General features: G+C 41.9%; 1 protein-coding gene across 6 annotated transcripts; it reads left to right on the top strand.

Moving 5' to 3' along the window:
• Positions 1–40246: 40246 nt before the first annotated feature.
• LOC147611614 (uncharacterized) lies at positions 40247–94762 on the top strand. Of its 6 annotated transcripts, none has more exons than XM_086784686.1 (10): positions 40247–40529; positions 40671–40778; positions 76165–76226; positions 76840–76923; positions 82277–82308; positions 82427–82508; positions 82781–83006; positions 83101–83328; positions 93757–94022; positions 94174–94762. In XM_086784686.1, exons 1-10 carry the CDS (start codon positions 40443–40445, stop codon positions 94235–94237), a joined length of 1239 nt encoding a protein of 412 aa, XP_086640812.1. In that variant the 5' UTR covers positions 40247–40442; the 3' UTR covers positions 94238–94762. The 6 variants fall into 6 exon arrangements, with proteins under 6 accessions (XP_086640812.1, XP_086640814.1, XP_086640815.1 ...); XM_086784688.1 differs by having other exon boundaries at positions 40249–40478; XM_086784685.1 differs by having other exon boundaries at positions 40250–40529; positions 93751–94022.
• The last annotated feature ends 49417 nt before the right edge of the window (positions 94763–144179 follow it).

Below are 144179 nucleotides of genomic sequence, written 5' to 3'. Positions count from 1 at the left end.
ATGCTAGTGAGTGTGTGTGAGTGAAGTGAGATGAGAGGAGGGACGAGTACTCGTAGTGTAACGCGGCGGTGTGACAACGCTCGTGGGAGGCATGATGGAATGGCTTCTCAAGGAGTTGTAGAGCTTAGAGACCTCAAGGGTTCCAAGCTCGACCATTGGAAATATCCTCATAACAGTTACGGTTCACCAGGTAATTTCTTGTTGGGATGTGTTTTAAGGGGGGTTAGGGTGAGCCATAATAGTGATGTTGTCTACCCTATTTCCAACATTTGGTAATAGAGCATACGCTCCTCGCCCTTGTGTTATTGCCTACCCTTCACCCCGAGTCGCTTGTCTTCTTGAATAGGATCAAGGAACCCTTGTGGGAGAAGAAAGAGGATCGTGAAGTGTGTAGTACTTTGTACTATGTACTACAATTTTTTAGTCAAATTTTCATACCGAGCGCGTTTTAGAGGCCGTTTGCATGGTTTTTAATTTTCTGCAAACATTTTTGGGGACCGGATTTGCATTGTTCTTTATCGGATTTTGGAGTAGTTTTGTCAGATCTACTATAGATGGATGTGTAAATACACAAGAAAGCATCAACAATAGACACTCACCACACCGAATCTTATCTACGGGCTTCACTTTAGTGACATCGATCTCTGCATCTTACGAGTAAAAATTCTACTCACTAAACTCTACATTTCTTTTATACACATTGTAGGTCAATTGTAGGTCTCCATTGTCAGTGAGTTCTTATTAGCAATCACCTTGGTTACATCAAAGGAGCTCTCAACACATTACAAGTTCCGTGATTACTTCCTTGGGTATTATCAAAAATGGTATATAGTGATGTATTTCAGATATTATTCACTGAGGATAAGCTTGACAAGGCCAACTATCCATTATGGTCTTATGGGATGCAGCATGTATTGGTAGCCAAAAAGCAGCTCAATTTCACATCGTGCATTATCACAACGAAGCATACCTCCTACATATAGGAATAAATAAAGTGGGATGGAAGAGATGCACATGCATTGCTTGCTTTGTTAGTCCAAGAGGAGTATCATTCCTCACGTTCCGTCATAGAGGACTACTAAACATGCTTGGGATGCACTTGCATCATTGTACCATCATGTATGTAATGAAGCACATGTTGCTTATATACGCAACATGTTGCTTATATACGCAACATGTTGCTTATATACGCAAGAAATTAGAGTCAGAGCATATGGATGAGGGAGACTCCATGGACAATTTTCTTACAAAAATCAAGGATTTTAAGGAGCAGTTGGCTAGTGTTGATGAAGTATATCTTGACGGCTCATTGGTGCCTACTGTCTTGAATGCATTGCTGGACTCTTTTATCAAGGTTTTGCTTCTACTATTAGACTCATGAGATGAAAGGCAATCCAAATGCCTTGAAGTTTGAGGAGTTGGTTTCTGTGCTCTTGCAAGAAGAGCAATCCAAGCAAAACAGATCTTGTAAGATTCCTCCCCAGGCCCTCAAGATGTCGAGTTTCTTCCCCTGTCAATCCCCTCTTCAGAATAATAAAAGATCTTGTTTCTACCTATTTTGGCCTAGAGAGAGGTAATTCAGTTTTTAGATATCTTTAGATGAAAAAATATCCTTTCTTATTAAAATAAATTCCCCCGAAACAAAAGTTTAAAAAGAAATTCGTAGGTGCATTAGAAATAAATTATAATCTGCACAAAAGACCTTAGTCTAAGGGTCCAGATTTTCTAAAAATTTTGGATTAAGGTTCTTATGGACCAATAAGATTAATCCAAATGTAGGGATGTGCGCTTTTGCCGCACAGGTCGTAGCTGGGGACTTGCTGAACACCGTATACGAGCCACGAATGGCTGCAAGCATACAACCAGGAAAGCAAGCTCAAACAGAATGCAAAAGATGTGTCACTCACCGCTCAACCGCCGCCTTGAAGGATTCTCGCGTTGCAGTGAAGAAGGAGCCACCGTCGTCGCTCTACCGCCTCTCCGCCCCGCCGTGCCGCTACACAGTGCTCGATCGCTCTCTCACTCTCTCTCACTCTCTCTCTCTCTCTCTCACACAGGAGAAGGAAACCAAGGAGATAAGGCAAGAGCACTCTTGTATTCACAACACATGAGAATGAGGGTTTTAGGGTTACATTTGACTCTTATAGGTGACTTGGCCGTTCACACATGGGCGTCCATACATGGCCGGCCGATCCTAACCCTTACCCTGCTGATATTCAAGGTGCGCCTCTCATCGGCGATCACCCAATCCCTTTATCCTTAACATATGGTGCCAACAAGCCCGGCCCATGACTCAGAATATTTAAATTAATGACGTAAAACATAGTACGTTTCAATGTCCGTCATAGGTTAACATGCCCCCCTTCCTGATGTAGATTCCGTCCTCGGAAGCTATGGTATGGTAAGCTCGATAAGGTTGTTGTGGTGGACCGTCTGCAAAACAGGGAAGTAGAGTGAAAGTATGCTGGAATTCAAAAGATATAAAGTGTATAAATTCAAGCATGTTAGACCACAATGGATGTTGCTATGAGAACTTAGTTTTAGGGTCACATGAATGAGCTAGTATAGCAAATTAACAGGAGTTTAAAATTATTGAAAGTAAATCAAGAGTTAGCAAGGTGTCAAAGGGTAATCAAGGTTTATAACTGGCCTAAGTCAAGAAAAATAACCAAACTTAATAAATAAACAGATGACCACACTGTGTCTACTCTAAGAACAAGTTAATACCATGAGCCTAGGGACACAAGAAATATCAGAGTTACAGGAGCCTTTTGCCTTTATTTCTTTATGCACGTGACAATTTTTATACACAATGGCGACCTTCCTAAGGCAAAACTAACATCGATCCTGGTACAATGTTTAACACAAGGCATTATCCAGGAATCTATTAGCTCACTTTAGGCAAGGCTACCCCCTACCAATCAAGGCATCGGTGTGGAGTAGAATACTCCTCGCCTACCAAGTATCAATAAGGCGATAGGCCAACATTAAAGCACATCATAGACTTGTATTGCCATTTATTGTAGGCTCTTTTTTTTTTTAATAGTTCCTTTTGATCTTCGCTCCTGAACTATAACTTGTCTTGCATCCTTTCGACAAAGGGGTAAAAGCTATGTCCTAGAGGTCAACACACACATGGCCAGGTGTCAAACATTAAGATGGTTTGACCCTAGACCTAAGACAATCGTATTCCAAGGTTAACTAAAGACGTCATGCATTCTCAGAAATATATCCAATAAGGTTAAGCTCATTAATGATTTACACTAGCACGTCAAGCAACTTCAAAAACTAAGTAGTACATTGACAATTTCCATGTGGTCATGCATTATAGTTCATGCAATTAATTGAACAAAAAAAACGAAAGAGAGTGGGTATGGAAGAATTACACCTGTATTTTGGAGATCTCCTTGATTCGATGAGAGAAATGCCCGTAATTTGATGAGATATTTATATATGAGCATTGCAGCTATCTCAGGACTTGAAAGCGAACCCACCTCAAACTTTTCAACCTGTACAATCAACTAACAAGAACTATACCTCGAGAGGCACATCAGTGTGAAAAATTAAAGACTCGTTTAAGGAATCCAAACTAGAAAAAACTTGAAAACACTAACCTACCTACCAGTCACCACACTACTACTGAGGATACGGTAAGAGGATGTTGTAGAGTCTTGGGTCTAGCCCTAAGGCTAAGCCTCTATCCGCATCATCCAAATAAATAAAGTCAACCTCAGTAGTGCCATGAGTTTCATCCGTCCATTCATCATTGTCAGATATTTCCTTTTCATTTTCCCATCCGCATAAACTCATCAAGAATGTAACCATGCGAGGATAGTCATCTTGTGGAAAAGGAAAGCATTGGGCTATCGGGGATATTTCCTCTACGGAGTAGGGGTCAGTCATGGTCAATAGACGAATTAGCCATTCTAATTCCTCAACATTTTCCTGTCTGGCTAGTACATCTATATGATCCCATTCAGTTTCAATTACAGGATAGCACATGTGAAATATCTGAGAAAGGTACAGATGATACCTCTCACACCAAAGGTGGGAGTGGATGAAGTGTATGATGATCGTGCATCTGCCATATCTACAAACACAAATATAGCATCAGTAGGTTTATGAGACAGGTCAATCTAGTTCTTGATTGTATACGGATATTTCTCCTCTTTTTGTGCTCTTGCTCTTTTTACTATTTTCTATTTTTCTTTTCTTTGTTTTTTTTTTAATGTATGAAGCTATATATATACATCCCCTTGAATTTGGCAATTACATGGTCAGGGGAGAAGGTTAAGGAGGAAGCATTAGAATGTCGAGCGTGAGTACATGCTCCCCCTTTTCTTGGGTAGATCATATTATTTGCAATGATGTTGCAGCCTCTTGGAACCAATTTGTCCAGCGGGTCATAGGTTGTGATGTGGGCAGATAGCTTTTTATGACCCTTGTGGCCACATCCAATTGCAGAGATGGTAGTGTACACTCCCATTGACGAATGGAGGAAATGGTTTCCGACGATACTATTACAAGGGGAGACGTAGACTCATCGGTTTTTTGTTGGGTGTTGACAAGAGTAGGTGTAGAGCATTAGAAACTTCTATATGAGTGTGTGCCTGGCATGAGGAGCTAGAAGCTTCATGTGGCTCCCCCCTTCCTGAGCTAGGTGGTAAATGATCGATATCGTTTGGGAATCCAAACTAACTCTGGAAGAAGTGGTACGGAGCACTCTGTTACCTTTCCCTTACCACAGTCTTGAATTGTCATTGGGGTGGCAACAATTGGTTTGCAAGGTTTTACAGGTGATGTAGAGGGATTCAGCTTATGTTTAGGGACCCAAACCTGGTCATTTCCCTCGTAGTACCCTTGGGCTACTAATAATTTTTTAGGGATCCATCGCGATGTTACATTGCCCTTTCTCGGGTGGGTAGCTGCTTTCCTCCTACGAGGCTTCTTGTCTGAACGAGATTGAGCAACTTTTGGGACCCATTTGTATATACTCTTTGGCATAGTAAGCGGAACCTTAGAGACCACCTTCTGTTTTCACTCTTGGCGTTGAAGCGTTAGAGGGATGGCAAACAATCAAAGATGGTTTTGCCACTAGACTTTGTGATTTTTCATTATTTAATATTTGAGTGGATGACTTAGGTGCAGGATTTTGAGCGGTTAGACCTAGTGTTGGTTCTTGCATTGTGACTCATCTGGTTGCCCAATCGATATTGCACTTGGTGGCCATCATCCATTTGCGCCCTAAGTTTACAGTCCCTTCCATGGTACCAGCAAGCATAACCAAAAAGCTTTGAATTATGGTCCCCTTGTCATAGGCCACCGGAGTGTGCAGAATTCCTAAGACAGGGGTTTTCTTCTTGTTGATACCTTGAACTTGGATAGCACTCTTGGATAAAGGTGGTTTTCCAAGTTGACACCACACGCCATATGATAGCAAATTGTGTTAAGCTCCTGTATCCAATAATGTATTATACAGCACCTCCCCGTAAGGACTCTGTAACTCAATTGGGTATCTTAGAGGCAGGTCAGATTCCAGTGCATCCTCCTCTACTTCCTCGAAAAATACTTGCGTAATTTCCAAGTTGGCTTCTCATTGTCGCCTAGCACGCTGTTGATGTTCTTTGGCTTCGACTCTCGCTTGTATCTTTTTAAGCTCAGCTTGTTCTTTAGCTGCCTTCTTTTGATGGATTGCATGTAACTCCTCTTGGCTCAGGGGGTCATAGTATCTTTTGAATTTACTCCCATTAAGGAATCCAATGGTTTCAACTCCGTCGAGAGTCTCCACTCTGATGGTACCTTACGGGGTAATTTCACATACTCTATACGGTCCCTTACCAGCATATTTGAGCTTCTTCTTTTCGTTACGCACTCCATACATCAGGACTTTATCCCCAACCTTGATGTCCTTGTCCTTCAGGTGGTAATCATACCATTTTTTCCTTCTATCCTTCTCCACAAGGGCATTGTATACAGCCAATTGTCTTTCTTCGTTTAGTCGCTCAAGGATATATAGACGCTCTACTAAGGGATTACCATCCCAACCCTCTTGAGTAGCAACACGAAGACTAGGAATGACAAATTTCCATGGCATGACTGCTTCTTGGCCATATACCATTTTGAATGGTGTGCAATTAATAGCCACTTTGTATGCAGTACGATAGGCCCATAAAGCTGTCGTAAGCTTTAGATCCCAATCCGTGCGATGAGCTTCAACTGTCTTTGTCAAAACAGAGATTAATGTCTTGTTTGTACTCTCGGCTTGGCCATTCACTTGCGGATAATAAGGAGTAGATTTATGATGGGATATCATGAAATTTGTTGTGAGCTCCTTAATCACGTCATTTATAAAATGCGTCCCATTGTCGCTCACAAGTTCAAAAGGACAACCGAAGCGTGTGATTATATTTTCAAAGAGGAACTTGGCTGTTGTCCTCACATCTGCCTTACGTGTCGCTTTCGCTTCAGCCCATTTGGTCATATAGTCAGTGGCCACAATAATATAGCGAGATTGTGTGTTTCGGGCCGCTAGGCTAATTGGACCTACAAAGTCTAAACCCCACTTTTCAAATGGTTGGTTTACTTTGATTAGATGTAGGGGCATCTGATCTTTCCGTTGGGGTTTCTTGTATCGTTGGCATTCATCGCAACCCTTCACAAAGAGTGATGCATCTTGGAACATAGTGGGCCACCAATACCCTGATTGTAAGATCTTTCGCGCAGTTAAGTCTCCTGAGAAGTGACCACCGGCTACGCCCATATGTGCCTCTTGCAAAATGTATAGATACTCATCCTCTCGGGCACAACGCCTAAGAACGTCATCCTTTCCTCTTTTATAAAGAGTCCCTGCTATCAGGCACAATAGGATTCGCATTCTTTGACCAGCTTTCGAGCTAGATCTTTACGAAGCTCCTTGGGTGGAAAGCCATTAACCAAAAAGTTAACAATCTTCTCACTCCATTCAGGCATTGTCTCCACCATGAACAGGGAAGTGTCAGGTAAGTCATCATCAACCCCCGTAGGAGCCTCACCACCATTAGGTATGCGAGACAAATGATCAGCCATAACATGTTTTTTGCCATGTCTCACAACAATAGTGAAATCAAACTCAAGAAGAATCAATAGTCATCATGTGATTCTTCCTGTGGAGCATGGTTTGTTTACCAGATACAACAATGCTTGATGATCCACATAGAAAATAAACTTGGTGGCAAGGAGGTAATAACGAAATTTCCTTACTACATATATCATTGCCAACCCTTCTCGCTCCGTAGAGTGGTGTAGTTCTGTTGGAATTAGGGTTGCAGGAATGCACACACAACTTCAAGAAGATGAGGAAGCTTGAGCACAACACAGTAGTGTATTATGAGTGCCAAAAATGAAAGATAACAAGCCCTAGAAGATAATGGGCGTATATACAATGCACGGGGGAAAAAACCTCCTAGTGAGGGAAAAAGTGCCCCGGCGGTCCTAAGTGTGTTCACACACATCACTACTATAATATGGTAACAAATCCCCCCTGGAGTGATGCGGTGAACAAGAGCTAGCACTCATGTATAGGGAAGTGTCTAGCTATGTGGACGAATCCACAAAAGGGAGTAAGCCCAAAGCTTTGCGAAAAGCTTCGAACTTCTCACGAGGCAGAGCCTTTGTGAAAAGGTCTGCAAGGTTATCCTGCGTTGGCACATAAGCCAAACTGATCTCTCCTGCAGAGAGTCTCTCCCTGACATAATGGTAGTGCACCTCAATGTGCTTCGTACGAGCATGGAACACTGGGTTCCGCGCAACTGCCAATGCGCTCTGACTGTCAGTGAAGATGGTGGTGGCAGATGGCTGCCCAACACCCAAATCAGCCATAAGGCGTCTGAGCCACACACACTCAACCGTAGCTGTGAAAGCTGCCCTGTACTCAGCTTCACAACTAGAAGTGGCCACAGTAGGCTGCTTCTTGCTCAACCATGATATGCATGAGCTTCCAAGCATGAAGCAAAAACCACTCGTGGACACGCGTGTGTCATAACAACCAGCCCAGTCAGAATCTGAAAAAACATGTAAATCTGGCGGCAATGATCCCCCCTTGGGATAAAACAACCCAAGATGCCGAGTACCACTCAAATAGCGAAAGATACGCTTCACTGCCTGCCAATGCTTAATGCCTGGGCTATGCATAAATCTGCTCACCTGTGAGACTGCAAACTGAATGTCTGGCCTCGTAATGCATACATAAATGAGGCAACCAACAGCTGTCTGATAGAGTGTGACATCAAAGTGATCTCCAGCATCATGAAGACTCAACTTCAAACCTGTCTTCATTGGAGTAGCAATAGGCTTGCAGTCTTCAAGGCCAAATCTCCGCAACAATGTTTCAATATACTTTGTCTGACACAAAGCAATTCCTCCATCACACTGCTTAAATTGTATCCCCAAATAATGATGCAAATGCCCCAAATCTGACATCTCAAAAGAGGCATTCAAATCAGCCTTAAAATCAGCAATATGACTCTCATTTGGTCCTGTGAGCAGCATGTCATCGACATAGAGAGCAATGATTAGATGTACACCATCCACACGTTTAACATACAAAGTGCTTTCTGTTGGACTATTCTGAAACCCATGTGCAGTCAAATATGCATGTATTTTTTCATACCAAGCTCGTGGAGCTTGCTTTAAACCATATAAAGCCTTTTTTAACCTGCACACTTTGTTTTCCTGCCCTCTTTGAACAAAACCACGAGGCTGCGATACATACACCTCCTCATGCAAATCTCCATTTAAGAACGCAGTCTTTATGTCCAGCTGATGTACATTCCAACCATTATGAGCTGCTAATGCACAGATGCTACGAACGGTGGTCATACGACATGTGGGAGCAAAAGTCTCATCAAAATCAATGCCCTTCTCTTGAGCATAACCTTTTGCAACAAGCCTAGCCTTATGGCGATCCACTGTGCCATCAGGCTTACGCTTCAATTTGTATACCCACTTAGTGCCAATGGCCTTCTTGCCAGGGGGCAAGTCACATAAAGACCATGTACTATTCTTCATAATAGCATCGTATTCTGCTTGCATAGCAGCCATCCAATTTTCTGAACTTTGTGCCTCATCAAATGAAACAGGCTCACTTTCATCGCACATACTAGAAACAGCCAATGCATAACAATCTGACGCATAAGAGGCACCATGAGAGCCAGAACGAGTGCGACTACACAAAGGGGCATCCAACTTGCTGTCACGCAAAGTCTGCACCAGCCATCTAGGCATATTCCTAGAGCCCTCAATCTCTTGTCTCTCATCCTCAAGTGCATCATGCACATCTGCATCAGATATAGGCTGATCTGTGCCATCATTTAAAACCTGCATAGGCTGAAAAACTGCCTCATGAGGTATTGCACTTGACTGTGCACCACTGAAAAAAGGCAACAATGTATCATAGACATCACGTGAGCTGATATCTGTCTCCTTAGTACATGAAACCAAGGGCTGAACTGCATCTTCCACAAATACAACATCACGGCTAACCAAAATGCGCTTTGTCTGTGGATGATACAAACGATAGCCTTTGCTCTCAGCACTATATCCAACAAAAATACATTTGACAGCTTTGTCATCCAATTTTCTGCGATGTTGCACAGGCACTAATGCATATGCCAGGCAACCAAAAACACGTAAATGGCCAACAGATGGCTTGCGGCCATGCCAAGCCTCATATGGAGTGACAACCTGTAATGCTTTGGTGGGACACCTGTTTAGTACATAAGTGGCACACATGACAGCCTCAAGCCAAAAACCATGTGGTAGACTTTGACTCTTAACCATACATCTTGCCATTTCCATGAGAGACCTGTTTTTTCTCTCAGCCACACCATTTTGCTGTGGTGTATACGGCACTGTACATTGGTGTTTTATCCCACGCTCAGCCAGAAATGCATTAAATTCTGAAGACATATACTCCCCCCCTCGATCTGAACGGAGGGTGCCCATCTTACTTTCTGACACATTTTCAGCCATAACCAAAAACTGTTTGAAGCACAAGAACACTTCGGACTTTGCCTTCAAAGGATATACCCATGCATGCCTGGTAAAATCATCAATGAAAGTCACGAAGTAAAGGTAGTTTCCAAATGATGGAGTTTGCATGGGTCCACAAACATCACTGTGAACAAGCTGCAATCTGCGTTCAGCTCTCACTGATCCATCTTTGGGAAAGGAAGCACGCTGCATTTTACCCAATATGCAGCCCTCACAAACATGCTTGACAGGTGCCTCAAGCTTAGGCAAAGAAGACACCATTTCAGATTTCTGCAGGCGCAGCAAACTTGCAAAATTCAGATGACCAAAACGTGCATGCCACAGTTTTGCATTTGAAATAGCCTGCGTATCCATAATAGCACATGCTGAATCCTCTACACATTTGCCATCCATATTGAGCTTATACAGCCCTCGACATAGTGAACCAGATGCTACAATGATGTCACCACAAGAGAGATCATGAACAGTACATCTGTCATCCACAAATTTTACAACCAAACCTGTTTTGGCAAATGCGGAGACTGACAGCAGATTCTTTTTGATCCCTGGCACATACAATGCATCAAAAAGTGTAAAGGTGTTGCCATTTGCAACATTCAGCACAATCTGTCCAACTCCTTTAACGGGATAAGAGGAGTTATTGGCACAAGTGACAGTATTCCCTGTGGGAGCAGACTCAAGGAAAGTGAATAAACTGCGCTGCGAGGTGATATGCTTAGTGGCACCACTGTCAAAGTACCATACATCTGAATCTACTGCAGACATACATGTGTCATGCAAAGATGGGTCATAACTGCATTGCGCATTGAATGCCCATTCTGTATCTAGCACAACATTAGCAGATTCATTGTTAGAAGGAGAGGCATCTGCAACAGCCATACCAGCCTCTTTCTTCTTAGCCTCTTTCGCAGCCAGCTTAGGACACGCTTTGATGACATGATCATTTCCCTTACAGTACTTGCAAAATGTCTTCTGTTTGTCACCCTTCTTCTCATCTTTGTCTTCCTTCTTTGGTTGCGCAGCATTTGCAGATTTCTGCTTACTAGAAGAAAAGCCAGCTTTACCTTTCCCGCTTCTCTGACTAGCACCGAAAGCTTGATCTGCGACACGCATAATATTCCTGTTTTGCCTTGACTGGTCTTCTTGCAGCAAAACAGAAACTAACTCCTCAAATGATAAGGCATTGGGATTGCCTTTCATCATCAAGCGAAGAGTGGAAGCAAAACCCTGATAAGAATCTGGTAGACCATTCAAAACAGTCTGCACAAGTGAACTGTCTGACAGGATTTCATCTGCAGAAATGAGCTGCTCTTTGAAATCCTTGATCTTTGTCAAAAAGCTATCCATAGAATCACCTTCGTTCATATGCTCATTCTCCAACTGTTTTCGGAGGTAAGCAACACGAGCCTCATTTCTTGCCTGATACAATGTGGCAAGTACATCCCAAGCATCCTTAGAAGTCCTGCAGGAGCGAATATGTGGGATAATGGTACGTTTGACAGACAGCGCAATCAAGGCATGAGCCTGCGCATCTCTACCATCCCAACGAATCTGCTCTGCTGAAAGTGGTGGTTCTCGAACAGCTGCTACAGCACTTGTGCCTGCACCATCATCAACAGTACCTGTTTCTGATGTGTTTGCAGCATTTCCAGCCACAATAGGACGTGCATCAATACCCTGCACAATATTCCATAACCCCTTTGCTACCAATACATGTCGCATCATATATGCCCACAATGGATAGTTGGTGCCATCCAACTTATCCTCAGCAGCCAACATGCGGAATACATCATTGTTGTCAGCCATGGCCAATGACTGTACTACTAGATGTAAATGCTGTCTGCAAGAGGTAAACCTGTATAAAATCGACCTGTGCTATATAGCACAGCCCAAAACAGACGAATGGGCACCTGTCCTGCAGATTTTAATCTTGACAGAAAATCTGCACAGTAGGACGATTTTGCCTGCACAGTACTTGGAATGCAAAAACGGAGGGCGAAATGACTTCAGATCAAAATTCTGAAACGACCGAGCCCTATGGGCTCGCCCACGGCATATACTAACCTGCAGACGCTCGTGAAACCTCGTTGCAATCGGAGGAGATGAAGCGGCAGGTGCCGGTGATGCTGCCCGGGAGAAGGAAGCCTGCTCTGATACCAATTGTTGGAATTAGGGTTGCAGGAATGCACACACAACTTCAAGAAGATGAGGAAGCTTGAGCACAACACAGTAGTGTATTATGAGTGCCAAAAATGAAAGATAACAAGCCCTAGAAGATAATGGGCGTATATACAATGCACGGGGGAAAAAACCTCCTAGTGAGGGAAAAAGTGCCCCGGCGGTCCTAAGTGTGTTCACACACATCACTACTATAATATGGTAACAAGTTCATCTCAGCATCGTTCAACTGGCGACTGGCAAAGCTAATGGGGTAGTCTAGCTTGTGTTCTCCAGGTTGAGTTAACACACACCTGATAGCAAAGTTTGATGCATCAATATGCACATGGAAGAGTAAATCCCAGTTAGGCATTCTCAAGATTGGAGCACTCGCCAAGGCCTTCTTTAATAGCTCATAGGCACGGTCACATTCTTTGGTCCAAATAAACTCGATGAGAAGCTTATACAATGGTCGAGCTATCTCGGCGAAGAAGAGAATAAACCTTCGATAATAACCAACGTGGCCCATAAAGCATTGAACTCCCTTGTAGTTGGTGGGTGGTGGCAATTCCAGAATGACCTTGATTTTACTCTCGTCCGTGGAAATCCCATTTTTGGACACTATATGCCCTAAGATAACTCCGTGTTTAACCCAGAATTGGTATTTGAAAGGATTCAAGGAGATGCGATATAATCTACACCTTTCAAATATTTTTCGTAAACACATCAAGTGCTCGTCCCAAGAGGAATGAACACAAAGATCATCTAAGAAAGCTTCACAGAAGTCCCTTAGATATTCCTTAAAGGCCGTGTTTATCAATCGTTGGAATGTTGCAGGTGCATTGGTCAAGCCAAAAGCCATGACGCGAAAGGCAAACACTCCAAACTCTATGATAAATGTTGTTTTAGCTTGGTCCTTGACTGCAATTGTGATCTGATTATAACCCGAGTACCCATCTAAAAAGCTATATGCCTCCTTGCCTGCCACTCTTTTAAGCACATGTTCAGAATATGGCAAGGGGTAATGATCCCTTCTGGTGGCTGCATTAACCTTTTTGAGATCAACGCACACTCTGAGTTTCCCATTCTTCTTTGGTACGATGACTATCGGAGAAACCCATTCTGAGTGCTCAATAGGGTATATGAATCCACATTTTACAAGCTTTTCAATTTCCTCTTGTACAATCTTTGCGTACTTAGGATTCATTGGGAAGGGACGTTGCTGGACTGGTTTAGCAGTGCTAATCATTGGAATCGTGTGTTGCACCACCGAGGGTGGAACACCCTTCATATCATGATATGTCCAAGCAAATATGTCCTTGAATTCTTTAAGAAGCTTCGTAAGTGCAGCTTCTTCCGCCTTGGTGAGGTCTTGAGCAATAAAAATTGGTTTAGACTCCTCACCCGGATCTGCTAAGTCTATCTCCTTAACTACCGCAGGGCCATCGTAGACACCGCTACTCCCATTGGTAGGCGTTCGTTGGGCTTTTGTGTAGACCAATTTACGTTCCCCTGTGGTAAATGATTTGAAATGCTCGGGTGCGGGGCGTAAGTCTACTGGTTCTTGTTGTGCCAGGCTTTTTTCTTTCAATTCCGCTTCCTTTTGTTGCTAAGCCAACTCTTGGTTTTGCCACCTTCTTACAGTACGACTTAGTTTCGGCTTCTCTTCGATTTCTAATTGGGCGACGTCACGAGGTTGCGGAATACACCACATGACACTTTGGAGGTATTGTCCCCAATTATCCGCTAACTTCCGATGAGCATCAATGGCTCCTACATAACTAAGCCATTCTGCAGTGGATCTTTCCTTGTTTATTGCAGTGCGTACATTAGCTCGATAGCGTTGGCGCTTATGTCTCGTTTTCTTCTTACCAAGTTTTTGATTTTTGTTTCTATCAGATTCGGACTCACTTGGTCGATCTTCACTTGTGTCCCCCTCACTTTTGGATGAACTGCAGGAGGTCACTGTCCTAGGCCTTGAGCACCTTGCTTCCACATTTGGGTGAATATTTGATTCATCCCCCCCATCAGGCTCAGAGTTAGTTTCTTCTTGAGATTCATACTCAGAGTTGCATTGGTCAGAATCTTCGCTACTTTCAGTGTCAGTGGAGTTTGCCACTTTCTCGCCATCAGGAGTCAAGTGCATAACACCTATCATGTTTATTGGCACTAACGGTGGCATATCTTGCCCCTCAGGTGTTACCCAACTTGTGCCTCTATTTCCCCATGTGTCTATGGTTGCCACTAGGTGTACCCAATCCACGTTATTCGACTCAGTCACACCCGGTAGGACATCCATATAAGGAGAATCTTTCCCATCATCAGTCTCTTTTTTGCATGTATAGCAATACCTTAATGGGGCGGAGTGAATAATGGTATCCGATCGATTATCAATGATAACCTTGCTTCCTAAAGGATGTGCATGACCATTCTCAAGATCAACTCGAATGACAGAGTCCTGGAATTGTAGATAGACATGGTTTGTTGACCAGTCATGCACCATTTGTGCTTCCCTCATGAAAGGATGTCCTAAGATCATTTGATATGACATAGGATGCTTGGAGAGATCCATTACAATGAAGGTATGTCGTACCTTGTATCCCAGAACCTTGATCTTAAGGTCCCTTAACATTCCAATAGGTTTAGCAATAGTTCCGTTTGCCATCTTAACCACTATGTTTGTGACTTCGAGGTGAGGTCTCCCCATAGATTCCCAACAGTTTTTAGTCACAATGCTCACTCCAGCACCACCATCAAGGATTCCCTTTAGAGTTAATCCCTTGGTAGTAATGGGGAGGGTTGCATTAGATTCGTCACCTTCAAAGTACTGTCCCAACTTGTTAACAGGTATTTCAATGACCGAATCTTCATCTAAGTTGGGTTGTAGATCCCAATGCTCCCCTTCATCTTGAAGCGTGTCGGGTCTATCCATATTTGCAAATTGTGGTAGACCCACCTTTAGTTCTCCATTGAGAAATGCCCAAAGAGCTAAGAATAGCTCAGGATCTCCGTATAATTTGGATATGATCGTGGTTCTGATTTCAGAGGACATGAAATCCATTAGCTTAGACACATTCAACGGTACTTTTCGAGACATCGTCCCTTGACTAGGGACTAGTGAAGATGGAATCACTTCCTCTTCGATGGGGTTAAGCATTCCCTCACTAAACATTCTTTCAAGCAAAAAGGGTGGTTGCCCACTTCTTGATGTCCTATCCTCACTTTCTTCCCAAATGATACTAGGTATAGCTAACGGTTTATGGTTCCTGTGAGGCTGAACTTGCGTAGGAAACACTGTGTCTGGAATTTTGATTTTTCTCGGGTTTGGCTCCAGTTCTCTTTATGTTTCTTCCACCAAACCCCTTAAGTGTTGCACTTGTTCAATCTCCTCAACTGGGTTTGGGTAAGTTCCAATCTTTTTCTTGAGGGTTTTTGGCCCACGTGGCTTGTCTTGGGGAGTCTCAGTCAGTTTGGGTGGTCGAGAGGGCATTAACTGACTTGGTTGTGGGGCCAAGAAAGTTTCCTTCTGTTTCCCCTTATTTATGTACTCGCTTGATTCTCCTTCATTGAGCTCCCGAGTGGGTTCCTCCCTTAAGGTAGTGGCTTTGGTCCCCATGGTTTCTATTGAATCAGAATCATCTTCAGGATCGTTCATATACACGGGGTCGTCTCCTGTCCCTATGTTAGTCTTTGAACTAGGCTTGGAGCTCGTGGCATTAAGCGATCTCTTCCGTCGTGTTTTCTTTTTCTTTGCCTGAGCGATTGATGCAGTATCCCTCTCTTCAAGAATGTAGTTTTGATTTTGAAGCATTGACCGTGTAACTACATTCGCGGGTACAACGGGTGTGGTTCCTCGTGCTTGGTTGGTGACCTCAACCAAATTCAATGGCGTAATCTTGGGTGCATTAGGATTATGTGGACATTGAGCGATCAAATGATCTATGCCACAACGATTACATGTAAGTACCGGTATTCCCGATGTGCTCCCTTGATTTGGTTGCATTTGAGTAGCGATCTTCTGTAGCCTATTAGGGCACTCCGCTACACGATGCGGTCCACCACAATTGTAGCATTGAAGAGGTGGTCTCCTCGCCAAGGTATTAAGGTTTTGCCCTCTTGTGGCGAGAGCAGCCGCTTGATATACAGGCTTGACTTGCCCGAAATGATCCTCCATGTAGTACTGGGGAATCATTTCAAACGTATCAATCCCATATGGAGCAGTGGGGTCTATCTCCTCTTCATAATCCCCACATGCACTATGTGACTCACAACCCAGGTGGTTTATTGGGGTAATCCTTGGGATGTGGAGGTTGTGGTCCTAGCACTGGCGGTGGTAACGGCACAGACTGGACTACATTCGGATTCCTTGGAACTATGTGCTATGACGGTTGCTCGACAGGTTGTGCAGGCATTAGCGCGGGTACTTGAGGTGTGTTTGACCAGGCTAGTGGGGCCTGATTCGCCAACATTCGCTTAAGTACTAGGCAATCTTTAGATTGATGGCCATACTTACCACATGCATTGCAATTCCCATTGAATTTGACTCTGAATGTGGGACATTCACTCGTGCTATGTGGTCCTAAGCAAACCGAACACCATTGTTGCTCATATGTCTATTTTGAGGAGCTCGATTACCCCTAAAGTATTCTTGGAGAGCCTTAGTAAGGTCGGTCACACAGACATTTCGGATATCTTAGGCTCCTTGGCAATAGGTTTTACTGTCATTGACTCGTGCCCAAATACTTGCGAACTAACGGATTTTGTCTCCAAAGACACCTTTTTACCTGCAATCATCAAGTTGTCTTCTAACTGGATTGCATTGGCAGTGACTGCTTCCCACGTTGTAAGACCTCTAATGACTAGGCCATTGTATATGTCCTCGTGGCGCAATCCTCGGATGAATCTATCGAGTAGTTGGTTATTATTGAAGCGCTCATTGGGAGTGCAATGAGAATTTAGATGCTTCAATCGACTTATAAAGTCTCTCACTGACTCCCCTTCCTCGTGTTTAGCTTTTTGGAGTTGAGATGCTACTCCCCAAAGCACACCCTCACGTATGTATTCTTTCAAGAACAATCTCTTGAGAGTGGGGTAGTGAGTGCGCTCTTCAACCCTCAAGGTTCGATACCAATCTCCGGCCTTTCCACTCAAGGTTAAGCCTAAGGCTTTACACTTATGCAGCTCATTGTGCTCTTTCAAGGATTCACACACGTGTTCAAAGACTTCAATGTGCTTCCTAACATCCTCGTTACCACTGAAGTTTTGAGTGAGCTTAGCCACTTGTACTGCCTTGCTTCTAGGTTCTCTCTCAGGCATACCCCGCATGTTTTCCGCAATAGATCGTCCGATCGTCTGAGCAAACGCTGCGAGATCACCTAGGTGAGCAGGCATAGCGGGTGGAGGCACTTCTGGGATAGCTTGGCTGATAGGAGTTGGCGTTGGTCTGGGTATGTTAGCAAATGACGTAGGATATGATATGTGGCTAGGCCTAGCTCCTCTTGGATAAGGGTTGTGATAAGGCGGTCGTGGAGCATACGCCATTGGCATACTAAGAGGCGTAGGAGCTACATGAGCATGAGTAGCGATAGGTACATAGGGTCGATAGGCACTGGCACGCACTGTTGTAGGTACTGTTCCACTAGGTAGCGGTGTCGTACTAACTACAGTGGTAACAGGTGCGCTTTCTATCATGCTCATCATTGGGGTAGGCATTGTGGATTCCTTAATGGAAAGTTGAGCCAAGGTTGGAAAGCTAAAGTTACTGCTCGTGGGCTCAACCTGCATTGAGACTCCAGGCGAAACAACATACGAAGGGTCTATGGGACTCACCGAGGGAGTCTCCAATTGTGATAGGGTTGGTTGTTTGGCCTTGCTCGTATCCAAAAATCTCATAGGGCCAGTGGAAACTAAGTTCACTCCCCTATTTTGCCTCTTAATTTGGATAATTCGATGAATAACCTCACATATCATTTGTTGTTGCTCCTCTAGAGTAGTGGCGCTAGATGTAGATTGTAAGACTTCTAACCAACCTACATGGTATGTGTAACCCGTGTATAGGTCAGTTAGAGTCTCTGTGTGTAGATCATATTCCCAATTTTCATTGAGAAATATCCCATCCAGACTTGGTGTGCCAAACGGTTCTCTTGAAGTGGATGCAATGTCACTTCTATGGATTGGCTTCTAGGGATCTCTACTTTAGGAAGAGCATAGGAAGGTGGTAGCTCAGTAGGGCCCTCATTAAACGAAGTGGGTAGAATATCCACATGGACACTCTTTGGGAGGGTAGGGTCTACATAAGATGTGAATGGCGAATCTACTACCCCTCCTTCCTCATTTACTTCGCTTGTCGCACGTTCAGAGCGTGTAGCTCTACTAAAGGTCTCTATTAGACGACTAAACATGCTAGATCCGGGTTGTGGGGCCCAAACTGGCATGTTTTGGCTTGTCTCCTTAGGGTTCTTGGTAGGGTGCCCTTCCATGGCTTCTGAGTCAGAGGAGGACGAGTCACTATCCACTATTCGTGGATCTTGGGTTGCACTCCCTTGGGTTCCACCAGCCGAAGGCCAAGAGGCTAACGTGGAGGGATGGTGTGAGCCTGCGTAAACTGAAACGCTTTCTAGTGGCTCAGGCTCTAGCACCCGACCAGAACGTAGATGCATGTGACGTGGGTACCCTACGTGCATTGGTAACTACCCTTAAAGCCCACACAAGTGGTTTCTTAGGTGTTTTGCGCCCCATTTTTACTTGTTTTTATATTGTTTTTAACCCGTTTTTAATCCCCTTACTTATGGTCGAACCTGAACTAGGGCGTGTGATAGCTCGAAACGAGCGTATCGTTTAAAGGGTCCTAGCGTGTTTTACAGCACCGTGTTCGCCTATCCAGAGCTCCTGTGGTCCTCAAAACAGTCTGTTTCCCTGTGGGAGGAAAGGGTGAAGACCTATTTGCTTGTGGAGGAAAGAGCGAAGGCTTTATCCCACATGCTCACTTCACTCCTTGGGGAGTGGGCTACATATAGGGCACAACTTCCCATAAGCTCTCACTTGAAAGAAAGCTATGGAGGCTCACTCTCCTATATATATATATCAAAAGACCGAGACCGAGGCCCCAGGGTCGGGGTCAATTGGAGATTTTTCTTTTCAAAAAATTTTTCTCCAATTAAAAAATCTTTCCTCTCCACACGTTTGGTTTTTTCTTTAAAAATAAAATTTAATTTTTTATTTTTTATTTTTATATTTTTTTAAAATTAATTTTTTCTTTTTTTTTGGCTTGGGATGAGTTTTCTAGGGTTTCTTTCTAGGGTTCAAACTTTGCCGCGGCACAGTTCGCACACAGCGCAGGCCTGGGGATTCAAAAATCCCTCCTCGCACGTAGAAAAACAGATAACAGAACGTGCGCCCACACGCGGAGCGGAACAATAACAAAAGAAACAGAAATGTAGAAGACAAATTGCAGAAACAGATTGCAAAACACAGAAACACCTCAACAACAAACACACAGACGCCTTTCCTGCTGTGTAAATTTCACTTCACGTAGCAGCCCGAGCTGCAAACTGGAGCTTGGTGCAGGGCAACTCCCCGGCAGAGCGGCGCCAAAAATGTGCGCTTTTGTCGCACAGGTCGTAGCTGGGGACACCGTATGCGAGCCACGAATGGCTGCAAGCATACAACCAGGAAAGCAAGCTCAAACAGAATGCAAAAGGTGTGTCACTCACCGCTCAACCGCCACCTTGAAGGATTCCCACGTCGCAGTGAAGAAGGAGCCGCCGTCGCCGCTCTACCACCTCTCCGTCGCCGTGCCGCTACACAGTGCTCGATCGCTCTCTCACTCACTCTCTCTCTCTCTCTCTCTCTCTCTCTCTCTCTCACACACACACAGAGGAGAAGGAAACCAAGGAGATAAGGCAAGAGCACTCTTGTATTCACAACACATGAGAATGAGGGTTTTAGGGTTACATTTGACTCTTATAGGTGACTTGGCCGTTCACACATGGGTGCCCATACATGGTTGGCCGATCCTAACCCTTACCCTGCTGATATTCAAGGTGCACCTCTCATCGGCGATCACCCAATCCCTTTATCCTTAACATATGGTGCCGACAAGCCCGGTCCCATGACTCAGAATATTTAAATTAATGACGTAAAACATAGTACGTCTCAATGTCCGTCATAGGTTAACAAGGGAGGAGATAAATTAAAGAATAAAAGAAACCCTCCCCCCCCCCAAAAAAAAATGAGTAAATGCTCACATAAGATGAAGAGTGGACTAAGGACCAAAGAAAAGATTTAAAAAATTAAATTTTGACACCTCAGAGTGGGGATCTCCCCTCATGAAGTAGGCACCTTTTTCTCATCATTATCTCTCAATTTTAAATCAATTAAATGAGATATTTCATCTCTCCTCTCTCCTATTTCAAAACTAGATCTAAAAAGTAAGCTGAACTGACCCAAAAATGGTCAAAATTTGACCAAACTGATCTGGAAAATTCTAGAATCAGTTTGCTTGGTTTGAGGCTCACTTTTTCCTATAAATAGAAGCCTCCCCCTTTGTAAAAGCTTAATGGTGTTTATGCACTGTTACTCTACACCTGCCTTGAGCCATCTACATTGAATTTCTTGATAATTCAATTGTTTTTGGCCTAACCCTCTCCAAAGTGAATTAGTGGCCACTCTTGCTTCAAACAAGAGTAGAACCCTCAATCCCTCAAGCGAAACGAAAGTTTACAACCTCCATGTAAGCTAATTTTTTTAACTTGTTTAATTTTTAAATCTATGGTTTTCTTGATTTTCATGTTTTATTGTTGATTGAATTAAATTCAAATGCTATGCCTTTGAGGAAAAGGCCACTCCCTTCTCTTCTTTACATTCCAGCATTTCTTAATCCTAGAAAGATTAACTAAAAGACTACTTAAACTTTTCTTATTGTTTACTCTCTTGAATTTTGAAAATTGTGTAGATTAGAGTCCTATACATCTAATTTGGGTTAATTTAAGTCAATTAAAGGATGATAAAAATGAGAAATGGTCAGCCATACAAAGGAGGTTATGGCAAAATTTTCCAAAATTTTGTGGAAAAGAAAGTTTATTTTTATGTTATTCCAAAAGAGTAATTTCCACCATTTTTTTGCCTCTAAAGAAATATTCTAATTACTCCATGTACATATTCACCTATGAATATGCATGGATATCACTGACATTAAGTATTAAAATTGATTTCTATGTATAGAAAGATGCATAATAGAAATTTTTTTATTATAAAAGTGTTATTTTCATTAAATTTAATTTCTATGCATAGAAAGATGCATAATGGAAATTTTTTTATTATAAAAGTGTGATCCTCATTAAATTTAATTTCTATGTATAGAAAGATGCATAATGGAAATTTTTTTATTATAAAAGTGTTATTCTCATTAAATTTAATTTCTATGCTTAGAATGATGCATAATGGAAAATTTTTTATTATAAAAGTGTTATTCTCATTAAATTTAATTTCTATGCATAGAAAGATGCATAATGGAAATTTTTTTTATTATAAAAGTGTTATTTTCATTACATTTAATTTCTATGCATAGAAAGATGCATAATGAAAATTTTTTTATTATAAAAGTGTTATTCTCATTAAATTTAATTTCTATGCTTAGAAAGATGCATAAAGGAAATTTTTATTATAAAAGCGTTATTCTTGTAAAATTTGATTTTTATGCATAAATAGATGCATAAAGAAATTCTTTTTATTTTAAAAGTGTTATTCTTATTAAAATTGATTTATGCATAAATAGATGCATAAAGAAATTCTTTTTATTTTAAAAGTGTTATTCCTATTAAAATTGATTTTATGCATAAATAGATGCATAAAAGGATTTTTTTTAAGTGTTATTCCCATTGAAGTTGATTTTATGCATAAATAGATGCATAAAGAATTTTTATATCAAAATTAGAATTCTCTTAAATTCTATGTTTAAATTCTATGAGAAATTGATAAATGAATAATTAAAGACTCTAAGAGATAAATTTCTATCGTTTTATACTCACACGGATTGTAATAAGAAAATTCAAGAAATCTATCGAGATCGAAATATTCGGATAAATGATTAATTTATTCCTCATTGGAATTTGTAACTAATTAAGAAATTAGTTAAGTGAATATTCAAAGAAAGAAATTCAATAAAATGGTAACTGAATTATCAAACCTTTTCGAGAAAGATAGTTCAGGAAAAATCTTATCAGACTCGAACCCTTGAATCAAACTATGATCAAGACCAAACTCTTTCGTCAGTTTCGAGGAAAGAAGATGTGACCAGTTTAGAAAAATATCCTCAAAACTCTCGCCAAATCTGAAACTAAGTTTGAGACCCTTCGAATTGATCTGTGGATCAAGGTTACAGAATTTGAGGAATTCTGGTATGAAATTCAGAATTCCATTCAAGAAGTTTTGGGATACTGATTCAAGATATACTCATTGTATTCAAAAGAAAATCAAACTAAAAACTTGCATAGAAACCCTGTTTTCTTAAAGGATTGTCTTTCGCCATAATGCTGAAGGGAGCATTTGGTATATGTTTTTCTAAGGGAAGTTCGGTTGCAACAGCTGGCGGGGAGTGTTCAAAGGACAACTCACGCGGCAAAGCCTGCCAAGGTCTTGACCAGCCTCGGTACGGTTAAAATGGTGCGCTTCCAATATGATAGACGAGGGCCGATGAAGCAGTCCCTGAGTGAAGTGCCAGGCCACCTAAGGAGGATCCTGGAGGGTTCCGACCAGGCGATGCACGGGCTCGTGGTGCCTAGGACACCCATGCGTATGTCGTGGAAGATATGTATGATGGACAAAATGATTATTGTAATCTGTTACACTGGATCTCATTGCTGAGCTAGTCTCAACGGAGAGTCTAGAGTGATATTGTTTTTTTTTAAACAAGGGACTGGATAAAAATTTTGAGTTATGACATCTGTAACCACCAATAACTGTTTATCAATGGATTGTTTTATAAGTTAAAGTTTTAAAGAGGAGTGTGTGCATATTTCGAAAGCAAAAGTTAAGAAAGGCATTCAATTATGGGTGGGTGAGTAATTGTCTGGTTCTACCGATTCTAGTGGTTGGGTGGTGGCTAACCCATGGGCCGGATAGGGTTAGGCTAGAATCAGTGGAGTATTAATAATGAAATTGAAATAATAGGAATACGCTTAGAATTCGAGTAGTTAAATAATAACATGAAGACTTTCTCAAATGATTAGATCAACGACTGTGCCTGATTTTGGTTAGGAAAAAAGCGTTGATTTTTTCAAGATAGTTTTCCTTCTATCTAGTTTAATCAGGTGAACGATAGTTTAGTTCTCTTGACCCTGTTAGAAAATTCGTTAAGAAAATCAAAAAGGTGGAATCGTCCCTGTTTTTCGAGCAAGGGAATTTTTCCCGGTTTCGGTTTCGAAATGACCACCAAATTAGTCTCGTGTCCGGACATTTGTGGGCGAGGCCCCGAGTGGGAAACCCTGCCCCGCACGCAAGAGGAAGCTACTTCCGCTGCTAAACAACTGGGAATCTGGAGGGGGCAGAGGGGTCTCACAGTAGCTGGTATCAGAGCTTGTTGTAAACTTATGAAACAGCAGCAAAAATTGCTTAAAATTTTAAAGTACATCTGGGAAATACTGTTTTCACTTGCTAAGATTATGTTTGAAATGAATTCATAAATTGAAAACTCATAAACTGAACTAGGTTTTTAAATGGATAACCCAAATCTATCTAGCATTCCTGGACTCTCCCAGATTCAGGATATGATCGTCTTTGCCTTCGAAAATCTCATCAACTTCGCTACAATCCGAAAAAGTAGAGTGAGGCGGCTCGCTCGTCACTTTGAGGATCTATACTTTCCTGATCCAGTAGAGCGACGTCAGCATATGTGGTTCTCTGGAGGGCGAAGTGTTGGGGATAAAGGCACAATGTGCTATCCCTTGTATAAGTGGTACTTATAATACCATGTCTTCACCTTATCTATTCTTTGTATAAAAGGCAATAAGGGAAGTCACACCAAAAGACTTTTGCTTCCCACAAAAACTCGTGCTCTCTCTTTTGCTCTCTCACCCTTCTCCATCTCCCTCTTGCTTCCGCTCCTTGCTCCCATCAATTGGTATCAGAGCCTCCCTACCCACCAGCTCCTCCTCATTCCCTAGCCTCCCCTCGCACTGTGTGACCTTTCGCGGGAAGTCACTTGTTCTTGCTGCCCACGTAGTCTAGCCACTCTCCCTCGTTGCCCCCAGCTGTTTTGTGGAGTTTCATCGTGGGAATCACTTCTATTCTCATGCTCGTCTGGAGACACCTTTTGGGTGAGTGTACTTGCTATTTTTCAACATTTTTTGACTGTTTTTTGGACTGTAGCAAGCAAAATACAGCGAGAAAGTGGTCAAAGACACTTTCTAGTTGGAGCTCTTGGTATTGCTACACCTCCTACAGTAGGGTGACTGCATTTGCATCATTTTTCGTCAGATTTGGTGTAGTTTAAGTTGGGCGACATTTTTTCAGCCACACAGGAGCTGAATTTTGCCTGTCATTTTGGGGGTTTTTCCTCTAGTTTTTTGCACTAAATCTGGTCGCCTACTTGAAGGGACACTGTTTGCCAAGTTTGGTTGACTTTCGCCTTTGTGGTGCTGAGATATCATCACTTTTAGGGTTCAGCCCATCAAAAAGTGACATGTGGCAGTGGATAAGGCTGAGAAATTTGGGGCTTTTGCAATTTTATGCATTGGAAGGCTTGCTCTTGCACATTGAAGCAAGAAATTTTCAGTTTGGGACACATTGGAAGAGGGAATCACAAAGAATTCATAATATTCCAAGAATATTCCTTGAGCTTGATGCCAGAGGTTGTGCCTTTGTGAAGCAGTGCTTGGAGCACTTGGATGCATTCACATTGTTGTAAAAGTGGTGCTGATTTGCTTTATGCTTGGATTGTGCACATTTGTGGTAGTCAAAGTTTGACTTTTGACCTCAAAAATTGGGGCTTTTGGTGCACAAGTGCTCAGCAATTTTTTAAGACACTGGAATAGTGTCTTGGATGCCAATTTGGATGCTTTTGTGTTGAGAAAAACAAGAATATTGTTTGCTACAGATTTATGACTATTTTTTTACTGTTATTTTGGGACAGTTTCTCTGAGTTTTGGATGCCCCTATCTCTGTCACAAGTTGGGACAGATTTTTGAGTGAGTTGCACTCAGTTTTGCAGGCATATTTGGCTCAGTTTTGGAGTCATAGTGGTGCAGAAAATTTATTACAGTTTTGGGACTGTTTATGCATTCAAAGGTGGAAGGTATATTGGTTGCAAGTTCTCTCCTATAGAGGACAGATTTTGGTTGTTGCTATTTTATTTGGCTTTTGCTGTTTTTTATTTGCTCAGACATGGCTTCAAGTGGGAGTGAAGGTGGTTCACTTCTTAACATCAAGAAGTTGGAAGGAGCACACAACTTTGCCATTTGGCAAAAGCAGTGCTATAATGTGCTTCTTCAAAAGCACCAAGCCCGTCCTATCAAGGAAAAGGGGGTGAAGTCAGATAATATATCAGATGATGATTGGGCACGTTCCACAATTATGCTTTCTATTTCAGATGTGCTCTTGTTCAATGTTGAGAATGAGGACACTGCATGGGATATGTGGAGAAGGTTGGAAGATTTGTATGCTCAACAAAGTGCAGCAAGCAAGGTTTATTGGCTCAAGAAGCTCATGGATCTCAGGATGAAGGAGGGCATGACTATGAGTGTGCACCTAAATGAGTTTAACTCTATCATCAAGCAGTTGGCAAATCAGAAATTCAACATTGATGAATGAGTTTAAAGCAACATTTTTGCTTTGTACTCTTCCTGAGAGTTGGGATATTTTCAGGACAGCTTTGAGCAATTCAAATCCTATTCTTGTGTATGCAGATGTTGAGAGCCAGCTCCTCATGGAGGAGATGAATAGGAAGAACAATGCTTCAAGTAAGTCTTCCACTGCCCTTAACACAAGGGGAAGACCTCAGTATAGAGGTAATGACAGCCAAAGGAACAAATCCCGTAGTAAGTCACGTCCTAAGAAGGACATTGTGAATGCTTTCATTGTGGAAAGAAGGAGCACATGAAGAAAGATTGCTTCAAGTGGAAAAAGGAGCAAAAGAAGGGCAGCAACAACAATCAAGATGCCAAAAATGACAACGGCAAGCAACGTGCAGAGAGCAGTAATAGTGGTGTGAAGATTGAAGAGATAAATGCAATCACTCATGAGAGTGAGGATGACATTCTTTTTGTTTCATCACTTGATGCACATGCTTTGATCACTGATGATGATAGTGATATGACCACTTGGATCATTGATTCGGGTGCTTCTTTCCATGTGACACCACACAGGGAGTGGTTTTGCTCATATAATGGTGGTTCACAGGGTGTTGTGCATCTTGGAAACAATTATGCATGCTCTATTGAAGGGATTGGAGATGTGAAACTTGTATTTGCTGATGGCATACATTTTATGCTTCATGATGTTAGGCATGTGCCAAAGCTGAAAAAGAACTTGGTTAGTACTGGTCAATTGGATGATCAAGGCTACTACACTGTGTTTGGTGATAGTAGGTGGAAGTAACCAAGGGAGCCAGAGTCATTGTTGCAAAAGGGTATAAGTGTGATACTTTGTATGCTTTGCATGTTTCTGATGTAAAGAATCATGTGGTTGCCGTAACTGAGGTGCCAAAGGTTTCATTGTGGCATGGCCGGTTAGGACACATGAGTGTTAAAGGAATGCAAGCACTGTCTCAATTGGGTTATTTACCGTCTCTGAAATTTTCAGAATTTAAGCATTGTGAGCATTGCATTTTTGGTAAGCATTCACAGTCACCACATAAAGTGACATTGCAACAAAGATTGACACCCTTAGATTTGGTACATAGTGATGTATGTCAAATGCCTCAGTTGTCTATGGGTGGTCATGAATACTTTGTTACATCTATAGATGATGCCACAAGGAAAGTGTGGGTCTATTTCATCAAGAGGAAGGATGAAGTTTTTGGTGCATTTCAAAAGTTTGTTTCCTTGGTTGAAAATCAGACAGGCAAGAAGTTGAAATGCTTACGCTCTGATAATGGAGGAGAATATGTCTCCAAAATATTTCAGGAATTTTGTGACAGGAAAGGGATAAAGAGGGAACTCACAAGCCCTCATAATCCTCCACAGAATGGAGTTGCAGAGCGAACAAATCGAACTATTCAAGATAGAGTCCGTAGTATGATGTCTCATGCTGCCTTACCCCATGGTTTTTGGGCAAAGGCTGTTCAAACAGCCATTCATGTCATCAACAGGTCACCGAATAAGCGGTTGGATGGTAAAGTACCTGAGGAACAGTGGTATGGCAAGCCACCCTCATATAAACACTTGAGAGTGTTTGGCTGTGATGCGTATGTGCACGGATGCATCTTTATTGGATATGGTGATAGTGGTGAAATGGGGTGTAGATTGTGGGATCCCGTTGGAAGGAAGATTATACGCAGCAAATGACGTGATTTTTCATGAGGAAAGAATGCACATGCAGCCCACACAAAAATCAAAAAATAGGAAGGTTGTCTTTGAAGAAATCATTGTGAATAGACAGCAAAATATGCCCAATAATATGTAGCAAGGTTCTGCAAATGTCCCTAATGCAGAGGAAATAGAGGCTGAGAATTAGCCTAATCAAATTGCCTTTGATATGCCACAAATAGAGCCACATCTTGGTGATGTAGGACAGCCAGAGGAGGTGGTACAACCACATAATATGGCTGATATGCAGGCTGAACAGCCAGCCAATCAAGATGATTGGGTAAGGAGATCCACCAAAGTCTCCAAACCTCCTGATAGGTTTGTTCCAAGACAGAACTACGTGGCTGATTTTGTCATGCTGACAGATTGTGTGGTGAGCCTTCATGCTATCAAGAAGTAATGAGAACGCATGATAAGAGAAAGTGGGAGAAGGCCATGCATTCAAAAATGGATTCTCTTATCAAAAATAAAACATGGGATTTGGTGAAACTACCAACTGGAAAGAATGCCTTACCATGCAAATGGGTTTATAAGATCAAGGTCACTCCTAATGCTGAGAACAAATACAAGGCAAGATTGGTTGCCAAGGGGTTCAAGCAACAGAAGGGCATTGACTTTGATGAAATCTTTTCCCCTGTGGTGAAAATGACAACATTGAGGGCTGTTTTGGCATTGGTTGCACATGAGGACATGGACTTGTGTTAGATGGATGTCAAAACTGCGTTTCTTCATGGTGATCTTCATGAGGAGATTTTTATGGTACAGCCAGAAGGGTTTGTCAGTGAAGGCAAAGAAAAGTTGGTATGTAAGCTGAAAAAGAGCTTATATGGGTTGAAGCAGGCTCCAAGGGAGTGGTACTTCAAATTCCATACTTTCATGCAATCTCAGGGGTTTAGGAGAAGTGATGTTGATCACTGTCTCTATACCAAGAAAGCAAAGGATGGTAGCCTTATTTTGCTCATCATTTATGTTGATGACATGCTTATTGCACGCAAATCTCAGTATGAGATTGATGCACTGAAGATGGGACTGCATAAGACCTTTGACATGAAGGATCTTGGTGATGCAAATCACATCTTAGGGATGCGTATCATACGGGATAGAAATCAGAAATTGCTCTATTTGTCTCAGAAGGAATACATTGGCAAGGTTTTGCAGTGTTTCAATATGGAGGGAGGAAAGATTCTTAATACTCCATTGCCTCCATATGTGAAACTCAGTTAGAAAGACAGCCCACAGTCAGATGATGAGAGGGCTGAAATGGCCAAGACTCCTTATGCGTCCGCGGTTGGGAGTCTCATGTATGCAATGGTGGCTACACGTCCAGATATTGTCTTTGCAATGGGAGTTGTCAGTAGATACATGGCAACACCTAGCAAGAAGCATTGGGAAGCCGTGAAAGGTATAATGAAATATCTTAAGGGCACAATGCATGTGTGCATTTGCTTTGGGAAGAAAGACTTGGTTCTTGCAGTGGGAGTTGTCAGTAGATACATGGCAACACCTAGCAAGAAGCATTGGGAAGCCGTGAAAGGTATAATGAAATATCTTAAGGGCACAATGCATGTGTGCATTTGCTTTGGGAAGAAAGACTTGGTTCTTCATGGGTTCATAGATGCAGATTTTGCAGGATGTGTAGACAAAAGAAAGTCTACTACAGGATATGTTTTCACCTTAGGTGGTGGTGCTATTTCATGGATCTCTCGGTTGCAAAAATGCATTGCTTTATCTACCACAGAGGTAGAATATGTTGCAGCCCCATAGAGGCATGCAAAGAAGCCATATGGTTATCTCGTCTAGTGGGAGATATTGGTTTCTCAGGAGAGGTTCCTATTTTGCATTGTGATAGTCAAAGTGCTATTCAGCTAGCATGTAATCCTGCGTTTCATGCCAAAACGAAACACATTGAGGTGAAATATCATTTTATCAGACAGGTACTTGAGGATAAGTGCATTCGGCTTGTCAAAGTGCACACTGATAACAATCCTGCAGATCTTTTGACCAAGAGTCTTAACCTGCAATGCTTTGCACATTGCAGAGTACAGATGGGTGTTGGCTGAGTTTCTCATGTTGAGATTCTCTTGTATTTTGTGTATATGTTTTTTATGTACACTTCTTCCTCTCTTTTTTGGACACATTGCCTTTAAGTGGAGATAAAGGCACAATGTGCTATCCCTTGTATAAGTGGTACTTATAATGCCACATCATCACCTTATTTATTCTTTATATAAAAGGCAATAAGGGAAGTCACACCAAAAGACTTTTGCTTCCCACAAAAACTCGTGCTCTCTTTTGCTCTCACCCTTGTCCCTCTCCCTCTTGCTTCCGCTCCTTGCTCCCAACCATCACACGAAGTATTAATGTCAGTACCAATCAATGTCAGAGACTCAGACAGAATATCTAGCTAGCCATGATCTTCATAAGGCTAGGAGTTATTCATTATGTCCAACTCTATAATCATTCACCCCGGAATTTTAGAATTTCTTACCAAATTTTTAGACTTCTTAGCCGCTTTATTCCTAGGAGAAGATTTACAGCACCATTATCAGTGATGAATCGTGTATATCATAGCATGTCTCCATCACAGTATCGCTCAGTGGCTTTGGAGCCGAGACGCTCTATGTATATGTCAAAAACTTTTGATAATAAATGATATTTTATAAAAGATTCCAAATTGATTTTGTGGTTGTGAATATTGGTTAATAAAATTATCAGAGTGAATCTTATTTTTAAGAATTATGATGAAATATTTATTTGTTTAAGAAATAAATCTCAAAAATTAAATAGTCATAAATCTGATGACAAAGTTAAGTTGACAAAAATCTCATTTTGTCAAAATCATGAGGCACGCAGGCCATGGTAGGCAGCTAGATCCTCTTACCGATGATGAAGAGTTAGATCCGGACGTTCGTAAAGCCCTGCACCGATCCCAACCTGGTCCCTTCAAGGAGGGTGAAGGGTCGAGGCAATGGAAGAGTATTTTAATGTAACCGGTTATAAATGAGAGGAGCAAGATGGCTCTCGCGAGATTGAAAATTGTGGAAACGGCCAGGGTCACATGGAGGAACCATTGCTGCAAGACAAACTGTCTCGACCGAAATACCCAGACCTGGTCAGATCTTAAAGCTTACCTCAGGAAGAGGTTCTGTCCTCCGAGCTTCTTGGAAACCAAAATGAATGAGTTCTTGGAACTAAAGCAAGACAGCCGGACGATTGAAGAATACCATCAGGCATTTGCCCTTCTCCTCAAATATTCTCCACTTTTGGATGAAGAGCAGTTGATGGCCGGATTCATTCGAGGGATGAATGAGCCATTGGACACTTTAGTGAAAAATGCCAAACCAGTCTCAATGGCAGAAGCTATCAAAATGGCAAAGGACTTTGCCAAAGGTCCCACCAAAGCCTGCACCCTCAAACTTTAAAAGGTTCCAAACCCCAGGAAGTGCTTCAAACTTTCCAACCCCAAAGAGGCCCAAAGAGGCAGCAAGGCCCTTATCAGAATCAAGATGCTGGGGGATTCAGAAGTAAAGGAAGACCCTTCCCTCAGAACACTTTCTCAGGAGCCCCACCTTTTTTAAGGATTCAAAGGGATGAGCTTAGAAGTGAGAACAGGTGTTTTGGGTGTCAAGGTGTCGGTCACCAGCTTAAAGACTACCCAACTCCTGCCATGTCAAGAGGACAGGGAAGTCAAGGACCGAGAGTGCAGAGACCAGCCCCTTCGTATCAATCAAATTAGGGTCCGTCTTGCCAAAATCAGGGCAATCCCAGGAGGACTCCATCTCAGCCATCTGCCTCTGTTCAGAGTAATCTCAGAACTCCCTCCCAGAACTGGGGTAACCAAAGAGAAAGAGTTCCGCCCCAATCTGCAAAACAGAAGCCAGAGCAGTTACGATAGCAGAAATAGTGGATAAGGAAAGAGGTCAGATTTATGCCGCAATTGAAAACCAAGGGCCAAATCGTCAATTCTCTGTTATCCATACTCCATCTAAGTATAAGGGTAAGCCATTTAAGCTTTTCATTGATTCAGGTAGTACTCATTCATTTATTTCCCCAGGATGCTTGCGTAAGCTAGTCTTAGAACAGAAATCAGGGAAACCTATGCAAGTTGAATTGGCCAGTGGGAAGATTCTTTTCACTCACCATGAGACAGATCGTATTCAGTTTAATCTAGATGGGAATGTAACTGACTGCCAGTTCAGAGTTTGATTGCCAGTTCAGAGTCTTTACCTTTGGGAGTTTTCGACGAAATCCTTGGAATGGATTGGCTCCACAAAAATCAAGCTGACATTCACTGTCATAATGGAACCATTTCCTTCCGTGACCTTCACGAGAACAAAGTTCAAGGAACTGGAATTTCTGGATTCCCAGATTTGCAATTAGTAAAAGCTTCTAGGTTATTAAAAGGACTTAAAAAGAAGCAGCTCATTTATGTTGTTAAAATGAATCCAGTAGACACAAAGTTAAAGGCTAAAGAACCAGAATGGTTAAGTGAGTATGATGATTTATTCCCAGCAGAGCTAACTGAGATGCCTCTGATTCGGGAAGTAGATCATGAGATAGAATTGACCCCCGGAGCTCAGCCCCAGTAGCCCAGCGCACGTACAAAATGCCAGTCCCTGAAGCCATTGAACTCAAAGAACAACTTAGGCAGCTGTTAAAACAAGAGTTTGCAAGACCTAGTGTTTCACCTTGGGGAGCGCTAGTTCTCTTTCAGAAAAAGAAGGATGGAACGTTAAGACTCTGTGTGGATTACTGAGGTCTCAATCACCTGACAGTTAAGAATAAGTATCCTATCCCCAGAATTGATGAGCTTCTACACATGCTAAATGGAGCCTAGATCTTCACAAAGATAGATCTCAAATCAGGGTATTACCAAATCAGGATTAATGATCAAGATATCCCAAAAACAGCCACATCAATACTCGCTATGGGCACTATGAATTTACTATCATGCCGTTTGGATTGACAAATGCCCCAGCTACATTCAATCACCTAATGCAAGACATTCTCAGAGAATACTTGGATGATTTTGTTCTTGTTTTCTTTGGATTGACAAATGCCCCAGCTACATTCAATCGCCCAATGCAAGACATTCTCAGAGAATACTTGGATGATTTTGTTCTTGTTTTCTTTGATGATATTCTGATTTACTCAAAGAATGCAGCTAACCATGAAGCTCACATCCGTAAAGTTTCTCGAGATTCTAAGGAAGCACCAACTCTTTGCAAAAAAGAGCAAATGCACTTTCTCTATCGACCATGTTGAATACTTGGGCTTTATGGGCTTAGAAAGATGCATAAAGGAAATTTTTATTATAAAAGCGTTATTCTTGTAAAGTTTGATTTTTATGCATAAATAGATGCATAAAGAAATTCTTTTTATTTTAAAAGTGTTATTCCTATTAAAATTGATTTATGCATAAATAGATGCATAAAGAAATTCTTTTTATTTTAAAAGTGTTATTCCTATTAAATTGATTTTATGCATAAATAGATGCTTCAAAGGATTTTTTTTAAGTGTTATTCCCATTGAAGTTGATTTTTATGCATAAATAGATGCATAAAGAATTTTTATATCAAAATTAGAATTCTCTTAAATTCTATGTTTAAATTCTATGAGAAATTGATAAATGAATAATTAAATACTCTAAGAGATAAATTTCTATCGTTTTATACTCACACGGATTGGAATAAGAAAATTCAAGAAATTTATCGAGATCGAAATATTCAGATAAATGATTAATTTATTCCTCATTGGAATTCGTAACTAATTTAGAAATTAGTTAAGTGAATATTCAAAGAAAGAAATTCAGTAAAATGATAACTGAATTATCAAACCTTTTTGAGAAAGATAGTTCAGGAAAAATCTTATTAGACTCAAACCTTGAATCAGACTATGACCAAGACCAAACTCTTTTGTCAGTTTCGAGGAAAGAAGATGTAACCAGTTTAGAGAAATACCCTCAAAACTCCTGCCAAATCTGAAACTAAGTTTGAGACCCTTCGAATTGATGTGTGGATCAAGGTTACAGAATTCGAGGAATTCTGGTATGAAATTCAGAATTCCGTTCAAGAAGTTTTGGGATACTGATTCAAGATATACTCATTGTATTCAAAAGAAAATCAAACTAAAAACTTACATAGAAACCCTGTTTTCTTAAAGGACTATCTTACACCATAATGCTGAAGGGAGCATTTGGTATATGTTTTTCTAAGGGAAGTTCGGTTGTAACAGCTAGCGGCGGGGAGTGTTCAAAGGACAACTCACGTGGCAGAGCCTGCCCAGGTCTTGACCAGCCTCAGTACGGTATGGTCCCGTCTAGATCTGACACTACTGTCTGCTTCTCCCTACCCTCGGAGCTACATTGATACACAGATGAGAATAACTGCTTGGAGTTACACCTTGCAAAACCCCCCATTTTTGAAACGAAGAGACAAGCAGCAATTGCTATCTAATTAAGGATGTCGAACCGGATGGCTTTGAATATGTTCCTCTCTAAGTTTTAGTTCTGATCATGGGTGAGATGAATGAGCCCTGTCCCTCTCTTTATAGGGATTCTCTCTCTCTCTCTCTCTCTCTTCTCAATCGCAGAAGAGCCATAACCAGTTGGAACACCTTGAGCTTCCATAGTTGGAACACCTTGAGCGTGCTTGTTGAGACAGCGGAGAAAAGGACAAATGTCATTTGAGATACAAAAGTCACTAATTTGAAATAGAGTAGAAGGGTGCTGGCCGAAAGTGAAATACAAGCTACCTACTACTCCACTGTTTCCAGCCTAACCCCATCCGACCCATGGGTTAGCAACCACTGGAATCGGTAGAACCAGACAATTACTCCCCCACCCATAATTGAATGCCTTTCTTAACTTTTGCTTTTGAATACAGATACGCACACACTCCTCTTTAGGACTTTAACTTATAAAACAATCCGTTGATAAACAGTTATTGGTTACAGATGTCATAACTCAAAATTTTCATCCACTCCCTTGTTTCTTAAAAAAAACAGTATCACTCTGGACTCTCCGTTAAGACCAGCTAGTCAGCAAACAGATTACAATAATCATTTCGTCTATCATACATATCTTCCACGACATACGCATGGGTGTCCTAGGCACCGCGAGCCCGTGCATCGCCTGGTCAGAACCCTTCAGGATCCTCCTTAGGTGTCCTGGCACTTCACTCAGGGAGGACCGCTTCGTCGGCCCTCGTCCATCGTACCGGAAGCGCACCATTTTATGATTAGATCAATGGCTGTACCTGATTTCGGTTAAGAAAGAAGCATTGATTTCTTCAAGTTAAGTCTATAATAGTTTTCCTTCTATCTGGTTTAATCAGGTGAAGGATAGTTTAGTTCTCTTGACCCCATTAGAAAATTTATTAAGAAAATCAAAAAGGTGGAATCGTCCCTATTTTCCGAGCAAGGAAAATTTTCCCGGATTCGGTTTTGAAATGACCACCAAATTAGTCTCGTGTCCAGACATTCATGGGCAAGGCCCTGAGCGGGAAACCCTGGCCCACGCAAGAGGAGGCTACGTCCACTGCTAACAACCAGGAATCCTCTACGCAGAGGGGGCAGAGGGGTCTCACAGATCTACCATCATGCATACAGGAGATTAGGCTTTTTCTTCAGGTCAACAAAGAGGCAAAGGTAATCCTTTCCTCAGGGTAGCTATAAGCCAAAATACTTTCCTCAGGGTAGACGAGGAAACCGACAAGCCAAAGAAATCCTTTCCTCAAGGTAGCTACAAGGTGAAATCCTTTCCTCAAGTTAGACAAGGTAGACAAGGTGAAATCCTTTCCTCAAGGTAGACAAGGAAAGCGACAAGCCAAAGAAAAAGAAAAAATGCAAGTATTGCAAGAAACCTGGTCACTACATTAATGAGTGTAGGAAACGGCTGGAGAAGGAGAAAAATAAAGACTCAAGTATGGATGTAGTTGATGCGTCAGCATCTAATGCAAAAAACAAAGAATCTACAAACTATGATAATTGGAGTGTCATTGTGTTGTGTATTTTTGACCCTTTGCAAAGGATGTATGCATGGCTATGAGAGATGTACATGGATGGTATTTTGATAGTGGTGCTAGTAAGCACATTACTTCTCATCACAGTTTGTTCTCATCACTTGAATCTGCTCCACAAGAAAACAATGTTAGTAGCTATGCAAACAACTTCTCATATCATGTAAAAGAAGTTGGTAAAATTATTCACACTGTTATATAAATGGTGGAACAATCACGCTTTCAGATGTATTATATGTACCATCGAGAAGAACTTGTTATCTATCTCTGTCGTTACTAAGGCTGGATTAGTGTGGTTAAGTTTGTGGATGACAGATGTATTGTTCATGATCATAGTGACGACACTACAATTGTTGCTTCTGGTACTTTTTCTCATGGCCTTTATAGGCTAGATGCATATGAAAGACAAAGGCATGTTGTATACACAGTTTCTGCCACAAAGGCAATGGGTGATGCTAAGTTGTGGCATGTACGCTTTGGTCACTTGAACTTTGGCAGTTTGCTGCATTTGCATAAATATGACAGAATGTCTGAGTTGCCACATCTGGAAGCCCCTATCAAACATGTTTTGTGAGGGTTAAGTCAGGAGGTACCTCATGGTTTCTGGCTAAACATAATCATGTGTGCAACATATGTTTTAAATAGGTGTCCTACAAAGGCTTCGCATACAATTACGCCTTTTGAATCTTAGAATGGAAAAAAGCCCATTGTGGCTCACTTATGCATGTTTGGTTGTCTTGCTTATACACTTGTGCCTGAAATGTAAGTCAGATGTATCAATAAAAAGGGATAAAGCAAGCAACCCATAGTTTCTTTATCTAGCACAGAGGTAGAGTATATAGGAGCAGTAATGGCTACATGTGAGGTGGTATGGCTACATGAATTGATGGGAGACTATAGAAGCGTGGAAAACTTTTTTACACTTTTTATTTTTATTTTTTAATCATTCCCCCAAGTATATATTATATGTAGACTGAAAAGAGAATAGAGGGGAACACTGGAGACACACTTTTTATTTTTTATTTTTAATCATTCCCCCAAGTATATATTACATGTACACTGAAAAGAGAATAGAGGGGAACACTTTGCTCTAATTTCATCAACACACACCAAGTAGAGAAGCTCCATAGTTTTCCTTCATTGCACTCCACAAAACACATCACATTTTCCTAATGTCCACACACTTGGCCAGCCTACTAGACTAGTGTCCACACGCTACCGCTATCCACTGATGAGCTTGCATTCTCAACACTCCCCCTCAAGCTCACCATATTCATCTCATGTACTCTAAGCTTGTCTTTGAAGTACTCAAACTTCTCTTTACCAAGTGGTTTGGTAAAGATATCTGCAACCTGATCTTGAGTCTTCACATATGTCAACTCTATTTATCCATCCAACACTTTCTCCCTAATGAAGTGATAGTGGACCTTTATATGTTTGGTCCTCGCATGATAAACCAGATTGCTTGCCAATTGTATGCTACTCGTGTTGTCACAACATATGACAACTTTCCCATCACATTGTTATCCCAAATCTTCAAGTGGCTTTGTGGATAAGATCATGAATGTCGCCTTCTTGTGAGAAGTTTACAGACCATATCAAGGTCATAGGTAACCCAAGAAGTACTTATACCGTCTCTCTCTCTCTCTCTCTCTCTCTCTCTCTCTCTCTCATGTAGTCTCCCCCTCTTTGTCACACCCACATCACCTATCTCTCACATTCACACCAGTGCATCCCGCCTCACCCCCCACACCACCACTAACAACCCCCTCATCTTAAAATCCCCCACCCCCTCTTTGTCACACCCACATCACCTATCTCTCAAATTCACACCACTGCATCCATCCTGCCTCGCCCCCCACACCACCCCTACACACCCCCCTCATCTTAGAATCCCCCCCTGACTGCCCCTTTTAGTAACCACCTAGCCCTTTTATTAATTCCCCCCTTGGCAAAATCTGTCCCGCCTCTAAAACTTCAGTTTCTTAGATCAGCCCTTCTACCCTACACTCATGTACACAAGCTGCCACACTTTCTACATCACCACCCGCATGCACAGACTCATGCTTGCACCCCCTCAAAACCATTGCACACACTCGTCTGCACAAAAGCTCCCATGTCTTTTGCATAACCACTCCCATGCATATACTCATGCTTACATCCCTTCAAAACCACCCATCGCATGTGTCTACACTGCTCCTGTTGCACTGATGCCTATTCACACATGCACCTAAATATACATAAATGGATTCACTTGCTATCCTACACACACATTCACATGCGCATACACACACACACGCATGCACACACACAAAAACATTCATGTAAATACACACACATGGCATATTTGAAAGTCATATATAGGCTAAGCAGTAATGAAAGTGTCCATTTAGGTTGGAGGAGGTAGGAGGTTTGAATATCCCCTAGCCCACATTTTCTCATGATGTGGTGAGGCAGTGATTACCATGCCAAACATACTCAAGTGAAGTTAGCGATGAGACATGCCAAACATACTCAAGTGAAGTTAGCGATGAGACATGTCAAATGTTTCCCATGATACATTTGTTCATGGAATGTGAAGGCAAGGTGCGTTTGTTGTGTTTTAGATAAATCAATCCTTATCATGTCGTTTGAGGCCTTGTGTCTACAAGATGGTTGTGAAGCTTCCCTTAGTCCAACCCCCCACACATGCACATGCACATACATAAACACACATGCACAAACACATGTGCACATGCACATTCACACACTTACATGCACACACATATCCACACGCACAAGTGCATGTGTGTGTATGTGTGTGGAGAGAGAGAGAGAGAGAGAGAGAGAGAGAGAGAGAGAGAGAGAGAGAGAGAGAGAGAGAGAGAGAGAGTAGGAAGCAACACTTGTAAAGATAAAAACTTAAGTCAAAATGCATTTTCACACCATGATTCAAAAATTAAAACATTTGAAGGATTGTTAGAGTGCCTTTGTACAAGGATGCCCATTTCCATTTCCACATCTGGCTCAAAAAATGTGAGAATGCATAAAAACCTTTAATAAACAATGCTCTTTTTTTGGGAACAATAATTATATATATTTATATTAACATGTGTTAGTAGTAGAAGGGATGTGTTCGCAGTTTAAAACAATGTTCTTACTAAGGAATTTTAAACATGTAAAGTTTTTTTTTTAAAATTTGAAAAAAGAGTTATGAGGGAGGCCTTTGTATAGGTGCACTTAAATATTCAAAATTGAAGGTTTATCCCTTTTTAGGTGCAAGTGCCAAGTGTTGGCATAGTGATTTATGCATTGGACACCTTACTAAGAGATCATAATATAAAATCCCATTTCATAGCCTTTATATAGATTGTATGTGGTGCATTATCTTGATTATGAAATTCCAAACTAACCTCGACTCTCTCTCTCTCTCTCTCTCTCTCTCTCTCTCTCTCTCTCTCGTATGTGGTCCATTGTCTTGGTTATGACATTCCAAAACTAACCTCAACTCTCTCTCTCTCTCTCTCTCTCACACACACACACACACACACACACACACACACACACACACGTACACACACACACACACACACACACACACACACACTTGTTTGGAATGATTTTCTCGCCAAAGTTGATTGAGGAAAATGTAACACCTCATGAAGCAATCTAAAAGGTGCAAGATTGGTGGCGACTATGAACTGTTCATTGGAAAGGGCATCTAAAAGGTACACAACCTTGAGATGTTAGGGCATGCTAAGTTATGAAACCTTCTAGTTGTGCAGTTAGATTCATAAAAATAACTTAGATGCATGGCTTCACAATATGGCAAACTCTCAAGGGACTTATTCAAATTCTTCAACAATCCCCATGAGCGGATGACTCTACTTGCATGCTCATGTGCAAACTTGATGTGATTGGTGTCACACATGCATGGCTTTGTTATAAGGGGGACTAATTCAAGTTCTTTAATAATCTCCATGAGAGGATAACTCAATTGCATGCTCATGATGCAAACTTCATGTGATTGGTGTCGCATGTGGTAACATAGACTTGAAATGATGCTGACAATCACTTGTAGTCCAAAGACTAGACTTAAGTTGGAAAGAAAGGTTCATGTGAGTTGGTGTTGAACATGGGAGACAAGTTACATGAAAGGAAGATAAATCTTGAGAAGAAATTATGAAAGACTAATGCCCTCCACACTAACCACTTAACCGCCACCAAAAAAGGGTAAGAACTCACAAACCTCTCTTTTAGGGTTCTCTTGCTTACTTATAAGTTGTACATAGTACTCTCAAAGATAAACATTACACATAAATATGCTAATAATAAGAAGGAGGATGTAAAAAATATCATAGGATAGCCACTTGCCAACATTATCTTATTTTGACATACTATAAATTAAAAAGTCACCTATGCTATATTATATGTTTTGAAAAGTTGTGATGATGTAAATGATGTAATTGAGTATCAGTCTTTTATGGCTCCCCCTTTAATATAATCTCCCTTCTCTTTAAAAAAAGGTCACATGATATAGAAAATGATCAAGTACTAGGAAAATGATACTAAGGGGTAGTGTTTGGAGTTATCTTAGGAGAAACCTTAGCAACTGACGAACTGATGGGGCAGAATTAGTCAAATTCGAAAATGATGGGCTGATTTTTTAAAAGAGACAAGAAAAAAGGGGTTTGCAAAGCCTTGGCAGTGCCCAATACACTGTTGCCTCAATTCTCAAATGGCTCTACACAACGACGACGACTCTACCCAAGATGTAATGTTCGCCCAACAAACTGCTTGTTTGCTGTATTCTGTTTGGCGCTGTGTATGTGTTGGGTTTTCTTTATTTGTCTTAAAATTTTGGGTTTCCTTTTTTTTTTGGGGTCTATTTAAAATTTGGCTTTCCTTTTTTTTTTTTTGGTTGATTTAAAATTTAATTTGGGTTTTTGTTTAATTTGATGATCAGGATGGGCCTCTGGCTAGCACCCAAGCCAGCCTTGATAGAATCAAGCAGCAATTGACCACATCTGGGCGCTTCCTGCTGCAAGGCTCCCTCCTCAAGCGATCGGAGACGGTAAGTTCCATCAACAAGAAAATCCTGTTCAATTGTTTTCAAAATATACATTTAGTTTTGGCCTTTCTTGTTTGCGATTATTCAAGCTAGGCCGGCATAGCGGGCAAACTTCTATCTTTTCCCGGAAAAGAGACTTTTATTAAGTATGAAAAAAATTTACAAGAAGGGAGATTTCAGATCAAGCGGGGTCAACCAATCTGGTGCCTTGTGCCACCAACAAGTGTCAAAATATGCAACGGAAATGATAACCAAACTTGGGTTGACAAGAGCAAGTAGAGTGTAGAAAATAGACAGCACAAGAAACACAAAGAAATAGGTGTGCAAACTCCTCTCTATACACAAGATCCCGCAAATAACGCAAATAACTGAATGAATAAGTGGTGGGGGACATGGGGCCTATGTATATGCCCCATGCATGTAGTCGGCCAGCGTTAGTGGCTCTCCACGACTGCATGAAGCAGTCGGCCAGCAGTAGAAAGCTCCACGACTGCATAAAGCAAGTCGGCCAGTAGAAGAAAACTCCACGCTTGCTGAATAGGCAGTCGGCCAGCCACACGACTGCTGAATACTGGCTCACAAGGATCAGTAACGGTTAACTTTGTGTTCGGGTCCATCGGCGAAGTAATAGGCTTGCAGTTCTCCATCCCAAAGGCCTCAAGCAACTCATGAACATACCGCTGCTGAGAGACAAAAAACCCCCTCTTGGTCTGCCAGATCTCCAATCCCAAAAAGAAGTGGAGTAAGCCTAAGTCGGTCATCTCAAACTCCTTTGACAAGGCAGCCTTCGTCACTCCAATGTGCTCCACATGACCGCCAGTGAGAATGAGATCATCCACATAAAGGGTGATAATCGTGACCATGCCGCGTTTTCGAAAGAGATACAGGTTCGGATCTGCAACCGATCTCTTAAATCCAGTCCGAACAAAGAAGGAATCAATCTTCTGATTCCAAGCCCTGGGAGGCTGCTTAAGACCATACAAGGCCTTACGTAACCTGTAAACCATCCCTTCAGATCCTGGAACAATAAAGCTTGGAGGCTGCTCAACATACGCCTCCTCCTGCAGGTCACCATTAAGGAACGCAGATTTTACATCCATTTGATACACGGGCCACCTCTGAGAAGAAGCAAGGGCAAGAACGGTCCGAATTGTGGACATCCGTGCTGTCGGTGCAAAGGTATCCTCGTAGTCGATGTTGCCTGGCCGCTGAACATAACCTGTAGCCACAAGTCTGGCTTTGTGTTTGTCCACCGACCCATCAGACGCATATTTGGTCTTAAAGACCCATTTGACACCAATGACTGACCGCTTCGACGGCCTTGGAACCAACTCCCAAGTGTTGTTCTTCTCGATGGCATCAAGTTCCACGTGCATGGCTTTCCTCCAAGGACCCTGTGAGACGGCTTCTTTGACAGAAGTAGGCTCCTTGTCCCGCATAATACGAGACATCAAAGCATAGTTCACCTGAAGAAGCTCCGCTGTATTGCTTTTATCTCGGACTCTGTGTGATCTTCGAGGGCTGTCCTCTGTGGTCCACTCGGAGGGTAACTCCGTGATACCTGACTCCCGAAGGGTGTCTAACAACCACCTAGGTACTCGAACAGATGGTGGAGCCTCCTGTGGTAACAGGGGCTCTACCCCAGCTGTGCGGGCTCAACCTCCTGTACTGACTGAGGTTGATCAACTGGAATGATGGTTTGGGAATCATCATTAGACTCCTCTGGATCTCCAAGAAGTGGCGGCTCCTCGACAGTGGATACTGGAACATGCTCGTCAAAGACCACATCCCGGCTGACAACAATCTCGTTCCTGTCTGGATCATACAATCTGTATCCCTTGGAAAGAGAATTATACCCCACAAATACAAGCTTGCGGGACTTAGAGTCAAGCTTCCGCCTTTGCTTCTTCGGAATATGTACATATGCGTCACTCCCAAAAACACGGAAGTGCGAGACATCAGGTTTCCTGCCAAAGTATGCCTCAAATGGAGTCATATGGGGTACTGAAGTCGTCGGAGATCGGTTGAGGGTATGGACAGCCGTTGCCACAGCCTCTCCCCAAAGTGGACGAGGAAGATCACGATGCTCCAGCATGGTCCTCGCCATCTCCACCACAGTCCTGGTCTTGCGTTCGACAACTCCATTCTCCGAAGGCGATTGTGTATTGGCCAGTTCCCTTTTGATGCCATGATCTGCACAAAATCTGAGAAATACAGTCGAGGAGAATTCACCTCCTTTATCAACCCTGAGAGTCTTGACCTGAAATCCAGACTCTTTCTCCACCATCACGTGCCAATCCTTGAACCGTGCAAAAGCTCTGGGAAAGAAAGTAGACCCACGTGAATCTGGTACAATCATCATCAAGTAGCATAAAGTAGAGAGATCCTCCCAAAGATGGTGTCTGCTGAGGTCCACACAAGTCAGTGTGAATCAACTCCAATGGTTTCGAAGCCCGCCTGGAAGCCTGCTTCGGAAAGGATTCCCTGTGCTGCTTACCACGTATGCAAGAACTGCAACGCCCTTGCCTACTACCAACATCTGGCAAGCCAACCACCATTTGGTCTCGGAAAGCTCGCCTCAATGCATCCACATTTAAGTGGCCAAAACGAAAGTGCCACAAATCTCCGACCTGAGAACCTGTCAACGAGGAGAGTGCATAGAGCTTGTAGATACCATTCTCCACACCGCCTTCCCAAACAACCTGGCCAGTCTCACGGTCCCGTAGAGCAACTGAATGCTCCTCAAATTCCACCCGAAAGCCAGTCTTGCATACTTCATGCACTGACAGAAGATGAAAACCCAGAGCAGGGACATAAAGAACACGGGAAGCATGCTTGTCCCCCTTGCCGTCGGGAATAATCTCCATCCGGCCCTCACTATGTATCGGAATAGTGGAGTTGTTGCCAATAAAGATGCGACCTGACTACCGTTTCAGATCCAGAAAGAAGTCACGGGAGGGAGTCATGTGCCTGGAAGCACCACTGTCAAGAATCCATTCACGGGTATCCTTCGCCCCCCCTCCAATCTGGAGTTTTTCTCAGTAATAGAGGCTCCCCACCGGAAATAGCTCACTTGTGTGCTTTTTAGGTCCAGAAGGAGGCGCCTACTTGAAGAAGGCCGAAATAATGTCCAGTGCCCAGCTTTTGGCCGCCACGTGTATTAAATAAGTCCTGCTCAATGTGTACTCACTTACAAGTTGTCCGGTCACTTATAAGTGAGTGTGAACCTGCACCAATCATTATTAGCATGTGAACTCACTGTAAATTGAGTTTTTGGGAATACTTACCACCTGCAAAACACATGTAGACCACATGTCAGTCCCAAACAAGTGTGTACATACACGTCCACAGGGTGCTAGGCGTCCCCGGCCCAATGGACAACGCAGGTAGAAATCTCAGGCATTGTCTAGGCAAACAAGACAAGTCATCCAAAGATAAAATCAAAGTCATGCACACACATGAGTGCAGCTAGACTTGAAGAAACACCTATTTGCTAAGTTGTATCTGATAAAATGTCCAGGGCTCATGATCCTTCCGGAACCTTCCGAGAACATAAATACAAAAGATCTCCAAGATAGCTAGTCCCAGAGAATTTCATCATGTCAGGCTCCATGGGCCATACATGTACACCATGTCAGGCCCCACAAGCCACACATGTACTATCATGTTTGGCTACACTAGCCATACATGTACTGTTATGTCAGGCTCCATATGCCACACAGACACACCATGTTAGGCTACACCAGCCATACATGTATGTCATGTCAGGCTCCACATGCCACATGAATAGTAGAAAAATAGAAGCTGTAAGGAATTTTGTGACATTCCCCCCCGGCTTCTAAGCAGTTGACCGTAACTGAAACGCTTCCAAGTAGGCCGTCGGAAGTTCTAGATAATCCGCAAAATAATCCTCGTCCATCCATTTTGCATCCATAGCCGAATAGTTTTTAAACTTCACAAGATACCTGCGCACTAGCTTGCCACCTGCATGCTTGCGCTCTTTACAAAAAACTATCTGCTCAAGTTGCAATACCTCCTCAAGTTCATCCACTTCTGCTGGATCTTCCAAAACTGGTTCTATAGGAGGTGGTCCCACATAAGGCCTCAGCAAACTGACATGAAAGACATTGTGTATTTTCTAGTGATCAGGCAATACCAATCTATATGCCACTTCATTTATTTTCTGCAAAATTTGGAATGGGCCGTAATACCTGTTTGAAAGCTTAGGAAACCGGCCTTCCTTACCTGGCCGCTTCCGAAGACATGCTTTCTCAAACTTAAGTAATACCCAATCACCTTCCTTGAAAACCACCTCTCGCCTGTGTTTGTCAGCTGCCTTTTTTTGCTTAGCTTGAGATCTTTCTATGGCTGTCCGAACCTGTGCAAACGCAGTATCCAAATCATGGACATATTCATCTACTGCAAAGATTTCATCTTTTGTTCGTAAGATAGGTGGAGGCACCACCTTGCCATAGACTATCTCAAATGGAGCCTTATTAGTTTAAGAATGTATTGTGTTATTGTATGCAAACTCAACCAATGGCAAATACTTTTCCCAATCTGAATTCTGCTCAGATACATAACACTTGAGCAAGTCAAGCACAGCTGAATTTGCAATTTAACTCTGACCATCCGTCTGAGGATGATAGGCTGATGAAAAACTCAACTTTATGCCCATATTATCAAACAATGCCCGCCAAAATAAACTGGTAGTCCGAGGATCTCTATCCCCCACAATAGACTTGGGCATGCCATGATGTTTGAAAATCTGAGCTAAGAACAACTTTGCCATGTGCTCTGGCTTGATTGTTTTCCTCACAGGAATAAAGTGTGCCTGTTTGCTAAAACGATCTATAATAGTCCATATAGCATCATTTCCATGTGCCGATTTCGACAAATCCATAATGAAATCCATAGCAATGCTTTCCCATGGTTCCTGTGGAATGGGTAAGGGCTGAAGCAAACCAGGTGTCTTGTGTCTGACAAACTTGACTTTCTGACACACTATGCACTCTCGCACATAAGCTTCAATATCCCTGCGTAGAGCTGGCCAAAAGAAATATCTTTCCAAAGCCTGTGTAGTAGCCAGAATACCACGATGACCAGCATATGGTGGAGCATGACATTCTTCCATAACCTTTTGGCGTAATTCATGCACTACACAAATACTATTCTGCATCATGAGAAACCCATCTCTAATCGAATAAGATGGGACAGCAGTACCATGATTCAAATCAGCCCAAATAAGTTGAAAATCTGTGTCTCCAACATACATATCTTGTTGGGTTTTATGTTGTGTATGCACCCAGAGGAGTGCTAGTGATCATCAGTAGATTACTGAAACACTTTTTACTTCAGTTAGTGGAGGTTTTTTTCCCAGTTTAGCTTAGTTTCACTTATAAATAGTTTATAAGTGTTTTGGTCCACCTGGCACATTTTATGGCCGGACATGTGAACACATCTTTTAGGTCACTTTATTATGTGGCTATTGTACTTCACATTATGAACTGAATACACAACAAGAGTCGTGTTCTCTCTCTGCTTCCCCATGTTTGTGTTTGCAATACCTCCAAACCCTAACCCTACCAGCTGAAAGCCTTCATTTGGTATCAGAGCCTCCACGTTGGCTTGCCCTTGCCATGCCCGTACTGTTCAACACCACCTTCCGTACTGCACTGCCCGTACAGCTTCGCCTGCAACAGTCCGTACACTGCAGCTGCGTACGAGTTCTGACAGCAGCTACTGTCCTGCTCCGTACACCTGTGCCTGCCCGTACACAGATAGCGCCTCCGTACAAACCTGCGCAGACAGCAGTACTGTCCTGCGCAGACAGCCGTACAGCTGTCAGTATAGGCGACCTGCATCATTCAGTGCTGCGTACCTGCTTCTGTACCAGTCGACTGTACCTGCTGCGCATTCGACTGCAGCTTCCGTACTTGCTTCCGTACAGTACTGCTTCCGTACCTGCTTCCGTACAGTACCACGACTGTAGCTGTTGTGTACCTGCACAGTACAGTCAACTGTACTTGTTCATTACAACTACCACAACCTACTCCGTACAGCTGTGGTTTCTTGCAAGGTTTTGGGTGCAGTAACTTTGGGCAATTTTTGGGCATTTTGGCACTGTGTAAGCCATTTTTGCTGCTCTACTCAGTCAGTGGTGCATTGTGTTGCACATTCAGAGGATTGAGAGTGCAGGCATATTTGGGTTAACTGTATTCAGTGGAGTACAGTTGCTTTCAGGGTTCTTGCTATTGGGTTTTTTGATACACAGGTACAACATTGTGCATTGGCATAATGGCAAATCAACAGCAGAGTGATGTATTCACGTATTTGTCTAAGGAAGACAAATTGGACGGCACGAACTACTCCTTGTGGAGTTTTATGCTGAAAGATGTGCTTGTGGCAAAAGGTCTTTGGGATTTTGTTAGTGGTGATGAACCACGTCCAGGTCCATTGGCTCCAGAGACTCCTCCCCAAGGGGGTGCTCGTGGACGAGGACAACAGGTACAGGCTCCAGGTCAGCCATTGCCTGTTCAAAGAACAAATGCTCAGAAGACATGGGATGCCAGAGATGCACAAGCCTTGTCACTCATTGCATTGTCAGTATAGAGGTCTATTATACCTCATATTCGTTCAGCTGGCTCTTCACAGAATGCATGGGTGACTTTGGAGCAGATGTATGCTGCTCGTAATGAGGCTCGGATCTCGAATGTGGATGAGATTATTCCTGAGACATAGCTTGTGTCCACCATCTTGCACTCTTTGCCAAGATTTTACTTGGCTTTTCATACCTCTTTGAACCTCAGCATGAGGAATGCTGTTGAACCCCTCAAGTATCAGGAACTTGTTGCTCTCTTGCTACAAGAAGAGCAAATGAGGAAGAATATGAATATGAACACAAGTGCTGAACAAGCATTTACTACAGGTCAAAAGGGGAAAGGCAAATCTCAGCCAAAGAGTTCAAATCAGAATTCAGGTGATGGTGGTTCATCTCAGGATACCAAGAAAGGTGATGGACAGCCCAAGAAGAAGGGCAAATGTCATTACTGTAAGAAGCCAGGTCACTACATCACAGAGTGTAGAAAGAGGATTGCCAAAGAGAAGGCAAAAGAATCTGGGATGTCTGTAAATGATGCCTCTAAAGCTCCTCCAGAGACTGCTTCTTTTGTTGAGGACAGGGATTACTGTTTCTATACATGCAGCTATGATGCCTCTTGGTCTTCACAGGCACTCAGTATGACAGAGCATGCATGTACTTGGTATTTTGATAGTGGTGCTTCAAAGCATATCACATCTCGCAGGGATTTGTTTTGTCATGTAGGCCCTGCCCCTGTTGGCAAAACTGTGCAGTGTGCCAACAATGCTTCATATCCAGTTCGTGGCATTGGGGAGATTCAGCTCACAGCCATTGATGGCTCTATTCTTCGCCTTACAGATGCCTTATATGTACCAGGCATAATTGTTTCTCGTACGCGTTCGTACGTACGAGTCGTATGGTACGATACCGTACGAATTCGTACGGTATCGTACGGTACGAGTTAGGTGTTTTTTTTTCCCCCCCTTCCCTCCCCAAAAAAATTTTTTTTCTTGAAAAAAAAATTCCAAATGCTAAAAAAAAATAGAAACCCTGTTGTATGAAGATCCCAAATGCTCGCAATACTTCGCAACTTTCGTGTCCACTCAGTATTCCATATGGGGTTGTGGAGAGAACTAAAAAATCTGGCGAGGTAGACTGGTAGTGTACACTTGATTGGTAGGATGAGAGAATCTTGCTACATCACTTGGGGATCCCTGGTATAGGTAGGCTAGACAATTAGATTCTCAAGTTATGCACAAGGGAGAACATTTGGACATGGCCATTTTGATCTAGAGAGGAGTCCCTAAACTTATCACCCTAGATGCACTCCTCGTATTTGTGCAAGGATGGTCCCTTAGTCATAAACGCTACACTGGGAGACCTTTGGTATTGCATTACCCATCCAGGTTCTTTTTTGGAGACAATCGGGAGATCCAACCGGGAGAGACACATATCCATGTACTGGTTTCTCAAGCACTGTAGACTCCTCCCCTCCCAACCTTCCCTCACATTCAAGCTTGAAGCTCCATAGCTTGTAAGTGTAAAAAATAAAAACCGTATTTTATCGTACCGTATCCCAAAATTTCATATCGTACCGAATATTCCCGTACGGTATCGTACCGTACCGTATCGTATTTTCGTACCGTGACAACTATGGTACCAGGGATAAAGAAGAATTTGTTGTCCATTTCTTCTTTGGCACATTGTGGTATGCAAGTCCACTTTGATGATAAATGCATGGTCAGAGACAAAGCTAATGCTTTGACCTTGATGCTTTGGTACATTATGTCATGGACTTTATCAGTTGGATGCATTTCAGCCAGTGGATCAGTCTGCTTATAATGCATTCACTCTTACTCCAGCTATGGTTGATGCGGAGTTATGGCATGCTCGCATGGGGCATGTAAATTTTGGTAGTCTTATGTTTATGCAGCGACATAACATGTTTACAGACCTACCTCTCATGGAGAGGCCTCCAGATCACATTTGTGAAGGATGTATTTTGGGAAAAATGCATCGGTTTTCCTTCCCACGTGATCAGGCTCTACGAGCAAATGCAAAGTTGCAGCTTATACACAGTGATCTTTGTGGTCCCATGCAAACGAAGTCATTAGGAGGTTGCTTCTATTTTGCTACATTTATTGATGACTTCTCTCGTATATGCTGGGTCTATCCTTTGACACAGAAATCACAGGTATATGATGCATTTTTGGCCTTTGTAGCACTTGCTGAAACAGAGTCAGGATGCAAGGTTAAGACTCTCCGTTCTGACCGAGGGGGGAAATATATGTCACACATGTTGAATTCCTTTCTTGAGAGTAGAGGTATAAAACATCAGTTTACCACTCCTTATACTCCACAGTAGAATGGGGTTGCAGAAAGGAAGAATCGGTCACTCATGGAGATGGCCAGATGTATGCTAAAAGCAAAGAGGCTACCACATATCTTTTGGGTGGAAGCTGTCATGTGTGCTTGTCATATTTTGAATCGATGTCCTACAAAGGCATTGGTTCCCATTACTCCTTTTGAGGCTTGGCATGGCCGCAAGCCTTCGGTATCACATTTTCGTATTTTTGGGTGTCTTGCATATGCACACATACCCAAAGAGTTGAGGAGGAAGTTGGATGATAAAGCCACAAAATGCATTTTTGTTGGGTATAGCCGTGAGAGCAAGGGCTACCGGTTATATGACCCACTATCCAGGAAGATATTCACTAGTCGGGATGTGATTTTTGATGAAAAATCAGAAATATCCATGGCTGGTTATGATGCAAATCAGGCTGAAAATGATGTGTTTGAAGGTCTACTACCTATGGAGTTTCATTCCACAGTTGGTGATCCAACTCATGAGGGTACAGGACAGCCAGCAAATCATGAAGGTGGTGCAGAAATTCAGCAGCAAATTGAGCCAGAAGCTGAACCAAATATGGGGCAGCAGGCACCACAGGTCAGACACATACCTAGATGGTATTTGAGGACATTACAGGACAGCCATCTAGAGGGTCCTCTTGCTGGTCGTACTCGTAGGGAGACATCGACCAATGAGCATGCACACATCATGGATTTGAATATGGTTATGGCAGCCAGTTTACAGGATGATGATGAGCCTGATTCATTTGTGGATGCACGAGACAATGTGCATTGGAACAAAGCCATGCAGGATGAGCTTGATTCTATTAAAAGGAATCAAACATGGGATTTGGTTGATCTGCCCAAAGGCAAGAAAGCAATTGGTACTAAGTGGGTCTATAAGTTGAAAAGACCAAAGTGTGTTCGAGGTGATGTCTAATCTATTTCTTGTTTTTGGTTTCAATTTATGCTCCTGTTGTCAATTTAAATTCAATTCTATGGGGCCATATCTCCTTAAGAGATTTGTCTTGTCAATTTATGCTCGGCTATAGGGCCATATCTCCTTAAGAGATTTGTAGCTCATAAGGCCATTTCACCTCTTTCTTTAATAATTTTTGGTGTTATAGTCTTGCCACCTCTAGAGATAGGGCTAGATCAATAAATATTTAGGGGGGTGGGTATCTCCAAGTAGGCATATCTTTCCATATAGTGGAAAGGGATGAACACCACAACATGGGGATTTTAGAGAAACTCATGACTCCCCAGCCTCTCAAGATGTCCAACATCTTCCCCTGTGATCAAATCCCTCTTCATAAATATAATTGATCTTGTTTGGTAATGCTCCTACATCCCGTATGTCGACACTTAGGTGTGTCATTGCATTGGCTGCACATCGTGGTTGGGTTGTTCACCAGTTGGACATAAAGACTGCTTTCCTACATGGGGACCTCGAGGAGGAAGTTTATGTATATCAGCCCATAGGTTTTGCTGAACATGGTCATGAAGGGAAAGTATGCAGGCTGAAAAAGGCCTTGTATGGTTTGAAACAAGCTCCACGAGCTTGGTATGCAAAGATAGATGCTTTCCTACTCACTCAAGGATTTGTGAACAGTCCATCAGAAGCCACCTTGTATGTAAAGAAAGAAGAGAAAGATCTGCTGGTCATCAGTCTTTATGTAGATGATCTCTTGCTCATGGGATCAAATGATGACAAAATTGCAGCTTTTAAAGAGATACTGCAACAGACATTTGACATGTCTGATTTGGGTCTTGTACACTATTATTTGGGCATACAGTTTGTACAGGATAACAGAGGCATTGGGTTGTTGCAATCTCGGTATGTTGCTAGACTTCTGGAGAAGTTTAAATTTCAGGATTGCAAGCCTATTAGCACTCCTATGGAGCCTGGGATGAAACTGTCACTACAAGATGACAGTATTTCCTTTGATGCCAGTACATATGCTCAGGCTATTGGGTGCCTTATTTTTTTGTGTACTACACGGCCAGATATTCAGTATGCCGTATCTCAGTTGAGCAGATTCATGCACAGCCCGCGGTTGTCACATTGGCAAGCTGTGAAGCGTGTATTCCGGTACTTGCAGGGTACCTTGTCTCTCAGATTGCTTTATCCTGAGGGGGGTGACATGCAGTTATACGCTTACAGTGATTCAGATTGGGCTGGTGATTTTGATACCAGACATTCCACTAGTGGAAATTGTTTCTTGGCTCTTCATGCATTTCTTGGCTAAGCAAGAAACAGACCACAGTGGCCACTTCGTCTTGTGTACAGAGCAGCCTACACTACTACTGTTGAGTGTGTTTGGCTGCGTCGTCTCATGACTGATATGGATATTTTAGTGGAGGAGCCTACACCTATCTATACTGATAGTCAGAGTGCCATTGCTGTGGCCAGGAATCCTGCGTTTCATGCTCGCACGAAACACATTGAGATTCACTATCATTTTGTTCGGGAGAGACTCCAGGCAGGTGATATCAGTCTGATCTACTGTCCTACAGATCAGAATGTGGCAGACATCTTCACCAAGGCATTACCACGTCCGAAATTCGAAGCATTCTACACTGCTTTGAATTTGTTTCCTTTTGGTGGATGATGTACAGTGATCACATATCACTCCAGGGGGGTTTGTTGGGTTTTATGTTGTGTATGCACCCGGAGGAGTGCTAGTGATCATCAGTAGATTACTGGGGCACTTTTTACTTCAGTTAGTGGAGGTTTTTTCCCCCAGTTTAGCTTAGTTTCACTTATAAACAGTTTATAAGTGTTTTGGTCCACCCGGCACATTTTATGGCCGGACATGTGAACACATCTTTTAGGTCACTTTATTATGTGGCTATTGTACTTCACATTATGAACTGAATATACACAACAAGAGTCGTGTTCTCTCTCTGCTTCCCCATGTTTGTGTTTGTAGTACCTCCAAACCCTAACCCTAACAGCTGAAAGCCTTCATATCTTGTATCCTTGATAAGTCCTGATGGTAGGCGGTAGTTACGGCATGCACTTGTGGCCTGCGTGACAAAGCATCCGCCACCAAATTCTTCTTGCCCACGGTATGCAAAATCTGAAAATGGAACATGGACAAGAAGTTTGCCCACCTTAGATGTTTTTCCGAGAGTTTAGGCTCTGTAAGAAAGTGCCGTAAACTCTGGTGGTCTGTTTTTACCATAAATTCAGTCCCCAAAAGATAATGCTTCCATGTTTGAAGGGCATGAATAACGGCTAACAACTCTTTCTCATAAACCTGTAAATATAATTCTGCATGTTGCAGGCGTCGACTTTCAAAAGCCATTGCATGTCCCTCTTGGTTCAAAACAGCCCCCAAACAATCTCCACATGCATCACACTCAACCACAAAAGGTCTATGCAAATCTGGAATAATAAGAACTGGCCCTAATATGATGGCATCCTTCAACTTCTGAAAAGCTGTCTTTTCGGGTTTCGACCAACGGAATGCTACTTTCTTCTTCGTTAGATCATGTGACGGTGAAGCTAAGAAAGCAAAGTGTCGAATAAATTGATGATAATAAGAGCATAAACCAATAAAGCTCCTAACTTGATGCACATTCTATAGTTCTGGTCAATCCTTGATGGCTTGAATCTTTGCGGGATCCATGCGTACTCCATCCTTGGAAACAATATGTCCTAAATAGTGAATTTCCGACAAGAAGAATTCACTCTTCTTCCCATTGATGAAAAGCTTATGTTTCCTTAGCTCTTCAAAAACAATGGAAAGATGCTCTTTATGTTCAGCCTCACTCTTTGAAAAAATGATAATATCATCAAAGAAAGTTTCTGTGAACTTGTGGTGAGGTCTAAAAATTCTGTCCATCATTCTATTGAAAGTGGCGGGAGCATGCGGAAGTCCAAATGGCACAACCAAATACTCATATAATCCAAATGATGTTCGAAAAGCCGTTTTGTGCACATCTTGAGGTACCACTTGAATCTGATGGTAACCACTCTTAAGATCAATGTGACCATAGTTGTTTCTCGTACGCGTACGAACCTATTCGTACGTACGAGTCGTACGGTACGATACCGTGCGAATTCGTACGATATCGTACGGTACGAGTTAGTTTTTTTTTTTTTTCCCCCCCCCAAATTTTTTTTTCCTTGAAATTTTTTTTCCAAATGCTTAAAAAAAATAGAAGCCCTGCTTTACGAAGATCCCAAATGCTCGCAATACTTCGCAACTTTCGTGTCCACTCAGTATTCCATATGGGGTTGTGGAGAGACCTAAAAAATCTGGCGAGGTAGACTGGTAGTGTACACTTGATTGGTAGGATGAGAGAATCTTGCTACATCACTTGGGGATCCCTGGTATAGGTAGGCTAGACAATTAGATTCTCAAGTTATGCACAAGGGAGAACATTTGGACATGGCCATTTTGATCTAGAGAGGAGTCCCTAAACTTATCACCCTAGATGCACTCCTCGTATTTGTGCAAGGACGGTCCCTTAGTCATAAACGCTACACTGGGAGACCTTTGGTATTGCATTACCCATCCAGGTTCTTTTTTGGAGACAATCGGGAGATCCAACCGGGAGAGACACATATCCATGTACTGGTTTCTCAAGCACTGTAGACTCCTCCCCTCCCAACCTTCCCTCACATTCAAGCTTGAAGCTCCATAGCTTGTAAGTGTAAAAAATAAAAACCGTATTTTATCGTACCGTATCCCAAAATTTCATATCGTACCGAATATTCCCGTACGGTATCGTACCGTACCGTATCGTATTTTCGTACCGTGACAACTATGAATGCGACTGAAACAAGCAGCTCCCTCAAGTTTATCAAGAATATCATCGATTCGAGGAATCGAAAACCTGTTCTTGATAGTAATCTTGTTAAGGGCCCTATAATCAACACACATTCTGTATGTCCCATCCTTTTTCTGCACAAGTAAAACTGGAGAACAATAAGGCGAAGAACTTGGCCTTATCAACCCTTTGTCAAGTAAATCATTTACTTGAGTCATGATTTCCTCCTGTTGGGCAGCACTCACCCTATAAGGAGGTCGGTTAGGAGGAGAGCTCCTAGGGATTATGTCAATACAATGATCCTCTGGCCTTTATGGGGTAACTGTCCTGGTAGTGAATCAGCAAAATAATCAGCATATTCACTTAAGAAATCAATGTCATCTTGATCTACGGGAGTTACAGCATCATGCTCAACATTATCACGTACAAAGACCAAGTAAGAACAAGCTGATTTCTTTATTGTCTTTGAAATAGATATATGGCTTACAACGGGTATGGTACTCCTAGTAGTACCCGCATCAATACAAACTTTCCTACCCCTATGAGTAAACATAACTTTCTTTTCTTTGTGCAAAATCTTGGGATCCAAATGATAATTGCCAAGGCATCCTAAGTATCACATCACATCTTGTAAGTGATGCCACGAGGAAGTCTTCATGATCCAAATATCCCTGTATTTGTATGCGAAGCTTCCCAATGATGGGAGTGACCTTAACTTCCTTGCCCTCAAAGGCAGCATTTGCATGAAAGTCCATGCCCAATTCCTCGGGCTTTAATCCAAGAGCAGCAACCATCTGTATGGATATGAAGTTAATCTGTTGAGGCATTATCAAAAAGGAATAAAGCTGTTTGGTCCTTTAACTTGCCCCAAGCTTTGCATAAGATTATGCTCTTTGGTTCATGTGCAATGCTACCTTGAACATCGGGTATAACATTCACACTCGGTTTGGCATCTTGCACATTATTCTTTTTGAGATTCTAGGGGTATTGAGCTTTCATGTGATGTTTGCTCCCACATGTGAAGCACTTCCCCTCTCTCATGCAATCAAAGATATGCTGTCTAGATAGCTTAGGATCATCCTTTTTACCCCCCGGCTTCTTTTCTGAGCCCTCTTTTGCATCCTTGGACTCATGAGGCATAAACTTAGGTGGCTGTCCACCCTTTTTCTGCTCATTTCCAGCTCTGAATTTTGCCTTGTATGAGCTGAATTCTTGTCTTTTTGACGCTCCCTTGCCATGCAACTCCTTAGAAATAGTTGCTAAGTATATGAGCTCTTGTAAGGTGTTGTGGGGATACACTACAAGGCTCTTTTGAATGATTCGTTGCAGCCCTGACTCAAACTTTCTTTTCTTCTCTTCCTCACTAATCGTCATGAAAGGTGTGAGTTTGAGAAGAATCCAAACATCAGAGGACACGGATTCGCCTTCATCCTTGGTTAGCCAATTGCAGTCTCTTTAAGATGCATACCTACATGCTTGAGCATAGATTTCTCGGTAAATTCCTCAGTACAAAAGACTATTTCAAATTACCTTATGAAAGCAAGTGCCTTGGTAGTATCCAACTTTCCATTATAGCTCTTGAATTTGATGTCCTCGTCCCCTAACTTGAACTCTTCGGCCTTCTTGCTATGATGAGCATCCCGACGCTCTAATACATCATCCTCCTCGTCATGTCTACGATGGCGACGGTGCCCAGATCTAGGGCTGATTTCCCGTGTAACACCTTCCACTCTGGATGGAACTTTAGGAGCAGGAACATACCTAGAAGGTGGAGACACCACCGACAATGCATGAAGATCTTCTGCATCTCTCAAATGGGCCGAAAACCCCTCATCATCCCCACGAGTTGCATGTTGATGTACATCATCTCCTCGGGCTGCATGCCCTCTTACATCACTGGTGTGGTTTGCATGCCCTCTCACATCACTAGTGCGAGCTGCATGCCCTCTCACAGCATCATCGAAGTTCCCTTCACGGGATAGCCTGTGAGGCTGTCGTGTGAAGATCCACTTGCCCTCATCATCGGAAACATCGCCACGGCTTTTTAAATAAGCAACAACCAACTCTCGAGGTTTGTCGATTCCTATCTGTTGGGCAATTGCATCAAAAGTGACCATGTCAGCCTTGACATGAGACTTTGATTCAATGACCCTCTGTACATCAGGATCCCTTTGCAAAGCACGGAGCTCTTCAAGCTCATTCATCAAGGCATCAATATCCTGCTGATCCTCAGTCCTGATTGACAACGGTGGATCGTTATCCGCCAAAGCCCCAACATGATCCTTGTCTCTATCTTCTTTCCGCATGCGGCGAGTATGGGTGATAGAGTCCTCCACAGAATGATCTGACTGGCTGGCCATAATGTATCTTCCAGCTTTTCAAAAAGAAAAGAATTTTCCGTGTCCTGGAATCGCTCTCTACTAGTTTCCCAAGTATGATACCGAATAGACTGCAAGGGTGCAACAGTGTCCCTACACAGACAGGAGGGCCACGAAGTCTTTCCACACGCTCACTGCCGCTTAAACCAAAAGTAATCTCTTTCGAGGTGTGACAATAAGACGAGGGCTACCTTAGAATCCCAACCTTCTCTCACGGCGGATAATGACTCCTTACAGCCAAATCCAGCATCATATTAGGCACAAATGTGTAGAAAGCCAAGCTCTGATACCAATGTAAACGGAAGGGCAGTTGTACACGGAAAATCTTATCAATCATGAAAACTGACAATACATATAAGCATGCCAGACAAAAAAAGATGACAAATCTGCACAGTCCACCACACTAGGGCTAGAAGATGGGCTGATCCCCCCCCCTTTATGGTTAGATTAACAAAAAGGAATCTGCTTCCAAATACAACTTCACGGGTGCCTAGGGGTTCTCCATTGGCTAGCACCTGTCTCTTCTAGCATAATGTGAAAACAAAACAAATACATATGCAGAATTTTCACTCTGATGGAGACTCCTCCCGCCTCGCCTCAGAGGGACTCATCCGCAGCCCCCTCGCCCGCCCCCGAGGACATCCCCATCAGGCTTTCTCTTTCGCCGGAAGAGGAAGCGAGCCTCACCGCAGAGGTGGAACGCCTTCAGGCCCATTCCACCATCTGCCGTATAGTCGGCACTCGCTCCAGCAGAGGGGAGATCCGGGATCTTCTCCAGGCCCGCCTTCTTGCAGATGTGGGCAAGATCCTGGACGTACAGCTACTGGGCTGGGGACATTATCCCCTTGACATCAGGGGTGCTCGGGCTTTCTTCAGACCTTGGCAGCATGGCTTTGATCCAGCAGCGGCTGAGCAGGGAGAGCGCCTTTTTCATGTTACAGTTTGCTTCCCTGGACTCCGCCGGGAGTATCTTCCGCTTCTCTCTCGGCTAGGAGCATTGGTGGGCTCGGTACTCGAGATTGGCCCCACAGCAGCTTCAGTGGTGGCCAGAGCAGCTGGGCTACCCTCCGTCAGAGTTTTGGTGTCTGACATCTCCTTCATTCGTAAGGTCATTCAGCTACCTAGGATAGGGGGGGGATGGATTGATCAGAGAGTGGAGTTCTCGGGGCTCCCGAACCAGTGCTTCATATGCAGGCAGGTCGGCCATCTGGCCAAGGCCTGCCCTCGCAGGAGACCTCGACCCTCACCACAGCAGCAGGCCCCTGATGGCCCGCCCATAGATGCGGCACGGCAGGCTGCCTCCGGGACACCTGCTCAGGCCATAGAGACCTCGGAGTGGCAGCCTGGACAGGGGCGCCGCCGAGGGAGACAATCATAGCAGCACGCACAGAGACCGCTGCAGCAGCTGGGTTCCCGTGAGGAACAGCTTTGCTCCCCTCCAGGAGGAGACCCCTGCAGCGACGACTGAGGACCAGGAGATGCCAGCACCCCCTCCTTCACCCCCCCCACCCCCATCCCCTCCCACTGCCTCGCTTCCACCTTCGCCTCCTCCCGCCCCCGCTCTGGTCTCGGCAGCGGCTCCCTCTCCGCCCCCCTCGCCCCCCCCTCCTCCCCCCCCACCCGCCTCGCCTTCCCGGGAGACCCTGGCAGTCCCCTGGCGCTCGCCCGCAGTCCGGAGGGCGCTGAGCACCGACCTCGCTCGAGCACCACAGAGGAGACCTACCATGCCGATTCGGGCTTCACGGATATCATCTATCTGCAGTCGGCTGAGTCGCCTCGGTGTTAGACAGCGATGGGAGGCTTTCGGTTACGCCTTCACTCGGCTTTTTGGAGCAGAGGGCCCCCATGAGCCAGCACCCATCCGAGTTCATGTAGTGATACCTCCGGCCCGCGGGGAGGAGGCACTTGATTCAGCAGTGGCCTTCTCGTTCCCTCTCTGTGGCCCTTGCGACCGGGAGTGGACTCTAGAGCTCGCTCTTAGCACTTTGAAGACTCAGGCAGTTGAGTTTTCTCATCATGTGAGCGACCTGGAGGTGACAGATGTGATAGGCCGGCTCTGGGAGTTGGCTCATTTTTTCCTGGATCCCGGGAGTGTGGATGCCTCAGGGATTCGTCATTTGGTCGTGCGTATAGTGGCAGACTTAGCACGCGACCCTGGATATGTATGTATACACGAGGTTGCTCTGTCAGAGCGGGAGGCAGTCGCCATGGGCCACAGCCACTGGCGCCTGATCCGTGATTCTTGCAGTACACCGGGTGGGCAGATTCGCAGCCGCTCGGATGGGGACTACTCTCCATCCAAGCCGCTTGCGAAGGCCCGCCGCACGGCTGAGACAGCATCTACCTCAACAGGTCATCCATGAGGATCATCTCATGGAATGTACAGGGCCTGGGCGGAGCACATTTTATACGCTATCGAGGTTGCTTGAGGCAGGAGCTTCAGAGATGCCTGGTTGGTGGCAGCATTGATATTTTGATGATGCAGGAGCACCACTTGGGTGAGAGCAGGATCCGGAGATATGGTTCGGTGATGCCTGGTAGATGGGATACCTTTTGGTCTGCAGGGTTTGGTCCTTTGGGTGGACAGGGAGGAGTTTGTATGGTCATTGCAGATGTATGGCGGCAGGCCATTGTGGATCGAGGGATCATTGTGCCTGGTAGAGCACAGTATGTCATTCTGAGGATGCATGATGAGCTATTGGGCGTGCTCAACGTCTATGCGCCTAATCATGCTAGTGCCAGAGCAGAGTTCTGGACCTAGGTTACGGATGCACTGCCAGAGGCCGCACATTGGTGTGTCGGGGGAGACTTCAACATGCTTGAGGACCCGGCCGATAGGGTGGGAGGCAGTCATGTTACAGTGCACGGCACGGAGCTTGCAGGACCGGTTTTGCATGACACTAAGGATCACTGATGCATGGCAGCATGGGGCCTTCTCCCGTTCTCAGGACAGTCTTAGTTTCTCTCGGTCGGATCGCCGACAGGGAGGGACTAATCTATCACGGATTGATCGCTTTTATGTGGGCGACTGGTTAGGGGAGCGAGGGGGCTCCGTCGGCATTCTCGCTGGCACCACATTTTCAGATCATGCGCCAGTTATACTGACATGGGACGAGAGGACACGGGAGCCCAGCTTGCAGTTGAGGATCCCAGAGAGGGTACTTACAGATCCCAGTCTCGCTGAGGACATTGAGAGGATCTGGCATGATATTCAGTGCTCTGACCAGGATGCAGCAGGCCAGTGTGCCCAGGGACTCATCGAGCTTAGCTCTTTTCTGCACGCTGCAGCTTTGACACGGCTGGGAGAGATTCGCGAGAGGGAGCATCGGCTGAGACGCAGCCTTGCCTCGTTACAGCGCCTCCAGGAGCAGCAGCTTGCATGTGAGTGGTTGGCGGCCCAGCTGAGCTAGGCACGCCAGGAGGTTAGAGAGGCAGAGGAGCAGAGACATGAGTTTTACTTTCGGCGTCAGGCCTCTCAGTGGACGTAGCTTGGTGATAGAGTGACTGGTGAGTTTTTTGAGATCACTGGACCCCGCCATGCTCGGGCAGGAGTCCGTCAGCTTGGTAGACCGGATGGTTCGGTAGCTACTGAGCCCGAGGAGATCAGAGCCATAGCCACTGCATTTTATAGAGACCTGCTTTCAGCGGAGCCAGCCACTGAGGACAGATGCTTGCAGACAGACTGTGTGGGCCCATGTGCAGAGGAGGGTCACAGATCGTATGCGTTCAGTTCTTGGTGCGCCTCTTTCAGAGATTGAGCTTGTCGAGGCCTTGAGGGTCCTGCCGCGACATAGTTGCCCAGGGGAGGACGGACTGACGCCGGCCTTTTTTATGCGCTATTGGGACCTTTTGGGGCCAGGCCTCCGCAGGGGCTTTCAGCATGTTTTGGACACTGGGGTGATGCCGCAGAGCTTTTCAAAGGGCTTGATCTATCTTTTCCCCAAGGGGGAGGGAGTATCAGATGATATTCGGCATTGGAGGCCTATTACGATCCTCAATACTGTCTACAAGGTCTTAGCAAAGGCCTTGAGTTTGAGGATCCAGCCCTTCCTGGGGGAGTTGATTCATGCTACTCAGACAGGATTTGTCAAGGAGCGCAGTATCCTTGACAACATCTTTACTTTCTGGGAGGCGACGGCCAGAGCTAGATTTCTTGGCGAGGACTTGGTCGTGATGCTTCTCGATTTTGAGAAGGCATACGACAGAGTTGATTGGGGTTTCCTAGAGGGCACTATGCTTCGCCTGGGCTTTGAGCCAGGATGGATCAGAAGGGTGGCGGCTCTGTATTCCACAGCTCGCAGCCAGGTGTTGATTGCAGGAGGACGGGGGCCGAGTTTTGAGCTGACCAGATCAGTCCGTCAGGGGTGTCTTCTCGCCCCCTTTCTTTTTCTCTTCTTTGCGGAGGCTATGAGCATGTATTTGACGGCAGAGGAGGTTGGTTTGCGAGGACTACAGCTCCCAGTCCGGGGGGAGGACCTGCTTGATGCTGAGTTTGCAGACGACATGGGCTTATTTTTGCATGGCCAAGAGGCCAATCTTCTTCGGGCAGAGCAGTCGCTCCAGGTTTTTAGTGCAGCTTCGGGAGCATTGATCAATTGGCGCAAGACAGTGGCCTTTTGGATCAGTAGTGCTCCCACTCCGGCATGGAGCCCGGACCCCGGTTTTAGATGGATTCCTCCAGGCACAGCAGTGCGGTATTTGGGATGCCAGATTGGCCTAGATTTGTCACCTGAGCAGCAGATTGCCTGTCACCAATTGGCCGACCATTTGGTCCATTCCTAGTTTTTGCGTCTCGTTCACTTGAGGCCAGGCCGGTGTCTCATGTGAAGAGGCCAGTATTTTGCTGACATGGACGGGAGCCAGACTGGTGCCACCCGTGTGTTAGCAGGATGGTGTCGTATGGACGGGAGCCAGATCAGTGCCACCCGTGTATGACCTGGACTGTGTTCGATCCATGGGACTGTCACGCCATGGAAGAGCCAGTATTCGTGCCGTGTTTTACCTATGGGACTGTCACACCTTAGGGAAACTCGTGCCTGGAACTGTGTCTTACCTATGGGACTGTCACTCCATAGGAAGACCAGGATTTTTATGTTTTTATGTCGTGCCAGTTTTGTGCCGACAGATATTTTGTACATGTTCCATGAACGGGAGATATGTCCATGTTACTATTTGCACATGCACACATGATTTGCATGCTTGAAACTGTTTTCGCATGACATGTATTTGTGTGTTTGCTTGCCTGACGTGTTACTTACTGAGCGGGGACGCCTGCCAGTGAGTCGTGAAGTCTGCTCTGTATTCTGACAAGTTTCAGTGCATGTGAACAGGTGGTAAGTATGTTACACATGTTGTTTTAATATTTTATCTCTAACCCCTTTGTTTTATAAGGTGAAGTGTTCACATTCATTTAAATGTGGGCACCACTTTGGGCACCCACTTTGGGGCCAAGGTGGGGAGCCCCATTTAAGTGAGTGTGGGGGTGGGCAAGGGCACCTACCCAAACTCCCCCACCCTCATGCAAGCGTGGAGTTAAACTCCACATTAATATTATTAAAAGAAAGGGCCCCCTTCAAGCGTAGAATGAATCGCTTCCACCTTACGTGAGACAACCGGCGACTCTTCCTCTCTCTGGCGCACGTTTTCATGAAGGCGACTGCTCCTGTTTCTCTGCTGCTAGCTGCGCCTCCTCTTCTACAGGTGGTTGCCTTCACCTCCCATACAGGCGCGTGTATGCTCTTTCTCTTCATAGCAGGCTGCGCTTGTTTTCCCAGGCGGCTGGCTGCTCTACAACTGCACATGCTACAGGCTGCCCACCACCTATTGTTAGCAACCTCACCTGTATGCTGTCCAGGCTGCGCTTCTGGACCAATTGTGGCGGCTGTACCCTCTACCGGTTCCCCTTCTCAGCAGGCTGCGTGAGATCCCCTATGCTTTAGGCGGCTGTTTCCCTACAGGCGTCTGCTCTTATTCGACTGCAACTCCTACTCCCCACAGGCGGCTGCAGCAAGTATCCCCCTTCTCCATACAAGGCTGCTCCTCCACATAGCAGCCAGGTCTCTATCCGCCCTTGCAAGTGGATACTTCTTCTCGCACAGCAGGCGGCTGTGGTTTTCTTTTACGGTGGTACCTGCCTTGGTGGTTCACCACGAGGCGACTGAGTCTTCATCAAAGGGACTTCGCATCACCTGGAAGACTTCATCATACTACAAGTATTGGTTTCATATCAACCATCTACAAGTAAGTGATTTTCAGATTTGAGTAAAGTATTATATGTTTAAATCTGGTAAAAGATTCGTCCCGCTCGGCCTACACCCGTTCGGTGCCGGGTTGTCCAAGCTATATGGGCGAACCTCGGTCCAAAGGTGCTGAGATCGGGAGAGCCAGGCGTTAGTACGAGAGCGCCTGTCTGTGCGTGGTCTCGGAACACCAGTGTGGTGCTCTCCGCGGAATCCAGTGAAAGCACAGGACCGTAGCGATTGGACCACACTAGTGGTCGATCTGCTTTGAGCTTCTACATCGAAATTCGAGCTATTTGTTTGGTACTGTTTTCATATGTACATGGACATTATCTGGTTCTCAGAACCCATGGAGCATTGTATTCATTAAATACTCCCAATAAATATATCATATATTGAGGGGGGGGTCGGCCCGTTCCGGCCCCAGTGCTGGTGTCCATCTTTCCATTTCTGTTCATTTAAATTCAAGTTGTTTTAAGTTGTCCATTTCATATTTGTGGTTTTAAAGTTGTGCTATTAAGCGTGTGGGTGTCCAACGGAGTCTTTCCCACTCGACGGGATCGGTTTCATTGGTATCAGAGCACGGTTGTTTCCCTCTTCCTAGTGGGGAAACGAACCTGTGTACTGGACATCCCGCTTTTAGCAAACTTTGAACACAATGGACAGCCAAGGCAACCCTTTGGAAGTACCAAATTCGAGGGGTCCCTCTAGTGCTTCTCGTGGGTCTGATGCCCTGCGTGGTAGGCACAAGCCCCTTGAAAGGGTTCTTGATAGTGAATCCAAGGGTCAACTGTCTCCAGGAAAGACAGTTATGCTTGAACAAGACCCTGATGCTATGAAAGCTGAAATGGAACATATGAGAAAACTTTTGCAGGCTCAAGAGCAAGAATTGAAGTTTTTGCATGAAGATCCTCATCTACAAAGTGCTATTGAAGCCAGGAAGGCTGATGCTATGGTTGATGTAACCTTTGAATCAATGGCTCGTGAAGTGGGCAAGAAACCAAGGGAGTTGGCACTTGCCTATCTCCTTCGCAAAGGAGATAGCAAAGAGGGGGATGACGGGGAGCTGATTTTCAGAAATCCACCTCGTTTGAAGCATGGAGATCCCGCATCCCAGAGGCTGAAATCTTTTATGCAAAAGGAAGAGGTGACTGTCACCTCTCGTCATGCATCCTCTCCCCAAGGCACTAAGCCTGACAGATTTATGTATGCCAGTGCTCATGGAGGGCACGAAAGTCACATGCATGCAAGATATGTATCTCATGGTGACAGGTCTGCTTCCAGAAAAATTTTGCCTTCTGAGTTGTCTCATGGAGAGACCATGCCATATGCAGGTAAGTCACATGCATCTGAGCTTCGAGTTCGTGGAGCACATGCCACCGTGCCCCATGAAGCTTCTTTGACGGCCCATGGAGCCCATGCAGACAGGGCTACCCCGTTGGATAAGGGGAAAAGAAAAAGAGAGGACCATGAGCCTCATGCCAGGAAGCTCAAGGAGTTCAAAGCAGGTGATAAATCTGTCAAATTTGATGTCTTTCATGGTGAACATGATGCTTCTAAGGTGTTAGCGTTTGTGGCACAGTTCGACATTGCTTTTAGCGATGAGGACTTTACAGAAAAGTCGAAGGTGCGCCATGCTAGCATGTTTCTGAAAGGGACTGCTGCCCATTGGTGGATCACCGAAAAGATCACCAAGGATCCCATCTCTACTTGGAAGGAATTCAAAGACGGATTTTATGCTCAGTTCTTGCCACCCAATGCAGAGCAAACTCTCACTCAAAAGTGGGACAGGATGGAACAAAATGATAATGAGAGTGTGCAACAGTATGTTAACAAATTTTGGAAAGTGTTGCTGGAAGTGACTCCCTTCATGCTAATCTCTGAGGAGGAAAGAAAGAGGAAGTTTCGTTCTGGATTGCAACCTGCTTATAGATCGGGTATTGAATTGCACCCAAAACATACGTTGCAACAACTCACAGCTTCTGCTCTTGCCACAGAGCAATTGGTGCTCAAGATCAAGCAGGATCAAGGAGGTTCCAAGGCGAAGGACAAGGCTGCCCCAAATCAGCAAAAGGGCGGACAGCCATCTAAAAAGAACTTCCGGGAGCCTTACAAGGGTGGTAAAGCTGAAAATAACCCATCTAAAGAACAGGGCCCAAGGAAGAACAAATTTGGCTTAACCCCGGAGCAAAGAGAGCAATATGCTAAGGATGGAAAATGCTTTTCTTGTGGTAGCAAAGACCACATGTTTCGGCAATGCCCAGATCGCAAACCAAAGCACGAGGACAAGCACACCAAAGCAAATGTTCATGCAGTTCCTGATGTGCAAGGTAATACAGGTCATGATGCAAAAGAGCGTATGGTTTGCAAGGCTTGAGGGCAAATCAAGGATCAGCCCGCACTCTTCATGTTTGATGACTGTGCAACTGACAATTTCATCTCTATGCAAATGGCAGCTGCATTGGGTATTGAGGTTGAAAATATGGGACCTCAGATTGAAGCTGAAGCTGCATTTATTGGTAAAGAGGTGCAGGTTACCCCTTTGATTGGGAAGTTGCGTATCCATATACAGGGCTATCTTGATAATGAGCATTTTCTAGTTGCTCCTCTGAATGGATGTGATGTATTGTTGGGCAAGCCGTGGCATCATAGGCTTGAGCCCCGCAAAGACTACAAGTCCAATATGATTTCTTTTATGCATAAAGGCCGCATGCATTTTATTGATGCTGGCAAAGAAGGGGATTCCATCCCAGTTGTATCACACATCCAAATTAATAAAGCAATGAAAAAGAGTCTTTCAGCGTACTTGGTTTTTGTGCGTGAAAGTCTTGTGCCAAATCATCAAAATGTAGATGCTATGTCTAATGATAGGCTGAATTTTCTTAATGCATTCAACGACTGTTTGGCTGACTCGTTGCCAGGTGAATTACCTCCCCAAAGGCCCGAAGATCATCGTATAGATCTTGTGCCAGGTAGTTCTCCACCTAACAAACCCGCATACCGAGTGAGTGCTGCCCAACAAGAAGAAATCATGAAGCAGGTAAACGAGCTTTTAGAGAAAGGTTTGGTTCAGCCCAGTTCCTCACCTTACTGCTCTCCTGTGCTTCTTGTTCAAAAGAAGGACGGATCATTCCGTATGTGTGTAGACTATAGAGCTTTGAACAAGCTTACCATCAAGAACAGATTTCCTATTCCACGTATTGATGATATCTTGGATAAGCTTGATGGTTCAGCTTGCTTTAGCAGACTTGATTTGAAGAGTGGTTATCACCAGATACGCGTGGTACCACAAGATGTCCATAAGACTGCATTCAGGACAGCCTTCGGATTATATGAATTCTTGGTAATGCCTTTTGGTCTCACCAATGCTCCTGCTACCTTTAATCGTATGATGGATAGGATATTCCGACCCCATCGCAAGTTTACAGGAGTCTTCTTTGATGATATCTTGGTTTTCTCCAAGAATGAGCAGGAACACAGAACTCATTTGGTCACAGTGTTCGAAGAGTTGCGGAAGCATAAACTTTTCGTCAATGCCAAGAAAAGTGAGTTTTTCCTTTCAAAGATTCATTATCTGGGACATATTGTATCCAAAGATGGAGTTACAATGGATCCTGCAAAGATAGAGACTATTCGGAATTGGCCCGAATTGCAAAACGTACATCAAGTACGTAGTTTTCTGGGATTATGTTCGTATTACAGGCGTTTCATAAGGCATTTTGCTATGATTGCCACTCCTCTACATGATCTCACGAAGAAGAAAACTGTTTTCAAATGGACTTCAAAGGAACAGGATGCTTTCTTGCAGCTCAAGCATGCGATCATATGTGGTCCAGTATTGATTGTTCCTGACTTGCACAAGTCATTCGTGGTTGAATGTGATGCTTGTGGTGATTGCATAGGAGCTGTCCTAAATCAAGAAGGGCATGCAGTTGCATACGAGAGCCGTCGTTTGCATGATGCTGAGCTTCATATGGATATCTATGAGAAAGAGCTCTTGGCTGTAATTCACACCTTAAAGATATGGAAACACTATCTTCTTGGGGCTGAATTTGTAGTCAAGACAGATCATCAAAGCTTGAGATACTTTCTATCTCAAACCAAGCTTTCAGAGAAGCAGATGAGAATGGCAAACTTTCTTTCCATGTTTCATTTTCAGATTGTGCATACTCCAGGAAAGAAAAATGTGGTGGCCGATGCACTATCTAGGAGGCCTTATGTTGCTGCAGTCTCAGTGGCCTCTCATGGAGATCTATCTGCTATGAGAGATTTGTATCATTTGGATGCTGATTTTTGCCATATATGGACTGATTTGATGGCTGGTCATTCACATGCCTCTTATGTTATCAACGAGAGTTATCTCATGAAGGATAATTGCCTATGTGTGGTGAAGGATTTGCGTCCAAAGGTTATGGACGAATGTCACGCTCCACCATATGCTGGTCATAGAGGTATTATGCCTACTACTCGCATGATTGAGAGGTATTTCTTTTGGCCAAGCATGCGTAAAGACATTGAGGCTTATGTGCGTGCATGTAACACTTGCCAAAAGGTGAAATTTGACAGGCAAAAGCCTCCAGGTTTGCTTCAGCCATTGCCTATTCCCTCGCAACCTTGGGAAAGTATCACGATGGATTTTATTATGGATTTGCCTAGATCCCAGCATGGGAATGATGCTATTTGGACTATTGTGGACAGGTTTAGCAAGCAAGCTCACTTCTTGCCCGTCAAGAAAACCATCAAAGCTGATCATATGGTAAAGCTTTTTCTTGCTAATGTTTTCAAGCATCATGGTATGCCTAAATCCATTGTTGGGGATAGAGATCCCAGGACTACAAGCCTATTTTGGAGGGCTTTGTTTGACAATATGGGTACTAAGCTTGAGTTTTCATCAGCTTATCATCCCCAAACGGATGGCCAAAGTGAAGCTGCAAATTCAGCTGTGTTGGATTTATTGAAGTGTTATGTGGCAGATCAAAAGAGTGCATGGGAGAAGTATCTTCCACTTGTTGAGTTTGCCTACAACAATACAATCCATGCTTCCACAGGAAAGGCTCCGTTTGAGATTATTTATGGCAGAGTGGTCTTGCCACCCATCCTTCGTACAAAGGATGAGATTTTTGCAGCTGATGAATATGTTCGTGACTTGGATGTTGCCTTTGGTCAGGTGCGGACAGCCATTGCAAGATCTCAGGATAAGCATAAAATGGCTGCTGACAAGCATAGAAGGGACATGGAAGTCAAAGAAGGTGATTGGGTATTGCTGAAATTTGAGAAGGCTAGGCTTCGGAAGAGGCCAGGACGAGAAGGATCATATCCTAAGCTTTCTCCTCGCTATTATGGACCCTTCAAGGTGATTCACAAAATCAATGAAGTGTCCTACAGGCTTGCTCTACCTAGTCATTGGAAGATTCACAATGCTTTTCATGTGAGTCTATTTCGGAAATATGTGGGGCCAGATCCTGATGAGCCTGTCACAGAAGATCCGCCAGAAATTGAAGAGCTTGAGGAGATCCTCCAGCCAGAACAGATTGTTTTTCACAAGGAGAGAAAGTTACCCGCAGGAAAGCTTTCCAGGAGATACCTTGTGAAGTTTAAGAATTATTTGCCTATTGATGCCAAATGGGTAAATGAGGATTATTTTGCAGATTATCCGCAATTGTTGCAGGCATATCTTGAGGCTTTTAAGTTGAGGTCAACTCTTTAGAAGCCCGGGGGGATGTCACCAATTGGCCGACCATTTGGTCCATTCCTAGTTTTTGCGTCTCGTTCACTTGAGGCCAGGCCGGTGTCTCATGTGAAGAGGCCAGTATTTTGCTGACATGGACGGGAGCCAGACTGGTGCCACCCGTGTGTTAGCAGGATGGTGTCGTATGGACGGGAGCCAGATCAGTGCCACCCGTGTATGACCTGGACTGTGTTCGATCCATGGGACTGTCACGCCATGGAAGAGCCAGTATTCGTGCCGTGTTTTACCTATGGGACTGTCACACCTTAGGGAAACTCGTGCCTGGAACTGTGTCTTACCTATGGGACTGTCACTCCATAGGAAGACCAGGATTTTTATGTTTTTATGTCGTGCCAGTTTTGTGCCGACAGATATTTTGTACATGTTCCATGAACGGGAGATATGTCCATGTTACTATTTGCACATGCACACATGATTTGCATGCTTGAAACTGTTTTCGCATGACATGTATTTGTGTGTTTGCTTGCCTGACGTGTTACTTACTGAGCGGGGACGCCTGCCAGTGAGTCGTGAAGTCTGCTCTGTATTCTGACAAGTTTCAGTGCATGTGAACAGGTGGTAAGTATGTTACACATGTTGTTTTAATATTTTATCTCTAACCCCTTTGTTTTATAAGGTGAAGTGTTCACATTCATTTAAATGTGGGCACCACTTTGGGCACCCACTTTGGGGCCAAGGTGGGGAGCCCCATTTAAGTGAGTGTGGGGGTGGGCAAGGGCACCTACCCAAACTCCCCCACCCTCATGCAAGCGTGGAGTTAAACTCCACATTAATATTATTAAAAGAAAGGGCCCCCTTCAAGCGTAGAATGAATCGCTTCCACCTTACGTGAGACAACCGGCGACTCTTCCTCTCTCTGGCGCACGTTTTCATGAAGGCGACTGCTCCTGTTTCTCTGCTGCTAGCTGCGCCTCCTCTTCTACAGGTGGTTGCCTTCACCTCCCATACAGGCGCGTGTATGCTCTTTCTCTTCATAGCAGGCTGCGCTTGTTTTCCCAGGCGGCTGGCTGCTCTACAACTGCACATGCTACAGGCTGCCCACCACCTATTGTTAGCAACCTCACCTGTATGCTGTCCAGGCTGCGCTTCTGGACCAATTGTGGCGGCTGTACCCTCTACCGGTTCCCCTTCTCAGCAGGCTGCGTGAGATCCCCTATGCTTTAGGCGGCTGTTTTCCTACAGGCGTCTGCTCTTATTCGATTGCAACTCCTACTCCCCACAGGCGGCTGCAGCAAGTATCCCCCTTCTCCATACAAGGCTGCTCCTCCACATAGCAGCCAGGTCTCTATCCGCCCTTGCAAGTGGATACTTCTTCTCGCACAGCAGGCGGCTGTGGTTTTCTTTTACGGTGGTACCTGCCTTGGTGGTTCACCACGAGGCGACTGAGTCTTCATCAAAGGGACTTCGCATCACCTGGAAGACTTCATCATACTACAAGTATTGGTTTCATATCAACCATCTACAAGTAAGTGATTTTCAGATTTGAGTAAAGTATTATATGTTTAAATCTGGTAAAAGATTCGTCCCGCTCGGCCTACACCCGTTCGGTGCCGGGTTGTCCAAGCTATATGGGCGAACCTCGGTCCAAAGGTGCTGAGATCGGGAGAGCCAGGCGTTAGTACGAGAGCGCCTGTCTGTGCGTGGTCTCGGAACACGAGTGTGGTGCTCTCCGCGGAATCCAGTGAAAGCATAGGACCGTAGCGATTGGACCACACTAGTGGTCGATCTGCTTCGAGCTTCTACATCGAAATTCGAGCTATTTGTTTGGTACTGTTTTCATATGTACATGGACATTATCTGGTTCTCAGAACCCATGGAGCATTGTATTCATTAAATACTCCCAATAAATATATCATATATTGAGGGGGGGGTCGGCCCGTTCCGGCCCCAGTGCTGGTGTCCATCTTTCCATTTCTGTTCATTTAAATTCAAGTTGTTTTAAGTTGTCCATTTCATATTTGTGGTTTTAAAGTTGTGCTATTAAGCGTGTGGGTGTCCAACGGAGTCTTTCCCACTCGACGGGATCGGTTTCATTGCCCCGCTTCTTCTGAGCATTCGGAAGAAGCTTTTGTATTGGAGTACAGCTCGACTATCCTTGCTGGGAGGGTGGTGGTGGCAAATCAGGTGCTATTAGCGACCATGTGGTACATTACGTCTTGCTGGATCTTCTCGAGCTCTTGCATCAACCAGGTACAGAGGCTGATCAGGAACTTTCTATGGTCTGGGCGGGACGGTCAGCCAGCTCGGGCAAAGGTTGCATGGGCAGTTATTACACTTCCGCTGGCTCAGGGAGGTTTGGGCATTATAGATCCAGTCGATCAGAGCAGAGCGTTATTGGGGAAGCTTATTGTTCGGGGGCTGCTTCCAGGCGCTGAGCCTTGGAAAGAGATCCTCTTGCAGCGGCGGCTCTGCAGGCTCGGGCGCCCCCAGCAGGGGGCACTTGGGCACCAGAGATTCGCTGGATCTTCATAGAGATGAGGAGGACAGGCCTCAGTAGAGGATGGGAGGACAGATTTGCTTTGAGTATCTGAGAGCTTGGGAGCTGCTGAGATCGGGGCTCTCTCAGCGACGACCTTCTTGTGTTGAGGAGCGGGCCAGACAGCCGCTCATCTGGAGCCCAGCGGTTCGCACAGAGCAGGGTCATATGCTGGGTTCTCGGCCTCGTTTAGCCTGGGGGCCTTTAGCGGGCCCAGCTCGTAGTTTTGGAGACTGGCAGGCCTTCTGCAGTCTCCCAGAGGAGATACAGGTGGAGAGGCTGAGTCACCTCAGAGGGGGGTTGATTATGAGAGATGATATTCAGGAGGCACTCACAGAGGAGTGGTTCACGCCTCTCGAGCCAGTGACCCCACGGTGGATGGGAGCCTTTACACAGTTGGAGATCCTGATTGCTGTCAGAGCTTGCACTGAGCCTCTACTATGAGATTCAGGATGAGGGCAGACTCCAGCGAGTGGAGGTGGAGTCGCCTTTGGTTGCAGAGTGCACCTTTCAGAGGATTCGGGTAGTGGCCGCCGCTTCTCGGAAGTGGCATATAGACCCTGATCCTGCTGATGTGCTCCCGGATTGGCGCATATGGGCATATGCAGCGCGCCCCTTGGCCCGGCTACAGTGGGACCCCGGGGAGTACGAGTGGCATGATCCTTATGCATCCCTCGAGGCCACAGAGATTACCTTTTTCCAGTATACTGTTCGGCTGGGGTGGCATATTTTGACGGCGAGGAGGACGGTCTCTCCAGCGGCAGCGGGGCATTGGCGGCTACAGGGACTCTCACAGGAGTTCTTGGAGGATTTTTGGGCTCGGCTCTGGGCTAGTCGACAGGCCCGCAGGATCTCGACTTTTCAGTGGCTAGTCGCCCAGGGGCTCAACAGTTGGCACTTGGCTTGTTTACAGCGGTCTTCCGGCGGCCTGCGTCCGATGCGGCCACCCTATGGAGACACAGAGACACTGCCTTTGGGATTGCCCTCAGGCGCAGCAGATTTGGCTGCGGATGCTACGTATTCTGGCTCCCCTCTCTCCAGAGGGTATGTTTACGTGGGGTGCCGCTGCTTGGTTGACTTCGTCAGGGCTGCTATGGGCTATGAGATGGAGCAGGGCAGTCAGGCCATCAGATTTATTAGGGGCCAGCCTCGCCTGGTTCCGGCACCGGATTTCTCGTCCGCCAGCTGGACACAGGAGCGGGATTTACGATGGGAGCTCCTCAGCAGCCTCACCATCTGGTTCACCTGGAGGGCCCGATGCTTTACGGCCTTTGAGGGGAGATTGGAGCCACCAGCAGAGAGTGTACGGGGGATTTGGCAGGAGCTGATCCACACCCTGCGAGGACAGAACGACCGCATCCGGGGAGACTCGGATGAGGCGATCTTGCGGCGCCAGGCCTTTCACACCACTTGGCGCTGTGGCCCCTTCTACACCTTACACACGGGATCCCCCCGTTGGCACTACAAGCCACCTGTTTGGCTCTTCCCCCCCCTATTGTATGATTTAGCCTCTCAGTCCTTTGTACTGATGCTTGTATTTTGCAGCACCTAGGGAGAGTCTCCCGGGCTGCCATGCTATATTCACTGCTCTGTTTCTCTTATGAGCAGGAGAGATCTTTTGTAGCCCTACGGGCGTTTTTTATATAACTAATGAAAGGATCTTTTCTCGGAAAAAAAGAAAATGTCCAGTGCCCAGCTTTTGGCCGCCACATGTATTAAATAAGCCCTGCTCAATGTGTACTCACTTATAAGTTGTCCAGAGAGAGAGAGAGAGAGAGAGAGAAAGAAAGAAAGATATATTAAGCGTCTACTAAAGACCCAATGGGCCTATGAGACCAAAGTGGTACAATAATGTCCATGGCATATCTCATCATGAAATGGAAAATAAAACAGAATGAAAACATAAATATAGCTATCTCACTGGGGTGATACAAAACTGTCCATGGAAACTCGTCATGGAATACTAAGAACATAAAAACATGGGAGCAACATCAGCTCCGAGTAGATGGTATACCACTCTCCAAGAGAGAAAAGAAAGAAAGAAAGCTGTATTAACGTCTACTAGAGGCTGAACTCGACCTATGAGACAAATCAATGTACAACTGTCAATGTCTTCTGGATGTCTAGAAAAAAAAAGGACAAAATGAACATGAAGTAAACTATGAAAGTACTGAGCTAGTGGGGGGGTGTGATGGATGGAGCACTATTGCTAGAGGCTCAGTATGCAACCTATATGCGCAGGGTATACAAGAATGCAATGCAGATCTGTCTAGCTCCAACCAGTACCATAATGGGGGTGTAATATGTGATACATAGGCGATGGCGAGGAAAAAATACCTCGGAGCATGATCTCCGGGTGTGAGTGTAAGTGAGCTAGCCGCTCCTGGATATGGTGCTGATGTCGAGCCTGTATCTCTGTGATCTCCCTCTGATGTAGTCTGGGAGTCTGGTAGCCTGGTGCTCTCGGTCTCCGTCTGGCTCGGAGGTCCGCAGCGCGCTGAAGTGTAACCCCCTCCTGTGTCAGAATAAAATATTACTACACACACATACATAGAAGATCTGAGTCTGGGAAGAATCGGGAGTGATGTTAAGAAACCTTCCAGCAAAGGCGAGGCAGGGGAGGCCAGGCGGCAGCAACTAGGTAGCATGTACACACACACACACACACACACACACACACACACACACACATGAAAGAATAAAAGAGGTTGGTGCATCTCCTCCTTCAGGCCCCTGGTGCTTTTGCAGGAGGCTGGCTGTGAATTGTGAAGCCGAGGAGTGTGGGTTGCCACAGCTCAAGGGTGGAGGTTCCGGCAGCCAAGGGCCCCTCGAATTTCGTGCGCCTTCTGCCACTCGTGGTGGGTGTTGAGAATGGGGTCCCCCTCCTGGTTGCAGGCGTCAAATTACTAGTAAGTTGCTTCTCTGTTGCTATATCTACTTCGATATGGCAATTGTGGCACCTGATGATGGTGTGTATGGGAATCCCCTGAAGACCTACCTCCTTTCTTCAAGTCACGATGGCAAGGAGGCTAGTTAATCTTTTCTCTTGAGTCAAGGGAGTACACCTCAATTGCAGCAGTGAATGGACTGTTTCTCCTCCTTGCCCTCTAGGTAATGTCTCTATGTCATCATCAGAAGCTGGAGCTGTTGTAGATCTTTGTCCTGGCTCTTTGAAAAGATTTTCTAGTCTTAACAGGCTAGGCGCCAATGGTCAATGTGATAAATGGAGTGGGAGAAGGCAAATTGCTTGCTCCTCGTGCTTTCTATCACCACCTTGCCGTGGGCCAAGGATTGGAGAGCTGAAACACTAGATCCAGGACAGGGAGAAGCCCATCATCAGCATGCTGCCTTCCAGGAAGGCCCAAACCAGGCCTTCATAAAATCCAAGAAAGGTCAATTAGCTCTTGACATGTTGCCTCAGCAACTGCAGCGATGTGAAGATATCTAGGATGTTCCTGTCTCGAACAAAATGCATGTGTGCCATGTATTAGGTCCCAGAGGGAGGTCTGAATTCGAAGCCTGGTATGAACTCAAGGCTCTGATGGATTTGGCCAAGATTTTGTAGGCACTTCTCAACAGATTTGTGGGCTTCCCATGCCTTTTGTGCTGCTTATGGCTCCCTTTTTCGCAACTTGGTTGAGTGAGGCCTTTGGAATGCTCTCCAATCTCCATGATTGTTTCGGAGGCCACTAGCAGGTCACCCTCCATGAGCTGTTAGTGCTGAGAGGGGAGAACTTTTTAAAGGCCATGCATTTCAGCAGCCTGAAGTTGTAGCCCTTTCTATCCATTGCCCTTATCAGCAAAGCAAATACTTGGTAAAGGTGGAGGGCTTGGCTGGTTATTAGGACCTAATTAGGGTGTCACTTTTGTCTTTCTTGTACGCTAGATTTTGTGTGCTCACCATGTTTACTGCTGTTTTAAATGATTTGGGTCGATTAGTTTCCTAGTGTCGTTGCTCTTTTGCCATGGGGACCTCCCCAAGCTTCAATCAAGGGAATTTTGCCAGGCACTGGAATCACTTATCACAGGTATGCACCTACTTCTACCTAGGGCCTCTCTACCTATCTTTGCGCGTAATGAACACACCCCCACAATCATTTTGTGTTTGGGTCAAGTGTTCTCTGCCGGGGTTGTCCTCCAAAATGAGATGTAAAAATCCTGTGTGTCAGATTTGTGTGTGTGTGAAAGGGCCTTGATGTTATAAAAGGCTCCTTTCTTATATCATTCCCTCACCTCGTGCATGAGTGAGGATGGGGGGGCTTGTTGCTACGGGAGAGGTCTTGGTTTTGCAGCTGTGGTGGAGCTCCTTTAACATGCCTTGTTGTCCTGAGTGATGCTGTTGCTGAAGGCCCCAAAACACAACACCCCCCCCCCCCCCCCCCCCCCCCGCGTGCGCGTGCCGCGGTCCTCTTTCTTTTCTCTCTCTCTAAGTCTGTGTCCGAACCCCTTCCGGGTGTGCAAACCCTAGTACACTCACAGTCTCTCATGGGTTTCTGCTGGCTCACAAAGGAGGATTGGTGCATGTGACAATGGGGTTATAGTGGCCTGTAACACACCTAATCTACCTTATACAATGCCTCAGTAGTCATCACAGATGCATTGAGGCCCGGGGCATGTGACAAGCGTAGTGACAGTAACTGGACTGCTTTGTGCTGATGGTTATGCAGTAAGTAATGTCTTTTGGCTTGCCATGGAAGTTAAGATGGTCATGAGTTAAGTTATGTCTTTTGGCTTGCCATGTAAGTTATGTGAGACTAACACAAAGTCTGTTGAAAGAAAGAATCTGCCCATTATTTTTGGAGATTTTTTAAGTTCTAATAATCTCATTTGATTCAGTTGCGTAAATGGAATCAACGATGGTTTACTTTGGATCCTATAACTGGCAAGATGGAATACAGGTAGTTTTTTTTTTGGTGGTGGTTGCAGAAAAGAGACTTCTATTAAGTATGAATAGACCATACAAAGTCATGGCTAGAAACCGGAACAAAAAATCCTCATCCTAGAATGTATGGTGATCTCAACCAGTTTGGGGCACAAAGATGCCAAGAGAGTCCTGTGGGGGTTGATGGGAAAAGATCCCTTGATCCCACTCCCTCATGAAAACAATGCACTTTGCTTGGGCATAAGAGTGTGAATAGATCTCCCCATATAGTACAAATACACACTGAGTGTCGTATATCTGAATGTCCTCTATAGCCTTTGTGCAACTGGCCCTTTGTGATAATGGCAATGATTACCCAAGTAGTATCAATTTTCTGCAGAGGTGGTATATACTGTGTATGAGGAATATCCAGTAGCATACACCTCTGCATATCATTATGGCAGTTTTGGGACACTACCATACAGTACCCTTGCTTAGCTGTTTCCAAACACCTTGGGACACTATCATACAGTACTCTTGCTTAGCTGTTTTCAAACACCTTGACTACATCTGCATGTGCTATATAGGTTGCCATGAAAGCCTTTTTTGCTCTTGGTTTCTCTTATGTGTTCCCTTTCGAATGTTAAAAGGATGAAGAAGGGTGATCTTGTTCCAAAGGGATCGATCGATTTTGATGCTGGCAGCAAAATTATTCTCTCTCCAATAAATTTTCAGTAAGGCTTCTACTCTACATAGAGCTACCTGAATTGCTAGCACTACTGGTGTATATATGCTTCCGTATACATATGCATAATGTATGTGTACATATGTATGTGCACGTGCGCGTGCACACGCGCGCGCACACACACACACACACACACACACACACACACACACACATTTTTTTTTTTGTAAAGCTTCATGTCATTAATTACAGGTGGGAAACCTCAAAACGAGGAAAACCCACCAAAAAGACCATATACAAGGGAGACTACTAGAGTGTTCACTATGTTCAGTGTGAACATAGTTAAACATCTAAAAACAATCTGTAAAAAGAGCATACAGAGATGAGTCAATCTCATGAAGAGAGAGACAGTCATATAAAGATTGCTGAAGAGAGGAACGGAAGAATGAGTAAGCATCCAAATAAGGCCCAGCAAAAACTATCCTGTTGCGAGACTGCCAGGTAGTCCATAAAGCCCAGTAGCGAACCCAATCAAAGAAGACTTTATAGGATCTAAGGGGTGAAGGGAGAAGACCGAAGATCCAAAAGTATTTCCCAAAGGGTGCCTGTCGGAAGCGGGCTCTCAAACGTGCAGCAATCCGATCCAATAAAGTCCTGGTCAGAGGACAACTCCACAAAAGATGAAAGACTGTCTCTTGAGAAGCACCACAACTATGACAAGTTGAAGGTGCTAAAAGTCGCCTAGCCAAGAAAAGACCGACTCGCAAGACTCCAATCAAGCATCTCCATAAAAAAAGTCTACTTTTCAAAGGAAGACTGCATTTCCAAAGAGAATGAAGCCGCTGTTTCCACCAACCCTGACTTTTATGAAGATGCCAAATCTGATTCGCTTGTTCTTGAACCCAAGAGGCAGGCAACAAGAGATGATATATCGAATGAACCGAAAGTTTAGCCATTGATAAAGGGCCTCGTGCAGGTTGTTCTCTTCTAAGGCTCCAATCAACCAAACGATCAGAACGATCCAAATCTGCAATTGGTTCAAAAGGAGCAAGAAGCTCTCGAATAAGCTGCCAGATTGATCTATAATGCATCCCCAGACCAAATTTTCTGGCGGCAACCACAAAAGAAAGCACATGGCCACCAGCACCCAAAACATCATCAATAAGATAAACTCCTTTCTTTGCAAGGAAATATGCCTTCCTAGGCTCTCGTAGAGCCAAGGGTATATCAAAAGCCTTTGACCAATGAATACTCTCAAGGCGAAGGGAAGAAGATTGCGCATTAAGCCTGGGATTCCAGAAAAGATATTGCGTAACTTGTTTCCAGGCAAAAATTAACTTAGATGAAAGAGGACAGCCGACAATTTTTTCGTCGAAATGGCTGAAAATTGCATCCCAATACGTAACAGTCCACTTTCCAAAAGCAGGTGAAGACATAGACATACACATATGACCCAACATAATAGCCCATGGCTGTCGCTGATGTACAAATTCCAACAGCAAAGTGGATTTACGAGCAAGCACATGAAAATGAATATTCAATATGTTCAAGCCACCATGTATCTTTGGAGAACACATCTTTGGCATTGACAAAAGACGAAGACCCTTTTTACGATGTTGAGTTTTCCACACAATTGCCATTGCCAGAGACATAAACCGATCTATATCAGCTTTCCTCCACATAATCAATGGAAGAAAGAACTGTATGTAAGCCATTACAATAGCCTGCACTATCCTGAGACGTACATGAAGAGGCAAGTGGAAAGCTGCCAATAATCAATTTTGCGATTCAATTTTAGCATAACCCATTGAATCATTTGTGAAGATGATAGCTGCCAACCCAAAGGGTAACCCAAATGACGAACGATATTTCCACCAGGAGGTATTCCACCGGGCCACAATACATGATGCCATTGCTGTACGTTAAGCGCAAGCAAGGTAGACTTATGGAAATTCACTTTCAAACCAGCAGCCAGACCAAAAAGTTCCAAAGCCTCCATTAATCTCTGAAGATCTTGTTGCGTATTCTTGGGCATAAAAAAAGAATCATCAGCATAAGCTTGAGCCAGGAAAGTATGCCCAGCAGGAAGCTGTAAGCCATGCAATTCATCAGTAGCTTGCAAAAAATCCAAGTAGCAAAGAAAAGGACACACACACACACACACACACACACACACACACGTATATAAACACACACACATGTATATATATATACACAAACACACACACACACACACACACACATGTACAACTAAGTAAAAAAAATAAAAATAAAAAAAATAAACAAACAAATAAAAGAAATTATACATATATATACATACATACGTATGTACACATATATATGTATGTATGTATGTACATATGTATATATGTATGTATACATACATACATGCACGTGCACACACATAATAATAATAATAATAGTAATAATAATAATATATATATATGTGTGTGTGTGTGATGTGCACAAGGTAGTGCCATGGCTAATCCCAGATCTAAATCCCTCATTAGGAAGCTTTAGGTGCATTTAGGACATGTAGCATCTAGTTGGCAGCATCTAAGCGCAGTTGGCAGCATCTCATGATCAGTCCGTAGTAGCAGTTATGGCCACACGTGTTAAGTGATAACATTTTATTTGACATTTTACTCAGTCGTGGGATTAAATATTTTATCTATCTCCCTCTTGGAGTTGGATCATGTATAGTCAGTAGAAGTAGTCAATAGCCCTTTTGGGGAAACCAATCTTTTCCGTGTACATAATACATGTACTGAAAACCAGTCTCTCTCTCTCTCTCTCATACGTTTTGCATTAAGGATCCTACACAATGCTTAAGGGCTGTGATTAAGGCATGAAGGCTTCGACTACATCACATTGCTATCAGAGCATCAAGTGTCACAAGCACTGCAGGCCCCAGTAGTACATGTACATAATACATGTACTGAAAACCAGTCTCTCTCTCTCTCTCTCTCTCTCTCATACGTTTTGCATTAAGGATCCTACACAATGCTTAAGGGCTGTGATTAAGGCATGAAGGCTTCGACTACATCACATTGCTATCAGAGCATCAAGTGTAGCCACATCACAAGCACTGCAGGCCCCAGTAGTACATGTACATAATACATGTACTGAAAACCAGTCTCTCTCTCTCTCTCTCTCTCTCATACGTTTTGCATTAAGGATCCTACACAATGCTTAAGGGCTGTGATTAAGGCATGAAGGCTTCGACTACATCACATTGCTATCAGAGCATCAAGTGTAGCCACATCACAAGCACTGCAGGCCCCAGTAGCATATTTGAAGTTCCCATACGCGGACTAGTAGACCTTCAAGGACTAGTAGAGGCACACCCACCCTACCTTCATCGCGCGAGGACCAACCTTCATGCCAGGGGCGTCATACTTGCACCACAAGAGCATTGCCGCAGTTCTCAAGGGCATTGCCATAAGGGGTGTACAGGTCCAAACAAGGTAAACACAAGTAGTTAAGAAGCATAAGGAAGGTCAAGCATGCACTAGGAGAATCCTCAGCATTTAGCCCATGGAAGTTAGGTCCTCAAAGGAGTACCTTAGTGGCTTCTCGGGAAGAGTTAGGTGCCATGATCAACTTCAGTCATAAGTCATCAGTGCGTTAAGGGACAAGGGTATGCATGCAAGGGGGCAACATTAGAAATGATGCATAGGCATGGCTAAACAAGAGATTCAATTAAGTTGCCAAGGAAAAAGTTGGAATGCCAGAGCAGTCAAGAGATGATGACAGTCATCCAAAGTCAAAGATAGAGAAAGTTGGGTTCCCGTCATCAAGCTCAGCAGGAGGCAATGTCACATGCACAAGGCTAATCCCAGATCGAAATCCCTCATTAGGAAGCTTTAGGTGCATTTAGGTCATGTAGCATCCAGACGACAACATCTAAGCATAGTCAATAGCATCTCATGGTCAGTTCGTAGCAGTTCTGACCACACGCGTGAAGCGATAACATTTTATTTGACATTTTTTTTCGACTGGCCTTAGGCCCAAGATCCTACTGTAGCTCCCGATTTTTCCCTGCCCATAGGCGCTTAATTATCCGCTCATAGGTGATGCCGCCGAGGAAGCACCAAGGGGGGTTTTGAACCCAGGACCTCTTGGTCCTAGGCAAACACCTTCACCACGAGCTATCATCTCATTGGCTCATTCGTGGCATTAAATATAGGCTGATCGCAATAGAAGGTGGCCGACCAAGGACAAATCATCTTATATATAGAAGTAGTCTCTTTTAGATCATTTTATCTATCTCCCTCTTGGAGTTGGATCACAGATAGTCAGTAGCCCTTTTGGGAATACCTATGGCCAAGCATACATGTAACCTTTTCTATGTACATAATACGTATACTGAAAACTAGTCTCTCTCTCTCTCTCTCTCTCTCTCATTAAGGTTCCTACAGAGTGCTTAAGGGCTGTGATTAAGGTGTGAAGGCTTCCACTTCGTCACAGTGTGCATGTGTGTATATACACACACATATACACATATTTATACATATATCACATGTATATACACACATATACACACACATTTATATATGTATACACATATATACACACATTTATATATACCAATATTTATACATATACACATGTATGTACACACGTATATGTACACACACACACACATGTGTGTGTGTGTGTGTGTGTGTGTGTGTGTGTATGTATATGTATGTGTGTGCATTGTGTTTGGATGTGCGTGTGTACAATGTATATGATATGATATATACACACATATATATATATGTATGTATGTGTATGTGTTACATATATATGTGTATGTGTGTGCATTGTGTTATGTATGTATGTGTATGTGTGTGCATTGTGTGTATATGTGCGTTTGTACTATGTATGAGATGCTACACACACACACACACATGTATGTATGTATGCGTATGTGTGTGTGTGCGTGTATACTAAGTATGGTAGATGTACATAACATACATACATACATACATACATAAATCATATCAAATATACGTGTGTGTGTGTGTATGTGTGATACAATATAATATAATATAATATGATATAGTATAAATACACACACACACACACACACACACACACACACACACACACACATATATACATATGTATATATATATATATGTGTGTGTGTGTGTGTATAGTGAAAAACATATATATCTATATTATATACACATTAAACGGACACAAGCACACACACATGGGTATAATATGTTCTAATTGTCGGGTTTGAAGTTGCACTGCCTTTTGGGCAGCATAGCATGATAGCCACTGGGGCAAGGGCAACAAGTTGTGTCTTAATTTTTAGTGCTTTGTGGTTGCTTTCTTGCAGGGATTTTTTGTTCTCCAGTAAACATGATGCACCATACCTTACCGTGTATTGCACTTGTTGTATGCAGGGGTTTACAGAAGTATGATGGATGCTGTATTTGTATCCTCGGGTGCTTTGCTATTGCCTACCTAGACGGCATGATGTTGGCCACCACAAACTTTTGCTAGGCCTTTCTGATTCTTTAGGAGCGTGTGCTTTCTTTAACTGGATGTGCCAGATATTCAAACCATGGTCAAAAGGGAGTATTTTCTTTGTGCTGAGATTCCAGGGGCTGCACGAGCATGGGTTTCAACTCTCCAGTAAGTTTATGGCATGATGAAGAAATTTTATTTTGTCTCTCCCTCTCCTTTTTAGTCTATCAATGAGGCAATGCCCATCTAGGTGGATCGTCAGCTTGTTGTCTGGCGTTAAGTGCCCAGCCTTGAAAAATTTCATAAAAGAGCTCAATTAGGTTTACTTCCTTGAGATGAATGTGAACTTCCATGGATTGTGAACTCCTGAGGAAACAACTGCCATCAATTTGGGGTCACTTGGGATTAAATGCTCTAACCTGCTATGGTTTTTCTAACAGGGCTGCACAACTGGTGTTGAAGGCTCACAAGGAGGCTGTGAACTCTTTGGGTGGAAGTGGATCAGCGAAACTTGGGATAGTTGCTGCTGTTGTTGCTGCAGCAAATGCAGCTGCTAAGGAAGCAGCCAAGGAGATAGCTGCTGCAATGCAAGCACCAGCACTGGTAGCAGTGAAACCGGTTCCACAAGGTAGTAATATGCGAATGGATGACCTCAGCATTATGAAGGTTTGATATGCTCTGCCTGCTAGTCACCCAGGATTTTAAAAACTCTTATTATGCTTTTTGGAGTTGATCATATTTATGCTTGTATATATATTAGGAAACTCTTAGAGTGAAAGATGAAGCACTACATCAGATGGCTAAGGAGATGCGAACCAGGGATGCCACTATCAAGGGGCTGGCTGAGGGGCTATCTGAAATGGCAGAGGCGGCTGAAGCCACTGCATCTGCTGCTCATATCATGGACAAGGAAAGGACAGCAGCTAGAAATGAGATTGCAAAGTTGCGGAGGCAGTTGGATGAGAAGCTTCGTTGCACTTCTCTTGATGTAAGATTATTCTCAATGAGAGGGCATTTCTAAACTAAGACTATATGTTTTTTTTTTCTGGTATTAGATCCTTCAACAGTAGACAAAGAGTCTGGCCGTGGGCAGTGTTAAGAGCCCCTGCGCAAGTGGTGTGAAAGCGCCTGGTCACAGGCGGGTGGGATGTCTAGTTCTGGGCAGGGTTCATACCTGGGATCCCCTGGTCCTAGTTCAGACGCCCACTGCTGGGCTATGACCCCATCGGCCACTACGACTATATGGCTTGTTAAAAGTGTCATCGCTGTTATTTTTTTAAAAGTGCATTGTGATCTTGAGGTACTGCACCTCTCCTAGATTGATTGAGGCTTCCTTAAGCACATGTTTTGAATGATCCGAGCCTAGTTCCTGTACAAATCAGATACAGTTTCAAAAGAACATTCAAGGTACCCCTGTTCTCATTGAAAGGAAGCCCTTTGGCTGCTCTTGTTTTGGCTCTTGTGTGAATGTGGACTGTACGGTATCACATGTTTTAGGGGTATCATGACTTGGTAGTATAGCAAAGTCCTGTCTAGGAAGGTTTGTATTGATATTCATGCAACAATCAAGGAGGGTGTGGCTATGATGATGCAAGCGTTGGCTTGCAACTTAACATCTTGCTTAGTCATCCTTATGTCATTTTAGCAGTTTGATGTTCTGAAGGGTGTGTCCATTACTTTTTTGGATCAATGTGCTACTGGGTAGGTTTTATGCATGATGCTGAAATGTGATGTGGATCTTTTGCTTGTATGTATGTGTTATACACACACATGCATTCATAGAGAGACATAATGCTGGAGTGTGGAGGATCTTTTATTTGTATGTACAACCGAATGGTGCGTCCATTACCTTTTTTTTGATTGATGTGTTAGTGGTTGGGTTTGATGCATGATGCTGGAGAGTGATGTGGATCCTTTTCTTGTATGTATGTGTTATAGACTGCAACATACCTGGTGCTAATCCTTAAGTGAGGTATGGATTATTATCATTATGATTGATGGTTGGTTTGTGCTTGGACCAAGAGTAGTCATACTCCTGACATGGACATGGCGGATCGTAGATAGTCTTGTCGAGGGCGTGTATGGACTCTGGTGGTATGGTGTTACGTACCTAATACTAATCCTTGGGATTAGGACCTAATCTGTTAGGGCTAGGGAGCCTTGAGATTAGGGAAAGGTGGATACAATTGCAAATCCAAAACATTCACAATTGCATACAGCACGGCATCATACATCCCTGTCCGATACATCAAGTCATGACATAAATATCAAGATCACATTAAGAGAAAATCTTGCACAATACACAACACTAGGGGTTGAAGATGGGCTGAAACCAACCCCCTCCCCCCCCCCCAAGTAAACGTATTTCCAAAAGAGTGTTCTTGTACATGATGATGCGGTAGCCGGGAATTCCATCAACTGGTCTCACAGAAAGTTCCAATAAACATGTGTAAACAAATCAAACAAAAGAGTTTCTCAGAGCACCGCTTTTCAAAACAAGAGCACCGCTCCAGTCTGTGGCATCCTGCCAGAGCCAGGCCAAAGAACACCTCCTCCAGGAGATTCCATAGCCACTAGGCACAGCCTGGTTAGTAAGAGGCTTCAAAGCACTCTTACACATGAACACACATGCGGTATGACTGTACTTTGCTCTGAATTTATCAGCTCACCTGTAGTCAGTAGAAAACCTGTTTCTGACTTCGCATAAAACTGTCCTGAATCCTTGTTTACAGCCATGATTAGTGGAGAGAAGAGAGGAGGAGAGTGCTGTGGTCCACAAATCAGTCCCATAACAGTCAGATAGTCATCATTTTGTAGAAAATCAGCCCAAAAAGCAATCATTTTTGCTTGGAGAGCTAGCAGAAGCGTTGACCAGCTCATGCGGGCCTGTATATGAAGTTGACCAGCCCATAGAAGGGTGGAGAAGCAGTTGACCAGCCCTGGCATGCACGCACGCTTCATGCATGTTCAACACCTGTCCAGCCCTGGAGTGGCCAACACACCTTCCAGATGTAGATTTGGTAGGGTTTTTCCCAAAAGAGTTCTCCACTCAAAATATCTACATGAGTTGCTAAAGTGGGCTCCTAGCTCAAAATATCTCCACAAGTTGTTAAACGAGGATGTCCACTGAAGTTTGTTCGGCCAAACGTTAATTATTAAAAATCTGGTCCAATGTGGTGTGAATTGAGTTAATAAATTTATAAGTTGTCCGCTCAGCTTTAGTGTGTGTGAATCCTGCACCCATAAACTTTGTGAAATTGAATAAAAAGAATTGTGCACACTTACCACCTGCAAAACCTAGCAAAACACTGCTTTAGGCCCAAACATAGTATGCACACATGCATCCCTAGGGTTTCCAGGCATCCCCTGTTCTTCTTTTCATCTCCCACGGGACTCTTGGCATCACCACACCCCTGGCTGGCAGTGACTACCTTACACTCTATGATGAGAATTTCCGGTAGCTAGCCATGATTTTGTATTGACTCTTTCATACTTAATAGAATAGAAGTCCTTTTTTTGCAAAAAAATAGGTTGGCACTTTAAAGTTTTATATATAAAAAAAATTGTTGTTGCATGAATGATTTGGAGGGGGGGAGGAGAGAGAGAGAGAGAGAGAGTTTTATTATCGTCTTCAAAAGACCCAATGGGTCTATGAGACCAAAAGTATTACAAGAGTTCACGTGATACTGAGTCATGGAAAAGACACGAAGAAACTAAAAAGATTGATACAAAAGAATAGAGTAGTTGTATGTCTATCACATTATCATCATCATCGTCATAGTGAGCATGTGGATACATGGGAAAATACAACACAAAGGGGTGTGTGTGTGAGAGAGAGAGAAAGAAAGAGAGAAAGAAAGTCATATTAACGTCCACGGAATGCCTTGAAGGCATATGGGACCAAAAACCGGTACCTCACAGTCATTACAATCCACTTCGGGGTGCATTTAGGCACAAGCAAAAGATTAATGAAAACCCTAGGATGATAAACAACTATCTGTGATACAAAAAATGCTGATGGCACATTAGAATGCTAGTCAATTGGGTTTAGGCTTACGGAAGTCCTCGATTATCGCCCTTCCGTCACGGTAGACTGCCCACTTTCCAGCTTGGCGGGCTGCTCGGACTTTGGCAAGTTCTGCACTTTTGTTTTTAATCTGTAGGGGAGTGAGTTCATCAGCTAATGAGAGCCTGGTGCCCTGTAATGATTTGGACTGTCGGAGAACTTGGATCTTGTCCTGTTTATTGTGATATTTTGCAATGGCATGCTACCCTTTCTTGACAATGGTCCATGGGTTGCCTATATCAATGAGGGGGAGGGCCTTATTGAGTCGGCTCCTTATAATCTCCGTGTCTGAGATGCATTCATCTTCATCAATTTCCGTTTGCTCTCTGACTTCTTGCTCGTCCCAACCCTCCGGGAGTCCACCTACTCGGAGATGCTCAGCAATGTTTACTCGGAGTTCTTCTTCCTTGATGGTTGACATCATTTCTGCGGTAAGATGCTGCTCCATACCTTCTGTAGCTTCAATGAACTCTGCTTTGGCTGCATGAATCTGCTCCTGAACTGCCTGAACTGGGTCGGGCTTCCCCTCAAGGGAGGCCAGCCGGGTTTCAATTTTAGTGAGCTGATTCTTTAGCTTGCCATTCTCCTCTTGCAGCTTATCAATTTCTGTTAGGAGGAACACCTCCCATGAGCTCGAGCTTTGACTGGTTAGGGTTTTGGTTGGTGTTGCCAGGGCACGAGCGTACGACTTCTTTGGCATCATGGATCGCTGGTAGGGCTAGGTCGTCTGTACCACCTGCATCTGTATCATCAGGTATGACAAGGCGGGCCCCCTATCTGAGGTAACCGCCATGGCTTGGCGGTGCCCTGCATGTCACCAGCCTGGAAATTTCCCAGTATGAAAGGGGTTTGGTAGACTCCAGGATGTCTAAATATTTAGAAAGTACAAGCTTTGGGAATGGGGGATTATCCTAGAATACAAAGGACCACACTCCTAAAATTTAGGAGAGTTGCTATTTTTGGCCCGACTCCGATGGAAATTCTGTTTGCGTCATTACATCAGGAATTGAGCAGATACCAAGAGTTGGCAAAGTGCCTATGACAGAATGTCTACCAATTGGGATATTTTTAGAGAGAAAGTTTATGGAAGGACCCATCTCTTAGATTGGGACATGTGGCAAGAAAGTGGACCAAAGTGAGACAAGTGGCTTGACACTTGTTAGAAAGTGGATCAAAGTGAGACAAGTGGCCTCACACTTGTCACTTCAGCTATTGTTGGCTCTCCACTTGTCATTGTAGTCTTCTCTTGCCATTTTAGCTCATGGGAAGTCCAAATCTATAAATTGGAGTCCTCTCTCTTCATTAATAGAGGCTCTCTTGCTGCACACTAGCCTCTACCACCGTTACAGGCTGCCCTAATGATGGTTACTCTCTTTCTTTCTCTCTTGAAGGCTGCCCATGAAGAATACCGGCTGTTGGGGACTGTTTTGGAGGCTTCCATCGCGAAGAAATACTGAAGGCAAGGGTATTTAATCATTTATTATGATTTCTAGCCATTGTACTTGTTGTACCAGCCTTTGTACCTTCTGTACCAGCCATTGTACTGGCTGTACCAGTTCTTGTACTTGTTGTACTTGCTGTATCATCCATTGTACCGGCTATACCAGCTTTTGTACCAGTCATTGTACCTGTTATACTAGTCATTGTACATGCTGTACCAGCATTTGTACTTGTTGTGCCTACTGTACCAGCCACCGTACCGGCTTTACCAGCCACTGTACCGGCTATACCAGCCATTGTACCTACTGTACCACCTGAATGGAGAGTTATACTTGCTGTACCAGCTCTATTGCATGAAGACCCGTGGTTTTTGGGGAAGAATCACTACCCACACGGAGGTATATGGATTATGTTGTTGGCTCGGCATTTCTACAGCCTATGTTCCGGCTTGGTTGCCTCGTGTTGGGCTGTGTTATGGCATTTGTATATGGATAATCCGGCATCTCCCGTGGGGAGAGTAAGGCCGTCAAAGCTTGTACATGATATTATTCTCCTTGGGTAATAAAATACTCCAAGGGGGGGGGTCGGCCCATTCCGGCCTCCATGCGGTGTCACACGGGCAAGCTCCATTTTCAGCATTTGTGGATGTTTTGTCCAGCTTTATGTTTTATGCAAAGTGATGATGGATATGTGTTAAGGCTGTGGCCATGTTTAAATGTTTTAATATGCTTTGATGGTATCAACAAGTGTGTCAAAGGCCCTAGTCCCCCGGGCGTCCGCTGCGAGTTTCATTGGTATCAGAGCATAGGCTTTCTTGGAAGCGGAGGCTTCCTTCTATCAATAAGGAAGAGAAAAGATCTCAAGTGGGGAGCACACTTACCATCATTGCTGTTAAGCATGGCCAGCCACTTCATAGCTTATGAAGCAAGAGCATGAGCAGTAGATAGCTTGTTGATCTAAGGATTTATGAATTCACAAAATTTTATCTTGGAAGTGTGGAGTTGGCTTTATGTGCACACATTTAGCACTCTTTCCGTATGGATATTGTGGATTATATATTATCAAGCTTACAGGCAAGCTATATGGAGATACATCTCAGGATATCTTAAGGATATGGTGACGAGATATTTCTTTTGGCTTCATGACCAACCTGGCAAAGAAAAGCGAAGTATACTTTGAGTTTGCAAAGTTAGTGCTTTTGCTATGAAGTATTTTTTTTGATGTTCACTAACCCTTGTATAGCTATGCAAGGAGAAAGGTGGTGTTGTTTGCCTTGAGATGGTTTGAGGGAAACATTTAGCACTCTTTCCATATGGATATTGTGGATTATATTATCAAGCTTACAGGCAAGCTATATGGAGATATATCTCAAGATATCTTAAGGATATGGTGACGAGATATTTCTTTTGGCTTCATGACCAACCTGGCAAAGAAAAGCGAAGTATACTTTGAGTTTGCAAAGTTAGTGCTTTTGCTATGAAGTATTTTTTTGATGTTCACTAACCCTTGTATAGCTATGCAAGGAGAAAGGTGTTGTTGTTTGCCTTGAGATGGTTTGAGGGAAACATTGTTTATGGCTCCCTTTATTGGGATGGATTATATCTATGGAGATTTCTTTCTTGGACAAGATTTATATAGATATTGGGCTTCGCAAGCAATTTCTATGGATGAATATGTCCGAGTTTATAGAGAAGAAATCTTTGGATATCTCATGCATATGATGCTTTTATGGATAAAGTCCACCTCTACTCCAAGGTGTGTGGTTAGCACGGAGTATGTGGTAAGAGTTATGGTATACAAGGATTATGGTATACAGGTCTATGGATTCCTGGCCTTCTTTTCTAGGGATTTGGATCCATCCTTAGGTTTATGGATTATTGTTTTTGGCATTCCTTTATTTGGGATGCATTGGACTTATGAAACTCATGGTTCACATACCTTGTGTAGTGTTCTCTTGTCCTACGTGCTCTCTTGAAGATTGTTTCTACCATGTGTGGGTGGAACAATAGAGAGCAGATGGAAGGGAACATGGGCACTTCAGAGGGTAGTGTCGAGCACAACATACCGTGTGTAGTATTCTCTTGTCCTACGTGCTCTCTTGAAGATTGTTTCTACCATGTGTGGGTGGAACAATAGAGAGCAGATGGAAGGGAACATGGGCACTTCAGAGGGTAGTGTCGAGCACAACATACCGTGTGTAGTGTTCTCTTGTTCTATGTGCTCTCTTGAAGATTGTTTCTACCATGTGTGGGTGGAACAATAGAGAGCAGATGGAAGGGAACATGGGCACTTAAGAGGGTAGTTGGTGGCCGAAATGCCTATAAACTATGTGTAGCAGAAATGCTTATGGAACACCAGGTTATCTATGCCTGCGAGTGATTGTTTTATCTTGTTACTTGAGTCCACCTCTCATCCAAGGTGTGTGGTTAGAGTACCAACACGGAGTACAAGTGGTAAAGTGGACATGACGCCTGGTTGGCACGGGACTTATGTCTATGCAAAGGGTCATGTGGACCGATGTCTTGTTGGTAGGAGACTTATTTTGTCTTGCCCATTTACTTGGGACATGATTATGATATCTGGACTTATGGGACTGTTTTGTCTTGCCCATTTATTTGGGACATGGATTCATTAAAAAAAAAAAAAAGCCATATTAGAATTACTATCTCCCCATACAGAGGCCAAGAGGTTCATTGTTCATCTCACCATGCATGTGGATTTATGTTGGGATTGTGCGAGGGCAATTCAATGAACACTCCACCATACACGTGGATTCGTGTTGCGATTGTGGAGTGAGTGTTTCATTGTTTCCACACCATGCTTATTGATTAGAGTTGGGATTGTATGGGAGAACATGGGAACTGTTGGGATTGGGAGAAAGGATTGCCAGAACTATGGAGAACCAGTTTTTCTGTCACCATGGTTTGTGCTCTTCAATGGCACCAGTTTGTGTGCATAGCACATGTTTCTGTGTGAGGCACTAGTTTCTTGTGCATGGCACTTATTTAAGTGTCTTAGCACCTGGTTGGTGATTTTCATTGGCATATGATTATCTCATTGATATTGGTGATTGAGACACAATTGGCTCTTGTGCTTGTGTCTAGCATATCTTCCATGGAATTCTCGCCCATTTATTTTGGGACATGATTTTGATATTGGTATTATGAAGACTTATTTAGTCTCACCCATTTCTTTGGGACATGGATTCTTCCGTTATATTGGATTTTTGAGACTGTCTCGTCTCGCCCACTTGATGGGACATGATTATATCTTGAATATATGGCTTGAAGCTTAAAGTTGCGGACAACTTTTAAGAAACTAGGGAGGATGTCACTAGCTTGGAAATTTCCGAGTATGAAAGGGGTTTGGTGGACTCCAGGATGTCTAAATATTTAGAAAGTACAAGCTTTGGGAATGGGGGATTATCTTAGAATACAAAGGACCACACTCCTAAAATTTAGGAGAGTTGCTATTTTTGGCCCGACTCCGATTGAAATTCTGTTCGTGTCATTACATCAGGAATTGAGCAGATACCAAGAGTTGGCAAAGTGCCTATGACAAAATGTCTACCAGTTGGGATATTTTTCGAGACAAAGTTTATGGAAGGACCCCTCTCTTAGGGACATGTGGCAAGAAAGTGGACCAAAGTGAGACAAGTGGCCTGACACTTGTTAGAAAGTGGATCAAAGTGAGACAAGTGGCCTCACACTTGTCACTTCAGCTATTGTGTGGCTCTCCACTTGTCATTGTAGCCTTGTCTTGCCATTTTAGCTCATGGGAGGTCCAAATCTATAAATTGGAGTCCTCTAGTTAATCAGCTGCTGCTGTCGGCCCTGTACTCTCTAGCGCATGCTCCAAAAGAGACAGCCCCTCCTTTTAATGAATCAGCCCAGCCTTCTATAGATGGAGTCGACCAGCTGTCTTTTTAGTGAGAGAGAGAGAGAGAGAGAGAGAAGAAGAAGAAGAAGAAGAAGAAGAAGAAGATATATATTAACGTCTTGCAAAAGGGGTCTATGAGACAAAAGGTGTACAATGTGTCCATGGAATGTCATCATGAAAAAAAAAAAACATAACAAAAAAAGTAACACTAACTCCCAGGTAAATGTAGATATGTATGGATCATCATCGTCATCCTCATCATGGAGGATCACCACCCTCATCATCGTGGATGCAAAGTGGGTGTAGAGGATACGGGGGTGTGAGTGTGGAGAGGGAGCTATCCATCGATGAGAGAGAGAGAGAGAGAGAGAGAGAGAGAAGGGTTACATGCTGTCCAATATGGGACTTCAACTACTATGGATTGCTATGCCTAATGATCAGATTGCTTAGGGGAATGAGATGAATAAATGAGAATGCTGCCCAGCCTATTTATAGATTGAGAATGCTGGTCAGCCACTTCTGGGCTGTCGGCCTGTTAATATCCACACGACTAGCATCTATGCTAGTGTTTTAATGCTAGTGCTGATTATGAACTGCCGACTGGATGTTCTCCATGCAATATGCTGGCCGCCTTCTGAATTCTAATGATGCCTTAATGTATGGTTGATTGCCTTCATGAGGGATTTAATGCTGAGATTCAGTCATGGCACTTCACGCGACATCCCCTCCTGTTGGGCTTGATGATGGGAATCCACCTTGCTGTGTCTCGGATTGTGGATGACTGTCATCATCCTTTGACTGTGCTGAGATTCCAACTTCATCAAACTCCTTCCCTGGCAACCTTCCCTTGTTCCAATGCTGTCCCCTTTCCGGCATACCCTTGTCCCTGAACACAATTACTTATGATTGATGACTGAGGTTGATCAAGTCACCTAACCGAGGCTGCACCTCCTGTTCCCAAGAAGCCACTGAGGTACTCCTTTGAGGACCTAACTTCCATGGGCTAAATGCTGAGGATTCACCTAATGCATACTGACCTTCTTGATGTGTCTTAACTACTTGTGTTTACCTTGCTTGGACCTGTACACCCCTTATAACAATGCCCTTCAGAATTGCGACAATGCCCCTGTGGTACAAGTATGATGCCCTTGGGGTGGAGGTTGGTCCTTGCGCGATGAAGGTAGGGTGGGTGTGGCTACTAGTCAAGGAATGACAACTAGTCCAGATACGCGAACTTTACATATACTAAGGTTGTCAGTCTGTTAATATTCACACGACTAGCATCTATGCTAGCGTTTTAATGCTGGTCGGGCACTTCTGGAGGTTGTCGGTCTGTTAATATCCACACGACTAGCATCTGTGCTAGCATTTTAATGCTGGTCGGGCACTTCTGGAGGTTGTTGGTCTGTTAATATCCACATGACTAGCATCTATGCTAGTGTTTTAATTCTAGCGTTGATTATGTGCTGCCGATTGAATGCTTATGATGCCAACTGAATGTTCTCCATGCAATATGCTGGCCGCCTTCTGATGAGGATACTAATGATGCCTTAATGTATGGTTGATTGCCTTCATGAGGGATTTAATGCTGAGATTCAGTCATGGCACTACATGTGCATGTGACAGAAAGAAAGTTATATTAAACGTCTTCAAAAGACCCAATAGGTCTGTGAGACTGGTCGATGAAGTGAGGCGGGGGTCAGGTGGTGGGGATCTACTAAAGACCTAAAGGGTCTACAAGACCAAAAGGTAGTACATGGAAACTTGCAACCTCATCAAGTCAGTCCTTTACAGTAATTGTAAACCTGTATTGTGCTTACTTAAGACATGGAATGGCTAGTCAAGGCTAAATAATTTATGATCTGTACGATATGGATGAGTTTTTCATGGGAACCTTTCACATGTGAACCTTTCATAAAGATGTGAAATCAACCTTTCACCTTCCACACGGGTACCTGTTTGAGTCATAAAGATGTATGCTTAATGCTTGAGTAGCTAATGCCACGGCTTTATTTTGGTCTGAAGCTGAAGGCTGTGGAGGAAAAGCTATTAGCTGCTGATAGGTCTAGGGATGAAGCCTTGCAAGAAGTGCACGTGTGGCGAGCTGAGCTTGTGAAGGCAAGGGAACATGCTGTGGTTATGGAAGCAGCTCTTCTTCGTGCTGAGGAGAGTGCCAGACAAGCTACTGCAGATGCTAAATCCAATCTAAAGGCTTGTTTGATGGAAGAGAGGGCTCCTATCTCTGCAAAAGATGGAACTGCAAAGGAAGGCGATTTATCATTGTTGAATTTGAAAAAGTATTACCACTTTTTACTTTAACTCGAGACTACTGGCTTTGGCCTTCTGAGTTTAGTGCTTATCATGCTTTTAGCAACTTTATTGAAGCTTTAAATGATGTTGATTTCAAGTGCATGCTGTTTTTGTGTTTTTTTTCTATGGAATTTGCAGTGTGGCAGGCTACTCAGAGGATGTGGACAATGCTCCGTATCAGCCACAGGCTAATGTGTCGTAGCTTTTTGAAGATGCGAATCCTCCTCAAGGGGAAAAAATGCACCATACAGTTGAGAGACCGAGTCTCAGGTTCCCATCGGTGTAACAATCTCAGTGCAACGTGAGGTTGATGTACAGATGGTTAATCCAGATCCAGATACTCAAGAAATACAAGGAACACTGCTCTTGATGAAAGCAATGCACTTGCAGGCTTCCCTGCCTTGGGAACATAGAATTGAGCTGCCTGATACTTTAATGTTGCACAACAACGATGAGTTGGAAAGTTTGATGACTGGAGATCCCAATACGCAGGATATGTCAGTGGCGAGTGATCTGTATTTTCATGTACAGTATTGTATAGATGTGGAGATTGGTGTGGGGGGAGTCAGTAAGTCTGTAGGCCCACCATTATATCAGTCTTTTAATCAGAATCTCATCGGGTTAGGGGTTTCATGCTTGATCCCTTATATGTGCCTTGCATGAGTTAAATACATGTAAAAACCACAAAGTAGTTCATAAGGATGAAGTCTCTCAAACAATCCAAACAGCTGCCCTCGTTTGTTTTTTGTGATGACTGGTCTTCGAGACGAGGTAAAAGGAGAAAACTAGGTTTGCTTTCTAGCGGTAGTGTTCATGTTGGCTGAGCATAGCATGCGGATCCATGCATATGATGGAGCCTTCATGTAGACCTCTGTAAATGCAGACTTGTGCTTTTTAAGATGTGGGAAGTAAACCAGAATCGTGTATGGACTGGCATTTCAGATGGTGTATTATGATGTCTACACATGACAACATGGTTGAACATTATCAAAATCAATGCAAGGGTGACTAGTCGTTATTCTGTTATACCAGTTGACTATCATATAATAGCCATGCCTGATTGCTAATTAAGCACGCATCAATAATATATTACTCACAAATAGCACATAAATAGCAGTTAAGTGCCAATCTTATGTTTACTTTTTGACTACTACATGCTATATCTATTTACATATTAACCATGGACAACCAAGGCACAAGGAGAGAGAAAAAAGAAATCCTAGATTTCTAAAAAATAAGAGGAAACAATCCCTTAGATTGTTCTTTTTTAATTCCGATTGACCCTTTGTATTCCGGCTTCCATTCTTGTGTTTCGCTTCTTAATGTCTTTTACACACTACAGCAATGCGCAGATTGAGTACTAGTCACTATTATATAGCAAACAAACAACAATCTTATGCTTAATTTTTGACTACTACATGCTATATTACTATTATATAGCAAACAAATAACAATCTTATGTCTACTTTCTAACTGCCATAAAGTAGTTATGCTTGTTATATAGCAAACAAATAACTGTCATATACACGCTTTAGTAGTTATGTCTTTAATATATTACTATTATATAGCAAACAAATAACAATCTTATGTCTACTTTCTAACTGCCATAAAGTAGTTATGCTTGTTATATAGCAAACAAATAACTGTCATATACATGCTTTAGTAGTTATGTCTTTAATCACTTGCATATCTTAATATAGTTTATTATTACAAGACTTTAGTAGTTATACCTTTAATCACTTGCATATCTTAATATATTTTTACTATTTTGTAGGGTTGTCATACCCATGGAGGTTATTGGAAAATAATTTATAATGAAAATATAGAAGAACTCATTATATTTTTTGCATCATATTACAAAAAAAAAGTATGTTGATGCTTTAAGTATTTCAAAGGGCTTGTGTCTTTACTTGTTGAAATTCGTAAACTTTGTAAAAATAATTAGAGATTTTTCGTACACAAAATTTGGAGTGGATGTAAGGTTGAATTAGTTTGATTAACTTACATTCAAGACATAACTTGTTAAAGTTCTAATACCTTATGTTAACTCATTGTAGAAAACAATAGAAGCAATTGTTGATCAATTTTACACTCTTATAGCCACCAAAAGGGTTTCATAAAATCATTCACTCATTCGAAACCCTACTAAGATAATTTACACTCTCAACCATTTAATCGAAATGATTTATAATAAGGTTATTTTAATTTACTTTTTTATGTAAGGTAAAGATTCATACATATCTACACAAAGAAGAGAGAGGGAGAGAGAGAGAGAGAGAGGGAGGGAGGGAGAGAGAACCAACTTGGAAAGTTGATACTAGTACTAGAATGAAAAAAAAAAAGAAAGTATTAGGCTATAAGTAGTGATAAAGGCATGCTTCATCATGTGGTGATATAATGTGCTCATAACACCATTAAAAAATCATATAATACCTTTTTTTGAGATGGTTTGGGAAAAATACCTCAATCTCCCCCAGTCTCCCCCACATATGAAGATTTAATGGAGACAAAAATATGAAAAAAAAAACAAATTAATAAGAAGAGAAAAATGTACAAATTATAATTAGGTATAATACCAATGTTTATTACAAAAGGAAAGTCCAAGAATATACCATCCATCTTGCATACATAACGATATACATAGAGACTATTTCTAGTCCATATATTAAGTGTCAATGTTAGACAACCAACAGATGCCTTGATTATCTATCAAGAAAGCACAAAAGCATAGCATCCATAGCTTTTATTCCCTGTCTTAAAAGGCCACCAATGCTTAATAATTTGAGTTTATGTGGGTCTTAGAGGCAATGTAAATGACCATTGCTGCTATGATTTTTTTCCCAATAAGGAATTACTAGACTAAGAAATAAGAAAAAAAGGAAGAAGAAGAAGAAGCCCCATTTCTTCTTAGATCTTGGAGGCAATTTAAATGTCCATCGCTATGAAAAACAAAAATTTCCAATAAGGAAGTATTGGAATAAGGAACAAAAATAAAGGAAAGAAGAAGAAGAAAAAGTAGGAGAAGAATAGCCCACATTTCTTCTTCTTCAATATTATCTTAAACCCAAATATTTCACCCCATAAAATTCATTTCTTCTTCTTCTTCAACAAAATAAAAAATTCCACGTAGTAAAATTCATCTTCTTCAAAAAGGTAAAAAATTCCACCCATTAAAATTCATCTTCTTGAAAAAAATAAAAATTCCACCTGGTAAAATTCGTCTTCTTCAAAAAAAAAAATCCACCCCATAAAATTCTTCTTCTTCAACAATAAAATATTAAACCCAAAAACTACACCCCATAAAATTCTTTACATGAAGGAGGAGGAGAAGAAGAAAATCCATTAAGAAAAATAAGAATTACTTCATGTTTAGTAGAATAAGAGCTACAAGAAGAAATAGGACCCCCAAAATCTTCTCCTTCTTTTACTCCTTCAACCTCCTAGTTGGGCCCAAAATATGAACAATAAAGCTACTTCAAGGCATACCTAATTGTAAGGGAGCTATGCTACCTAGAGTTTGGAGAAGAGATCCAAAGAAGGCCTATAACAAACATTGCAAAATTGCATTAGTAGTTAGAACCCTAGCATATCTAAGGTAACACATAAAACCCTAGCCTATCTAAGTTAACACATAAAACCCATCTAGGCTACCATTAAAAAAAACATTTTAAAAGATCAAGAAGATGAAGAGAAGGAGGAGGAGGAGGAGAACTAAGAAGAAGAAGAAGTATTATTAGTCTTTTTCTCATTTTGCTTCTTCTTATAATAGAAGAAAATAAATCAAGAATAATGGAGGCATATAGGGCTCAATGGACTTACTTTAGGGATATTTGGAAGAGGAAAATCTATAAATTTTAATTACAATACTAGAAATATTAGTAGAAAAAAGGCTTGAATTCATAGAAAAATTATAAAGTATAGATGAAAACAGATCTTAGTGGACTTATCTTGAGAAAATTTGAAGAAAAGAAGATATGCAAAAGTAAAAAATGCACAAGCAGATTCTTTGCTTGAGAAAAACAGGGAGTTGAATCTTTTCTTGAGAAAAAGGTGGAACAAAGAAAGTGGGCTTGAGGTTAAAATTGTGTTACAGTATAGCATAGTTTGGTATTTTATCCCTATTTTATGGGCTCGAGGTTACAAGTATGTTACAATGTAGCATAGTTTGGTACTATAGCACTTATATCAATGTTAGGCAAAATAATAACTGAAAGTGTGTGTGTGTGTGTGTGAGAGAGAGAGAGAGAGAGAGAGAGAGAGAGAGAGAGAGTAAAGGATAAATGATGGTTTCATATGTGTGTGTGTGTGTGTGTGGGCCTACATGTGTGTGTGTGTTTGAGAGAATGAAAGAGATTTACAAAAAAGAGTAACACACGTGTGTGTGGGGCCCCGCATGTGTGTGTTTGAGAGAGAATGAAAGAGATTTACAAAATGTGTGTGTTTGAGAGAGAATGAAAGAGATTTACAAAAAAGAGAAACACACACATGCGGGGCCCCACACACCCCCCCCCAAAAAAAACACACACAGAAATAGAGTTTGATACACAAGAAGAATATTTATTCAATCTTATTGTGAAAGGGTTTTGGGGACTTGCCTTATGCCAAGCTTGAGTAAGAGCTGCTAGAGCTTCACCTTCAATCTTATTGTGCAAGGGGTTGTTGGGGACTTGCCTTATGAAAGTAAGAGTTGCTCTAGAGATTCACCTTCAATCTTGTTGTGTAAGGGTTGTTGGGACTTGCTTACACCAAACTCTAGTAAGAGCTTCTAGTAGAGCTTCATCTTCATGTGTTGAAAGCTACTTGTTGTTATCACATCAAAGTAGCTCCAAAGTGGTTCTCCCATAGCACATCAAGGCGGCTCTAAGTGTCATGTTTCATGTAGTATCGAAAGCTACTTGTGTCATTATCAAGGCGGATTCATTACCCATAAGAAACATGTAGAGGGAAGGAGAACATAGTGGATTTGTGATACCCAAAGCAATAACCCACACATACTCATAAAGGATTTCAAGGGAGATAGATAATGGAGAGAATGCTCAATTTTATTGTGTGAATGGAAAATTGTGTTAGAAACATGAGGAGATTGACTTATATACCTCATAATCCATTTCTTATTAGAGCACCTGAGAATAAAGTTTTCATGGATTTTGTTTAATGACTCACGTACCTTTGAGTGTCAAAATTCTTTTGACAGATAATCTCAATGACATCACAACAATGAAGGTATGTATATATATATATTCACTTCATTTTATATAAATTTTTCATAACTATTTCTATAATATTTTCCAACCAAAGAACCTAAATAATAAACCATAGATTCAACATTATGAATAGTTCAAGTCTAGTAACTTAAATAAAATTTCTAGATAGAGAAAATTTGTGTCAGAATTTAAGTTTCAGAGGGAACTGGCCACTCCGTCTCAAACTTCTATTTTGAAGGAAGTGATGTATGAAATTAATCTAGTGCTATAGGACATTAGATTGGTTTCATATACTTATTCCAGACACATTTATGTCTTCTATCTTTTACCATCCTATGTGTGTATGTGAAACACGCCTAACGGTGGTATGGAACACTTAGACTCGTCTTACATCATACATTCATTTGATTGGTTCATTGCATATGCATTATACGTAGATCTAGTCTTCCACACCAATCATGAAGCCATCCTCTCATGCGTTTATGAAACTGTATATCGGGGACGCCTGTATATGGCATGCTTGTGGGCCTCCACTGTTTGTTTCAGTTGGTTCGTATATGGAGGGTGATTCACGGGTTACTTACGCCGCTTGACAAACATGTGTAGGACTATTATTTGAATATTTATGGGTTGTCTATATCTCAAGACGACGTTGGGATTAATTGATGTGTTCAATTAATTGTTTAACTAACGTGGATAGCATCTAAGTATAGCAACGAGAAGTACGAGGGTACTGATTCAGGTGTCGCATTGCATGAGATGTGCGAGGGTACCGATTCAGGTGTCGTATTGCATGTGTAAGATTCCTCCCCAGCCTCTCAAAATGTCCAGCATCTTCCCTTGTAATCAATCCCTCTTCAGAAATATAAAAGACTTGTTTCTAACTGTTTTAACCTAGAGAGAGAAAATATTCTAGAGAGAGAATATTCAAATTTTTAATATTTTTGGATAGAAAATTATCTCATCTTATTAAAATAAGTTTCCCTGAAACAGAAATTCAAAAAGAACTTTCCAATGTGCAATTGGAATTAATTGGAAATGGGTATAAAGGACCTTAGCCTAAGGGTCTAGATTTTCAGAAATTTTTGGATTATGGTCCAATTAAGGTTCCTATGGGCCAATAGCATCAATCCATGTGTAGGGAGGAGATAAATCCAATTTGTAAAAGAAGATACCCAAAAATGAGTAAATGCTCACATAAGATGAAGAGTTGAAAATGTACAAGGTTTATTAGTAAAAAACTATGAGCAATATTAAAAATATGAGATATTTTGGGTATCCAAAAATGAGTAAATGCTCACATAAGATGAAGAGTTGAAAATGTACAAGGTTTATTAGTAAAAAACTATGAGCAATATTAAAATGATTCCATTATGACACATATGTAAGGAAGGGGAGTTCTTTAAAGGAGGTGCATATTTCACATAAGATGAAGAGTTGAAAATGTACAAGGTTTATTAGTAAAAAACTATGAGCAATATTAAAATGATTCCATTATGACACATATGTAAGGAAGGGGAGTTCTTTAAAGGAGGTGCATATTTCACATGCTTGAATGAGTTTTAAACTCATAAAAATTGAGATATTTCATCTCTCCTCTCTCCTCATTCAAGTCTAGTTCCAAAAAGTTAGCTTAACTGACCTAAAAATGGTCAAATATTGACCAAACTGATTTAGAAAATTCTAGAATCAGTTTGTTTGGTTAGGAGCTCAATTTTTCCTATAAATAGAAGCCTCCCCCTTGTTGAAAAATATATAGTGTTTATGCAACGTTACTCTACTCCACCTAAGCCAAGAACTGTGAATTCATTTAATAATTCACTAGTTTTTGGAGCTTCCCTCTTTCTTCAATCCCCATTAGTGGCTCCATCAACATACTTAACCAATTGATTGGTTGGGGGCCTCTACCGTGAACAAAGAATCAAGCAATTTGTAAGGTAATTAGTGAATATTGATCTTTTCTATAATTTCTCAATGTTTCTCTCTTCTCAACCCCTCTCAAGCTTGAGAAGCTTAATTGGTATGGTTTTTTGAATGCTATTGAAGTGAATTGATGAATGTTAGTGAAGAGTTACATAATTTAATAAATGCTATTGAAGTTAATTTCCATTTATGTTTAAATTCTAATGGTTTTTATGTAATTTCTCTCTCTCACTCAAGAAATGGTCATACTCATGACCCATTCTCAATCCAAATCAAGCTTTTCATAAAGCTTTTCCTTAACCCAAGATTAAGCTATGTTTGAGGCCAAATTAATGGCTTTTTTCTATGCTTTTAGTTTATGTATATTGATGATTCAATCCATTATGGATTAATGATCCAATTAGAGATTATTTTAATTATTTTCTTAATGATAAGCTTTATCCCTTAGAAAAATTTGAGATTTATCAGTCATAGCAGCGGAGCTATGCAAAATTTTTATAAAAATTATGCATAAAATAATTTCATTCAAAGCATAAAAAGAGGACTTCCTACCATATTCTAGGAATTATCATCCTAGATTAATTGAAAGAATTTCATTATAATCATGGAGAAATTGAATTTTAATATCATGCATGAAGGATAAGTTTTTATATCAAAAGTGTTATTTTTACCATTTTTATTTCATGTATAGAAGTATGCATAATGGATAAATTTTTATATCAAAAGTGTTACTTTTACCATTTTTATTTTCATGCATAGAAGTATGCATAATGGATAAATTTTTATATCAAAAGTGTTACTTTTATCATTTTTATTTCATGCTTAGAAGTATACATAATGGATAAATTTTTATATCAAAAGTGTTACTTTTATGATATTTGAATTTCATGCATAAAAGTATACATAAAAGTTGATTATTTTATTATAAAAGTGTGTCTTTTATTATATTGAATTTCAAGCATAGAGGTATGCATAAAGGTTGATTATTTTATTATAAAAGTGTGACTTTTATCATACTTGAATTTCATGCATAGAGGTATGCATAAAAGTTGATTATTTTATTGTAAGAGTGTTACTTTTATCATAATTGGATTTCATGCATAGAGGTATGCATAAAAGATAATTATTTTATTGTAAGAGTGTTACTTTTATCATAATTGGATTTCATGCATAGAGGTATGCATAAAAGATGATTATTTTATTGTAAGAGTGTTACTTTTATCATAATTGGATTTCATGCATAGAGGTATGCATAAAAGATGATTATTTTAATGTAAAAGTGTTACTTTTATCATATTTGGATTTCATGCATAGAGTTATGCATAAAAGATGATTATTTTAATGTAAAAGTATTACTTTTATCATATTTGGATTTCATGCATAGAGGTATGCATAAAAGATGATTATTTTAATGTAAAAGTGTTACTTTTGTCACAATTGAATTTCATGCATAGAGGTATGCATAAAATTTGATTATTTTATTATAAAGTGTTACTTTTATCATAATTGGATTTCATGCATGGAGGTATGCATAAAAGATATTCTTTTTATACTAAAAGTGTGATTTTCATCATAAATGGATTTTATGCATAACTTAGATGCATAAGAGAAATTCTTTTATTCTAAAAGTGTAATTCCTACTAAATTGAATTTATGCATAGGAAGATGCATAAAAGATTGAATTTTAATTCAAAAGTGTCATTTTCATCTAAATTGAATTTATGCATAGGAAGATGCATAAAAGATTGAATTTTAATTCAAAAGTGTCATTTTCATTTAAAATGAATTTATGCATAGGAAGATGCATAAAAGATTGATTTTACTTCGGAAGTATTAATCTCCTTAAATGGAATTTATGCATAAGTAAATGTGTAAAGAAATCTTATATCAAATATAAGAATTCTCTTGTATTCTATAAATAGATATGAGATGTGATAGGATGTGATAAGAGGTGTATAAGAGGTGATAAGAGATGATAAGATGAAATGAGATGTGATAAGAATTGATAAGATGCGTATGGAAAGTGATAGGATGTGATAAGAGGTGTATGAGATGTAAAAAGATGTGATAAGATGTGTATGAGATGTGATAAGATTTGATAAGATGCGTATGGAAAGTGATAGGATGTGATAAGAGGTGTATGAGATGTAAAAAGATGTGATAAGATGTGTATGAGATGTGATAGAATGTGTTAAGATGAGTTAGGATGTGTTAAGATGTATATGGGATGTGTTAGGACGAGAATGGATGTAATATGGTTGTATGAATGTGATGTGGATGTATACATGTAGATGTATATGTATGAATGTGAATGTTGATGTGGATGTGGATGTATGGATGTAGATACGGATGTGGATGTATGTATGTGAATGTGGATGTATGAATGAGGATGTGAAAATGGATGTATGTGTGTAGATGTGGATGTATGTATGTAGATGTGGATGTATGGATGTGAATGTGAATGAAGAGGTGGATGTGGATGTATGGATGTAGATACGGATGTGGATGTATGTATGTGAATGTGGATGTATAAATGAGGATGTGAAAATGGATGTATGCATGTGAATGTGGATGTATGAATATGAATGTGGATGTGTGGATGTGGAAATGGAGGTATGGATGTATGAATGTGGATGTGGATGTATGCATGTAGATGCGTATGTATGAATGTGAAATTGGATGTATGATGTGGACGTACGAACATGGATATGTATGTAGAATAATGAATATGAAGATGTATGTGAGATAATGTGTAGTCTATATGAGTGAATGGATGAGAACGAGTACACACTGAATGGAATGTGGAATAAGTAATGTGGTCCGAGAGTGGATAATATGGAAAGACAAGAGTTCATTATAGAAACTGTATTTTGTGACTGTTTGTAAATGACTGTTTTATGTCAAGAATGCTGGAGAAGCATTTTGACCGTCTTGAGGATTAAGGTCATGAAGACTGAACTGATAAAGTTGCAACTGCTCTGACGGAGAGTCAATGGAGGACGTCTCGCGTAGCAAGGTCGATCGAGGTCTTGACCAGCCTCGGTTCGATTTAAATGGTGAGCTTCCGGTACGGTGGATGAGGGACCAAGGAAGCGGCCTATGAGTGAAGCGCTAGGTCACCTGCGAAGGATCCTAGAGGGTGCTGACCATACGGTGCTCGGGCTCTGGGTCGCCGAAGATACCCACACGTGCGTCGTGGAAGATATTGGAACAAGGAGTAAGAGTTGTTTTCTGAAACCGGGCATGGATCTGGTTGATTGACCTTGCTGGTCCTCAACGGATGAGTCCATGGCTCTTTTATATGGATCTGTGGGTTGATCTTGCTGATCTTCCACGGAGATTCTATTCTATTATATGAATATATTGCCGGTTACTATGAGCTAGGAACTATGGAAAAGGCCCCTGAGAGAACAGATGGTGAGCGTTCTGGTTGCCAATGATGCCATAAGTACACCGATGAAAGAATGACTGGAAATAAGGATTCAACCAGAGACTTTGAGGATTGTCATCAGTGACATAATGGTTTTATTAAAGGATTGTTTTAAAGCTAGTTGATGCTAAGAAAAAGGTAATTTCATATTGGGTGTGTAAGTGGTATGACTAGTTTTATGTTTGTATGAACTTCCGGCTAGGGGGCCTTGGAACTCTTTTCCTTGGTACCCGGGACAAAACCTAACCAAATTATTAATTGGATCCCATCACTATAGTGGTTGGGCGGTTGGCTAACCCATGGGACCGGATGGGGTTAGGCTGGACTGATGGATCCGTAAATCGAGATTTAATTTCTATTATTACGATAGATGAAGTAAATCCCGGATAGAAATTGTTCTATGGATAGGAATCAACGGCTGTGCCTCTTAATGGGGAAAAAAGCGTTGATCCCAATGATCCAAGTGCAAGTTTCTTCCTTGATTTGACCAAGTATGGTTAAAGGTGCAGTGAGATCAGTTGATCCATAATGATCTTGACTACGTTTAGAGTAAAGAGTTATCCTGGTGGAATCGCCCATGCTTTCCGGGTAAAGGGAGTTTTTCCGGTTTCAGTTTTGGACAAACCGACGGATTAGTCTCTTGTCCGGATATCCGTGGGCGAGGCCCCGAGTGTGAGACCCCTACCCGCGCACGATGTGCTACTTCCGCTGCTAGTACCCCGAATCCGTTGCGTGGTGGAGATCGGGATCTCATAGCATGAGATGTGCGAGGGTATCAATTGAGGTGTCGCACTATACGAGAGTATCGATTGAGGTGTTGTATGGCTAGTGGATTGAGTGGTGGTTTGAAGATCATGATCATTTTTATTTTGTGAATCATGTATTTGTGCATATTATTATTTATTTAATAATCAGTGTGAGACGATCACCAATTTTGGTGTCGCACGAGTTTTCTTGTTGGTACTCCATGTCCATAAGAACCTTTGAGCCATGCCTTTGTGCCTCAGAGCCATGTTCGAACCTCTGAGTTTACCTTGCAAGTTATGACATCAATTCCTACGAACATAATCTTGTTCTCTCGACATTTTTCTTACACAACTGAGGACAATTGCTTCCTCAACCGGGAGGACTATTACAGGTATATATTTTATCATATTTTTGATAAGAAAATGCTTAATTTAATTTGTGTAGGATTTAGTTTAATGGAATGTGCAAATGTGCACAAGATTATCATATGTGCAAATGTGCACAAAGATATTTTATGTGGCAAGGTCCATTAGCAATTACATTTGGGCAAATGTTTTTATATGTAAAAACCTTAGGATATTTCATATGGTTAATAATATGTAAAGTAATATCCCTAAAGTGGAAAAAAGTAAGCCCAATTTGTACGCACATCTATTCTTAGCTCCTTGGGCTATTTTTATGAATACAATTCTCTAAATACTCAAGTCATGGAAGTGGAGCTATACACTTGAGGGGGAAGATTGCACCCAATCTTGTCTTCTGTGTGGTACTCTCTACCCTTTACTCTTTTGATGGTGATGTTATTCTAATGCTCTTGCCTTGTGTTATACTATGTTATTTATTTTTCAATTTAATTCGTCTTTGTTTCAATTATGATATAATTTATGAGATTTTAAATTATTTTCTTCAAGAAGTACAAAAGGGTCCCGTGACAGCAAATCGGGCCATAGCTTGCTCTGTTTAGGGAAAATCCACCTATGAAGGTGGATTTGAGGATTTGGAGATATCTTTTTCATTGAAATTGAGAGATTTGAACCATTTTCTAGCCTTTCCTTCATTATATAGGCCAAACGCCTTAATATTTGTCAGATCATTTACCCTTTCAAATGCCTTACAAATTTGATCAAACATATCTAAGTAATGGAATGGATTACCATTCTTATCAAAATGTGTTTATTAGCTTTGAAATGTGGCTAGCCTTACTCTAGTCTACTTGATAGCTCTTAGAACTTGTGCGATTCTCATGGACACCCCCTTCCCATTTCCCTTGCCATCCTTATGTAATGAAAGGTTGAGGTCTAAGTTGCATTATTCAAATTTGGCTATTTATTTTATTTGTGAAAACTAGCCAATTCATAGATTTGTCTATACTATTTTACTAATTAATTTGACTCATTAATTTGTTGTCACGTCACTAATCTTGCATTATTCATTTTGACACTTAGATTATGCACGAAACCCTTTTATGCAAAAGATTTTCAAATGCTCTACATAATATTCTTTGGTCCTGGCTTTGAGGAGTCATAACGTTCCTTGGCATTGGCCTTAAAATTGAAAAAGGGAACCCATGGCTCTTGCATTGGGAAGAAGGATTTGTGTTCTTTACTGATTTTTCCAATAATGAGTTGCATGTGTCAAGAGATTGCTTTACATTTGTTAACTTTTTTAGATAAAATTGTTATTTTGTTCTTCTAAAACTAAGAAGGAAACTCAGAAAAAACATTAGTTCTTTGGGAAGGATAATTTATGTTTACTTGGTTTATTCAAGGAGTTAACAATATCTGTAGTAATGAACTTTTTCTTTTTTGGTATACATGTTAAATTATATGTACTTTTTAAGGAGCTGGTAATAGTGAACTTTTCCTTTTTTAAGGAGTTGGCAATAGTGAACTTTTCCTTTTTTAAGGAGTTGGCAATAGTGAACTTTTCCTTTTTTGCATGTTAATATTTTCAATGTTTTTTTATATGATAATTATTGTTCAAGAGTTTAACAAGTATATTATAATTACACCAATTTAATTTGAGTATTTTTAAATTTGAATGTTTAGGAAAGAAGAGTGCTATTTTAGCATACATTTATTATTAATATTCATAATTACAAAAGAAATATATTTGAGTACATGTTTCAAGTATTTTTTCTTTTACAACTTTGATATGCCAATAGATTCATTGGACCTATTCTGATCGAAATGAGTAAAAACATAACTATATATTGATACATTTTGAGAAATTATGGCTATTTTAAATTTTGACTTTTAAATTATTTTTTCTGATGAAAAAGGCTTTAATACAAAATCTTTTCATGTACAACAGACTTTTGTACTTTTCTTTTGGAGTAAAAAATCCTTTTGTACAAAATGAACAAATAATCCATTACTTAAATACTGAAAGTATCATTCAAGAAACATCCACATTTCATCGAATTATTTGCATTAAAAAATAATTCAACCCTAATCATGTGCAACCTAGGTTGAGGTTGCACATGAAATCCCACTCTGTGTTAGTTTGGGTTTCAAGGGTCAGGTTATGGCAATGTAAATTAAACAAGGGGATGCTATTATGATCTACTCAGATTAGTGGGATGATGAAATCTATCACGTTTGCCTACTCATTCAAGTTCATTTTGGTCATAAGCAATTAACGGGTTTATGGTTTTCCATTGAGGATTGTTAGGCTGAGAATGCAACATTAAATTTATCTCTTGCCTTTGCTAGTACCCCCTAAAAAGGTACAATATATTTGTGTTTAAGATATTGTTGGCTCATTTGCATGGTCTTGCACATTTTGAGTCCAGACCATTCTTGCATATTGAATTGCACCTCCAAACTTAGGGACACACCTTGAGGTTGTTTGATGGGTGCCTAGGCATGATATATAGTTGTTAGTGCTCACCTTGATGTTGTTTGATGATGGGTGCCTAGGCATGATATATAGTTGTTGGTACTCACATTCTAATAGACACACCTTACGGTTGTTGGATGGATGCCTAGGCATGATATATATAGCTCTTGCTCACATTCCAATATCGATTGATGTTTGTGTTTTGATCCAAGGTTGGCACGAAGCGTGCCTATGTTGCCCATACATGTGTAAATCTAGTTATGCCTATTACAAACACACTTGTTCAAGTTCTTCAAAAGTAGGGTGTTTGAATGTCATTCTCATGAAGCTTATAGTGTAATTAATGGAGTTGGAATGAGAGGTTGGAGCCACTTGTTTAGATGGTCATGCCAAAACTAGAAGACTACTAGAGCCTTTGTGCAAATTGGCCTTCAAAATGGCTTTTATATATACATGGAGTTGTTTTCACACTGTAAATGGTCAAGACTTAAAAATAGTCCTCAATTTTACTTTACTAACTCTTTTAATATATTACAATGAGTGATACGGGGCCAAGATAAAATCATCCTTGCGAGGAAAATATGACCAGCAAAAAGGTGCTTTGGGAGTCGTGAGCTTGCGCTGCTGATTTTCCTACCCTCACGTGCCCATCTACAGCTCCCGCCTGCCCCTGTGCTGCCCTCGCTTGCCCTCCTGTAGCCCCCACTTGCTACCCTGCAGCCCCCGCCTGCCCTCCTGCAGCCCACGCCTGCCCTCTTGCTACTCCCACCAGCTCTCCTGCAGCCCTCTGCCTGCCCCTCTTCTGCCTTCGCCTGCCCTTCTTCAGCCCCGCCAGCCCTTCTGCTGCCCCTGCCTCCCCATTTGTTGCCCCCGCTTGCCCATTTGCTGCCCCCGCTTGCCCCACTGCTTTTGCTACCCCAGCTGCTCCCGCCTTTGCTCCCCTCTTTTGCACCCGCCTTTGCTCCCCTCTTCTGCACCCGCCTCTTTATCAGTAGCAATTTTATCTGGATTCAAGTCGGTCGCCCATTTTTTGATTGGCTTTATGGCTTCTTTTGCTGTATCCAATCTTTCGTCACCCCTATTGTCCCTAGTAGAATCATCAAATTTTCACAAGACGAGCTCACCTCTCTTCAGCATGACATTGACCTTGAGGTCCAGCCCACCCTTGTTTTGCGAGAGTTTATGGTTCCCACCCCTCTCGCTTGTAGGGCCGTGAAGGGCTTCTAGTAGCTCTCCCTTTAGAGAGCTGATTGTGCATTTCTAGGATACTCGTTTGCTTGGTCGAGGCTTCTTCCAGGTGGACTTTCGTTCTTCAGAAGCTACTTCTTAGGTTTTGGCTGGCAGTCCCTTCCCTCTTGGTCCTAAGAAGATTTTCTTCTTTCAGTACCAGGTTGGCTTTGATCCTGTGTGTGGTGAAGGATTAACACCTTACCCCGGTCTCACTACGGTTCCATACTCTTCCTCCGTCCTATTGGAAGCTTTTAGCTTCCATAGGGGTATCCTTTGGCCAAGTTCTAGAGGTACCAGCCCTTCCGAGCTCTCCCGCCTCAGCTTTCGCGTGGCCGTTTTACTGCCACTCTTGATGGTGTACCCCGGGTCCTTGTGCTTGTTCTTGATCCATTCGATTACTGATGATCATGTTTTGCTTCAGATACCTAACGAATCTCATTTTTGCTTGAGGATGCAAATTGCAGCCAAACCTGACTAGTGTGTCAGATTTGTCGACAGGGTCACATTGCTAGAGATTGTGTGAGATCAAGGGGCCATGCTAGGAAGCGGTGTGGTCCTACCCACCATCAGAGGCCTTCTGCAGTTGCTGAGACTCCAGTTGCTCCTTTGCCACAACATACCACACAACATTGGGTTGTGGTTAGGGATGGCAACAAGCACCCTCGGACCCCCGTACCCTACTCCTTCACCCACACCCCTTATGGAGCACCCTAACCCCTATGTAGCTCTTGCCTCTCACAGGATGTTGATCCTTCTTTGGAGGATGAGGCTTTGCAGGCACATGATCTGGATCCTTCATAGGAGGATGCTACATTACAGTTACAAGATTGTATCCTTGAGGATGATGTTGCGCATTCGCATTATCATGGTACCTCTCTAGTTCTGAGGACTCTAGCCTTGGCTTTTCTGCGGAGTGGGAGAGAGAGGTAAGGTTTACATCGTTAGATTTTCCATCCCTTACCTATGCAAGACATAATTCTGCCTCCAAAGGGGGTCCTTTGTCGACCATGAGATCTGGTCGTTCCTACTCTCAGTCCTTATGAGGATTGTCTCTTGGAACAAATTGTAAAAACCCAGCTTCATTGTGCAGTCACAGGTGGACCTATGGATGTATTGCTCTTGCAAGAACATAAACTGGATGCTAGCCAGTGTGGGAGATCAAGCAAGCTTCTCTCAGGACGACACACCTTTTGGTCACTAGCTGTTGGTACCAAGGGTGGTGTTTGTATCTTTGTTTCAGCTTTGATCTTGCCTTGCATCATTGGACAGGGTGTCATTTTGCCTGCGAGAGCACAATGGATCCTTCTTATGCAGGGTACTACACGCATTGGCATTCTCAACCTCTATGCTCCTAACCATAGAGGTGAGAGGATTGCCTTTTGGAAATCTCTTATTACACTGATGCCTCTTGCTGGGCCATTGGATTATTGGTGGGGATTTTAACATGGTTGAGATGCCAATGAATAAAAGAGGTGGACATGAGGGCTTGGTGCATCCTCTTGAAAGAGCGTCTTGGGAGAGGTTTATACTCTCCATTCATGGCAAAGATTGTTGGCATGAGGATAAATCTTTGAGGAGTCCATCCAATCTTCTTTATTCATGGTCTAATAGGAGAAGAGATGCAAGATGTATCTATGCATGGTTAGACACATGTTATGTGGATGATTAGGTGCTTGACAGAGGTGGACATACTTTTATTACAGGCACCTCTAAATCGGATCATTGCCCAGTGGTTTTATGTATTAGAGATCCGAATTGCCATGGATCAACACCCCATGTACACATCCCTGATCATTTGTTTTTAGATGCAGAGTTGTCGGCATCATATGCTTGATATTTGGAGATCTCATGATTTCTTTTATAAACCTCTCAAAGCCGGCCTCTTCTTTGTGTGATATTAGTGACTTTTATCACACATGTGCCCTGTCTAAGGGGCAAGAGGCCTTGGATTTAGAAAGGGCTATTAGACGTAGATTGGCTGCCTTGCAGAAAGAGCACGGGAAACATCCTCATGCTCAATGGATTGCAAATTCTTTATGTATTGTTAGGGCAAAACTTCATCACTCACTTGAGCAGCGTGCAAAGTACCGTTTCCATGCCCAGGAATCCTTTTGGACACAGATGGGTGGCAGATGTAACAAAAATTTCTTTGATACTCATGGCCCATCTCATGCCACAGATAGTGTCAGGCAGTTGCAAGATTCACATGGCACTCTTCACTCCTCAGATCCTCTTATGGTTAGACAAATTGCCACTGATTTCTATTGCTAGCTTCTTAGTGCTGAGCTGCACTCTGATTTGAGACATAGGGCATAGAGGAAGGTTTGGAATGTATTGCCACATTTGATCCCTGAGGAGATGTTTGCCACTCTCGATGCCCCTTTCTCTATGCAGGAGTTCAATCATGCTCTTCATGCCTTACCTCATGGTAAGTGTCTAGGGGAGGATGGCCTCTCCCCTGTTTTTTTCATTACTTTTTGGGATGAGATCGGGGCTAAGATCACATCGGCTCTGCAAACAAGAGATGTGGGACACAAGCTCTATGCCTTCTTCTCTCACTGAGGGGCTTATTTATCTTATTCCTAAGAGTGGGGATAAGACATTGATTGGCCAGTGGAGACCTATCACCTTACTTGGGACTACCTATAAGATTCTTGCTCAGGAAGTGAGCATAGATTGCAGCCAATTTTGGTAGGATGTCATTCATGATACTCAGAATGGATTCTTACACGGTAGGAGCATCTTTGATAACATTTTCTCGTTTTGGGAGGCCGTCAAATGGGCTAAAGCGAGAAATCAGCCCTTAGCCATTCTGCTCTTGGATTTTGAGAAGGCCTATGATAGAGTGGATTCGGACTTCCTTGAGAGTACTCTCAGCCATATGGGATTCTCTCAGAGATGGATCAAGGGAGTTTCATGCATGTATCGTGATGCCCACAGTAGAGTTCTTGCTTGAGGTGATAGAGCAGAGAGCGGTTTCAGATTTCTCGCTCACTACGGCAAGGCTGCCCTTTACTGCCCTATTATTATATATCATAGTTGCAGAGGCTATGAGCATCTTTCTCCGCTCCACTGCTAGTATTTTGGGATTGAGGTTGCCTCTTTGTAGTCAAGAGGAATTGGTTGACTCCGAGTTAGTTGGAGGACACAGGTATGTTCCTGGAGGCTTTACATATATGCTTATGTTCCTTCCGGGTAGCACTTTGAGGAGTTCTGTTTGGCAGTAGGGGCACTCATTAATTGGCACAAATCTGTTTGTTTTTGGGTTAGTGATTCACTGAGAGTTGCTTGGGGTGCAGAGCTTGGTTTTACTTGGATCAACAGAGGATGCACTGCTAGATATTTGGGATGCCAAGTTCGGATTGATATTTCTCCTACACAGCAGTTTGCTCTGGTACTTATGAGTATTCGGAAGAAACTCCTCCCTTGCAGCTCCAGGAGATTAGATTTAGCTTCCAAAGCTTTGGTGGCTAATCAGAAATTGCTTGCCTCATCTTTGTTTATTGCCTCTTGTTGTTGGTGCTTCTCTCGTGTGTGCATTGGCCAATTGCGGCGATTGATCCGCAATTTTCTTTGGTCGGGTTTGGATGGCACCTCAGTCACTCGTGCCAGGGTAAGCTTGGCTCACAGTTATTCAGCCCAAACGAGAAGGGGGCTTGAATATTATCCATCTGGATGTGCAGGGTGTTGCTTTGCAAACTTGTGGGTGGTTATAGGTTTCCTACAGGAACTGAGCCAGAGACTGTACAACCTTAGATCGTGCAAAAAGAGTGAGCTAAATATTTTCTGGCTCATTAGATTGCTAAGTTAGAGTTCTTATTTTACACACTGGTAATTAATAACTAAAAAAAACCATCTTAACATCAAACTCTAATACATGAATGTTGTTTTCATCTATCAATGTACTGCTCCTAATGCATTTATATAGGCCTAGATATGAGGTAGCCATGACTAGACCATGGCGATCTATGGTCGTAGTGGATTCCACCATCCATATTGTAAACTGAACCCATAAAGAGCTACTAATATCTTCTACCCAAGAAGCTCACCTCCCATGTCCATATGGGCTCATCTTGGGGCCCACCTAAGCCCTACAATGCTAAGCATAAAGTCCACCTACCTAAATTGTTCCATTTTCTAGCTAATGGTCTATATCTACCTATAGCTTATCTAGTAGTGTGCTAGACCCACCAATACCATATGGCCACGAAGACCATTGTTCAATGTGTCAATTTGTTCAAATGGCTTCTCCTCATCATAATGGAGGGCTTACAAAACATCATCTAACTAAACTCATTGCAAAATAAAGTGACACTAATATCTAAAATTGGGAACATCATCAGCTATCCACTTCCATGCTCTTTTAATCTCAATGCTCATGGAGTAGCATTTATTGGAAGAGGTAGGCATGCCTTGCACATAGAGCTTGTCACTAAAAGAAAAGTGTGCATACATAATATTGTTTGTCTTTATTCTATGTCATATATCATAACATTACACGACGACATTGTCTTGTTTGAGATAACACTCCAAAAATGACATCAAACACTTAAGAAAAAGGGGGGGCCTAAGCAATGTTGGAAAGAGCCCAATAGTTTTGTAGTGTTTCTTGTGCAAAATATATTGGATGTAGCAATTGAGTGATGGAAATAAGAGAATTTCTCTCAAGAAAGGCCTTTCTTATTTTGGAGAGAGAGAGAGAGAGAGAGAGAGAGAGAGAGAGAGAGGACATATATCCCCCAAGAAACGAGTCAATATAAAACTGTAATGTTATTAGGTGTGGGATGATCACTCAAGAGCGAAAAAGATGAGCTTTAACCATGCACATAGGCAAATGATTAAGCTAGAGAAACACAAAAGCCCTCACATGACAAATATTGTACTTTCTTCATTTTTCTTGTGAGGAAAAATTATAATGCATAAAATCTTTTCTTTTCCAAAGGCAAGTAAAAAAGAACTACAAGATTTTTCCCCTTCATCATAAATGTTGTGTATACCATTCTTGTACCACTGCACTTACTCTATACCGTTCTTATACCCACCCGGCCTTACCCTATGTAGGACCAGTGCTCAAAAAAAAGTTTTTTTCAACCCTTAAAATTAAAGGCAATGCTAAAACCTAACGGAAATTTAGACCTAAAAATCTCTAAAAACCATATTTATTTCAGGATTTATAACTAAAACATGTAAATTTCATCCCTTAAAATTCAAGACAATGCCGAATTCCAACCGTACTTATTCCGGGATTTATAACTAAAACATGTAGATTTCAATTCTTATAATTAAAGACAATGCCGAATTCCAACCGGGATTTTAAAATTTTTGTCGGGAAATTGCACTACAAAGTGGGTTATATGTGAGCAGTGTGTAGGACCATCAAATTATGTCCATCAAATTATGTCAGATAGTCAAAAAGGATTTCGAAACACATCCTACTTGGTATTTAATAATAACATTGCTCGATTACACACTCTATTAGATTATATAAAAGGAGGGGGGTAAATCTTTTCTGGCTCCTTAGATTTGCAGAGTTAGCATTTGACAAGTGGCAACAACCCATCTCATCTCTAACATCAAACTCTTAAGACAGGAATGTATACAAAAATAGTATAGTTCTGAAGACAGGAATACGCAGCTCTATGGACCAAACCACAGCATCGATGCATTACTGCTCAGTGCTCACTTTTATCGAACAGTGCATTGGAGGGTCCAGCCTCGTCTAATAGCCGTGGCACGGCGCCTTCAAGTGGCAGGGCAGGAGGAGGAGGAGGAGCAGCAGGAGGAGTGGACGACATGGATTTGAGGGGTACGCAGTTGTGGCCGGGACTCTGTGAACGGTGCCTTTGACGAGACGGACGCGCATAATTAGATGATGATTGGCGGCGCAATGAGGGCGCATAGGTTTGAACATGGAGTCATCGCCGGAGTAGTGGAGGCAGCAACGGCTGCAGTGGGCGCCGGCCTCTGCGCGTGGAACGAATTGGTAGTGGCGGCCACGGCTGCCTGGCAGCTTGTATTTCTTCATGAGCTTGCGCACCTTCTTGCAGGAGTTATGGGGCTTCATCTGGAGCAAGCGTCTCCCGTGGTGACCATGATCGTGAAGAAGAGAAGCTGGATGGGCGGCACGAGCATGGCAGTGATGATCATGACGAGGCTGAGGGGGAGGGGGAGGGGGAGGGGGAGGGGGAGAGCTGTGACTATGGCGATGGTGCCCGTGCTTCTTCTTCTTCCTCTTCAATTCCATCCATCGCCCGCAATGGTGGCCATATTCGAGCATGTTAAGCTCGTGAGAAGAAGGAGGAGGAGGAGGAGGAGCAGCAGGAGCCTCCTCTGCACACGCCTCCTGAAGAGTGCGAAGAGGAAGAGGAAGAGGAAGAGGTGGAGGATGAAGAGCTCGACATCTTGCAAAAAATAATCTCTACATTCTACGCCCGTCTTATAAGCCATTGGGAATTCGACACGCAATTCGGATTTGCACGCGGATTGTTGCTTGCCTTGCACACCAAGGTTCACGGCACGTGCCAAAGATCGGATAACCCGTGACCGCCCATCTAGACTAAAGTACATTTGGATACATTGTGGACTTTCATTTGCTAATACTCGTCACACCTACATCCTAGAGGGAAAGATCCTAGAGGGAAATTATCCCTACATCTATGTGGGATAATTTCTGGTAGTATGGAACACTAGAATTTATTACACATAGAAGTCCTTGATATAATGTCTTTTGTTAGGGAACATACTTGAATTTATATAGTATATGACAATTGATCTCCTTTGCTCGCATAGGCAAACAAGCATTTGAGATCAGTTGCTTATCTAAGCAAGAGAGATGTTACATAATGTCCATCCTCTAGTTATAAGGGGATGCCCGGACACTAGTGTGCCATCTTAGTGAATTGCTATCGTGGGTGACTCCACATTAAATATTGATTACCTAGTGGTATTGGCATAGCTTGAGACCATGCTTGACGGGTGTATGTTGTTAAAGTGTAACAAGTAGTGCCATGCTTGACAACTGTATTATGGTCAAGTGAAATAAATGGACGGTGCTTGACAACTGCATACGGTCGAAGTGAAACAAGTGGTTTATGCAACTGATGTGCCATGCTCATTAGAGTGTAACAAGTGGCAACTCACACCATGCTAGATGATGTGTACATAGTGATACGAAACAAGTGGTGAATATATGCCGTGTTTGTGCCTATCAATGTATCATATTGAGATATGTTTATAGAAATAAGTGATGAGCAATGTGTGTGTGTCACACATAAGGGATCTTGTCTATATCATATTATTTTTTTATTATTTGTGATTTTATGATGATGCGAGCATCGCCAATTTTGGTGTTGCACGAGATTTTATTTTTTTATTGTTGTAGCATTTTCTTTTACGCAATTGAGGACAATTACTTCCTCAAACGGGAGGACAAGTATATATTTTATCATATTTTTGATGAATTAATAATCTTACAAAAATATGTTTGATTTAATTTATAAAGGATTCAGTTTAATGGAATATGCAAGTGGGCACAAGATTAATGTATAGGTGTAAATCTGCACATAGTCATTTTATGCAACAAGGCCCACTAGCAATTTTATTTGGGCAAAGGTTTTTATTTGTACAAACCTCAAATGTGTAAAGCAATACCCCAAAAGTGGGAAAAGGGAGCCTAATTTGTATGCTCATCTATTCTTAGCTCCTTGGGCTAATTTTATGAAATACAATTCTCTAAATACTCATGTCCTGGAAGTGGAGCTACATGACATGGGGCGGGGGGGAGGGGGTGGGAGGGAGATTACACCCAATCTTGTCTTGATGGGTGATGTTATTCTTCCTCTCTTGTCTTATGTTATGATATGTGATTTGATTTTTCAATTTAATTCAAGTGTTTGTTTTAAATTTTTTTGATGTATTTTGTGAGTATTTAATTATTTCTTCAAGAAGATTAAAGGGTCCCTTTACACTACGTCCCTCAGCGATATAACTTATTGAGTGTGTAGAGAGGACTAATCCATTCACTACGTCCCTCAGCATCACTATAACAATAGAATAACAATCATCCTAGTGGTAGAAGAATTAGCTACTTTGACGAGCCTTGACTTGTTGAGCATGTAGAGAGGACTAATCCATAAAGTGTGTCCCTTGATACTACTAGTTGGAACCCGTGCTTTGCACGTCTTTTGAGGATTCCAAAATCAAATTCTACCCAAACCTCCTCCTTCCCTTCCCAAACCTCCAAATTCTTGCCACGTAGTAGCTTTGTGAAACTCTTCCTTAAGATAATATAGAGATAACAAGGCTCCAAGCTAAGATGATGGGGCAAAGTGTAGAGAGGATAATCCATATCAGGCTCGTCAAAGTATCTAATGTTGTGCCCCTCAATGCTATAATAAGTCTCTAAGACAAGGCGATGGCAGTAGCCATATAATCCATACTATACCCCTCGATGTTATAATAAGGCTCTAAGACAAGACAACAACAGTAGCCAAGGTAACACCCAAGGTTGAAAATAAGTAGAAAGCTCAAGATTTAACGTCACAGTAGCTAGTTAAATAAGCAGCCAGAGCTAAGAAGCAAGAGGCATAAGCCCCAAAGGCCATGGTAGCCCCAAAAAATTCTAAAGAAATAGGTCCAAAGAAGAAGCCATCAAAGAGCACATGGAAGTGAAATGCATGATCAGCCCCATAGCATGATCAACCAACACGATCAACTAGCATGATTAGCCACCATCATCAAAGATGATGAATCATGACCATTCAAAGTGGTTCATTAGACAAGAACTTTGAAGCTACCTCCCTTGGGGAAATAATAGACGATCACTTGCTCAAGCCAGCTATTCATGAAGAGAAGAAACCAATGAATATTCTAACCTCCTCAAGAAATTGAAAGAGTCTCCCAAGTCGATGTCAGAGAGGGAGCAAGTGAAATAAGCTTAAGAGCTTTTAAGGAAGGTACATAGGCTGAAATATATCCAAAGCTAGAGCCAATCCTTGAGCAAGTTGTCAACTACGAACCATTAATGCCCCATAAGAGTATCCTACACCACATTCTAGATCCATCCCTAAAATCGATGAGGGAACCTTAGAGTTTGCCAAAGTCCTTGATTGAACCTATAAAAGTTCTTAAGAGTCTTAATAAAAACCCAATTTTGGAACCCATGGCTCTAGAATTAATCCAAATAGACCCCGCACTACTAGATGCAGTTTACAAGGACTAAAAAAAGGCTAATTTTTTAAATCTCCAAAGGGTCAACACAATATTTAACTAAGGTGATTAACGTTAGACTTCATTTCATCCCCTTCAGAGGTACCCCTTTTGAGACATTTCCTTGTTAGGGAAGACTCGGTGCATATTTCCTATCTGATTGCAAGTCCTAGCCCACGTCTGAGTGTATGAATATCGCTCGTGGGCCATATTAGTTCTCACAATCTTCTTATCCCCTCAAGATTTAAAGTGGTGCAAATAATATTGCTCATGCTATTGCAAGCCTCACAATCTTCTTATCCCTTCAAAAGTCCAAGTCGTCCCGATAAACTCTCTTGTAAGGAAATTTCTAACTCCGGGAGACTTGACTTACTAGATGAATGCGAACTTAAGAGATCATATAACAGAGGTAGATGATGCCACATTAAGTGCTTTTTTCGTTCATTGTACCCACTTAAGACCACGCAAGTATGGTGTGAATTGAAAGTGAGTTATGAGTTATTTGGGAAAAGGTGTGAGAAGGAAGTGAGAGGAAAGTGAAGCAATGTAAGGCTGGGGAGAAAGAGGTGTGAGAGGGAAGTGAAGCCATGTAAGGCCATGGAGGGAAGGGGTGTGAGTGCTTGCCTTGATTGAACCCACTTAAGACCTCTTAAGTACGGAGTGTGTTGAGAGTGAGTTATTGTGAGACCCCTACCCCCTACTAAAAAAGTCCCCATAGCGGAAGACTAGACTAAGGGTAGAGCAAACTCACTAAAGGCCTCCATACATCTCTTACTTATGAGAATCATGAAGGGAACTTGTAGGAGGATTCACACACATTTCCTCGTGTAAGTTTTTTCTTGACAGATATGGAACGAATGCTACTAGCTAGCCGAACAAACACTAGGCTAGTGTGTATGACACTCCCAGGTGGGACTCTCTACCCAATACATGTGCACGTCATTACCATGCCTTGGAAAGATGTATTATATAGTATGTAGGGGGTAGGGGTCCTCACATAGAACTACCAAGACCATTTAGCCATGAAGACCAAAAGGCAAAGAAGTGATTTTTTTTAAAAATCCCCTTCATCAATGTTGTGTATATCATTCTTATACCACCACGCTTACCCTACCATTCTTATACCACCCCGCTTACACTATGTAGGACCATCAAATTATGTCATATAGTCAAAGGCATTTCCAAACACATCCTCCTTGGTATTTAGTAATAGCTAAATAGAGCTTGATTACACACTCTACTAGATCATGCAAAAAGAGTGCGCCAAATCTTTTCTGGCTCGTTAGATGTTGAGTTGGCATTCTTATTTTGCACACTGGTAATTAATAATTGAAAAAACCATCTTAACATCAAACTCTAAGACATGAATGTTGTTTTCATCTATCTTGATGTACTGCTTCTAATGCATTTATATAGGCCTAGATATGAGGTAGCCATGACTAGACCACAGTGATCTATGGTCGTAGTGGATTTCACTATCCATATTGTAAACTGAACCCATAAAGAGCTACTAATATCTTCTACCCCCAAGAATCCCACCTCCCATGACCATCTGGGCTCATCTTGGGGCCCATCTAAGCCCTACAATGCCGGAGTAGAGTCCACCTATCTTAATTTGTTCCATTTTCCAGCTAATGGTCTATGCCTACGTATAGCCTTTCTAGTAGTGTGCTAGACCTACCAATACCATATGGCCACGAAGACCATTGTTCAATGTGTCAATTTGTTCAAATGGCTTCTCCTCATATTGGAGGGCTTACAAAACATGATCTAGTTACTAAACTCATTGTAAAATAAAGTGACACTGGTATCTAAAATTGGGAGCATCATCAGCTATCCACTTCGGTGCTCTTTTGATCTCAATGCTAGTGGAGTAGCATTTATTGGAAGCGATAGGCATGCCTTGCACATAGAGCTTGGCATTTAAATTAAAAGAAAGTGTGCATACATAATATTGTTTGTCGTGATTCTTTGTCATATATCGTAACATTACATGCCATTGTCTTGTTTGATATAACACTCCAAAAAAGACATCAAACACTTAAGAAAGAGGGGGGCCTAAGTAATGTTAGAAGTGACAATTGGACCCAATAGTTTTGTAGTGTTTCTTGTGCCAAAATATATTGGATGTAGCAATTGAGTGATGAAAATAAGAGAATTAATAATAACATTGCACACTCTATTAGATTATACAAAAAGAGGGAGCTAAACCTTTTGTGGCTCCTTAGATTTGCAGAGATAGCATTTGACAAGTGGCAACAAGCCATCTCATCTCTAACATCAAACTCTTATGACAGGAATGTATACAAAAATAGTATAGTTCTGAAGACAGGAATACGCAAGCGGTATGGACCAAACCGCAGCATCGATGCATTACTGCTCAGTGCTCACTTTTATCGAACAGTGCATTGGAGGGTCCAGCCTCGTCTAATAGCCGTGGCACGGCGCCTTCAAGTGGCAGGGCAGGAGGAGGAGGAGGAGCAGCCGGAGGAGGGGACGACATGGATTTGAGGGGTACGCAGTTGTGGCCGGGACTCTGTGAACGGTGCCTTTGACGACGGACGCGCATAATTAGATGATGATTGGCGGCGCAATGAGGGCGCATAGGTTTGAACATGGAGTCATCGCCGGAGTAGTGGAGGCAGCAACGGCTGCAGTGGGCGCCGGCCTCTGCGTGTGGAACGAATTGGTGGTGGCGGCCACGGCTGCCTGGCAGCTTGTATTTCTTCATGAGCTTGCGCACCTTCTTGCAGGAGTGATATTGGGGCTTCAGCTGGAGCAAGCGTCTCCCATGGTGACCATGATCGTGAAGAAGAGAAGCTGGATGGGCGCCACGAGCATGGTGATGATCATGACGAGGCCGAGGGGGAGGGGGGGGGCCGTGACTATGGTGATGATGCCCGTGCTTCTTCTTCTTCCTCGTCAATTCCGTCCATCGCCCGCAATGGTGGCCATAATCGAACATGTTAATAAGCTGGTGAGGAGGAGGAGGAGGAGGGGAGGAGGAGCAGCAGGATCCTGGCGGTGTTCATGCAACATACTCATTTGCAGGCCTCCTTTGCACACGCCTCCTGAAGAGTGCGAAGAGGAGGAGGAGGAGGAGGAGGCGGCGGAGGCGGAGGAGGAGGAGGAGCTCGACATCTTGCTTCTGTGACAAAAATAATCTCTACATTCTACGCCCGTCTTATAAGCCATTGGGAATTGGCGGATTGTTGCTTGCCTTGCACACCAAGGTTCACGGCACGTGCCAAAGATCGGATAACCCGTGACCGCCCATCTAGACTAAAGTACATTTGGATACATTGTGGACTTTCATTTGCTAATACTCGTCACACCTATATAGCAAAAAAAAAGTCCTCGAGGGAAAGAGAGACCCGTGAGTTGACTCCTTTCCTTTAGAGAGATAGAATTGAAATTAATGGGTTGTTGCTGAGTCATTAATGCTAAAGTATGAAACTTACTCACTAACTCACCCTTTCTTATGCTCCCCCCCTTTAAAAAAAGACCCACCACGAGAAAGAACAAAAGAAACCCACCTTAGCTCCCTGCACTTGCAACATCTATCCCCTCTAATTACCTTGCTTTATGGAAAGCATCAACACAAAACAAAGAAGAGAGAGAGAGAGAGAGAGGTAGATGATAATAGTAACGTCCATAGAGGCGGTCCATGAGACCAAACAACAAATGCAAAATCATGATATATTTGGGATGAGATCTAACTACATATGTTAAGTTAAAATCCATGTATTAGTAATGGGCATAGCAAGATGTTCCCATCTACGCACTAAATATGGGTTTACTCCCATGATGCAAGGAGGTGCCATATGGTAGATTGATCTCCTTGGTTGGGGACCTCAATAATAAAAGCTACTAACTCTAACCATTGTCATTTGTTATAACTAAGAAAGAGTCTATGATGTTCTCATGAAGGACTTGGGAAATGTGGCTATGATGTCCTCATGGGCTGTGCAATCAAGTAAAGCTACGTGCTCGTCCTCAAAAAAATGATCTAGAGTCATAGAGCAAATGTAGACTTGGTCAACTACTAAAAATGAAGGTCTGCTGCCACACAATATGTGAGTGCTGATGTGGATTGCTGTTGAGAGGAAAATATTGCCACTCGAAAGATCGTGGTACTAGCTCTAAGAGGTAAGGTTGAGTATGACGCTCTCTAGCTACCATGAAGCAATTGTAAAACTTATCTAGGTGGAATATTTCTTACGTGATGTTCCCACTCCTAAAGGTGGTGGAGGATCTATCAAAAAAGCCTTAATAAGTTGGGAATCGGTTAGTGGGCGCGGTGACTTCAAATCACAAGATTAAAGTCAATGTGGTTGAAGGAGATAGCCTAATATGGGAGAATCATATTCTTAATGCCATTTATCCTTTTAACTACAAAAAATTTGACAATAATGGAAGTCCAATTCTAATTATTGTATTTTATTTAAGACTATTACTAAAATGCAAGTTTTTCTTAGTTGTTAAAAAAAAGCATACACTTTTTATGCCCCACAACTATTACTTTTTATGCTACAGAACTAATACTTTGGTAATAATGTGACGCATGGCCACATGCTACTACATCTTGCCAAGTATATTATTAAGGACTCAAGGGAACCACCCAAAGTGGGAGGCCATTATGCTCCCCATTTTGGAACACACACACACACACACACACACACACACATTGTGTGCTCCTCGATCCCAAAGTTGATATGGGTTTCTAGATCCAATAGAAACTTTAGATAATCTTCATTTTTTTCTAATTCACATGGATGTTGTCATTAGGCAACACAACACACAATTTGGATTGGAAAATTCTAACCCTTTGAATTTGTTAAAAGTAAGAATACAATCATTTCAAACATTTTGAAAGAAGTAATGAAAATAATCCATTACATTCATGTGTATTTACATGGGAGATTAGTAGATTGGCTTGTCCATAGTCTTGCAAAGTTATACTTGAATAGCCATAATCCACTACATTTGAAGACATGTATTCACATGGGAGATTGATAGATTGGCTTGTCCATAGTCTTGCATAGCCATAATCCATTACATTCACATGTATTCTCATGGGAGATTGACAGATTGGCTTGTCTATAGCCTTGCAAAGTGACACTTGGATAGCCATATACAAGACACTTTATGATATTTGACTTTGACCCCCATTAATTATATTCCTTTGCAAGTGTCATAACCCCATCTAATACTGTTCTATAAAAACATGGTCTCATCCGTCTGTCTCCTTTCGCAATAAGGCGCTTTACAATTCTAATTTTTCATAGCGTTAGCTCATCTTTTGTAAGATGGTGTTAGAACAAATGAAGCAGCCTTACTATGTGCTTACACCAAATAGAGGAAGTCTATGTCTTCATGTATATACTTGATTGGATCTAGATGTAGTGACCATGGTCGATTTTTTTAGTTATGGCCAGCCAAGTGTGGATGTTAGCCATTTGTATATAAGGTAATTTTAATATTAAGCAATACAAAATCATTCCGCTTACAATACACAATAATTCTTCTTACAATAGAATACTTTTGCTCTCTTCCCTCTTCTCCTCCCTACCCTCTTTCTTGTGTTTTATTGGATTTATGATTTCGTGAGATGAATGCTTACTTGAATAGGATTAGTTGTAGGTTTGTCTTTTGCATGAGCTTCCCCCCTTCCATAATGTAAGAACCTTCTTCTAACCTCCACCACGATGATTTAAGCTATTTCTCCATACCCATGGATATGGATCTCTCTTTGTTTGTGTGAAAATGGAGTGAGGGTCCACACGATGGGCTAGCACACCCACAATCAGGAAGTTACATTTCATGGCTCTGAGGCAAAGCTCGCAAATGACACATATTTTGGCAAGGCTATGTACCACCCCTAGGGAGTAAAGGCTTAGCTCTGATTCCAATCCATTCCAAGCTATTGTGATGACTCAATATTGTGTTAATTATTAGGAAGACAAAGGCATATAATTTTGGAGCCTCGGATGTGTTTGTGAAAGTATTCAATCAACATCAAATCCCACATTTTTTCAAACATTGGCATTGATCCCAAGTTCGAATGGCTCCAACTGTACCATCACAACCCAATGCACAAGGAGAACCAATCTACAAGTACACATAGTGCAAGCAAGAGTAGCACTGCTAGAATTCCACTCTAAACACTTCTTCACCACCATAGAACCAAGCTCCAATCCCACTCCATGTTTGAACAAGGAACATGGAATGCAAGGGAAAAGGTAAAGAACTAGTCCTAGGCTCCACTTCCAACCTTGGTGTTCGATCTGAGAAACCACCTAATAGGTCCTCAAGCCCATAGGCCCCTAATCTCGAAGCCAGGCATGCATAGGATCAATTATATTGGAAACCATAGAGTTCTAGTGAACATAATAAAGTTTTCTAGTGAAAACCATATGATTCCAGTGGAAATCGTATAGTTTTCCAATGGAAAACATACAGTTCCAGTGGAATCCATACAATTCTAGTGAAAACCGTACAGTTTTCTAATGGAAACCATAAAATTCCAATGGAAGCTATACAATTCCAATGGAAATCGTACAGTTTTCCAATGGAAACCATATAGTTCTAGTGGAAGCCGTTCATTCCAGTGGAAGCCATCCAGTCCCAGTGAAAACTCTTCAATTTTCCAATGGAAACCATACAATTCCAGTGGAAGCTGTTTACTTCTCGTGGAAGCCGTACAGTTCCAGTGAAAACCATACAACCCCGACCTTAGAGACAATGGGAATTGTACAGTTCTAGTTATAAAGTTCGAGTGAAAATGTAATCCCCAACCTTAGAGACAATGGTGGAAACTATACAATTCCAGTTGAAACCTTAGAGACATTGGGAATTGTAAAATTCTAGTCCTATAGTTCTAGTGAAGAAACCATAAAACCCCCAACCTAAGAGACAATGGAAACCGTAAAATTCTAGTTGAAACCATACAGCCACCAACCTCAAATCTAGGGAGGTGTAGGATCACTTCTAATGGAAATAATTTAGGCCACCATAGGTAGTGGAAAATGACCATGTGTAATCATTCCCCTACATTCCACCACCACATACGCAAATAACATGTTTAGTAGGGAACATGAAGTAGGAAGGGGGATTGCCATATATATGGACAAAGGACCATGGAATCAACCAAAAGTTTTGGGTGATAAGGGAGATGCAACAACCTCCACTAGTGCAACAATTCACATCTCAACATTGAGTAGATTTGATGAAGATGGAATGCTGATGATCCGATCAAGATCTTTCCATTCAATATTTGAAGAAGTTTAAATAAGTTTGTGCAATTAACAGAAGGATTGCTGATGATCCCACCAAGATCTGTACATCCAGAGTTTTCCTTGAAAGCAAAGTAAGATAATGGTTTAGGTACCAAAATCCACTTGAAAAGACCATGTATGAGGTCTAAGACACACCTTCATACTTAGATTCTCACTAAGTGGAGCCATATGGATTCCCACTGCTTAAATCTATAAACTCAAGGAGGAGGAAGGAGAATCCACTGGGACAACATCACTAGAGCCAAATATCTCCACGAGATGCAAAACCCAAGAAAGATTGGCTGACCAGTTTCTCATTGATCGATTTCATGGTCGGTCTAAAGAGCAAGAGGCTTCACAACCATCTCCACACATCTAGACACTATAACTTGAGACGAGTTTTTTTACGAGGCAGTGGACCTCGTAAAATCTACAAGATAGGCATAGTCATCCACCCAAACCAAGGGATAGGGGAGGTATCATCCAAGGCCTCTACACACAAAAAATCCCACCAAACCACAACCAAAAAGGAATCTAGTCAAGGACATTAGCATAGATGAGTTGGCACAGAATCTGTTCAATATACTAGGCTAGTGTTAGGAAGATCAAGCCCATGAGCATAAAAAAGTTGGTAGAGAATATTCTCAATAGGCTAGGCCAGCGTTGGCAAGATCAAGCCCAATGCCAACCTCAAGGCCAACCCTAGCTAGTTTTGTAAGTTGGACATCCTATCTTGTCATAGGACTCTTTTTGTACTTCTTGAAGAAATACTTAAAAACTCATAAAATACATCAAAAATTAAAACAAAGACTTGAATTAAATTGAAATCAAATCACATAGCATGAGAGATAGAATAACATCACCATCAAGACAAGATTAAGTGCAATCTCCCTCCCCCCCCATGTCATGTAGCTCCACTTCCACGACTTGAGTATTTAGTGAATTTTATTCATAAAAATAGCCCAAGGAGCTAAGACTAGATGAGCATACAAATTGGACTTGCTTTTTTCCCACTTTTGGGTTATTGCTTTACATATTTTAATCATATCAAAATCTCTAAGGTTTGTACTTATAAAAACCTTTGCCCAAATATAATTGTTACTGGGCCTTGTTACATAAAAATGACTTTGTGCACATTTGCATATATATTAATCTTGTGCTCACTTGCATATTCCATTAAGCAGAATCCTGCACAAATTAAATTAAACATATTTTGTATAATTATTAAATAATAAAAAATATATATATGTAACAGTCCTCCCGTTTGAGGAAGCAACTATCCTCAATTGTGTAACAATCCTCCCGTTTGAGGAAGCAACTATCCTCAATTGTGTAAGAAAACTGTCGAGGGAATAAGAATGTTGATGTCTTGCAAGGTAAACTCATAGGTCCAAACATGGCTTAGAGGCACAAAGGCATGGCTCAAAGGTTCTTATGGATATGGAGTACCAATAAGAAAAACTTGTGCGATACCAAAATTAGTAATCGTCACACTGATTATCAAATAAAAAATAATATGTACAAAGAGTTTAATATAGAAGAAAAAAATGAGTATCATCTTCACACCACCTCTCAATCCACCAACCATACGACACCTCAATCGATACCCTCGTATAGTGTGACACTTCAATCGATACCCTCGCACTTCTCATGTAGTGTGACACCTCAATCGGTACCCTCACACTTCTTGTTGCTATACTCAGATGCTATCCACGTTAGTTAAAAAATTAATTGAACACATAAATTAATCCCAATATCGTCTTGAGATATAGACAACCCATAAATAATTAAATAACAGCCACACACATGTTTGCCAGGTATAAGTACCCCGAGAATCACCCCTCCATAATACGAACCAACTAAAACAAACAATGGAGGCCCAAAAGCATACCATATATGGGCGTCCCCGATATACAATTGCATAAATGCATGAGAGGATGGCTTCATGATTGGTGTGGAAGACTAGATCTACACAAAATGCATATGCAGTGAGCTGATCAAATGAATGTATGTAAGACGAGTCTAAGTGTCCCATACCACATAGGCGCATTGTACATACACGCATAGGATGGTAGAAGATAGAAGACATAAATGTGTTTGGAGTAAGTATATGAAACCAATCTGATGTTCCATACCACCAGATTAATTTCATACATCACTTCTTTTAGAATAGAAGTTTGAGGCAGAGTGGCCAGTTCCCTCTGAAACTTAAATTCCGACACAAATTTTCTCTATCTAGAAATTTTATTTAAGTTACTGAACTTAAACTAATCTTAATATTAAATCTATGATTTATTAATTAGGTTCTTAGGTTGGATAAATATTATAGAAATAGTTATGAAAAATTGTATAAAATGAAGTGAATATATAAATATACATACCTCCATCATTGTGGTGTGATTGAGATAATCTGTCAAAAATAATATTAACACTTGAAAGAGATGTGAATCGTTATTACTTCTATGGATAAGATATATATAAAGTTATTAAATAGAATCTTATGAGAAACTTATCATCATAAAAATTAAAGTTAAATTGGTTATAGATAAAAGGATAGGGAATACTGACCTTGAGTTGGAAAGGTAGTTTGAGGGGATGTGAGATTATAAATGAAGAATAGATAAAATCAATAAAACACGAATAACTAGTAATGATTCTAATCATCTTGATTAAGTGAACAAGTCTAGATGATGAAAGATTAATTTACATTTGTAGTTGAAATAGACTTAAATAATAAACATGAAACTAAAGCGTAAGAGAGTCGTACCTTTTCTATATATATCCAATTGCAATGATGTTCTACATTGAGAAAGATGAGAAACAATGCAAACAGATTGAAATATAATTATTCTTTCAAACGTAACTAGGGTTATATTAAATTACAACTTTATAAGAAATAAAACTTAGAGTAGTATGAATTAAAATTCTATGCATAATTATTTAAGGATGATCATTATAGTAAGAATAGGGATGAGAAACTTACTTGGAAGGTGTTTGAGTTACCGTCTGAAAGATAAAACTTACTTAGAAATATTGAAAGAATTATTTACTAAGCTATGAAGGATAGCAACTTACCTGCAAGTGTCGAACAACTTTGCTACATTTGCTACAAAATACATCATTAAAAGGTCACAAATATTACAAATATATGTGATGTTTCAATTATGGAAAATAGAGGGACTTACTTGGGAGTGTTGGAATCATTTTGAAAAGGAAATATTATTGCTCATGCTAGATGGTACCAAACAATTTAAAAGTAATGCCAAGATTCATATATCTTGAATTAATTATTACCAATTTTAAGCACATAATGCAATTAATGAATGGGTTGAATACGTACTCATATGATGTTGGGGAAGTACATCTACATGGTAAAGTGTTAGATAAACAAATGTAGATATGACTAATGTAATTAATAATCATAGATAAGAAAAATTACATTAGTGATGAGTTGAGAATAAAAAAATAAAATTGGTGTTCAAATATCATAAAAATATGAAAACTCTTGAAGTTTGGCACATTGTTGTAGATATCTTAAAATATTGTAATCTCTGCATCACAAAAATAATTAGATTGGAACAAGGAATTCAGGGTCTCTTCTAAGTCTTGAAAGAAGGTCTTGGAGCAAGATTTTGGTCTCTATGATCTAAGGTCTTACTCCCAAAAGTTAAAGCTTTTTAAGGTTTTCAACAAAGCTTTCTTTTTCTTTTTGTTTGGATCAATGAAAGTTTTTTGGAGAACTACAAAAATTTAAACTTTGTAATACCCTAGATTTATATTTATATTGGTATTAACATTTCTAAAGCTTAGTAATAAGGTTTTCCTAGGTTTTATCTAAGCTTTTTATAAGGATGATTAAAGCTATTAAAACCTTTAATTTTATTTTCAAGGTAACTCTACTAAAGGTTATAAGTAACTAGTGTGTAAGGGAGATGGAGCCCTCATGTATATTTAAATATTAACCTTTAATTTCAACTACGCCTCTTCATATTTATGCATCGACGGTCATCGATCTACAATTGAGGATATATACATATATATCTATAAAGATTGAAATAATATAAGCTTTTAGATCTTATCCATTTCAAAGTTTCTATATGAAAAAAGGGTTTTTAAAAGGATGAAAGCTTTTGATATTATAAGGCTCTAAAGCTTAAAGCTTTAGCCTTTAAAATAAACTCTTTCACACACACTGGTTATATATAACGGAGCAAAAGAAATAGAAAAATAACGAGCAACGGTGTGTGTGTGTATATATATATATATATATATATAAAACCTTTGAAGGCTCTAAGCTTTATAAGCTTCAAGCTTATTTAACCTTATAAGTAATTTATGGTCGCCAAAAATAAAAAAAATAAAAAATAAAAAAATTTACGCACGTGAGAGAGCATCCAAACATTGAGGATTTGATGTGTGATGCCATATCATCAAGGCCTTTAAGTGTATGCTTCCAAGGGGAACTCCTTCTCTCAGCAGGTACAATTTTGTTCAAAAATATCTCTGGATCATCCTGAACATCAGCATCATAGTTCTCATTGACAGTCAAAGAAGCACTTGTGTGTTGTAACAAGAAATGGCCAAGTCCGCATTTGAACGATGACAAATCACGTTCGATACCCTCTAAGGTGACAAGATGGCAGCCTCTCTTCTGAGAGGAGGTAACACGATAGTTTTTTGCGCCCAGTGAGCCGCCATCGTGCATAGAAATATGTGAATTTTCTACCATTGAGTTTGAGCTGCCGCTTGGTCCAGTAAAGGAGAAGAAGAGAAATTTTTTGAAGGAGAATATATATATATAATTTTCTTTTCTCCCTTCTCCAAAAAGCCTGAAGAAGCATGCTACACCTATTTCAAAAAGGTTAAAGTATAATATATATATATATATATGCATATATATATATATATGCATATATATCCTGAAGAAGCATGCTACACCTATTTCAAAAAGGTTAAAGTATAATATATATATATATATATAGCATGCTACACCTATTTCAAAAAGGTTAAAGTATAATATATATATATATATATATATGCATATATATATATATATGCATTTCAAAAAGGTTAAAGTATGCATATATATATATATATGCATACATTTCAAAAAGGTTAAAGTATGCATATATATATATATATGCATACATATATATATATATATATATATATGCATACATGCATATATATATATATATTATACTTTAACCTTTTTGAAATAGGTGTAGCATGCTTCTTCAGGCTTTTTGGAGAAGGGAGAAAAGAAAATTTTTGAACCATCCATCATAGAAATTGAGCAGTAGATAGGTTTAGCAATTTTGAAATCAGATATTTGACCTTCTCAATTTTATTCGATCTGTACGGACGGATTATGCAGCGCAGATTAGTGAAACTAAAGGTGTTTTTATGGTTTTGTGAACCCACTAATGGTTTTCCACTTACTTTATCCTTTGGGGGCAATAGATTGATGGAGATTGGTTATCCAATGTTCAAAACAAGCCTTCTTTCAACCATACATAAACATAAATCCATAAACGTGTTCTTCTTCAAATTAAATTAATAATTTACCAAAATCACATGTTCCTTTATCTCTTTCACCTCTTTGTCCACAAGTATTTGATCGCCTTAAAAAAGATTAAATTAAACCAAATCTCTGATACCACTGTGTACGAGACCCTTTTTGTACTTCTTGAAGAACTAATTAAAAACTCATAAAATACATCAAAAATTAAAATAAAGACTTGAATTAAATTGAAATCAAATCACACAGCATATTATAAGGCAAGAGAGATAGAATAACATCACCATCAAGATAAGATTGGGTGCAATCTTCCCCCACCCCCCCCCCCCCCATGTCGTGTAGCTCCACTTTCTTGACTTGAGTATTTAGAGAATTTTATTCATAAAAATGGCCCAAGGAGCTAAGAATAGATGATTGGACAAATTGGGCTTGCTTTTTTTCACTGTTGGGGTATTTCTTTACATATTTTTAATCATATCAAAATCTCTAAGGTTTGTACATATAAAATCCTTTGCCCAAATATAATTGCTAGTGGATCTTATTACATAAAATGACTTTGTACACATTTGCACATATATTAATCTTGTGCTCACTTGCACATTCCATTAAGCTGAATCGTGCACAAATTAAACTAAACATTATTTTGTACGATTATTAATTTATAAAAAAATATGATAAAATATATACCTGTAACACATCTATTTCCACAAAGAGAGATGGTTTGGTGCATAGTTTGCCACCAAAATTATATAAGCATGGAGTGTATGATGCTAAGACCAAGGCCACAATAGTTTTATTCTCAATGTGAGCCATGATACATCTCATTTTTATTACCAAGGCTGCAAAAGTTTTTTTTCCATTTCTAGCACCATATGAACCATGATACATCTCATTATTGGTACTAAGGAAACCAATAGGATTAACTCCAGCAGCACAACATACACTTCTAGTGCTAAGGCAAACCATTAGCCCTACTAACCCTAATGGTAGATTCTCCTCAATAACCAACATAGGCTCTAGTGCCTCTTTACTAGATTCCTTTACCGAGGAGTATGTACAGACCACCAGAGTGCCATACCCTCCACTATTACCACCTCAGCCAAACTGCCATACCCACCTCCACTATTACCACCTCAACCTATTCCTCTAAGAACCACACCACTATGATATTACTTGATGAATCTATTTGTAGATTCAAAAAATCCAAGAACAAGAGAGCTAGAGTCTTATGAGGAGCAAGACGAGCGTAGTACGATCCCTATGGGAATCCACATTAGGCTGCAAGAGAGCTACAGTCTTATGAGGAGTAAGACAAGCATAGTATGATCCCTATGGATAACCACAATAAGCTCCAACCATAGAGTATGCCTTCTTATTCAAAGATATGGTGCAGCAAAATGGGCAAGATACCTTAATAAGGTGATGCGTAGACAATCATTTTCTAAACTTTTAACATAAAGGCCCTCACAAGGCTCCTACACTAAGCACTCTGAATCTAGTGCCAAACCCCAATGTCGTTCCTTACAACAGTACATGCTATAATTGTGGATGCAAACATGCTTGTAAAGGATTGATAAAAATCACCCTAGTGGTAAAAGCATCATCACTTTAATGAGCCTTAACTTGTTGAGCGTATAGAGAGGACTAATCCATACACTATGTGTTATATTTTATCATATTTTTGATGAATTAATAATCTTACAAAAATATGTTTAATTTAATTTGTGTAGGATTCAATTTAATGGAATATGCAAGTAGGCACAAGATTAATGTATAGGTGTAAATGTGCACATAGTCATTTTATGCAACAAGGCCCACTAGCAATTTTATTCGGAAAAGGTTTTTATTTGTACAAAGCTTAGGAGACTTCATATGGTTAAAAATGTGTAAAGCAATACCCAAAGCAATACCCCAAAAATAGGAAAAGGAAGCCCAATTTGTACGCTCATCTATTCTTAGCTCCTTGGGCTAATTTTATGAAATAAAAATTCTCTAAATACTCATGTCATGGAAGTGGAGCTACACGACATTGGGGGGGGGACATTGCACCCAATCTTGTCTTGATGGTGATGTTATTCTTTCTCTCTTGTCTTATATTATGCTATGTGATTTGATTTTTCAATTTAATTCAAGTGTTTGTTTAAATTTTTTGATGTATTTTATGAGTATTTAAATATTTCTTCAAGAAGATTAAAGGGTCCCATGACAGTGGTATCAGAGCTTTGGTTTAATTAATCTTCTTGAAGGCGGTTAAAAACTTGTGGACAAAGAGGTGAAAGAGACAAAAACAGAGGTGATTTTGTTTTTTTTTTAATTTAAATTGAAGAAAAAGACGTTTATGGATTTATGTTTATACATGGTTGAAAGAAGGCTTGTTTTTAACCATTGGGTAATCGATCTATTGCCCAAAGGGTAAAACTACGTGGAAAACCATTAGTGGGTTTCCCAAAACCACAAAACCACCTTCCTCAACACTAATCCTCTTCATATTATGATGGAATGTGACCAAACAAGGTGAACATAGACCTTCAACATGGAGAAAGTTCCAAAAACTCTTAAAGAAACATTTCCTACCTTCACAATACAAAGTTAAGACTCGACAACGATGGTCTACCTTCAGAGACAGCTTAACATAGAAAATGTATCAACTTATGTGGACAGGTTTTGGCAAACTTTATTACAAATGTAGGTAATTGAGAAGGTTCGCACCAAGGATCAAAGAAGAAAGTTCGTAGCAGGTTTGAAACCTACAATTCAATATGACGTAAATATGTTTCGACCACATTCTCCTAGCTCAGCTATTTCTCTGGCTTTGAATTGTGAAAAGAAAAATGATTTTTCTAAGAAAACAATGACTCCTCAAACCTCGGCATCAACATCTTTGAATCCTAAAAGCTCTTCAAAATCATTTGACACATCTCTTAAAGACCATAACACAGGTCTTAACACTAATATAGAGGATTCACAAAAAGCTAATAAACATGATTCCAAGAAGTGTTACAGGTGTAATGAGATTGGACACATCATATCAAATTGTCCACGGAAGTCAAAGTTTATTTCATTAGGACTCAATATGATGAAGATGAAGAAGAAGAATACCACGACGACTACTCAGACTTTTGAGGTAACATGTTTATTGCATTTGATTATTTAACACTTTTTGGTGAACTCAAGGAGAGTTTTTATGCATGAAAAGTATAACTTCTTAAAGGAACTGGCCCTTCCATCTTGAATTATACTTTATGAGTTTTTCACTATGTATTAATCTTGTGGTCTGGGACACGAGATTAATCCTATGTGAAGGATTCCAATGCATACTTATCTCTACATCTATGTGGGATAATTTCTGGTGGTATGAGACACTAGAATTTATTACACATAGAAGTCCTTGATGTAATGTCTTTTGTTAGGGAACGTACTTGAATTTATATAGTATATGACAATTGATCTCCTTTGCTCGCATAAGCAAACAAGCATTTGAGATCAATTGCTTATCTAAGCAGGAGAGATGTTACATAATGTCCATCCTTTAGTTATACGGGGATGCCCAGACACTAGTGTGCCATCCTAGTGAATTCGTATCGTGGGTGACTCCACATTAAATATTGATTACCTAGTAGTATTGGCATAGCTTGAGACCATGCTTGACAGGTGTATGTTGTTAAAGTGTAACAAGTAGTAGTGCCATGCTTGACAACTATATTGTGGTCAAGTGAAATAAGTGGACGGTGCTTGACAACTATACACGGTCGAAGTGAAACAAGTGGTTTATGCAACTGATGTGCCATGCTCATTAGAGTGTAACAAGTGGCAACTCACACCATGCTAGATGATGTGTACATAGTGATACTCTCATCATAGTGAAACAAGTGGTGAATATATGCCGTGTTTGTGCCTATCAATGTATCATATTGGGATATGTTTATAGAAATAAGTGATGAGCAATGTGTGTGTGTCACACATAAGGGATCTTGTCTATATCATATTATTTTTTATTATTTGTGATTTGATGATGATGCGAGCATCACCAATTTTGGTGTTGTACGAGATTTTATTTTTTTGTTGTTGTAGCGTTTTCTTTTACGCAATTGAGAACAATTGCTTCCTCAAATGGGAGGACAAGTATATATTTTATCATATTTTTGATAAATTATTAATCTTACAAAATAATGTTTAATTTAATTTATGAAGGATTCAGTTTAATGGAATATGCAAGTGGGCACAAGATTAATGTATAGGTGTAAATGTGCACATAGTCATTTTATGCAACAAGGCCCACTAGCAATTATATTTGGGCAAAGGTTTTTATTTGTACAAACCTTAGGAGACTTCAAATGGTTAAAAATGTGTAAAGCGATACCCCAAAACTGGGAAAAGGAAACCAATTTGTATGCTTATCTATTATTAGCTCCTTGGGCTAATTTTATAAAATAAAATTCTCTAAATACTCATGTCGTTGTGGAAGTGGAGCTACATGACATGGGGGGGGAGGGAAGGAGGGAGGGAGATTGCATGACATGGGGGGGGAGGGAAGGAGGGAGGGAGATTGCACGACATGGGGAGGGAGGGAGGGAAATTGCACCCAATCTTGTCTTGATGGGTGATGTTATTCTTTCTCTCTTGTCTTATGTTATGCTATGTGATTTGATTTTTCAATTTAATTCAAGTGTTTATTTTTAAATTTTTTGATATATTTTGTGATTATTTAATTATTTCTTCAAGAAGATTAAAGGGTCCCTTTACACTACGTCCCTCAGCACTATAACTTGTTGAGCATGTAGAGAGGACTAATCCATACACTACGTCCCTCTCAACACTATAACAATAGAATAACAATCATCCTAGTGGTAGAAGAATTAGCTACTTTGACGAGCCTTGACTTGTTGAGCATGTAGAGAGGACTAATCCATAAAGTGTGTCCCTTGATACTACTAGTTGGGAACACGTGCTGCTTTGCACGTCTTTTGAGGCTTCCAAAATCAAATTCTACCTAAACCTCCTCCTTCCCTTCCCGAACCTCCAAATTCTTCCCACGTAGTAGCTTTGTGAAACTCTTCCTTAAGATAATATAGAGATAACAAGGCTCCAAGCTAAGATGATGGGGCAAAGTGTAGAGAGGATAATCCCTATGAGGCTCGTCAAAGTATCTAATGTTGTGCCCCTCAATGCTATAATAAGTCTCTAAGACAAGACAATGGCAGTAGCCATATAATCCATACTATACCCCTCGATGTTATAATAAGGCTCTAAGACAAGACAACAACAGTAGCCAAGGAAACACCCAAGGTTGAAAATAAGTAGAAAGCTCAAGATTTAATGTCACAGTAGCTAGTTAAATAAGCAGCCAGAGCTAAGAAGCAAGAGGCATAAGCCCCAAAGGCCATGGTAGCCCCAAAAAATTCTAAAGAAATAGGTCCAAAGAAGAAGCCATCAAAGAGCACATGGAAGTGAAATGCATGATCAGCCCCATAGCATGATCAACCCTCAACCCAACACGATCAACTAGCATGATTAGCCACTATCATCAAAGATGATGAATCATGACCATTCAAAGTGGTTCATTAGACAAGAACTTTGAAGCTACCTCCCTTGGGGAAATAATAGACGATCTCTTGCTCAAGCCAGCTATTCATGAAGAGAAGAAACCAATGAATATTCTAACCTCCTCAAGAAATTGAAAGAGTCCCCCAAGTCGGAGTCAAAGAGGGAGCAAGTGAAACAAGCTTAAGAGCTTTTAAGGAAGGTACATAGGCTGAAATATATCCAAAGCTAGAGCCAATCCTTGAGCAAGTTGTCAACTACGAACCATTGATGCCCCATAAGAGTATCCTACACCACATTCTAGATCCAACCCTAAAATCGATGAGGGAACCTTAGAGTTTGCCAAAGTCCTTGATTGAACCTATAAACGTTCTTAAGAGTCTTGATAAAAAAACCCAATTTTGGAACCCGTGGCTCTAGAATTAATCCAAATAGACCCTGCACTACTAGATGCAGTGTACAAGGACTTAAAAAAAGGCTAATTTTTTAAATCTCCAAAGGGTTAACACAATATTTAATTAAGGTTATGGACGTTAAACTTCATTTCATCCCCTTCAGAGGTACCCCTTTTGAGACATTTCCTTGTTAGGGAAGACTCAGTGCATATTTCCTATCCGATTGCAAGCCCTAGCCCACGTCTGAGTGTACGAATATCGCTCGTGGGCCATATTAGGCCTCACAATCTTCTTATCCCCTCAAGATTTCAAGTCATGCAAATAATATTGCTCATGCTATTGCAAGCCTCACAATCTTCTTATCCCTTCAAAAGTCTCGTCTCCGATAAACTCTCTTGTATGGAAATTTCTAACTCTAGCAGACTTGACTTACTAGATGAATGGGAACTTAAGAGATCATATAACACAGGTAGATGATGCCACATTAAGGCAAGTATGGTGTGAATTGAAAGTGAGTTATGAGTTATTTGGGAGAAGGTGTGAGAAGGAAGTGAGAGGAAAGTGAAGTAATGTAAGGCTAGGGGGAAAGAGGTGTGAGAGGGAAGTGAAGCCATGTAAGGCCATGGAGGGAAGGGGTGTGAGAAGGGAGTGAGTGTTTTCCTTGATTGAACCCACTTAAGACCTCTTAAGTACGGAGTGTGTTGAGAGTGAGTTATTGTGAGACCCCTACCCCCTACTAAAAAAGTCCCCATAGTGGAAGACTACTAAGGGTAGAGCAAACTCACTCTGGGCCTCCATACTCTGGGTCTGAGTGTACGAATATCGCTCGTGGGCCATATTAGGCCTCACAATCTTCTTATCCCCTCAAGATTTCAAGTCGTGCAAATAATATTGCTCATGCTATTGCAAGCCTCACAATCTTCTTATCCCTTCAAAAGTCTCGTCTCCGATAAACTCTCTTGTATGGAAATTTCTAACTCTAGCAGACTTGACTTACTAGATGAATGGGAACTTAAGAGATCATATAACAGAGGTAGATGATGCCACATTAAGGCAAGTATGGTGTGAATTGAAAGTGAGTTATGAGTTATTTGGGAGAAGGTGTGAGAAGGAAGTGAGAGGAAAGTGAAGTAATGTAAGGCTAGGGGGAAAGAGGTGTGAGAGGGAAGTGAAGCCATGTAAGGCCATGGAGGGAAGGGGTGTGAGAAGGGAGTGAGTGTTTTCCTTGATTGAACCCACTTAAGACCTCTTAAGTACGGAGTGTGTTGAGAGTGAGTTATTGTGAGACCCCTACCCCCTACTAAAAAAGTCCCCATAGTGGAAGACTACTAAGGGTAGAGCAAACTCACTCTGGGCCTCCATACATCAATATCCTATCGCTCAATAATCCATTAGCTTTCCCAAATATAGCTGACGGGAATAGACCTTATGATAGGACTTAAGTATGATTCCTCCAAGTAAAAATGTCCACTTCATAATTCTCACAAATACGAGACATCAAACAGCTCCCTTGGGCTCAACTGGACACCTTATTCCTCGATTATGAAGGGGATGACTACCTTAATTCTGCTAAAGATTGTGTCGTCTAAATCTAGTTGCCAGAATGTTTTCCCAAGTTTCTAAGTTTACCATCAAGTTTGGTATCTAGGTTTAGAAAGAGCCCATAATTTGGGTCCACCTAGCCTCCTTTATCAACTTTGACTAGATTCATAATTTCAGCCTAACCCCATCCAATCCCATGGGTTAGCTTGCTACCCTCCTCCAATGGGCCTATGGAGATAATGTGAGCACACACACCCATAATTGAAATTCCCTTTTTCTTGAAATGGCTAGGCACTATATAAGTGACCTTGGTATAGGCTATTGTATCTTTTATGATCTTTTATCACCTTTTGTCATCATTTTGATATGACAGACATCTTGTCTTCTTGGAGCTTATGCCTAAGCCTTCATGTGGCTGATTCATGGCAGTCTTTCCATGTTTAGGTGTGCTACTCCCTAGGATGAGTGGGACGTGTGTACTCCATGATAATAAATGCAATCCCTTCATAACATTAGTATAAGAGCTCTTGGCTTAGATCTTGATGTTCTGATTAGACAATGAGATTAGTGCTTAAATGTATTTTTAGATTAGTGCTTTTACACAATTTTTAAATTTTCTTTTGATTCTATTTTGAATACATGTGGTCAAAGAGCATAGTAGATGGTGTGGAGCATAGGTCTTGCATGTCTAGCAATGAGATCTACCCATCCTTGGTGGGTATACTTCCCTAAGAGGATCCACACTCCCTTTCCCCCAACCATAGTGTTTGTGTAGGTAGTCCATGAGTTCCCGAGCGAGGACCGGTAGTCATAAAGATCCATTAGAGGTGTACCTTATGTGTAGAGTCTATTAAATTAAATAAGATAAACCCTTTGTCAAGTATGCATAGTAAACTTTAGGGTAGGGGTTTAATTTAAATCTTGGGGAGGAAGACCATAGAAAATAGTGTTCTACCCTCCAAACAAAATTATAACAGTATAACCATAGGGTAAAAGCTTTCAAAGTGATTTTGGTACAACCTTCTTGATGGGCATTAGGGGAAGCCTTGTGAATTACTATAAACCATTTTTGTGCTAGATCACAATTAGAATAAAATTAGGAAAATTAAGGTTTAATGGGCTATGTGAAGGTTACCTTATCAAATTAATTCTATGTAACGAGTATGTAACTCTAATTGTGCACATAGATCTAGTCTCTATTTCTTTCTTTTCAAATATTCCTTACGGAATGTGAAATTTTGGACCAAGGATATTGGATCAAGAAACGCGTTCGGATGTTTGGTGGAGGACCAATAATGTCACATCGGAGCTTGCGATGGTTTACCCCATCACACGATGCATGCATTCATGCTCCTATCGATTTGGGATGTGAGACTTATGGGCTCCTTTGTTGAACAGTAGCACAAGCTGGAGTGCTTGGGCTCGGTTGTGGTGCATATCTTTCTAGTTAGAGGAGCAGAGGCGTAGTGCTAGGAGATATTTTTGGATACATGAGATAGTATTTTAATTGCTAGATGGATGATATTCTAGAATTCATAAGGAGATTGAGTATGTATGTTTTTAAGTACTTTTGATGTATAAAAGCTTTAATTTCAATGCCAAAGGACTTGTATGCCGCCATGGAGTGTGTGCGTGAGCTGTTTATCGTTGCTTTAGTTGGGTGTGTGAGTAAGGAATCAGGAATATGAATTATTTTTGTGTGATTTTACATCATCTCCATAGGCCCAATGGTAGGGTGGTAGGCTAGACCGAGGGGATTGGATGGAGTCTAGGCTATGCCTATGGATCTGATCAAAGTGGGAATTGGATACACCATTGGAAAGTGGGATGCAGGGTAGACCCAAATAAATGGGTGTTTTCCAAATAAGACCAAAATTTTATTTGAAAAAGCTTAGGAAAATGGGGAAAAATCGAGAAATTAGACTCTAGGAGACAATGGAGTCATGCCAAAGGTGTAGAGCTTGTGTACTTCATGGTCAAGGATTCATGATCAAGGACTAAGACGTTAGAGAGTGCTATACGCATTGTACAAAGCCACCAATCATCTCTTGCTTATGAGAATCATGAAGGGAACTTGTAGGAGGATTCACACACATTTCCTGGTGTAAGTTTTTTCTCGGTAGATATGGAACGAATGCTACTAGCTAGTTGAACACTAGGCTAGTGTGTATGACACTCTGAGGTGGGACTCTCTACCCAAATACATGTGCACGTCATTACCATGCCTTGGAAAGATGTATTATATAGTATGTAGGGGGGTAGGGATCCTCACATAGAACTACCAAGACCATTTAGCCATGAAGACCAAAAGGCAAAGAAGTGATTTTTTTTTAAAAAATCCCCTTCATCGTAAATGTTGTGTATAGCATTCTTATACCACCACGCTTACCCTACCATTCTTATACCACCCCGCTTACACTATGTAGGACCATCAAATTACACATAGTTAAAGGCATTTCCAAACACATCCTCCTTGGTATTTAGTAATAGCTAAACATAGCTTGATTACACACTCTACTAGATCATGCAAAAAGAGTGAGCTTAATGTTTTCTGGCTCGTTAGATGAGTTGGCATTCTTATTTTGCACACTGGTAGTTAATAACTGAAAAAAACCATCTCAACATCAAACTCTAAGACATGAATGTTGTTTTCATCTATCAATGTACTGCTCTCCTAATGCATTTATATAGGCCTAGATATGAGGTAGCCATGACTAGACCACGACGATCTATGGTCGTAGTGGATTCCACTATCCATATTGTAAACTGAACCCATAAAGAGCTACTAATATCTTCTACCCAAGAATCCCACCTCCCATGACCATATGGGCTCATCTTGGGGCGCATCTAAGCCCTACGATGTTAGGAGTAGAGTCCACCTATCTTAATCAGTTCCATTTTCAGGCTAATGGTCTATGCCTACGTATAGCCTTTCTAGTAGTGTGCTAGACCTACCAATACCATATGGCCACGAAGACCATTGTTCAATGTGTCAATTTGTTCAAATGGCTTCTCCTCATATTGGAGGGCTTACAAAACATGATCTAGTTACTAAACTCATTGTAAAATAAAGTGACACTAGTATCTAAAATTGGGAGCATCATCAGCTATCCACTTCGGTGCTCTTTTGATCTCAATGCTAATGGAGGAGTAGCATTTATTGGAAGCGATAGGCATGCCTTGCACATAGAGCTTGGCATTAAAAAAAAAAGTGTGCATACATAATATTGTTTGTCGTGATTCTTTGTCATATATCGTAACATTACATGCCATTGTCTTGTTTGATATAACACTCCAAAAAAGACATCAAACATTTAAGAAAGAAATTGAGTGATGAAAATAAGAGAATTAATAATAACATTGCACACTCTATTAGATTATACAAAAAGAGGGAGCTAAATCTTTTGTGGCTCCTTAGATTTGCAGAGTTAGCATTTGACAAGTGGCAACAAGCCATCTCATCTCTAACACCAAACTCTTATGACAGGAATGTATACAAAAATAGTATAGTTCTGAAGACAGGAATACGCACCGGTATGGACCAAACCACAGCATCGATGCATTACTGCTCAGTGCTCACTTTTATCGAACAGTGCATTGGAGGGTCCAGCCTCGTCTAATAGCCGTGGCACGGCGCCTTCAAGTGGCAGGGCAGGAGGAGGAGGAGGAGCAGCAGGAGGAGTGGACGACATGGATTTGAGGGGTACGCAGTTGTGGCCGGGACTCTGTGAACGGTGCCTTTGACGACGGACGCTCATAATTAGATGATGATTGGCGGCGCAATGAGGGCGCATAGGTTTGAACATGGAGTCATCGCCGGAGTAGTGGAGGCAGCAACGGCTGCAGTGGGCGCCGGCCTCTGCGTGTGGAACGAATTGGTGGTGGCGGCCACGGCTGCCTGGCAGCTTGTATTTCTTCATGAGCTTGCGCACCTTCTTGCAGGAGTGATATTGGGGCTTCAGCTGGAGCAAGCGTCTCCCATGGTGACCATGATCGTGAAGAAGAGAAGCTGGATGGGCGCCACGAGCATGGTGATGATCATGACGAGGCCGAGGGGGAGGGGGGGAGCCGTGACTATGGTGATTATGCCCGTGCTTCTTCTTCTTCCTCGTCAATTCCGTCCATCGCCCGCAATGGTGGCCATAATCGAGCATGTTAATAAGCTCGTGACGAGGAGGAGGAGGAGGAGGAGGAGCAGCAGGATCCTGGCGGTGTTCATGCAACATACTCATTTGCAGGCCTCCTTTGCACACGCCTCCTGAAGAGTGCGAAGAGGGGGAGGAGGAGGAGGAGGAGGCGGAGGCGGAGGAGGCGGAGGAGCTCGACATCTTGCTTCTGTGACAAAAATAATCTCTACCCGTCTTATAAGCCATTGGGAATTGGCGGATTGTTGCTTGCCTTGCACACCAAGGTTCACGGCACGTGCCAAAGATCGCGTGACCGCCCATCTAGACTAAAGTACATTTGGATACATTGTGGACTTTCATTTGCTAATACTCGTCACACCTATATAGCAAAAAAAAGTCCTCGAGGGAAAGAGAGACTATAGAGAGAGAATTGAAATTAATGGGTTGTTGCTGAGTCATTAATGCTAAAGTATGAAACTTACTCACTAATTCACCCTTTCTTATGCTCCCCCCCTTTAAAAAAAAGACCCACCACGAGAAAGAACAAAAGAGAGAGAGAGAGAGAGGTAGATGATAATAGTAACGTCCATAAAGGCGGTCCATGAGACCAAACAACAAATGCAAAATCATGATATATTTGGGATGAGATCTAACTAAATATGTTAAGTTAAAATCCATGTATTAGTAATGGGCATAGCAAGATGTTCCCATCTATGCACTAAATGTAGGTTTACTCCCATGCAAGGAGGTGCCATATGATAGATTGATCTCCTTGGTTGAGGACCTCAATAATAAAAGCTAGTAATTGTAACCATTGTCATTTGTTATAACTAAAAAAGAGTCTATGATGTTCTCATGAAGGACTTGAGAAATGTGGCTATGATGTCCTCATGGGCTGTGCAATCAAGTAAAGCTACATGCTCGTCCTCAAATGATCTAGAGTCATAGAGCAAATGTAGACTTGGTCAACTACTAAAATGAAGGTCTGCTGCCAATGTCAAATCTTGTTGCACACAATTTGTGAGTGCTGATGTGGATTGCTATTGGGAAAATATTGCCACTCGAAAGATCGTGGTACTAGCTCTAAGAGGTAAGGTTGAGTATGACTCTCTCTAGCTACCATGAAGCCATTGTAAAACTTATCTAGGTGGAATATTTC

This window comes from Cibotium barometz, chromosome 47, assembly GCF_041138505.1.
Source record: "Cibotium barometz isolate CiBa-2024 chromosome 47, ASM4113850v1, whole genome shotgun sequence".
Lineage (NCBI taxonomy): Eukaryota > Viridiplantae > Streptophyta > Polypodiopsida > Cyatheales > Cibotiaceae > Cibotium > Cibotium barometz.
This window is presented reverse-complemented; position numbering and strand designations above follow the sequence as displayed.

Excerpts from the sequence above, each read along its gene's own strand:
- LOC147611614 (XM_086784685.1), top strand. The coding sequence starts at position 40,443 with ATGGCTCTACACAACGACGACGACTCTACCCAAGATGTAATGTTCGCC. Across the intron at positions 82,309-82,426 it reads GTATGATGGATGCTGTATTT|ATATTCAAACCATGGTCAAA; the intron begins GTATCCTCGGGT and ends TGGATGTGCCAG. Across the intron at positions 83,329-93,750 it reads TTCGTTGCACTTCTCTTGAT|CTGAAGGCTGTGGAGGAAAA; the intron begins GTAAGATTATTC and ends TTTGGTCTGAAG.